Source organism: Pan troglodytes, chromosome 11 (assembly GCF_028858775.2).
Source record: "Pan troglodytes isolate AG18354 chromosome 11, NHGRI_mPanTro3-v2.0_pri, whole genome shotgun sequence".
Taxonomy (NCBI): domain Eukaryota; kingdom Metazoa; phylum Chordata; class Mammalia; order Primates; family Hominidae; genus Pan; species Pan troglodytes.
This window is the reverse complement of record NC_072409.2, coordinates 78,223,409-78,367,587: the sequence shown is the minus strand read 5'-3', so window position 1 is coordinate 78,367,587 and position 144,179 is coordinate 78,223,409. Positions and strand designations below refer to the sequence as shown.

At 44.3% G+C, this 144,179-nt stretch overlaps 1 protein-coding gene and 1 pseudogene across 1 annotated transcript; one reads left to right on the top strand and one right to left on the bottom strand.

Annotated features, from left to right (window-relative positions):
- Positions 1 to 20,849: 20,849 nt before the first annotated feature.
- On the bottom strand, positions 20,850 to 21,859 carry LOC101057502 (putative Ras-related protein Rab-1C; annotated as a pseudogene).
- A 13,560-nt stretch (positions 21,860 to 35,419) lies between these two features.
- FRMPD1 (FERM and PDZ domain containing 1) lies at positions 35,420 to 133,931 on the top strand. Its single transcript, XM_016960895.4, has 16 exons — positions 35,420 to 35,560; positions 79,876 to 79,980; positions 94,601 to 94,758; positions 95,581 to 95,683; positions 98,524 to 98,569; positions 106,228 to 106,335; positions 111,188 to 111,283; positions 116,782 to 116,907; positions 118,038 to 118,157; positions 119,361 to 119,497; positions 120,528 to 120,654; positions 120,785 to 120,880; positions 122,615 to 122,797; positions 124,149 to 124,293; positions 127,130 to 127,936; positions 131,416 to 133,931. The coding sequence occupies exons 2-16, from the start codon at positions 79,880 to 79,882 to the stop codon at positions 133,794 to 133,796; spliced, it is 4,734 nt and encodes a 1,577-aa protein (XP_016816384.1). The 5' UTR covers positions 35,420 to 35,560; positions 79,876 to 79,879; the 3' UTR covers positions 133,797 to 133,931.
- The last annotated feature ends 10,248 nt before the right edge of the window (positions 133,932 to 144,179 follow it).

The following is a 144,179-nucleotide window of genomic DNA, read 5'->3' as shown; positions in this document are numbered from 1 at the left end:
CATTATGTGTTGATGTCCTATTTTAACTCTCAAGGACAATCTCATTTCTAATTCTTTCAGGATCACTCACTGTTGCCCTTAGTACTGACAACACTTTACAGCCTCAAGATTTTAGGGCACCCCAAGCCCCAGATGGCTTAGAGCAATCTTATTTAACATTGTCGGGATTTCCCAAACTAGATAAAACCTCAGTGATAATAACTCCTTCCATTCCATTCATGTGTTTCTTTGTAATCAAAACACATGATCACATCTGTTCTTTTTTTTTTTTTTTTTTTTTTGAGACAGAGTCTCCCTCTGTCACCCAGACTGGAGTGTAATGGCATGATCTCAGCTCACTGCAACCTCCGTCTCCTGGATTCAAGCAATTCTTATGCCTCAGCCTCCCAAGTAGCTGAGATTACAGGCACCCACCATCATGCCCAGCTTGTTTTTTTGTGTATTTTTAGTAGAGACGGGGTTTCACCATGTTGATCAGGCTGGTCTTGACTTCCTGACCTCAAGTGATCCATCCGCCTCGGCCTCCCAAAGTGCTGGGATTACAGGCATGAGCCACTGTGCCCAGCCCTTTTTTTTTTTTTTTTTTTTGACAGAGTCTTACTCTGTCGCCCAGGCTGGAGTGCAGTGGTATAATCTCAGCTCACTGCAACCTCTGCCTCTGAGTTCTAGCTATTCTCCTGGTTCACCCTCTCACGTAGCTGGGATTTCAGGTGTGTACCACCACACCCGGCTAATTTTGTATTTTTAGTAAAGACGGGGTTTCACCATGTTGGCCAAGCTGGTCTCAAACTCCTAACCTCAAGTGATCCATCCACCTTGGCCTCCCAAAGTGCTGGGATTACAGGCATGAGCCACTGCGCCCGGCCCACGTCTGTTGTTTTATTCCATCATCCTAAGAACTCTTGAGGCAAAGGGCAGGGATTGGAGTTGCTTATGGTCACACAGTTAATAAGAGGTAGAGACAGATCTCAGAGCCCAGGGCACTTTCTGTTGCATCCTGCTGTTGCACCATGAAAAAGAACAGAGTTTTCTTGTAAATTCCACCTGCACTGAGAAGAAATATCACATAATACTATTGTTAGATTTACCCACTTGAAGGTCAAGCACAGAAGTCAGATTTGAGGCTTACCATGAAACCATGATTGAAAAATCTAGTATCAGAAGTAGGGCTTGATTTGCAGTACTGTAGATGGGTCTAGTCTCTCCGTATCTCTAGGAGATAGAACAACAGGATTAGACAGACCCCTCAGGGCAGAGTTGGCAGGAGCAAAGACCAAATCATAGATTGGAAGGCACAACAGTGATCCTAGAGTTAGAATGAAGGGGGCTGGTGTTCCTGGGGTATATTACCACCAAGCTACAGGAAACATAGGGTTGAACGACCCCTCTTAGACTCAGAAGTCTTTTCCTCTAAACACTGCTGGATGTACAAGGACCCATTCTTATGCATTGCTTGCTTTCCGCAGACTGCACACAGACCATGATAAGAGTCATTATTGAGCACCCACACTATGCTAGGCTCAGGCCTAGGTATGTGATTTTGCTCTTAATCTTTATCCTATGCCCAAGAAACTGTAACCTTTAGAGGCTAAAACTTGTCCAAGATCACTAATATGATGGAAATGGGTTTCTAAGCAGGTCTGTTTGGCTGCAGAACTAAACTTTTCCCTTTATGCCATGATGACAAACCTTCATATCTCAGAATGAGATGTTACAATTCAGGCCTCTTCTGTCCTCCAGTTCTGCTGGCTGGAGTGATGAGAACAAGAGACACTCTAACCTCAGAAAGGTGGGATAGTGTTGCATTCAGTACATGCCAGAGCCAGACTGCTTGGTTTCAAATGCAGGCTCTACCACTTGCCCACTGGGATAAGTCTTACTGGCTCTGTGCCTGTTTCCTCACGTGTAAAATGGAGAAATGATAGCACTCTATAGAATTATTGTGAGGATTAAATACGCTAATATAGGTACACTGCTTAGAAAAGTATCTGGCACATAGTAAATGCTCAGTAAAATTAGCCATTATTATCTTTTGATTAAATTGAGTTCATGATCCCAATCCAATCTGATCACTTGACCAGATTCGGGAGACACTGTGTCCTCATTAATTCCCTAATTCTAAGCCATCCCTTGAGGTGGATTACTTTCTAAATGGGTCATCTTAACCATTTTTAAAGATCCCTACTGATGTAATTATCAAACCTCATCTGGAATTCTTGTGTCACACTCTGGGTGGTCCCTACAGTTTGCCCCTGTTGTACCTTCCTTCCTACTTTCCTAAAAAGGCCTGCCTAAAGTGACTCTGAGTTCACTGGACAGCTGCCCTTTTGTGGGTCCCAGCAGCCCTCTGGTCTTTAGAACTCCCCATGAGAGCCCATTCTTTGCATGCTTTGGAGCTCAGCAGCCTTCCTGAGTCTTCTCAGCTAGTGATGTTCGGATGACTGAGCTTGTAGGAAAGGGTGGGGCAGCCCCAGCTGACTCCAGAAAGGAAATGAGGTCTGTCCACACAGACAATCGCAGACCAATTAAAATGGTGCATGAGGCAATTAAGGACTGCAAATGAGGTGCCACTGCTCTGAGGTGCCACATAACTGCCAGATAATGATAGCCTTCGGCAGGGACAATACTGTGACTTGGAATTGAATGACTTTTATGACAGGATTAAAACAAAAAGGACAAGACATCTGTAAGACATAAATTCATACTTTCAAATTGAATCTTTAATACAGTTCAATCTCACAAATATTTATGAAACAGGGGGGAACAGTGCTGGCTGTTACAGGGGACAAATGAATAGGTGACACTCAGCCCCTGACCCAAGACTGGCAGTTCTCCCTCTCCACTGCTACTTCTCATCAGCAACAACAGCCTCTTTTACCTGGAATACTACACTCATCCCGATTGGTCTCCTTGTCTCTTTTCTCATCCACAATCCATACAAAACAACTTTGGGCACATAAATTTCCCAGCCAAAAATGCTTCCCCAAAATGAGAAGCATTTTTGAGTGGGAAATAGCCTACATATTAAGTGTCAATACCTTACAAGTATTGAAGGCCCCCACAGATTGGTCCAAATTAACCTTTCCAGGTTTTTTTCTTCCAATCATACACCTCTCCCTGACCGTATACCCTATATGCCAGCCTCATTGGTTTACTGCAGTTCCCTCAAACACACTGTCTCATTCTTTCCCCTTCTTCTTGCCTTCTCTGAATCTGTTACAAAGCATCATCTCTCTTTCGGTCTCTGACTAGAGAAATCTTGCTCACCTTTCAAAGCTCCTCTCAAATGCCACTTCTTCCCTAAAGCAGTCCATGGCATTTGCCTCCTTTAGTGGGAGGAGGCAAATCTGTGTCCTTGTCATCCTCTGTTGCACTTGGTTTATCCTTCTGTTACGTAGCTTTCCTCCTGTGAGCTCCCTGCTGAGCCAGTTCTGGGATTGACTTTATCATTTTCCTCTCCCACAGCACAGCCTAGCACAGGATTTATGTGGAGTGAATTATACTGAATGGAATGGAGGAGATAAACCCAGCCCCAAGTGACTAATGTAAACCGACATGCCATAAGGTTCTATGACAGAGCTCTAAAGTGGAACAGAATTCAGGTTGGAGTGCGGATGAAATTTTTTCCAAACAGGGAAAACTTGGGAACGTTTCCATTTTTTTTCCATGTAAACCTTTCCTGACATCTCCTCTGTGACATGCGTCCCACCTGTAACTGTCTCCCTTTGTGATATTCACAACCCAGGCCTATAACTGGAAAATCCTTGAGGTCAGAGATCTTTGTTATTTCCTTATACTTACTTCAGGGCTTGGCACATAGCAAGGGCTCAACAAATGTTTGTGGGAGAAGGGTAAAGAGGGTAAGAGGAAGAAAAGAGAGTTGTATTAATATAGAAATGGAGTAGGGCAAAAGCTGCAGAGAAATTGAATCAAGGCCAGTGCAGTGGCTCATGCCTGAAATCCCAGCACTTTGGGAGGCCAAGGTGGGTGGATCACCTGAGGTCAGGAGTTTGAGACCCGCCTGGCCAACATAGCAAAACCCCATCTCTACTAAAAGTACAAAAATTAGACAGGTGTGGTTGTGGGTGCCTATAATCCCAGCTACTTGGGAGGCTGAGGCAGGAGAATCAGTTGAACCCAGGAATTGGAGGTTGTGGTGAGCCGAGATTGTGCCACTGCACTCCAGCCTGGGCGACACAGCGAGACTCCATCTCAGAAAAAAAAAAAAAAAAGAAATTGAATCGAAAAAGGTTTAGTCACATATTATGTGGGGACCCTGCCGTATAGTCTTGGTGGATTAGCCTGATATAGTGAAGGTGCTTACTAGCTACATACTGCTTTTTGTAGGTGCCAATTGACACTGAGTAGACAGGGGAAAAAAAAAAACCTGTATTCCCAGATTCATTTGTTTCTATCGTCCCCCACATCCTGGAGTTGGTGCTGTGATATATTCCCCAGTAGGAGATTACTGGGAGGCAGTTGGCAGCTGCATTCCATCCTTACCCTGTAACAGAGGGTCACTGTGATCGCTAAAAGTTTCACTAACACAAAGACCAGTCCAATGCCCACTTAAGTCAAGGTGGCTCTTAAAAACACAAAAACCAAAGGCTTCCAGATGAGGACAGAATTCCATTTTACCCTTCACTTCTACACAAATAGGCAAAATTAGAAGTGGAACACTCGTGTTTATCTGCCTCCAGGTCACAGCATCACAGCAGAGTAGAAGGAGCAGTGGCTTGGCATTGCTGAGAACCAAAAATAATGAGCAGTTTCACCACTGACAAGGCACACAACTTGAGGCAGATGCCTTAATTACAAAGGCTCATTTTCCTCATCTATAAAATAGGAATAAATACCATATTCTTCACAGGGCTGCTGTGAGAATTAAATAACATGCACCATAAATCACTTAGTCCAGCACCGGGCATAGAGAAGGCCCTAAGTAAATGGTTGCTATTGATCATCATGATTTAAAAAAAAAAAAAAACTATTTGGGGTAATGTTCAAGGGCTTAGCATAGTAGACAGCTGTTATATGATATTTCAGAAAGCATGTTTGATGTTCCAGCTGTCTGGTGGAGCAGTCTTGGAGCACTGGGTTTTCCTTTCAACTCCTGTTTTTATTGTGTCCTTTTCATGTGTCTGTATTTATATGCTATAGAAAGTATAGCACAGTTTTTTTTTTTTAAGCAATAATGAAATATCTTCTGGCCCTTGTTTATTTTCATCTTGTTTCCTGCTATTCCAGGCACTGTGTACTAGGAAGAGATGATAAAGCACCTTCTTTACTATAATATTTTATTGGTGTGTATTTGCAATAGCATTTTGAAGAAACTAATTCCCAAGAGTCAGCCTTCAATGCTTTCTGTTAAAAAAAGTGCTAGGCTCATAAGATGATGTGACATCCAATATTTTCATTATTTATTGTAGTTTTAATTTAATTCTTTTCAGTTTGCATGTTACCTATTTTTGTATGGAAAATAAAAACATTTTCTCACATGTATCCAAAATGATAGCCAGAAATTGATGGAGAGGGAAGAAGGGAATAAGAGAGAAGGAGTGACTGACTGATTGTTCATCACAATATTTCATATCAGGAAGGCAAAGAATGAGTAACTGAGGAGGATAAAGGAGGCAGGGGACAGGAAAGGCCTACACTAGGGTAGACCTTCATTAATTGTTCACTGAATAGATGAGTGAATTGTAACAGGGTGTTAGACTAGAAGTTTCCACAGAGAATTCAGACACAATAGCTATCAGATACCCAAAGTAATGGGACAGACCACCCAGAGGAACTTAAAACAGGATTTAGCAGAAAGTGGTTACGTGACTCTTGCACCGTCATCCTCACCAAGGGTCGAAGGATAGAATGACTGGAAGCTTTTGAAGACGATTTCTTTGGAGGAAGCAGCTGGTGTGCTAAGTGCCGCTCGTGGCCCCAGGGGATAAGGAAGGGGTGTGTGGGTGCCTATCTCACCTCACTTCAGCAGGACCACTCAGAGCTTGAGCTGTGTCTCCTGCAGTTGGGGCCCCAGGGGACTGGGTCTGACTCCCGCCCTGGAAATTTACAGGAAAAGAGCAGGGCTGGCTAATGCTTTGGCTGTGGAACAAGGAGGAGTAGCTGCTGCTTCGGGATTGGACAACACTCCCAGAATTTGTTCAGGCAAAGAATGCTTCAGGGAGCAGATATGGGCCCCTGTAGGGGAGAGCCAGTGTGGGAAGCACCTTAGATGCATTTACGTGGGAGTGAATAGGCCCCAGCAGATGAGAAGCTGGGTGAGGGCTGCTGGGATTTCTAGGGCCTGGGGAGAAACTTCCTGCCGAACAGGATGCTTTTGCTCAGGTTAAGGGGTCCTCAAGTGAGGGCTCACAATAGTACCACGTAAGAGGAAGTCAGTTTGACACAACTGCTCAAATCCTCAGCCAGCTGTTCTGCTGAGAATGCATTCATACTCAGGTGTAAATCAGTTGCAGAGTTGGCTATATGCTTGCTTCTGGGGACGTTTTTGCTTTAGCAGTAAAAGTGCCTGAGTTCAAAGAAGTAATACTTTCATAGTGGATTATGGGCATCTGCCATGGGCAGGCAAATGCCATGGGAGATTTCCTTAGAAGGAGCTCCCCAGCTCTCTGGGAGCCATATTGGATATGCCCCTGAGCTCTGGGCACATGGGTGGTGGCTGCTTATTTTGCCTGAGACGGTGAATGTGAATTATAAACTATTAGGTGCTGTGCAAATGTAAGCCAGCATTGTTATCGTTTTGCTTTAATAGCCGCAATGAATTACCAACAGACGTGTGAACTCTTAAAATGTTCGTTACACACACAGATGCTTCTGCCATCCTTATCAAATTATCTCATTAGAATTGGAATTTCTTGAGCATCCCAGAGGGTCAGAAGCAACCCTCACACATCAGAGAGACAAAGTTCTAAAAACCAAATGTTTAGTCCCTCACAGGGCATTTCTTCTTTTTCCCTGTCTACTGCCACCTGTCCAGAAGCGTTTCTGCTTTAGATCCTATCAGTCCCACCTTGCAACTGAGGCAGAAACTCCAGCCTGGCCTGAGCCTTTTTTGTGTTAGAAATGATAAGAAACAGCTGTCCTCGGATTAATGCCATCATCTCTGTTATGATTCAGCCATTCAGCTTGTGGCAGCAATTGCGTGTTAGATGAATGTCTTTCTAAATTCAATCACCCCAAAATAAATACATTGCAGTAGTCTCATTAAACAAAATTGGATGCAAGGAGAGAATAGGACTGACTGATAGGAAATGAGAAAAAAGTAGGATATTTCAAAGCTGCACGCAGCCAATTGCCCTTCAGAAACCTCTTCCAGGCCCTTGTTCAGCTTTAGCACATTTAGTTAGAAAAGAAAAAAAAAAAAAAAAGAGAGATGCTTATGTATGTGGTAATACTTTCTCCAAAGAGGGATCTTTTTAAAAATGACATATGATAAAATAATATATATTCATATGAAGGGATAATCATATAAAATAGGCAAATATGCAGATCTCATATATGACATTTAATATAGATTATCCTGCTGTTCAGTAGATCATTGGAATGTTTTAAAGTCTGACCACATGGTAGACACTGTGTTAGGTGCTGAGGGGATGCTACATTCATTGATGCATTCATTCGTGGAAGCTGTGTGTGCTGAGACCACTCTATGCTATGTCCTGTTCTCATTGCTAGGGGTACCACCATGAACGAGACAGCCTCTGGTTGGGAAAGGTGCCTGGAATGGGATATGGAAGAGGATGGACAAAGATAACTGTATGTATTGAGAAGTTCAATGTGCCAAGTACCATAGGAAACAAACACAAAGAGACTCATGAGAGTGTAGAAGAAAAAGCAGTCATTTATCTCTTAAGGAAACAGACAATCTTCAGGCAGGGGGCAGCCTTTTCACTGAACCTTGAAGTCTGTGAAGAGTTTCGAAGTAAAGGCCCCTCTAGGCTAAGGAAACTGTGTGAACAAAGATGAAGATTATACATTTTGGCAAGGGGCTGGGGACTAGAGAGCACAGAAGACATAGGGGAGTCATAGATATGGCTGGACACACTGGTGAGAGCCCTGCATGCTGGGCCAAGGAGTTTGAACCCTATCCCTTATGCACTCGAGAGTCATTGCAGAAATGATATGATTAGAATTGTGCACCAAGAAGCTTAATCCTGTAGCAGGCTATAGATAGAATTGATTGAAGGTAGGAGGCTTTAGAGACGGGAATCTACTAAGACCATCACAAAAGTTCAGGCCAGGGATAAACAAGGGCCCAAGGTTGGATTATGACAGATAAGCACTGGAGAAACAAACATTAATTATTAAAAGGAAAAAAAATCAGTGAATTTATGACTGTGGACATTTTAGGCTCACTACGTTCCTCGGGGTATTAGATTTATTTTTGCAGATTAGGGTGATGTGGGAGAGGTGCATATGGTTTGGGGCCCCAGCGGGAAGACAGGATCTAGCTGAGGTGGTTCAAGAGACAGTAATGAAGGCACTACTTGCAGAGTTGTGGGCCAGGTCAAGGGAACCAAGAGTAGGAAGCTGTTAACATCCCTAAGGGGAAAGGCAAGGAAGGAATAGTACCAGTTTCTAGTGAAAGCTGGAGCCATAGAGCAAGGGCCACCCAGCAGGTGCTATAGTCTAGGAAGGACAAATAAGGGAGCAGGAAAAGAACTAGCCCTATGTCTCTTAGTTACTGTCCTTTATTCTCCTGCTAGTTCCTTTCACTGGTCAAACTCACCTGAAACGTGACTGCATAATGCAATTACAGAGGTGGGCCTCTCAGGGCACACAGCAGGAGACAGGAGACAATGGGCAGAAATACACATGAGGGAGAGGGGAACGGGAAGCAAATGGAGACTAACCAACATATAGTGCTACATTCTGCCATATTCTTGCTTTTATATTTCATGTCTTGGAGCTTCTTAAATCCTAAGGATTTCAAACAAAGGGGTTTCCCTCAAAACCTGATTCCAATTCACACTCTTGATAATAAAAGCTAGTAATAAAATCTAAATAATGAAGGGTGAGGGGACATAATTTAACTTTAGAATCTCAGTTTATCTGTAGAATGATGATATTAATTCCTGCTATGACAACTCTCTATGATTATTATGAAAAGAAAATGAGATACAGGAATAAAACTGTTTTTAAAATTAATTTTTGGTGTGAATCACTGAAAAGATGTGAGGGATTGTTATCATCATCTGGGATCATTCCATTTTTTGCTTTGGTACTTTCCACCCTACCAGCACAGTGCCTACCCAGAGGGCTGCTCAATCAATGGTTATGGCATTGAATTAACTTGAAATGAATTCTGAACGCATACACCCTTTCTCTTATAATCCAGGCATGATGTCTTTCCATCGGTTTTCTTACTGTGAGATTTTTACCTCCCTCAACATACTATACCCTCTAACAATATGTCAGAAAAAATTAAGACCACTCAGGGTTAAAGTAGTTGAGAAATATTTAACTTCTTTCATCAAAGAAAAATGTCTTCAGATATTCTTGGAGTGAGACATCATTAGTAGCTTTGACTAAGTATCCCAAGTCTGAACATGGGATTTCTCATCTGAATGCACTAGTTTCCTTTCACAGCTTCCAACAGCTGCACACACTGTGATTTGGAGGAGGTCGCAGTTTGAAAGATGAAAAACCCTTCAAAGCTGTTTGAAATAGCTAAATCCCATGTGTGAAAAGACTCAGTTCTGGCACTGTAATTGCTTTTCTTGGTCTGATCCTCAGGGATAGGCCCTAAATGAGATATTAGGGTTGTTCCATCTCTAATACTGATGATTTTGCCTCAGAATTCAGGTCCTTGATTTCCTGAAGTGCATTAGAAGAAATGCAGGCAGAGAGCTCCCTGCCAGGAAGTCATCTGAGGAAAGCCTTCCCTATTGCTTACTTCCTCAAGCATAGGTGGACGCGCGGGAGTGTTCCCCGTTTGCTGGTCCCAGACATCAGCACAAATAAATGAAGCCAACCAAAGGACTCTGGGACCCTGGACAGTTCCTAAGTGCTTAGAGGGTCATCTGGTCATGGACCTGTCCCAGGGTCCTGTTGATATAATTGCTTTAAATTGCTTCCAAAGCCAAAGGACCTGGAAAAAATAGGTAAGGAGCTGAAGGAACTACAGGTGAAGAGCATGGAGAAGAGAGAACTGGGGGTGGGTGTGGGGCAGGATGCAGTTTTCACCCTGCAGCTATTTCAAGGGGTGGAGTGGTGCATCTTCTCCAAAGAGGAGCCCTCCTCTTGTCCACAGTTTGCTCCTCCAGTCCCAGAACGCTCCTTCCAAGCTGGGTTGCTGTCTGCAGCGCCTCTCAAGGAGAGGTTTGCAGATCAGCAGCAGCTACATTACCAGGAAGCTTGTTAAAAATGTAAATGAGGGCCGGGAGCGGCGGCTCACGCCTGTAATCCCAGCACTTTGGGAGGCCACGAGACTAACCTGGCCAACATGGTGAAACCCCGTATCTATTAAAAATACAAAAATGGCTGGGCGCGGTGGCTCATGCCTGTAATCCCAGCACTTTAAGAGCCTGAGGCAGGCGAATCACCTGAGGTTAGGAGTTCAAGATCAGCCTGGCCAACATGGTGAAACCCCGTCTCTACTAAAAAATACAAAAATTAGCTAGGCATGGTGGCACATGCCTGTAATCCCAGCTACTTGGGAGGCTGAGGCAGGGAGAATTGCTTGAACCCCAGAGGCGGAGGCTGCAGTGAGTCGAGATCGTGCCACTGCACTCCAGCCTGTGCGACAGAGCGAGACTCCATCTCAAAAAAATAAAAATAAAAATACAAAAATTAGCTGGGCGTGGTGGCACGTATCTGTAGTCCCAGCTACTTGGGAGGCTGAGGCATGAGAATTGCTTTAACCTGGGAAGCAGAGGTTGCAGTGAGCTGAGATTGTGCCACTGCACTCCAGCCTGGACGACAGAGACTTAGTCTCAAAAAAAAAAAAAAAAAATTAAATGAAGGGCTGGGCACTTTGGGAGGCCAAGGCAGGCAGATCGCTTGAGCTCAGGAGTTTGAGACCAGCCTGGGCAACACAGCCAGACCTGGTATCTGGAAAAAAAAAAAAAAAAAAAAGCTGGAGGTGGTGGCATTCATCTGTAGTCCTAGCTACTTAGGATGCTGAGGTGAGAGGATCACCTGAGCCCGGGTGATAGAGGTTGCATTGAGCTGTGATCGGGCCACTGCATTCCAGTCTGGGCAACAGAGAGAGCCCTGTCTCAGAGAGAGAGAGAGAGAAAAAAGTAAATTATGGGCTTTACCACATACCTACTGAATCATTATCTTTGGGGTGTGGGGCCATGAAATATCTTTTTTAGCAGGCCCCTAGGGGATTTGTGTGCACTTTGAAGTTCGAGCAGCACTGGTTTAGAGTACACCTGCTTTGCAAGTGATTGTAAGTGTGTCTTCATTCCCTTTAATGTAACAGAGCTCCACACATAATTGGGCTTTTGTAGTCATTGCCAGTTACTCCACCTTCGAGGCGATCTTTGCTGACTCAGGTTTTCCTGCATTTTCCCAGAGCCGTTTCTTTCGGCTCCCATGGTCCTGCAGAAGCATAGTCTTTTCATGCTCCACTCTTTCAGCTCCAGTTTAAAGTCCTCTGCCTTCCATCTTTAGCCCCTTACCTCAATTTCCCAAGTTGCAGAATTTCCCTCATCTTCCTCCTTCTTGGTTCAAGAACCATGTTAAATCCCCAAGACACCTCTTTGCTTCCCCATAAGTTTCATGTTTACTTTTTAATCCTCTACCTTCTTCAATTTCTGAAATAATAGCTCTCCTGACAAAATTTTATTTCTTGCTCTTTATATCTCTGGCACCTTCCTGCATCACTGTGCAAGTGAGTCTTAAGAGTTAGAGTCCTCTCCTTTCATCTCCAGTCATTGTTGAGATTATTTTATTATTTTACTTTATTTATTTTTGAGACAGTGCTAAACCCTCGCTCTGTCATCCAGGCTAGAGTGTAGTGGCACAATCAGCTCACTGTAACCTCCAACTACTGGGCTCAAGGGATCCTCCTGCCTCAGCCTGCTGAGTAGCTGGGCTACAGGCCCATGCCACACCATGCCCAGCTAATTTTTATTTTTTTTATAGAGACAAGGTCTCACTTTGTTGCCCAGGCTATACTTTTCATTTTAAACAGCTCAATTTTATTTTATTATGCCTTCCCCCAAGTGGGTTACACTTAATCCCTTTAGTTTTGTGATACTTGGTGGTGGAGGATTCTTACTTAGGTACTGTGATAAAGTTGCCAGACTTTGGTTGGGAAAATATATAGCCTATTCAGGCTACCAAGTAATGGGGAAAATGGGAGGTCCTTAATAATTATCAGCAGGGCCCACCCAGGTTTAAATTCAACTCAATTCAACAAACATTTATTGAGCTCCTAAACAATGCAAAGGACATGTATTAGGTGCTCAGGAATAGGACCGTGACTTATAATGGCACATTTAAAAGCAGAATAAGGCTCAGACAAAAAGGAAAACCCAGTACTGGCAGACCCCAGTTACTAGTGAGGCATGCTGTTTTGCACATAATAGACATTTAAGAAAATCTGTGTTAAATGATAACATTAATTTTCAGACTAACAAGCCTTTACTTGGGTATGTCTTTTCACCTAATTGCTGTGAATTTGGAATTCTGCAGAAGGCGTTCTGTAGGGCTTTATGTTGCAAGGCTGTGTGCACCAATACTTCCAGCCCTAGGTGTCTTTCTTCTGCTTCTGTGATAATGGATGAGGCAGTAGCAGGATGGAGTTTTACCGGAAAATGTGAAGGAAACACTTGGACTCAGGACAAAAGAGAACTTGTAAACATATTAGTCTTTGGGGAAATCTTACTGCAAATTGCTCTGAAGAATGTAGACAGAGAGAAAAAAGAAAAACAGAGAAAAAGAAAGGAGGAGGAGGAGGAAAGAGAAGTCAAGTTTTAAAAGCAAAGAGAAATAATAGTTTTGATGGGATGGATTTGTTTTCTTAATAAGCCTAATGATCCCAGGAGTCTCATTGGATTATTAGCAACTGTATTTAAAATTTAAATATAAAACAAATTTTGTAGCTGCAAAGTGCTTATCAGACCCTAACCATGCCTCTCTGGCTGGCGGCTAAGGGAACCTGCCTACCTGAGGGATGGCCACTTGATGTAGCATAGTGAGGAGAAGGGACTTAGGCCTGACTTGACCAAAATCTTAGTGTGTGATCTTTCGCAAGCTCCTTCCTCCTTCCCTTCCTGGTGCTCCAGCGTCTTCCCTATAAAATGAATAATGGAGATCAGGTCAGTGATTCTAAGTGTGTGGTCCCTGAACCAGCAACATCACCATTATCTAGGAACTTGTTAGAAATTCTACTATATCAGGCCGGGCACGGTGGCTCACGCCTGTAATCCCAGCACTGTGGGAGGCCAAGGCAGACGGATCACCTCAGGTCAGGAGTTCAAGACCAGCCTGGCCAATATGGTGAAACCCTGTCTCTACTAAAAATACAAAAATTAGCTAGACGTGGTGGCACATGCCTGTGGTCCCAGCTACTCAGGAGGCTGAGGCAGGAGAATCGCTTGAACTCGGGAGGCGGAGGTTGCAGTGAGCCAAGGTTGTGCCATTGCACTCCAGCCTGGGTGATAGAGCGAGACTCCATCTCCAAAAAAAAAAAAAGAAATTCTACTACATCAGAAACTCTGGGGTAGGGCCCAGCAATCTGACTTTTAACAAACCCTGCTGATAATTCTGATGCACATTCGAGTTTGAGACCCACTGGATGAGTCAGTCTACATTTCTATAAATGAAGTAACTGAAGCTCACACAAAGCAGATGTAGGCAATTGAGGCAGATGTTGGTGCTGGAGGCCACTCATTCACAGCTGCATGGTCATGGAGTGGAGTGGGGGCTGCTCTATATGGAGTGGACTGAGTTGCAGCCCCCAACCTTCCCTTCCTCCAGTACTAGATGACCGATTGTAGGCACACCAATTGCATGCTCAGGGCAGTAGCAATGCAGGGCCACCTGCCAACATCATTTTGTCTGGAAAACATTTGATACCTGATGCTTTCCTAAAAACATTAAAGTAATCCTCACAGGAAATATCAGAACTTTACTGGACCTCTTTATACTTAGTTTATAGTTCAGTGCTTTTTTAAAAAAATGTTGAAATTCTCTGGGCAGGAATGGGGACCTGGTGGGCCTGTATAACCTTTTCAGAGTTTAGAGTATTTAGAGTCCTCTAGCCTGCCCTGCCTTCCTCCTGGCTTCTCTTTGAGGCATGCATTAAGCAAATTACTGTCTTAGTTTTTTTGGGCTGCTATAACAAAACGCTGTAGACTGAGTGGCTTATCAACAATGGAATATTCCTCAATATTCCTGACAGCTTGGGAAGCTGGAAGTTCAATATCAGGGTGTCATCATGGTTGGGTTCTGGTGAGGACCTTTTTCTGGGTTGCGGACTGCTGACATCTTGCTGTATCCTCATGGAGTGGAAGGTGCTAACTCCAGTCTCCTCAGCCCCTTCATAAGGGCACTAAGCCTATTTGTGAGGGCTTCACCCTCATTACCTAATCATCTGTCAAAGGCCCCACCTTCTAAATCCCCACCACATTGGAGTTTAGATTTCAACATGTGAATTTTGGGGGGACACCATCATTCGGTCCATAGCACTTGCCATACCTTATTGACTCTCTAAGAAGCACACCTTTTTAACCTCTGAGATTGGAATATGTCTTACAATTGATAGTGCCTTAGGTCCAATGAAATGTTGGCACTGTTGATGTTCCCTAGAAGCTATTCTGTGTAAGGCTTTCTTTCTTTTTCTTTTTCTTTCCGTTCTTTTTTGCTTATTTATTTATTTATGAGACAGGGTTTCGCTCTGTCACCCAAGTTGGAGTGCAGTGGCCTAATCTCAGTTCACTGCAACCTCCGCCTCCTGGTTCAAGCGATTCTCCTGCCTCAGCCTCCAGAGTAGCTGGGATTACAGGCGTGGGCCACCAGTCCTGGCTATTTTTTTTATTTTTAGTAGAGACGGAGTTTCACCATGTTGATCAGGCTTGTCTTCAACTCCTGACCTCAAGTGATCCACCCACCTTGGCCTCCCAATGTGCTGAGGTGGTCAGATCGCTTGAGGCCAGACTTTCACCCATAGCTTTTTCAGAAGTCTAAAACTTTCTTATGACCCCTGTGTCTGGAATTAGGTTCACCATGGACAGTGTGCACCCCAGTTTAGGCATTCTGACAAACTCATCCAGAAGGTATTTAGTTGGTTCTTTGTGGAGCTCCCATGATTTTGGTGTCCCCTGTTATTCAGTGCAGGGATGAATAGCTTCCTTTAGATAACTTGACTTTTTCTGGGCAATGATTAGTGTTCTGGACAGTGTCGTGGATAGAAAAGGCCTTAGACTCATACCGTGACCTCAAGGAGCACACATTCTAGTGACACAAATGTCAACAATTATAATGTAATGTGCTAAGTGCTGTCATAGAGGTAAATAGGAAGTCCTACAGAGGAAGGGAAAAATTAAGTCTGTCTGCACTTGTTGGGTGTCACTTCACAGAGGAGGTGATGTCGCCTGGGTCTTGAAGAAGAAGAGGAGATCACTGAATGGAAAAGGAAGGGAAGAACAGCATGTTAAAAAGCACTTCCATGTTGAAAAAATGGTTAAAAGCAAGAAAATTAAAAACAAAATAACAAACTAAAAAATAATAAAAAAGCAAAAAAGCACTTAGAGTATCCCTACAATGGGTGAATGGCATGGTACATAAATACAGATCTGGAAACCAGCAGGATAGGCTGTGAAGCCATGGGATTTGTTGTTATCAGTGAAACACTTGCCATCGCTTAGCATTAAAGGTAACTGATTTTCTTGGCAGCCTGGGCAAAAAGAAATGTGTGATGAGTTAGATAGCTTTTATTAACTGATTAAGGGAAGCATGGAGGTTTGTCGAAAGAGACAAATAATTTTCTTAGCAGTAAACTCTAAAGCGTTTCCAATGTGCATCTTGATATTGGAGTCACTGAACAATACAGTTTAGAATAATAAATTCACAAATTCCATATTTCTTTCTTCTTTTCTCTTTTCAGAGACAAGGCCTTGCTCTGTCACCCAGACTATAGTGCAGTGGCATGATCATAGCTCACTGCAGCCTCGACCTCCTGGGCTCAAGCAATCCTCCTGCCTTAGCCTCCTGAGCAGCTGGGACTGCAGGTGCATGCCACCACACCCAACTAATATTTAAATTATTTGCAGAAATAGGGTCTTGCTATGTTGCCCAGGCTGGTCTCAAATTCCTGGCCTCAAGTGATCCTCCCACCTTAACCTCTCAAAAGTATTGGGATTATAGACATGAGCCACTGTGCCTGGCCTCCATGTTTCTTTATACTAACTTGAGTAAAAGTTAAGATAATAATTTTAATGATTTTTTTCCTGATAATAGAAGTAATACATGTTCATTACAATACATATACTGGTCATAAAAAGAAGCAAAATTACTGGTCCTGCCAGTATCTAATGTTTTTATATACATAGATGGGCTATACGGCATGTACAATAATGGGATTATTTAACACATCTATTTAAACCTACATTTTTTTACTCAAAAATATATTGGGAACATTTTTCCATGTCATTAGTTGTTCTTCTACAATAAGGCATTTATTGTGCCACTTAATGGATATACCATAATTTAACAGTATCCTATTGTTGAACCTGTATTCAATTTCCTAATATTCTGTTCAATATGTTGATGAACATTCTTGTTAACAAATCACTGGGCCTATTCATGGTGTTTTCTGTATTAGAGCTCTTTAGGCTGTTAGTATCAGAAAACCAAGTCAAATTATTTTAAACAAAAATGGAATTTACTGTGGTAATACCTGAAAAATTCAGGAATACATTGGCTTCAAACATGGCTGGATTCAAGTGCTCAAGCAACGCCGTCAAGTGCTATAGCTTTCTCTTTCTCTATCTCAGTTTTCCTCTCTTCTGCGTAGGCTTTATTCGCAGGCAGGCTCTCTCTCCACAGAGTGGTAAAGGTCATCACTGGCAGCTGCAAGCTTATGTAGTCTTCATAACTCACGATTCTAGAGAAAAAACCTTTTTGTGACAGCTCCTGCAAAAGTCTCGGGGAAACACTGATTGGCCCAGCCTGGGTCACATGCCATCCTTGAACCAATCATTATAGCCAGGGCTGCAGTACTCTAATTAGCCAAGACTGAGTCCTTAGTGCACCTTGTGGATGGGGTCAGCTGCCCTCAAATCACATAGATAAACAAGATTAGTATTGAATAAGAAAAGGGATGAGTTCTCAAAGGGAGGGATGCTAGACAGGTTAAAAAAATCCCCATAAATTTCCTGAAGATAAATTTCTGTATATATATAATATATAATTTTTTCTTTTATATATATAAAAATATATACATATATTTCTTTCTACATATATTATATATAAATATATACATATATTTCTTTCTACATATATTATATATAAATATATACATATATTTCTTTCTATATATATTATATATATATATATTTTCTTTTCTTTTTTTCTTAGATGGAGTTCTCGCTCTGTCGCCCAGGCAGGAGTGCAGTGACATGATTATGATCTTGGCTCACTGCAACCTCTGCTCCCGGGTTCAAGCAATTCTCCTGCCTCAGCCTCCCAAGTAGCTGGGATTACAGGCACCTGCCACCACACCTGGCTAATTTTCATATTTTTAGTAGAGACAGTGGTTTCACCATGTTGGTCAGGCTGGTCTGGAACTCTTGACCTCAAGTGATTCACCCTCCTCAGCCTTCCAAAGTGCTGGGATTACAGGCATGAGCCACTGCTCCTGGCCTATTTTTAAAATGCTTCTAATGCATATAGTTAAATTTCTTTCTAGAAATGTGCAACAATTTTCACTTTCACTTGCAGTGTATGAGAAAGTTCTTTTTCTTAAGCCCTCATAACAACTGGGCAATACCATCCTATTTTTTAAATAGTTTTATTTGTATCAAAGTAATACTTCTATAAAAGAAACCAGTGAGAACCAGTGGTGTGCTGTAAACTAGGTCTCTGGGAAAGAAAAAAAGCAGCCTGGTGCAGTGGCTCACGCCTAGTATTCCCAGCACTGTGGGGGGCCAGGGCAAGAGGATTGCTTGAGCCCAGGAGTTCAAGACCAGCCTGGGTAGTATAGCAGGACCCTGTCTCTACAAACAAACAAATAAACAAACAAACAAAAAAATTAGCTGGGCATGGTGGCATGCACCTGTAGTCCCAGCTGCTTGGGAGGCTGAGGTGGAAGGATCATTTGAGCTTGGGAGGTTGAGGCTGCAGTGAGTTATAATCATATCACTGTACTCCAGCCTGAGTGACAGAGTGAGACCCTGTCTCTAAATAAAGAAATAAATAAAAGAAAAAGCCCCGATTTGGAGTTTATTTCTGTGGTATAAATGTTCCCACCATAATAGAGGTGTTTAACAACAGTGTTTAAAAAGGAATGGCAGTCTCCTGCCCCATCTCTCTCTAACACTTTGTTCTTCTCCCCGGAGGGAACCACACTTAATTATTCTCTTTTCTATTTTATTTGCCTCCACATTTCTAAATCATATGCTTATACTATTATATATTAATTTATCAATTTTAAACATTACCTATAGAAATAATAGAAACATATTTCCTGCTATGGTAGGATGAGCTCTTAGTTCTTATACTGTCTCCCCACTTCCCACCTTCATCAATCACCAGATTTAACTGCTTTTGTTGTTGTTGTTGTTCAGTTGATAGCCAGTGTTTACTTATTATGACTTTGCAAATTTCCTTCACTGCTATGCCAAGAAGTACATATCTTATACAACCCTTAGCTTTTCTTTTACAATACTTAGCTTTTCTTGGTGTAATTTCTCTAGTGTGTTTTTCTCATTTGTTTAATTTTCTCTGTATTTATTACTAGTTTTCCCGAAGTGTTCCAAAATATATGTGATGTACCTATCAACATTTGGATTTCTGCTTAAACACACCAGTGGTTCTTTTCTCCCATGCAAACTTCCTTCTCATAATCCTTGTCCTTCCTGTGCTAATCTGGAATGGTTGTTTTCCAGCCCTGCTGCAATGCACAGCTCTTGTCCTGCCACTTCCCAGTTCCCTTCAACTCTCCTCTATTTTGCACTTCTGTTTTCTGAAACCCATATCTTTTTTCCTTCTTGGTTTACTCTCAATTTTTTACAGAAGCTCTTGCAGTTGTTTCCTAAGACAAGATACATGGAAGGTAAAATTTTGGAGATTTTTTTTTCTTCTTTTTTTTTTTTAAAAAAAGGGATCCATGTGCAGAACATGCAGGTGTGTTACATAGGTATATGTGTGCCATGGTGGTTTGCTGCACCTATTGACCCACCCTGTAAGTTCCCTCCCCTCACCCCCAAGCCCCCAACAGGCCGTGGTGTGTGTTGTTCCCCTCTCTGTGTCCATGTGTTCTTATTGTTCTGGAGATTTTTAAAGTATGAAAGTATCTTTATTATGTCGTCCACTTGACCAATTGTTTGGCTGGCTATGAAATTTTAGGTGGAAAACAATTCCCTCAGAATTTTGAAGACATTGATCCATTGTCTTTTGACTCATTCTTACTCTTCAGATACTATTGAAATTGCCATTATGACAGTGGAGAAATGAGAATTCATTTTAATTTGCATTTAAAATGAACTGCATTGTCCATGTATTGGCTGTCCTCTATGGGTAGCCTCTCTTTTAACCTTGCACCAACCTTGAAGAAAGCACTCCAAATTTCTTTATAAGTCCCCTCTAAACAGAGCCATTTTATATACCATTAATGTTCAATCGAATTTATTTGATATTTTCTAGCGGAAACAGAGGTGGTGATTAGTATCGCCTAGAAGTTGGCATTCAATTTAATTCCTCATTAGACATTCTGACTCCCCTTTTTTTGAACTGGTTTGATGTTTTTTCTTTTTTTTTGTTTTCCTTGCAAAAACCCTCAGCTCACCCGAGGGCCAATGGAAATTTATTAATTTTTTTGTCCTTTTCCATCTTTCCCCAAGTGGCTTTTCCTTGCAAAATGCCTGACATGACACCAGAGGGGAACCTGGGAGCGGGGGGCACCCCAAGGGGCAGCCCAGGGACTTAACTACAAGCTGGAGGGCAGGGCACAGGTGGGACAGGCAAGAGACAGCATGAGGGACATGGCTTCTCAGGGAGACCAAAGACTTGCTTTCCTGCAGGAAGCAGCTGTACCAGAGGGCAGGGGACTAGGATCCTGGGTGCAGAGTGGGTGGGCAGAGAGGCCCCCAACCCTGGATGGAACCCACATTCCCCAGAGAAGTAACGGCAGGGGATGAGGGCCTTCCCTGGTGGGCTCCAGAGACCGAGGGAAGAGTGAGCCAGGTGTGCTGCCACGGGGAAAGGGAGGAGGTGTTAGCAGAGTGAGGGTTAAGGCTGGTGCCCAGCCTCTGGCACAGTGGGCCTTCCGCCTCCGCCTGACATGGGGACTAAGGGGCACGGTGGGCAGGCAGCGCATGGGTCTGTCTCTGGCAGGGCAGAGGGCGGAAGGAGCAGACTCCCTCCAGGCTCAAGACACAGGCCCAGCGCCGCTACCCACCCAGCCGCCCTCGATATACTCAGACCCCACCGCAGCTGGACGGCTGGAGGTGGGAGTGTGGGAGGGGAGAGGAGGTGGTGGGGAGAGGAAAGGGTGGGCTGCTGGGCCCCTGTGGCCTCCATGGCTGTCCTGAGGTCCAGCCCAGGGCCCTGGATCCCCTGGTCACTCTCCTGGTCCTGGGCACTGACTGCAGCCAGGGCAATAGAGGCCGGGGAGACCCTCAGCTCTTGGGCAGAAGGACAGCAGGAAGAAGGAGAAGGAGAGAAACCCAGTGCAGCACACATGAGGGTGGGAGGGAGACCGACAGAAAAGCCCTAGTTCCAAAGAAAGGTGTGTAGGGGGGTCATCTTGGAAAGTCACCTAGAGGCAGCAGCAGAGCAGGCCCCCGCCCTGCCTGGCCACAGGTCCTGAGTGTCCTCCCTTAGGGACCCTGACAGAATAGCGGCTCGGGGCAGCAGGCAGATGGGCCAGAGGGAGATGGCGAGCCCAGGGCACCCCAAAGCCACAGACTCAAATGCCCCAGGAGAGGAAGAGGGAGGCACCTCCTGCCCCCTCCAGGGACATCATCTGGAGAAGGTGCCCCCTCCTGTCCCACTCCAGTGCCCCTCCTAGCAACAACCACAGCCAGCCGGCTTTACAGGGGTGCTGTCGATCTTGAGATTGGGCCGCTCGCCCCCGGAGGCTGCTCCGGGCCCCATCTGCTTTTTGATCTCAGCAGCCATGGTCATGAACGCCTGCTCGACATTGGTGGCATTCTTGGCACTCGTCTCCAAGAAGGGGATGCCCAAAGAGTCTGCAAACTCCTTGGCTGTGGTGTTGTCCACCACCTTCTTGGTGGTGAGGTCGCTCTTGTTGCCCACCAGGAGCTTATTGACGTTCTTGCTGGCATAGCAGTCAATCTCCTGCAGCCACTGCTTCATGTTGGCGTAGGATTCCTGGTCAGTGACGTCATATACCACGAGGAAGCCATGAGCCCCCCCGGTAGTAGCTGGAAGTGGTGGTCCAGAACCGTTCCTGGCCCGCCGTGTCCCACATCTGAAGTTTGATAGTTTTGCCATCCAGCTCGATGGTTTGGATCTTGAAGTCCACCCCGATGGTGCTGATGTAGCTCTCTGTGTACGGGTCATCAGCAAACCGCAGGAGCAGGCATGACTTGCCCACGCCTGAGTCGCCAATCAAAAGCAGCTTAAACAGGCAGTCCTATCCGGGGTTCATGGCGGCGGCGGAAGCCCGCTCAGTCGCTCCCAGTCGGCTCTGCTCCGCCTCCCGTTCCAAGATGGTGGCCGCCGATGTTTTTTCAATTTTAGAAATTAAAGTAAAATTGCATTTAATAAAATTCATCCTTTTTAGTGTACAGTTCTGTGAGTTTTGATAAACATATACGGTTGTGTAACCACCACCACCACAGAGATACAGAATAGTTCCATCAGTCCCTAAAATTCCCCCTTGCTTCTTCCCTAACCCCTACACTCTGGCAAGCAAGCACTAATCTGTTTTCTGTCCCTATTGTTTTGCCTTTGTTAAATAAATGGAATCATAGAGTATGTAGCTTTTGAGTCTGGCTTCTTTCACTTAGCATAAGCATAGACTAGAAAAGTTCCAGGGCCATCACTTAATCTCTCCAGGCCCAGGATTGCTCATCTGTAAGACAGGAGCTATATCATCTGTCCTTTCTGCCTTTCAGAATGATTGTGAGGGTAAAAGGACATGCTAGGTGGGATGGTGCATTGAGAAGTGTAAAGTATTACACAAGGACAAATGGTTGCGCGGATAGTGAGTGAAAAAAGTGTGCAAGAGAGAAAAGAGATCACTGAGTGTTAGCTTTTGAATAACCCACAACAACGGTGGGATTTTAATTCTGATTTCAAAGGAAAACGGTGTATGCTTTTCTCTCTCTCTCTCTCTCTCTCTCTCTCTCTCTCTCTCTCTCTCTCTCTCTCCTCTCCCTCTCTCTCTCTCTCTCTCTCATCTCGGCTCGCTGCAACCTCTGCCTCCTAGGTTCAAGTGATTCTTCTGCCTCAGCCTCCCGAGTAGCTGGGATTACAGGCATGGGCCACCACGCCTGTATAATTTTTGTATTTTTAGTAGAGACAGCTTTCACCATGTTGGCCAGGCTGGTCTCGAACTCCTGACCTCAGGTGATCTGCCCGCTTCGGCCTTCCAAAGTGCTGGGAATACAGGTGTCAGCCACTGCGTCCGGCCTGGTTTATGGTTTTTAATGAAAGGACTTGCGTTATGGGTAGTCCATGTCTCTGTGGCCCGGAGAGCAGCCTGACAATGCCAGGGAGGTGGCTGCCCACCTGTCTGATTATAAAACTCTGCCCACAGATTTTCAGGAACCGATCCCATTTTAGTAAATCTTTGCTGTATTAAACAACTTTTGTTTATGTATCATCCCAGAGAGCGGGGGTCTTATCTTGGGACCATGGTGCAGAAAGTCGAGGATGTCTCCTGCTTGCAACCTCATGGGAGATATTTTCTAAATCCTTTACTCTTCAAAGTTGATAAGAAAAGGAGGCCTTTTCAACTGGTGGGCTTACTAAAAATTCTGCGAGTTCCCCACTTAGTAAGATCTTGGGTGCTCCCAGGGAAGAGCCATTATAAACTGTTATAATGTGTTCTAGCACCCCTACTTTGGTAAAGCACCTGCTTCAAATGTTGGCTTTACTTCCTCCTCAAAGTCTATCCTGATCTTCACAGTTCCAGCTCTCTCCTCTCAAAGTGACTTCCTGCTATGAAATCCCTGAGAGCAGAGGTTCCCCAACTTTCTTGTTTCGTGGTGCCCACAGTAATTTTTCGTAGCACCCCCAGGTGAAAATAAATGTGTAACAGTTCCATAGGTTAAGTAGTTAGATCCAAACAACTTAATAAGCAATGAAGTCCTAATAATTTCGTAGTTGTTTGAAAAAAGTGCACATACATTTTAAATATTATATTTTTATTTAATTTTAAAATAACCACGGTAAGTTACTAATGGGATGTGTGTGCCTCTTGGATGCTGTACAACTTCTCAAACCTTGGATCAGGTTGGACACATTTCCTGTTCCATGTTGGGTTTTGCGCAAAAAAAGTGCTTGCTTTTTATCACAGCGACTAACAAAAACTCAGCTTTGCAAAGGTATGATGTCATAGGAATGCAACATGATCTGAGAACTGCCTGGAGCTAGTAGTTTGCACATGTCCAGTAGATTCTGGGTGTCGCCATGTTTCCCTTGAAAAATTAAATATCCCATTGTAACCCTGTGAATTTGCTGTGGCTCTGCAGGACACCTCAACCCATAGTTTGGCCCTAGAAGTTTTCTGTACCTCTGATGATAAAAAGCACATTCTACTTTCTATCACAGTTATTTGAAGACATACATTATGTCTCCTAGTAGAGCTTTTTGAAGGTCAGGACCATGTCTGATTCATCTCTGTATCCTTCGTAACACCTCTCAGTAAAAGTAACTAGCATTTTACGAGCACTTACTAAGGCCAGGATGTCCATACATCCATGGGCTGGATGACTCCAGTGTCTATGCACTTCCCAGGACACTATTCCACCTCACTTAGCACAGTGCCTTACCCATAAGCTGGGAGCTTATGGGCTCAAGCCATCCTCCCGCCTCAGCCACCCAAGTAACTGGGACTGCAGGCATGCACCACCAGGCCTAGCTTGCTGTTGTATTTTTTGTAGAGACTGCGTTTTGCCATGTTACCCAGGCTGGTCCTGGACTCCTGAGCTCAAGTAAAAAATAAAATTTTACTTGAATGAGTGAACAGAATTGCATATACCTAATCTGGGCCACACCTTGCAAAACAATTCATAGAACTCAGTCAGGCCAAGTAGATGCCTCTATACAGCCAGCATGAGTTTGGGGAATAGCACTGGGACTAAGCATAGCTCTGTCACTTACCTCTGGCCTCAAGCAAATGGTTTAACTGCTGTGTGTTCCTGTTTTCCTCAGCTGTGAAATTGGATACCGATACCTCACTCAGGAGTATTATGAAGGTCAAATGAGATATTGTCTGCATAAGGGCTCCAAAGGACATCAAGGTGGTGCGTGTTAAGGGATTATGGTTCAGTGTAGGTAACACAGATACCATTAATGGCATACCCCTATTCTATGCCTGTTCCTGGTAGGGCTGAAGCAGGAGGGGGTGGCTGAACCAAGGACAGAGTTATGGGGGAAGAAGGGGTTAAATAAGTAGCTATTTCTGTTCCCCAAGTGACCATTCTCTGGGCACAGACTGAAATTCCCTCTGGAGCTACACTAATGGACACATTAGTATCAGTTGACAAAGTACCATATGCTCTGAAATGTTCTCCCATTAAGCTTCATGGGAGGTGGCAGGAATTCATGGTCCATTGTAGGAAATCTGCCATGATTTTAGTCTTCAGTAAAGTATACTCCTAGGCTTCCTACACTCTGGAAGGTCGGGCTAGGCCTCCAACTACATAATGATGCACCAGACGTTACTTATTTTAAGACAGGAAGTCTGTGAAGTAAGGTTATCTTTGTCTGTCAATAGTAGACTCATAAAATCATCCTTTATTTTTGAAAAAAAATTATGTTTTAACAATGAATTATTTTGTGAGTATTTGCTCTTTGGTTTCAGGTTAATCAGCGTGTGTACTGGTCATTAATCAGGATCCAGATTATGAAAATAACACATAATGTCTTCAGTGGCATCAATAAGTACATGGTTTTTCATAAGTCACTATGTTATTTATTTATTTATTTATTTAGAGACAGGGTCTCGCTCTGTTACCCAGGGTGGAGTGCAATGGAGCCCAGTAAAATCTGGGCTCACTGCAGCCTTGACCTCCTGGGCTCAAGCCATCCTCCCAGTTACCCGAGTAACTGGGACTGCAGGCATGCACCACCAGGCCTAGCTTGCTTTTGTATTTTTTGTGGAGACTGCATTTTGCCATGTTACCCAGGCTGGTCCTGGACTCCTGAGCTCAAGTGATCTGCCCACCGCAGCCTCCCAAAGTGCTGGGATTACAGACCATGTTATTTTTATGGAAACTTCCTTTGCAAGAAGTATCATCTTTCTTAATACCAGTCAATTTGCCTAAAAAAGAATGAAGGGAAAAAAGGAAGAAAGAAAGACCCAAACTCCACCAATTTCAAAAGAAAAGGCAGACTTAAAAGTGTCAAGATCTGGGAGTTTCAAAATGTATAACAATAGCTGCCATTTATTGAATGCCTGCAACACCCCAGAGCCTGTGCTAGGTGCTTTATCCTTACTAGGTAATTTAATTCTCACAACACCCTTCAAGGTCAGTATTATCTGTGTGTTAAGATGAGAAAACTGAGAGGTTACGTTAGTTGTCCAAGGTCATAAAGCTAACAAGAGCTGGCATTCAAGCTACCTCTGGCTCCACGGCCCAGATCCTTTCCAGAACATCCCCCTCTGATTCAAAGAACAGGCTGACACAGTGTTGCAGTACACAGTACATAGTAACAAAACATGAATAAAGCCTTGTTTTTAAGAAAATCTAGATCATCCCTCCCTCTCCCTATCCTACACCGAAGATAGGAGAGAAACCTTCCAAGACTTTCCCCTGCGTCTGGGGACTGTCCATGCACTGTTTCCAGAATCTAGGGAATGTGTTAGCTGGAGGGGGTCCAGGCTAGTCTAGTGCCTCCCCAACATCCCCCAGTTACTTTCATTCAGATTTACTCTGCTTATACCTGTACTCTACAAGGGGCTTCTGTTTAGTAGGATTTGAGTTGAATATAGAATCCTACCAAAGTTGGAAAAACACTGATATAGTCCAATTCTATGTTTTGTAGGTGAAGATCTCTCAGACCCAGAGCAGGCTTGACCAAAATAACCTAGAAAGGTAGGACAGGCCCTTTGCTCTTTAAAATTTAAATTTCTGGATCACTACAGCAAAACTATTGGAGTGAGAAAGACAATCACCATGGGAAATATGCTCCAAAAGCTGTTTTCACCTGTTGACAGAACAGAGGAGGGTAGCAGAACCCTCCCAGATTTAAATTCTGACTCAATCACCAACACCAGCTATCTGGATGATCTTGAGCAGGTTACTTAACCATGCAGAGTCTCTTCATCTGCAAAAAAGACACATGATACTTGCTTGTTGGAGTTTTTGTGTTAGTATATTAAAAATACATAGCATCTAATAGGTGTTCCTTTCCATCCTTAGAGCCTTCCCATAGGCTGTTCTCTCTGCCTGGAAGCTCTATCATCCCTCTCCCCTTCAGTAGCTGACTTGGACTTATTATTTAGTTTCTTTCACTAGATTTCTTGGATTTGAATCCAAGCTCTTACTAGTTGAGTGACCAGGGGAACATTTGGCCTTGGTTTTCTCATTGATAAAGTGGGGATATTAATATATAATTCATAGGGTTATTAAAATGAGATAAACCACTTAGAACAGTGCCTAACAAATATTAGGTCTCAATAAAATTTGGCAAGGACGATTTGTGGGATCCATAATTCCAGAGGTCTCTGTTTCCTCCTTCGGTAAGCTATTCACATTGCCTGGAAGCTCATGACATTTACTCTTTATTCTAGGAGTTCAGAAATTTCACCAGGATATATTTTTAAATATCCATTCTGCCAATCTTTGTCTTTTAATTGGTGTATTTACATTATTTACATTTAATATAATTATTAAAATGTTAGCACTTAACTCTGCTATGTTGTTATTTCTTTTCTTTCTGCACAGGGGAAAGTCTTGGAAGCTTTCTCTCCCATCTGTTTGTTCCCCATTTCTCACTCCTCTTTTTTCTTTTTCCTGCCTCCCTGTGGAGTACTTGGGCTTTTTAAAGAATTCTACTTTGATTTATCTAAAGTATTTTTGAGTGTATCTCTCTGTATAGTTTTTAAAGTTGTTGCTCAAGTATTAAATCATACATAAATAACTTATTATAGTCTACTGCTCCTGACATTTTACCCTTTTCAGTGAAATGCCCAGGACTGGAAGTTCTAGGTGTGTGTTTTAAAATTAATACAGTGTAGAAATTAGAGTCTTTTTTACCTGATAACTCAAGTCCATACATTTAATGTATAGGTAATTCAAGTGCATAAATTTTATCTGATAATTCAAGACTATGGGCTTAGTCTTTTTTTCTATTATTTTTTGGTTATTGCTTTGCTCCTTTGTTATTTTTTTCCTCCATTTGGTACTATTATTTGCATATCTTCTAGATATTTCATCAATGTTTTAAAATCCTCTGACTCATAATTTCTATTTCTTTTTAATTTTGGTTTGGTACTGTGGGGTAGTTCTCCTTTTTCATCTTTCAGATCATTAAATCAGTTTTCAGTGGTGTTCATTACATTTTTCATTTCCACAATTGCAAATTTAAAAAATTGTGTATTTAAGTTTCAAAAACAATTTTTCCTCATTTTCATCATTTCTTTCTAGTCTCTGCTTGAATCTCCTTACATTTTTTATTTTAAAAAGTTAGTTTTTCTTCTATTAAATTGATCTCAATGTGATTCCTCTTTTTTAGTTATTCGTCTTGATTGTGCTCCTTCAAGCTATTGACTCCCTTTAAATAAGCTCTGATCTGCTTTGGCTACTTATATCCACAAGTGGGTAAGTTGGGCTTTTGTGGCCTCTTGGGTACAATAGTTCAGCGATCATGAAAGGAAAGAAGGATGCTTCTCCAGTGGCCTGGTGGTGAACAAAGCTACCTGGGTGGGTCCACCAGGCTGAGGTGAGGTGGAAGAGGCTTTTAGGATCTTTGGACACTCCCAGAATTAATAGGGTGGGGTTGGGCTGCTGTGTGCCATTGTGTAGTTTGTTTATTGCAAGGGCATCTGGTGGAGAGGATTAGTAGGAGCTAACATCTACTTGCTGAGCTGTGTACCCTGGTGTGGAGCTACATTGGCCCAAAGGAAGGAAGCATATTTTCTCATTTTCACAAAGGTATCTGAGAGGGGAAGCTTTTTTCTAACCCACATAAAGATGCTGTGTGGGCTAGGTGTGACCCTCAAGGGATAGTTTGGCCCACCTGTGACATTCGGTTCTACAGGGGCAGGTCTTGACAGAGACAGGGGTCTTCCCACAGAGCTATTTGCAGGAAGTGGGCAGGGACAGTTCTTCCTCTCCTGTTGAGGGGTCCTGCTCAGTTGGGGTCAGCTGGGCCCCTCAGGTAGCCCAGGATTGAAAGCCTTCACTGCAGACTCACTAGCGAGGCTGACTACTTCTCAGGCTCCTGGGCCTTTGTCCTTCTTGCAATGGTGGACGGTGTGGCAGCAACACCGCCCTTTGCCAATCCTACACTGCGATTGTCTGTGTGGGATTGGGCTCCAGCTATAGGCAACAGTGTCCTATGCCCCATTCACTGTATGGCTCACAATTTGGGTCCCCTCAGCAGGGAGCTGGGTAAGAGAAGGGCTTGGAAGGCGGCCCCCCATCTTCAGAGAAGCCCCCTGGGTAGGCACGCTAAGGTGATTTAGGAAGTTTCTCTATAACACAGTTCTAATACAGCCATCTTTCCTCCCCAACAATAGAGCTCAGTTTCCCAAATAAACCTGAATCTGAATCCCATTTACCAGCTCTGTGACCTCATACCAGTCGCTTGAATTCTCTGAGCTTGCCTCAGTTTCATCTGTGAAGTGGGGATTGTCATGTGTGTCCTGCCTAACTCAAGCAGCTGTTGACAGAATAAGATGAGATGATTGCTCTGTTTGGTGTTTTACAAACTGAAAAGTCTATGCAAAAGTAAAGAGATGAAGAAAATAGTGCTAGAGAGGGTGGCATCTGCCCCCGGGGGTTGTGGGGAGCACGGTGGTAGTGGGGAGTTGCAGTCACCCAGCAGATGCAAAGCAGAATGAAGCCTATGGGAAGTGGCCAGATGTAGTTGTCAAGACCAGGGTAGGGCCACACTTGATGCTGGCCACAACCTCAAGACATGCCTTCTTCTGGGGAGCTGATCTCCCAGGAGCTGAGCCAGCAGAAAAAAAAAAAAAAAAAAAAAAAAAAGAGAGAGAATTTTACAAAAGAGATAAAAAGGCAAGATTAATAGATGCTGAACCCAGTCCTATCTTTTCAAAGCTGCCTCTCAAAACACTGAAAGATTTATCACTTAAGGAATGAGATAAAAATTCATCTGACAAGAGACATAAAGAGCTTGAATATTTTTTAAAACTTGTGATAATCATTCCCAATTCTATACAAATATCTTATTGCCTTCCTCTGTTTCTAACTGAGTCATTATGTCCATTACATTAGCAATAGATTCGAATACCAGTTTTATCAAGGAGCAGAGAACGCGATTAGGAACAGGAAAAGAAATATAAGCAGACAAGGCTTAGGTGACAGCTAAGGAATCAATCCAGAAATGAGACATGTTTTCCATCCTCCTGCCCTACCACTAAAAAAAAAGGTAAAAATAGATCATCTTTGGGAGAATGACTATGATAAGCAGTCAAGCAAGGTCTGGAGGGTGTTGGGAGACTGATCTCTCTTCACCAGTACACAGATAATGAACTTTCTAGCTCAACTCCCTATTCTTAGTATTATACAGTGAATTGGACAATTCATTTTTAAGAAGTGAGCAGTGAATGTCTGCTTCTGTGTCCTAGAATCTTGGGAGTAAGAACATATTGTTTTTCTGTCCAATTTTCTCTCTGTAAAGCAACAATCTAATTGTCCCTAGGAGGTAATATAATCCTCATGATAATCACCCAATTTCTTTTGCCAACAGCAGTACTTCTCTTCGTGACTGATAACATTTTAGCTTCCTTAATCTCAAAGAATCATTTGGTTTAGGGCTCAGGGAACATTGGTTGTCATCAGGTATCATTGCCTCTTCTTATAGAGGAGTAAAGTGTAGCTCAGAGAGGTGATGCGATTTTCCCATAGCCACATAGCAAGAGAGGGACAGAACTAGGGTCTAGAACGCTAGGGCACTGCTTTTCTACAAGTAGCTCAGCAGAAGTGCTGGCATAGATATCAGATAGGGCTATTTTTAATAACCCTCTTGCAGTACTCCAGTAGTCCCTGAGTCTTGGCTCACCGAAGCCTTGATGTAACTGTCTCATTATATTTCTGCATAAGACCTTGAATGTTAAGAACATACAACCAGTTTATGTGGTGTGATAACACTCTCTTAACCAAACCGTTTCATCCCCTATCCAATGTGGATTCACTTCAGAAGGCTTAAGTCTGTAGTAGGCACTCAACAATGTTGACTGAATGAATGAATAACCACTTAGAGGCCCATTAAGGAATCATGTCGTTTTAGATCTGAAAGAGACCTGGAAGGTCATTCTGGTCCCATTCCTCCATTCTGCTGAGACTTGAAGAGTGAGGGGACTTGGTGGCAGAGCACTCCTAGAGCTCCTTTCCCCTCTGCTTTCCATACAGTGTTCTTTCTTTCACCCATACTACTTCTCATTAATTTGATCTGCAGGCATTAAAATTGCCAATTTACTTGTGTTCAGGTAAACAAAATAAATATTTCTAACATCGAAAACACTTAAAAACATTTAAAAACACTACTCCATAGAAAATGACAGGGTCGAGGTTTTTTTAACCATAAGGAATTTGATCATTCTGAAGAAGAACAGAAACTTGTCCTAAATCACTGCAGACAGTAAAGCTGAAATTTGAAGCAGTAAATGATTCTATTTTGGGAACAATAGATATGAAGTCAGGAAGAGTTAGGCATTCTAAGAAGGAAATTGTATAGAAAAGCACTATTAAGTCAGCTCTCAGAAGTATTTGAGTGCAAAGGAGATTGATACAGGTAAGGGGAAGGTATGGGCACTTAGCAGATGACAAATGGCATACTCATTGCCATAGAGAAAGCAAACTTTTAGCTGAAATGGTACTTATGGGAAATAAATTCGAATCTCAGATGTTTGGGTCAGGAAGTCTCATTAGGATGCAACACAGCTTGTCCTTATGGGCTATTACATGGTGTCACTAAAAAAAGGAGAGACTCAGAGAGGGACAAGGCACAACCACATAGCAATATGAGAAATTTCATTCTTGCTATATCTTGTTCTATATTAATATTAGATCATTTGATGCTATCCTCTCACCAAAAATGACTCTTCATAGTGACAAAAACAGAGATTGAAAGTAATCTAGGCCAGGCACGGTGGCTCACACCTGTAATCCCAGCACTTTGGAAGGTCGAGACGGGCGGATCACAAGGTCAGGAGATCAAGACCATCCTGGCTAACACAGTGAAACCCTGTCTCTACTAAAAATACAAAAAACAATTAACCGGGCGTGGTGGCGGGCACCTGTAGTCCCAGCTACTCCGGAGGCTCAGGCAGGAGAATGGCGTGAACCCAGGAGGAGGAGCTTGCAGTGAGCCGAGATCGCGCCACTGCACTCCAGCCTGGGCGAAGAGCGAGACTCCGTTTCAAAAAAAAAAAAAAAAAAAGTAATCTATATCCAAATGACAGCTGTTAGGGTAAAACTTGAGAAACATATACACTTTATTTGTTGATTTATTCATTCATTCAATAAATATTTATGGGATTATAGGAAGGCAAAAATAAATAAGACATTGTCTTTCTCAAGAAGGTCTCAAGAAGACAGACGTGTAAACAAATCATTGTAATGGGTGTGCTGCGTGCTTTATTTGCTGTATGCTGTACATAAGTATAGCAGAGGCTCAAAGCAAGGACTGGGAAGAGTCCTTGCTTCCCATGGAGGACAAGATATTTTTGACCAGGATTTAAAGGAAGAAGAAAAGTTTGTCCAACAGGTTGGGTTAAAGGTTAGAAAAACAAGGAAGCCATAATAGCTTATGTAAAGTATTTAGCAGTATAGGATTTAGAATTTCATATGAATCCCAGTGCAGCTATTTTAAAGCTGTGGAATCTTGGGTAAGCGACTTTACTTCTTGGAGCCTCAGTTTCCTTCTCTCTGTAAAATAAGTAGGGTAATCCTCACTGCATATAATGATTAGAAGCATTCCTAATAGTGCTGGCTAGCAAGTAATGAATGCTGTTTCGTCTCCAGGAACTCTTATTTTTTAGAACACTCCTAGGTTGTAGGTATTCTTATTATGCTCCCTTTGCAAAGGAAAAAAACCAAGAACTGAGAGGTTATGGAACTTTTCCAAAATTACATAGGTTAAAAAGCAGCATTGGGATTTGAACCTAGGCAGTTTGGCTCAAGACTACATTTTTTTTTTTTAACACAATGTTATGTGTCTCTTATTACATAAGGTACCCTAACAACATAAGGTACCCTAAGAACATAAGGTGTTTGGTGTGCAGCTGCGGGGTGAGGTAGAGATGGGGCCACAGGGGTAATAGGATCACTGTGGATTCACGTGATGCTAAGGAGTTAAGACTTTGCTGCACGATCAAGAAGGAACAATGGAGGTGTCTTCAGCAGGAGAGTCACTGGTCAGGTCTGTGGTTGAAAAAGATCACTGGCAGTATGTGAAGGATGAAAATAGGAAAGACTGGAGGCGGTTACTACAGCCTTGGCAAGAAATGGTGAGGCTCCAACGAAATCAAGGGCAGCAGGATGAGGGGGAGGAGACATGTGTAAGAGAAGTTAAGGAGACAGAGTTGATTGGACTTAGTGGCCAGTAGAGTATGAAGGCCAGGAAGAAGGAAGAGTCTAGACTGTCCCTTTGGTTTCTAGTTTAGGTGCCCAGAGGAAGGAAGTGCCACTACCAGTTGAGATAGGGAAGCAATGCAAAAGGGGTAATTTGGGGGTAAGATGTGGGTTTGATTTTGGCTGTGTTGAGAGTGGGGCACCTGAGGGACATTTAGGCGATGTCCAGCAGGCAGTTGTGTCTCTGGGTTTGGAAGACAGAAGGTTTGGCTGAAACCATGCAGCTGATAGAATTGCCTGGTGAGAGTGAAGGGAGAAAAGAGGCCAAGGAGGGACATGAGGGCAATGGTAAAGGAGGCTGAGGGGCAAGAGGGACCAGATTGAGAATCTGAGGAGAGCGGGGTCAGGGGCTGGGTCCGGCACCTAGAGAGGCTGACACTGACGCAGGTAGCTAGGAAATGGAGGGGGACAGGGCAAAATTCCATGGGGAACATTTGTACTCACTGGACAAGAGAATATTTCTTATCTTACTTTCTGACAAGCGCTATGCTTTTTGGTGTTTAACTGCCTCGGAGAGAGTAATTTGATGATTAATCTTTATCTACAAAATAATTTTTAAAATTAAACTTTATTTTGAGAAAATTGTAGATTCACATGCAATTGTTAAGAAATAATTCAGAGAGCCAGAATACTTGATTTTTAAAAAGCTTTCATTATTTCCACTATGGCTTCAGAATCTTCCACCCTTATGGTGCTTCTGTCTCCTGGGGCAGAACTTTGTATACTACAAAGACGGGTGAGGAAAGCAAAAGGCTCACTCAGCCCGTGGATCTGGGTGGCAGAGGGCTGGGACACTGAGAGAAAAGGGAGCTTTGGGTGCAATTACGTAGGAGGTCTTTCAGCGATGGAGCCACTCAGGAGTTTCTGGATGGACTCCTGGATTTGGAAATGAAGGTCACAAAGGAGGAGCACCTGCCTTCATCCAGACGATGTTGGCTCCAAAGTGCTGCTAGTCTTCCCCCACCGCCCTTGGATGAAGGATGCACTTGTTAACATCTGCCTGTGCACCATCCCCAGAATGATCTAACATCCCAATCTGATGGTGCCTCAACCCTACTCAGAACTCCTCCCATGAACCTGCCAGTGCACTGGGAACACGGTGCAAACTCCTTGACCAGGAATTGGCCCCTGCTGACTCCCCTGCTTTATGTCTCAACTCCTGCCACTCCCTCTGTGGGATCTCTCTCATATTGGGGTCTTTGTTCCTGTGGTCTCAACCTGAAAGTCTCTCTCCACACTCCTCCCTTTCGCTGGCCAATTCCACTGGCCTTTCAAGTTTCCATTTAGAGCATGCCGTCTCCAGGAGGCCTTCACTCAGTCAGTGCAGGCCTGAGTGGTGCCCTTGGCCCCGTGGGATTGGGTTATTGTTACAGGAACTGGACTGTATTTTAATAGTCCTAGACTGTACATTCCATGAGGACAGGGACTGCTTTATTAAAGGTGTATTGTATCTCCAGTGTCTAATGCAGGATATGGACCTCGTAGGTGTTCAGTAGAGTTCAGCACGGAAAATAGTGCATAGACACATGCATTTGGGTATCATGCTCAGAGAGGCGGTAGGACCAGAACCAGGGGAGTAGGTGAGACGGCTCAGGGGGTCAGAAAAGGGCTGAGTGCAGAGTCCCAGGGCGCTCCGGCATTTTAGAGCTTCTGGTTTGAGGAACCCTCAAGGAGACCGAGGGAGTGGCTGGAGAGGGCCGAGGAAAGCTAGGAGAACACAGTTTCCCAGCGCGGAAGGAGTTTACAGAGACAGGGGAGGTGGTCCACAGTGCCTACCGTGGGCCCACGCTTTCCCTCTCCCTTCAGCCGAACACCTGCGGGGCGTGGGGGTCAGGGGGCGAGTACCCCAGGGCTCCCCGTAGCTGGGGCTCTTCCTGGGGAAAAGGAGGCGTGAGAAGGGGGTCGTTTTGGGAACTCTTCTGGGTTCCAGTTCTGGCCCAACCACCGCCGGTCCGGGTGACCTTGGGGAGTCCCTTTCCTCTCCCAGCCTCAGTCTCCCCCCTGGGTACTCAGCGGACGCTGCGTGCCCCGGCGGTGAGCTGAGGCAGGCGGCGGAGGCAGGGCCCGGGTGGGAGCGGGACCGCCCACTGCGGCGGGCCGGGACCTCGGAGCCAGCGGAGGCGGTGCGCGGGGCTCCTCCCCCGGGGCGGGGGTCGCGGCGCCGGCAGCTGGCGGCCGCGCAGCTGCAGCCTCAGCACCTGCCGCCGCCAGACGGCGCGGGCGCGGCCCGGCCCGGCCACCCCCTCCGGCTGCAGCCTCGGCGCGGGAGGCGGAGCCCGAGCCGAGCCCGAGCAGCGCTGCTTCCCGAGCCTTGGCCGCGACCGTGCCCGCCGCTGGGCGGGGCCGCCCCTCTCCGAGAGCGTCAGCCCGCTAGGTCCTTGTCCGCGCGGGCGGCACCTCCTGGGCAGGTAAGGGAGGGGTCCTGGCACCGCAAAGTTTTGGGGAGACTGCCTGTCCCCACACCCCGGGCCTGCGCCTCGGCTTCCTCCGCGCCGCCCTCCGCCTGCACCACCAGTCCCGGGTGACCCGCGCCCGCCTCCGGTCCTCGTGTCCTCAAGCCCGGCTCGGGGGCGCGTCCGTGGGCTAGCTCAGGACCTGCCATCGTGAACTGTTTGCACAGTAGCGATGTGTGCTTAAGTTTCCGAGATCTGCATGGTGTAGTGAGTGGAAACAGCGGCAACGCGGGAGGGGGAGAGACCTGGGTTCAGGTGCGGCCGCGGCCAGCGCCAACTTTCTGAGTGACCTCAGACCAACCCTCTCTGTCAGTCCTCGATGGCCACACCTGAACCAGAAGGGGTTCGCCAGGGACGATCAGCTGCAGTGCCAATGCCTGTGTTGTCATTTTTTGAGTAGAGGGGCATCCCTGAGTGTCTCAGCTCCAGAACTCATTGCGTGTGGAGAGGAATGAGCCACAGAAGTCAGTCTCCAGGGTCGCGTCGCTAACTTGCAGCAGCTTTGGCTGAGCTTTAGGAGGGGCGTTGAGTCAGCCTTGGGGAGCAGGGGATGCCCCTAGGGTTAGGAGTCAGGACTCTGGCTTCTGGTGGCTCCTCTGCCATACACCCACTGTCTGTGTGACCTTGGGCAAGTGCCCCCTGCTTTTGCCACCTATAAAATAGGGTGGAAGTCTTGTTCACTAGTTGTTCGCTGTCTCTTTCAGCTGTAAACTCTGGAGAAGCGGAACCTCCGGATCTCTGCATTTAGTCAGTTTGGGTGGAGGCAATATTTCACCAAGAATCCATCTAGCACTTGCAAATGAGCGTTTAGAAAATAAAGGAGGCATTTGCAGTTTGCTTTGGAAGTCCCAAAATAGACATGGGGAGGATTGGTGAACGCTCAGTTCGCCTTCTTCAGTGCTTTGGACCGTCATGAAATATTCAACGACATAATGATTTGTTTTCAAAGCGGCTTATAGATCAGGAAGTGTTTCTGTTTGTGAGTCGGTTATTTTTGTAAAAACCTCAGAATGGTTGTTTGGGAAAAAAAAATAAGCACTGTTCTAGGGGTCCTGACCTAGAGGCCAGCATCTACTTGTTTCTAGTCTAAGATGATGGTTGAGATGATTTCCAGTCAAGACAATTTCGGGCATCCTTTGGTCGGTGTTGAGTATGGGTACGGTTAAGGAGCCAAGTTCATCTTTTCCAGGACTGGTGCATTCTGGCACAGTCACAGCAAAACAAGCACGAGGTAGTTAACTGTGATATGCTAGAAAGTGAACTTTATTCTTTTGCCCAGTATCTTGTTCCCCTTGTGCTGCAATTAGTGGCTCCCCAGTGTGTGGGTGAAACGCATTACCATGAAAGGATTCTCACAGAAGTGATTTTATGATTTTATTTCCTTCCTCGACATCCTGGTTTTAAGTTTCAAGCATTATGAAATCAGAGAGCTGTTGAGGGTGTGCTTGGTGACCAGAGCAGAGTTGTGATACCTAAGTTTGTCTTTCCTGAATGAGACCCCATCCTTGAAGCTAATTTGTCCAGAGCCTTTTATCTCTCTGATGCATTCAAATGCCACCAGTCTTTTCCCTCTTCATTCTCTATTGGTTCATCAAGCACTTTCTCACTACTCATTCGAGAGGACACAAACATGAAAATTACCAACAGGCCCTACCCTCAAGGAGCTTAGGTTCTTTTGGGGAATAGAGAGGCTTGTGCCACAGGATCTTCATTGTGGGCTTTATCGCCTGGGATTCCTGTGAACACTAAGGAGGGTGAATTCCAAGTGGAGATATTGGAGAAGGCTTTACAATGGAAGGTGGAGGAAGAAGAGGATTTCAACAGGTGAGGAATAGAAAGGCCATGTGTAGGTCAAGGAGCTGGTACGAGCAAGGAACTGGTGAGAGCTGGGAGAGCATGAGACAGATGAGAGCAGTGAGCCTGGTGGAAGCACAGAGAAGGCAGAGCACTTCAGAGAAAGGGCAGCGGGAAGAGGCTCTGGAGGCTCTGAACCTGGGCTGGAATCCTCGCTGGCTGTGGAGTATTGGGCCTCCGAGCCTCACTTTTTTTATTCTTAAAACGGGAATAATAATAATTCCAAACTCACAAGATTAAATGAGATCATGTATAACGGTGTCTAATAGGATGTTTGCATGTAATAGGTGTTGGATAAAAGTCAATTCTTTTTATCAGAGGGTTCATGGGCAAGCTGAATAAGTGTTTGAAGGCACCATTGGAGTAAATAGTGCTTTTGGTTTAAGCATGTGCATTGATTTAGAACCTCACCAGCAGCAGAGAGTTCTTGTGACAATGTGATGTGTCCTCGAGGTGCCTCCTGATTCAAGGGGCAGGGGCTTTTTGTTATTTGGAAGGTGTTCAGATCAGATACTAACATCAACAACAGGCAATGACCTGTAAATACTGTTAGGTGGTGGGAGGTCACAGAAGGCTAATCAGAAGGCTCAATCCCTGCCTCACACAAGCTTATCACTATGTACTCAAGGACCCAGATTGGTGGGGGAGGGGGGCAGATTTGACAGTCAGACACAACTCTAAATATATCAGCTTTGTCCATATAGCTGGGAGCGGGGTACTGGCTCCCTTCTGTCTTAGATTTGCAGTGGTCAAAGAATAGGACACAACCTGGGTAGCATAGTGAGACCCCATCTCTACAAAAAATTTACAAATTAGCTGGGTGTAGTGGGTGTGCACCTGTGGTCCCAGATACTTGGGAGGCTGAGGTGCTGAGGTGGGAGGATCACTTGAGTCTCACTCGAGACTGCGGTGAGCTATGATCAGGCCACTGCACTCCAGCCTGGTCAAAAGAGTGAGACTCCATCTCTAAAAAAAAGAAGACAGGGTGAAGAATAACATTGCAATACCTTATGACCCTGTGTAGCACTATGTAGCATCTATGGTACTGTCCTTCATTTTTTCAATCAATGGTTATTCATAGAACATCTGCTCTCTGCCAGAAAATTGTTCTAAGTGCCTCGAGAATACATCGGAACAAAAGGCAAGGTCTCTACCTTCCTGGAGTTTATATTCTAGTTGGAGAAAATAATGAACAAGTCATTACATAAATAAGGTAATTACAGGTTGTGCCAAAGGCTGGGAAGAAAATAAGTGGGGGAAATGTGAGAGAAAGTAGTAGGAGTGGGACTCCATTGGAGGGTGGTCAGGGCAGGCCTATCTGAGCCAGTGAGAGCCACAGGAGAGAGGGAGCCAGTCTTGCCTGGAGCTGGGTGAGGGTCAGTGCAGCAGCTCTGTATCTGTAAGAGGTAGGGTAGTTCTGTGTATGAGAATGCAGACTCTGGGGCCACACCACCTGGATTTGAATACTTGCCCCTTGGCTAACTAAATATATTCCACTATCAGGTTATTTAATCTTCTGAACTTCAGTTTTTTCATCTGTAAACTAGGGATAATAACAGTACCTCCTTGAGAGGGTTGTTGGAGAACTGAATGAGTTGATACATGTAAAGTACTTAGAATAGTGCCAGTTATGTAGTAAGCACCAAATAAAAGTTCAATTGAGGGTGAGAGAAGGAGGAAACTGTTCCAGACAGAAGGAACAGCAAATGCTAAGGCCTGGAGGCCTGAAGGGGCTTGGTGCATGTACGACTAGACGGTCTGTGTGCACAGGTATTATCCTCACAGTTATCGGGGAGACTCAAAAGCAGGCTCTCTGCCCCTTCAATACAGAATTATATATTTTAGGAATTTTGAAGAAATGACCACCCACAGCACTTTTCACTTGCAGGATCAGGCCGAGTGGTGTGGTGAGCTGCTGCTGCGGCTGCTGCTGCTACAGCTTCGGGGACATTGCACAGTAGACCCTTCTTTAGGATCTCTTTCCCTCCCTCCCTCCCTGCCCCCGGAGGTGCTCATTGATGCATAAAGGGAAAGCAAGAGTGGAGCTGAGCCCCTGGTGCCACCAGCCCTGGTACCAAAATACTGGCTGTGCCCGCTTGCTGCGGGGTACCCTTCAGCCATCATCCCCTCCTCCTCCCAAGCTGGAAACCACAGCAGGGGAGGCTAATTGTCTGTGCCTTCTCCCTTGTTCCCTCCTTACTGAAATCTACTCAGTAAGGACCAAGTGACCTTGCCCTGTAAAGTAACAGTGACCAAGCGCTGTTATTTTTACTTCCAAAATCTCTCTCAAATATGCCCCCATCTTTCCATTCTCTCTGAGCATCAGGCTTCGGTGCTCTGTACTGTAAAGTGTGGCTCTGATCTCATCATGCTCCTCCTTAGAGCCTTTCAGTGGGTCTTCCCTGTATGGATACTGAAGTCCCGAGTCCTCAGCCCAGCAGGCATGATGGGCTACCTCCATCCTTTCTCTCACACCCCCTCCTCTGCACCATGTCCCCACTTTTTTTTTTTTTTTTTTTGAGATGGAGTCTTGCTCTGTTGCCCAGGCTGGAGTACAGTGGTGCGATCTCGGCTCACTGCAACCTCTGCCTCCCGGGTTCAAGCAATTGCCCTGCCTCAGCCTCCTGAGTAGCTGGGACTACAGGCACCTGCCACCATGCCCGGCTAATTTTTGTATTTTTTTGTAGAGACGGGGTTTCACCATATTGACCAGGCTGGTCTCAAACTCCTGACCTTGTGATCCACCCGCCTCGGCCTCCCAAAGTGCTGAGATTACAGGCATGAGTCCCCGTGCCCAGCCTCCCAACTCTTAATCCCCCTAGCCTCAGGTCTCTAGGCCTTTGCTCCCCCGTCTAGCCCCTCTGTCTAGCATGTGCTTTAGCCTTGGTGGTCCTGCCTATGCCTGAAGGCTAAGCTCAAATCCTACCACCCCTAGGAAGCTGTCTTCCAGATACCCTCATCCCAGGGATTTCACTGTTCCCTGATACTTGGTACCTCTCATGGAGAAGTCATTACTGTCAGCCTTGAAGGATTTTGTGTGCGGTCACTTGTGTATGTGGCCACAGCTCACAGAAAGCCCTTGGGAGGGCTGGCACAATGTCCTTCATCTTTCTACCCCACAGCCCTTTTCACAGAGCCTAGCCCTAATGCAGGCTTGATAATGGTCTGTATTGGATTGACAAAAGCCTGTGATTTTCCCGATATCTGAAATGATTTGAGTCAAGCCAGAAACATGAGACTGATGCTTGGGGGCGGTGTTGCATATGGTTCTCAGCTGAACTCACTCGTGGCATTCTGATCCCTCAAGATGTAGCTCCTTCATTTGATGATAGGTTGATGCAACCTCTAAGATGAGTCTGAGTTTAGAATTTAGCTTTTCAGTGCGCCTATTTTAAAGGAATATACTGTGTAAAATTTGAACCTTGAAGCTTTTGACAATCATTCTTTATATTATAAAAGCGTTCCTTACTGTAAAAAAGATCAGTATAGAAAGCTTTCAAACACCAAATATACCTATGCACTTAACACCAATCAATGTATAAAATTTTGGTTTATCCACAGCTATTGTAGTTGTACTTTTACTGTATCCTGAGATATACACTAAACTTAATATATGTTCATGGAAGCAGTACTAACAGTGGCTTAAATTTGTTTTGGTAATTACAGATTACATTATACAGGTTTGCAAATCTGAGACTGTTTTTTTTAGTTAACTATCTGCCTGAAGGACAGTGGGAAGCTGGACTAGGTGCTTGGCAGATTGATATGAGGGCAGAAGCCATTATTTTCATTAAGTGACACAGTGTTTTCAGGAACTCATCTGATGTTTAGAGACCTTTTTGCCAGCAGTTAGAAGTGGTTTGGGCCACCAAGCCTTTCCCAAGCTGGCTGCTAAATGGTATGTGGCCTTAATATTAGTTGTTTTGGTGAAAAAGAAAAAAAAAACACTAATTACAAGTTGGAAAAGATAAGATGGTAAATTTAAAAGTTCTTTTGACCTCTTTCAAGGAGTGATCTGAGAACCTCAGCTGCTTCAGTAAAAGGGTGATATGGCAAAATTTCAAAATCCTGAATGGAAAGAGCTTCAGAGGAATTCATCTGGATGCAACAGTGCATCATTCTCTGAGATTTTTGACAAGAGAAGACAGATGTGCAGGCAGCTGAGAAATGCTGTGCTTCCTGTTCTTTGAGTATCTAGAATATAGGGTGTAGGCTACAGCTTGTATTAAAACCAACGATAACAATCCCACCTCCCCTGCCAGTTGAAACCCCTGTCTGACGCTGACTTGTAACTATTCACATGTGAAGCTTCTGAGTTACTGCTTTGTTGTTTTCTTTGCTCCAATGTAGAATTCAGAAGGATGCAAAAGGAAAAACAATGATTAAAGACGAGGATGGCATTTATTTGTTCTTATAAAAATAATTTATTTGGTAGCTGCAGTCTCTGTTCTCTCTGGCTTTCCCTGGAAAAAGACACCACTCCAGACTGTCCAGGGCTCCCCTGGTACCTGTGAATGTGCTGTTAGTTCCTGGTCTGGTTAGAAGATTATGTCTCTGTGGAGATACATACTTGGCCTCTTTCTTTCTCCCTGGGGTGAGGGACATTTTGTGTATAGGAGATGGAAGAATAGATGGTCTCTTTCTCAAGCTCATTCCTGGTTATTTTCAGTACTTAGCTCTTTGCAAAAACTGCGTAATAAGTGTCTTAGTGAGAGTGTGCCTTGTTTATGTGCTGAAAACCTAGATTCACACATATGTTTCCAGATATTTTAGCTACCAGCATAGACCCTCAAACAAGACTGCCAGCTCCGGAGATGATCAAGTACAGCCTTTGTGTGGTGCAGGAATTCCCCTAGCATACCCAGCCTCCCTCTGCTTGGACCTGCCAACCCCCACCACCTTCCTATTCCATCCTCAGTTGGCTCTGGTTATTACAAAGTTCTTCATTATTCCAAGCCAAAAATCTTCCTCTCGGCAATGGTTGCCCCATTGGCCCGATCCTGCCCTTTGAAGCCCCACACACAAAAAATCCATTTCTTCTTCCCTATGACAGCTAGTTAGGCCACTTGGACCTTCAAAGACAGGGATCAGGCCCCCACATCTTCACTTCTTCAGGCAGAATGCCCACTTTATCTGGCCCCCTGAAAAGCTAAGAATGGGACACCGCTGTGCAGGTGGGGGTCTGATCAGCCCAGACAGGAGCAAGCCCACTGCAGCCTCACTTCAGAATCTATATTTGCGTTAGCACAGCCTGAGGCCAGTTAGCTCCCGGTGGGTCCCCGTTCTGGGCTGTGCACTGGGCCACTACGGAACTGCATGCACTTTGGCGTCAGAGAGACCCGAGTGTCCTGGCCCAGTGGTTGACGTGGGGTGGCCCCGGGTGAGTTAGCCCCCTCTCTGGGACTCAGATCCCTCATCTGTCTGACTACTTCTTAGGTGCTGTATTTTTTCCTGTCAATGCTGTAACAAATCATCGCAATCTTGGCTTAAAACAGCAGAACTGTGTCCTTGAACAGTTCTGGAGGCCAGAAGTACAAAATCGAGATGTTGGTAGTGCTGCTGTCCCACTGGAGTCTCTAAGGGGAATCCTTCCTTTGTCACTTCCAGCTTCTGGTGGCCACTGGCATTTCTTGACTTGTGGCTGCATCACTCCAGTCTCTGCCTCCCTGGTCACGTTGCCTCCTCCTGTCTGTTTCAAGTCTTTGTTTCACTCTTATAAGGACACTTGTCCTGAGATTTAGGGTCCATCTGGATAATCCAAGGATAAGCACGTCATCTAAAGATCATTAATTTAATTATAGGTGTAAAAATCCTTTTTCCAAATAAGATCACATTTACAGGTTCCTGGGATTGGGACTTGGAATTTTTTATTTATTTATTTATTTATTTTTGAGACTGGGTTTGGCTCTGTCACCCAGGCTGGAGTGCAGTGCTGATCTCCTGGGCTCAAGTGATCCTCCCACCTCAGCCTTCTAAATTGCTGGCACTATAGGCGCACACCAACTGGCTAATTTTTAAATTTTATTTTTAGTAGAGATGAGGCCTTGCTATGTTGCTCAGACTGATCTCGAACTCCTGAGCTTAAGCAGTCCTCCTGCCCCAGCCTCCCAAAGTGCTGGGATGATGGGTGTGAGCTACTACATCCAGCCAAGACTTGGATATCTTTTTAGGGTGGCTGCCATTCAGCCATTGGCTCTCTACTTTCTCTACTTTTGCAACTCCCTTTTGTTTCGATTGTATTTGAACCCAACTCTCCAGGGTCACTGGCCTCAGATCCTCAGGCCACATGTCTTCTGTCTCCTCCTTCCTTCAGCATCCTGGCTGCTGCTCTGAAGGGTGCCGGGGCTGTTCCGATCATTCCTGTTGTACAGATGTGGGTGGGGCCCTCAGGGATTAGGCTGCCTAGGAGAAAGCTCAGGTCTTTCTGGTGCATACCCTCATTTCCACCAGCATGCTATGGCGAGTCAATGGAGGTTTTGTCAGTGGGAAGGAGAAGCTGTGGCTATGAAAATATTCATTGCCGGTTCTCAGACGTAGGGAAGATCCCACAGTGAACGTGCTCTGGACAAAGAAGGGACACATAGTGGAAGACTTATGTCCTCACATTTTCCCCCTAATTTAGACTGAGATTGGCTCACTGAATTTGAGGGAAATTATATTCTCAGTGCCCAAATACTCTGTAAAAAATCAGGAAATGCTCCTTGGCAACCCTGTAAGAGCGTAGTAGTATCATCTTCTTGCCCTACAACTAGCCTGTTTCAGAAGTTCCACGGTCCTTTAAGTGTGATCTCCAGTCTGCTGCTGGCTTCTGGGCTCTCCAAATGCAACTCCCACTAAAATGTGCTTTTCTCCACAAAGAGCGTGCGCTGCTTTGTTTGCAGTTGACTTTTCAAGCACTGAAAAAAAACAAAACAAAACTGAGGGACAAGCAGAAGAGCTGCGTCTGGCGAAGCTAGTAGTGGAGCTGAGAGAAAGCAGGGGGAGGGTAGTGGCCTGAGAGGTTCTGGACACTGAGCAGCTCCAGACCCTCCGCTCATTGCTGCCCCCAGGATTCCTGTCCGACGGCATCCTCCTAGATGGCTGCTGCACTCATTTCAATGTGCTTTGCTAAGAAAGGCCTGTGTGGGGATGGGGGCTGGGGAGGAGAGGCGGGGAGGGAGGAGAGAGATGAATCAGACAGTACCTGCCCCACCTGCTGCTGGAAGTAAGTCAGTGCTGGGCAGGGTGCTGCGCTTTGCAGAGACCCTTGGGAGCCTAGCAAGGGCTGGCCATGCCTTGCAGGGAGATCTAGGAGGGCTTCTGGGAGGGACTGGCATTTGAACCGAGCCCTAATGGATGACTAGGAGATAAAGAAGAGAAAGATGGATAGAACAGTATATCCAAAGTTGAGCTCAGGTGGCCCCCTTCCTGGTCATCATCCGATGGAGCTGCACTGGAAGAAGCTGAGGTCTTACAGAGACCTTAAGGACCATCTAGTAAGGAAGATATTCAGACTGCACTGCTTAGAGACCTCCGATTCTCATTTCTCTTAAAGAACAGTGATTTTAAAGTGGGCTTAAACAGTGGGTTTAAAGAACAGTGATTTTCCATTTTGACAAGGCTTGTTTGGTATAGCCACTTCAAAATATCCCCACATCAAAATATGATGCTTTATCTGGGATATCTTTTCCAGACTTCGGGAGCCTTCCCTCCTGCCCCCTCATTTCTGCAAGGCAATACTCCCCAGACTGTGTGGTCATGGGGTGTTGCTGTGTAACCTTCCCCACTTGACTGTGAGCTTCCTGGGCAGGGACTGAGCCTTGCTGCTCATTCAGTACAGAGCCCAGAAGGAGGCCTGGGGGGTACAGTGTTGACCAATGAAATGAATGAATGCATGACTATGACTACTTCCTTAGCTGCATCTGGCTCCCAGCTGCCTTCATTGGTCTCTACAGTCATCAGTAGTATCCTGGCTAAGTCAAGAGCATATGTGGGCCTCTGTGTTTCTCCATTTTATATTCTCTCCTGGAGTTGGTTTGCTATATCAGCCAAGTTAGTAGAGACTTGGAGGGGTGGTGCCCCCTCTCTGCACTTTCAGAGGATAGGGAGGCGGTGGACCTAATGTCCAGCCCCTGGAACTGCTGCCTGTTGTTCTGTGACATGGCCAGACTGACCTGGGAACTTGCTTACTCGATCCAGCTGGCTCTTCTTGGTGCCTTGTAGTCTTAGTACTAGAGTCACAGAGGCAGGAGGGTGCAGGGGGAAGTACCCAGGCCTTTGACTCCATCAGGCCTGAGTTTACCAGTTGCATGATCTGAGGCCCATTGTTTACTTGCTTTCTTAATTGATTATCTGTGCATGTTAAGCTTACAGAAAAGAAGATACAGGAAGGATATAATGACCCCTGTTTTCCACCTACACATGGTAAATATTCAATAAATGTTAATATTCTTTTTATATTATCTGAAGGGCTGTCATGGAGAAGAGAGATAAGACTGGTTCTGTGTGTTAGAGGCTATCCAGAACAAAGTTTAGTTTTGCCTCAAGTTCTCATCCTTTCCAAATTTCATAAAGCCCCCCAGTGTCCTAATTCCTCAAGCTTACGGCATTCCTGACATCTTTGTTTCTTATTCTCTTCCACCTGCAAACTACCACCACCTCTCTGTGTGAATTTGAAGGTTGCTTCCCCTTGTCTGGGCCTCAGTTTCCTATCTGTGGGCTAGGCTATATCCAAGGTCCTCTACAGCTTTGACACTACATTTAATTTCACAGCATAGATAATCCATGTCTTAAGACTGTTTTATGTTGCTCTAACAGCTTGTTTGGAGGTTCCAGCAGGGGAGCACAGCTACTCGTATACCCTTGGCCAAAGACCAGTCCTCCTCTGTCGGGGATGGCTGTCCTCTTTGACCAAGCATGCAGCTTCGAGAGCGATGCACATGGAGTGGTGAGGGAGGAAGGGGACACCTGCCTAGCCAGCCAGATCAGCTGAATCAACCCTGGTGACCAGTGGGGTGACAGATGTCACAGCCAGATCGCCCTCACATCCATGTTGCTATAACAGAATACCACAGACTGGGTATTTATAATAAATAATGATTTATTGGTTGTGGCTCTGGAGGCAGGGAAGTCCAAATCAAGAGGCCGGTATCTTTCATGAGCCTTCTTGCTGTGTCATCCCATGACAGAAGGGCAAAGAGAGGGCAAGAGGAGTGAACCCAATCCCACAATAATAAACCCACTCCTGCAATAACAGCATTAGTCTGTTCATGAGGGTGGTGCTCCCATGTTCCAAACATCCCCTATTAGGCCCCACCTCCCATCACTGCCATATTGGGGATCACAGTTTTAGCACATGAACTTTGGGGGGTACATTCAAACCATGGCCATTCATTATTTGGAAAGTGATGTTCTAGGCCCCAGAGCAAATACAGATGGAGTTACAGTCCTTGGCCTTACAGAGGTCACAGCCTAGTGTGGGGACAAATAAGAAGTCAGCATCATGAATGCTGTGGTAGGGAATACAGGGCTGAGGGATCCGAACCAGAGCAGGGAGAGACTAGCCACTTGATCTATGTATGGGCCCACTGCCCTCAGGGAGGAGCTATCTAGAAATGTTTGTTACTACATAAAAACATGGATGATGGAGACCAGGTCTTCCCAGGTGGCACTAGGATTTTTTGCTTTGAATTGGAATTATCAGTATGGAAAATCCCAGCAGAGATGACCTATGTGAGGGACCTTCTTTCCTCTCTTATTCTCCTGCCTTCTTGGAAAGAAAAAAAAATATCCAAGTCTTCAGAATAGATTGACCTTTATGTACAGAAGCTCTTGGGACATGCAGCTCAGTTTAACAAGTACTGTTTGTGTGCCTGAGAAATGTCTGGGAAGATGCAGAATTACATGCGTAAAGAGAATTAATCTATCTTTTGCCATGATTGTGTTCAGAAGCTCATTTTCAAAGACAGTTTCAATTTTCCTAGCTGTCTGGGTGACAGTTAGATGCATACAACCTGTGCACACTCATCCCTCTCTTGTATTTAGTCTGCCCAATTTAATTTGTTTAGATTCCGTAGGCTTTTATTGATTGCCCCTTAGAAGTTTAGCCTAGTGTTGACAGCCTAGGGGTATAAGAGACATCATTAGCCAGAAATTTCTTTTGTAGCTGGACTAGTAAGTCTTATACCCAAGAGTCAGTGAACAGAATGATCTGTTCACTGGGAATTGCTGAGTAAATTGGTGTGAGTGCCAGGATTTCTGCCCCAGGCTGAGAGATCTGGATAGATGGATGCTGAAGATGGTTCTTCAGGAAGTCTTTTGGAGGAGTCTGCATTGGAGATGGGCCAGGTGGGGATTGCATGCCAGAGTGGAGATGCAGGGGGAGGGGGCCGATCAGCAGGTGAATTCAGCATGGGAATTAGGCTTGAGCTAACTTTTCAGTCTCATCCTCCAGTCTGTTGTTCTCATGCCTTAATAATGAAAACATTTCTTCAATGCACAAGGCTCTAGCAGGCCTCTGGATTTTTGTTCGTGCTATTTCCTTTGCTTACCCTCTCCACTGCCCCACTCCATCTACCAGTAAAACTCCTAGTTATCTTTCAATTCTAGTGTTCTTCTGCTGTTCTAACCTCGTGACTTTGCCTCTCCTGGTTTCTCGTAGTGTTTTGTCTATATAGTGATCCTTCAGTATCCCATAGGGGATTGGTTCCAGGACCCCACTGCAGATAACAAAATCCATGGATGCTCAAGTCCTTTATATAAAATGGTGTAATGTTTGCATATAACCTATGCATATCCTCTTGTATACTTCAAATTATCTCCAGGTTACTTATAATACCTAATAGAGTGTAAATGCTATGTAAATAGTTGTTATACTGTATTGTTTAGGGAATAATGACAAGAAAAAGTCTGTACATGTTCAGTATAGACACAGCCATGCATCTTTTCCCCGAATATTTTCAGTTCAAGGTTGGTTGAATCCATGGATGCGGAAGCCACAGATATGAAGGGCTGACTGTACTTCTGTTTCAGTATGGTACCTGGAGCATGACAGACGCCCAAGAGCTATCACCTGAATAAATGAATAACTGAATAAATGACTGATTATTAGGTTCTGTGTCTGACTCACCTGCTGGAACTGTGAAATGTTTCCTGAGAGAGGAGTGGAGGGCACCGAGATGAAAATGTGGGTGACAGATTCAGAGCAGGGAGACCACTGGGCTGCCCTTGGTGGTGGGGTGGGGGAGATACCCTTTGGAGGGGATGTAGGACATCGACATTTATGTATGTATGTATGTATGTATGTATGTATGTATGTATGTATGTATTTATTTATTTTTACTTTAAGTTCCGGGATACATGTGGAGAATGTGCGAGTTTGTTACATAGGTATACGTGTGCCTAGTGGTTTGCTGCACCTATCAACCCATCACCTAGGTTTTAAGCCCCACATGCATTAGCTATTTGTCCTGATGTTCTCCCTCCCCTCACCCCACCCCCGACAGGCCCCGGTGTGTGTTGTTCCCCTCCCTGTGTCCATGTGTTCTCATTGTTCAGCTCCCACTTACGAGTAAGAACATGCGGTGTTTGGTTTTCTGTTCCTGTGTTAGTTTGCTGAGGATGATGGTTTCCAGCTTCATCCAAGGACATCAACTTTTTGATGAATAGAAGCACACAGTAAAAATATTCTCTAAGATATGCTATAGACACTAAACATTCGGGGGAAAAACCTGACTCTGGAGTAATCAAAGAACTACAAATAAAATCAGCAATAAAAGCAAAGAAAAGAACTGCAAACAGAAGCCCCCTTATAAATCTAATAAATTAGGGGTGACTGAGTAATTGGGGGAAGTAGTTTTCCTACTGACCGAGGGAGCATAATTGGGATAGCTTTTGTGGGGGGCAATTTGGCTATATCAAAAGCATTAAAAACTTGTATAGTCTTTCACCCAGCAGTGCCATTCCTAGGAATTTATCCTAAGAGAATAATTACAGATGTATTTTCAGAGATGTTTATCTCAACATATTTGTAATACAGACATCGAAAATAAACCAAATATCCAGCAATAGGGACTTAGCTTTAAAAATGGCACTCTTATCTATAGCAAATAAACAATAATGTTGTAGAATAATAAAGACACAGGGAAATGTTTACAGTGTATATTTTTCAGTTTAGAAACCAGCATATATGGTAAGTTCCCAATTATGTTGAAAATGTGTCTTTTCACACAAAAAGACTGGAAGAGTAATTAGCAACTTATAGCTTTTAGTGGACAATTTTTATTATCTTCTCTCCAAAAAAGAAAACTTTCAAAATTTTCTACCAGCCACATGTATTACTTTTATAAGAGGGAGGAAATAAGTGACAATTAAGAAAAAGAGATAAGCTTTTGGAGAGCATTGTTTGAGCGTCACTAGGTGGAAAACTAAATGAGCACATCATTTATCTTGCAAATTCCAGACAGGTGGTGTTTTCAGAAGGAAGAGTGGTCTTAGGTCCATTTGTGTGAGTATATTTATAGAAGTGAAAGCTTTGGGGGAAGGAAATAGATTGATTTTTTTTCCCCTTGAACTTTTGAAATTATTTTTTCCACTCCATTTGTAATTGAGCTCAGGGAGCTATTCTTATTTCTTCCTTTCTTGGGCACTGCGTTATACCTAAAGATGTTAACTGGCTTAGGATGTGGGTTTTGCTAAAATGATTCCCCTTGAAGTCTTCACTGGGCTTTCTCATGCTTAAAAGTGGGGTCCCGCAGAAGATCACTTTCTACCTAATGCACTTTGCTCCTGAAGTCTTTGGCAATGTTGGGGTGGTCAGAAACCACTCCTGCCTTATGGTTCTGGACCCCAGCAGCCACATGTGAGGGCTCAGCAGTATGCACCTGTGTTGGCACTGTCTGTTGGAGAGGTTTATTTAGGGGTCAATCTGGCATCACCTTATCCTGTGGACGTAACATTAGTCTGCAGAAAAAGAGATCAGAGTTGGGTAGAATCTCTTTAAATATTAAAGATAGTGATGCCTTTTGCCACACATCTCCAAAGAGCTCTGAGCATTTCAGACATTACCTCATCGTTAATTTTCACAGTGTTCTTGGGTGAGAAGCTGATGGCAAGTATTCCCTGGTCTCCGTGTGGGGCAGAACATAGCAAATTTTAGGTAGGTAGTAGGAGTTCTCCTGACTAGATATCAATTGGTAAAAGAAAATGGGGGCATTTTTGGGGTGTCTTCTTCACAGTTGTTCTGCGTTACTCAGAAATTAAATTGCCTTCCTGCATTTTGCCCCACTAACACTTATTGAGTGTCTACCGTGAGCAAGGCACAATGCTGAGTACTGTGGCTAGGAGGGAAATGTAAATGTCCTTAGTCCCACACTTAAGGCCTTTGGTGATCTGGTTTCTTCCACCTGCCACTCCTACCCCGATACCGCCACTCTACTTCACATACCTTTTATGCCTCATCGTCTTCATGCTAAGCTGAACCTTTGGTCTTCAGGGTAGCCCAGTGCCATCTCCCTTCGGTGCACTTTATGCCCTTCCCCTGGTGTGCCCCCATTGCCTTTCTCCCTACCCCTGCAGGTCTTACTATCCTGTCCTTCACGCTCTGCTCGCCTCCTGCACAAAGCCTTCCCTGATAGCTCACTCTACTTTATCCACAGCTGGATGGGATCTCCCACCACCAAACTCCCAGGCGTTCTACTAGCCTCTCTGCACTGGTCCTTACTCTTTTTTACTTTGTATTTCAGTGATTTATGTGCACTCCTTGATGACTTTTCAAGCTTCTTGACTGAAGAGATGTGCAAGTACTCAATGCATAAAGGAATGAAATGGGCATAATTTCAGGCTAGCAGTCACCAGTTTGTGCCTAGCTTTCTGAGGTACAGAGTCACTGATAGAACCCTACTTGGCCTCGCCTCTCCTTTGATCCTTCCTCACTGAGGCCCTTTGCTGCCTCCCAGTCGGTTCTGTCCTCGCCTTGCATCAGTGCCCATACCATCTTTCAGTTCATAGCTGTGTATTAAAAAGTATTCCTCTCTTATGGTGTTCTGGGGAGACATGGGAAAAGAGAGACAATTGAAGCATGCTTTTTTTTTTTTTTTTTTTTCCCTGAGACAGGGTCTTGCTGTGTCACCCAGGCTGGAGTGCAGTGGCGTGACCTTGGCTTACTGCAACTGCTGCTCCCCCAGGCTCAAGCGATCCTGCCACCTCAGCTTCCCAAGAAGCTGGGACCACAGGTGTGCACCACCAAGCCCAGCTATTTTCTTGTATTTTCAGTAGAGACAGGGTCTCACCATGTTGGCCAGGCTGGTCTAGAACTCCTGACCTCAAGCAATCTGCCCACCTCAGCCTCCCAAAGTGCTGGGGTTACAGGCATGAGCCACTGTGCCAGGCCTGAAGCAGTTTTAAGGTTACCCCTGGGCTGGCCACAATGGCTCACTCCTGTAATCCCAGCACTTCGGGAGGCTGAGGCGGGCGGATTGCTTGAGGTCAAGAGTTCAGGACCAGCCTGACCAACATGGTGAGACCCCATCTCTACTAAAAATTAAAAAAAAAAAAAAATAGCCAGGCATGGTGGCACACACCTGTAATCCCAGCTGCTTGGGAGGCTGAGACACAAGAATTGCTTGAACCTGGGAGGCGGAGGCAGAGGTTGCAATGAGACGAGATTGTGCCACTGCACTCCAGCTTGGGTGACAGAGGGAGACTCTGTCTCAAAAAAAGAAAAAAAAAAAAAAGAAGGTTACCCCTGTGCTTATTTCTTTTTCAACCTCTGTAATGCAAACCACCCACACTTCATGGGATCCTAAAATTGCAAAGGGCTTTATCCAGAGTATTCTTTGTCCATGAGCTGGCACGAGGGCTGAGATCATCTCCTGCTCTACCTGTGGCAGGCTGTGTGAGGCTGGGCAAGTTATTTAATCTTCCTGTGGCGTCATTTCCCCATCTGTTAAGGGGGGATAATGTGCTTAGGGGTGACCTACCTCCCTGGGATGCTGTGAGGCTTAGTGAGCTAATGCCATTGCTATTAACTTTAACTGAACACAACTGGGCAGAACTAGCAGGAGACCAAGTATTATATGGCACAGAATAAACTCTACAACTGTAAAATGGATGCATCATGAGACCTTGGGTGTCATCTTCTGTGTTGCCCTTGGCACAGAGGAAGCCAGTTTGCCAGTCAAGGACCTCTAGGGTTTCCTCTCTCGACTGGCTCAAGTGGTTCAGGTCTTGAGGATGAGAATGCCATCTGCAGGACTCCTGTGCCTGTCGTGCTGAAAGGAGAGAAGCCAGACATGTTGACAGGCATAGCTGCAGCTGCCCAGTATCTGCAGATGAGGAGGGTCATGGTCCTGTGAGGAGGGGGCCCGTGCCACAGAGATACCACCCAACTTTGCCCACATGGCCTGGCAGTCGGTTTTACTTGGGCTTATCGATGAGCTATGGGAAGGTCATTTGATATTCACATTCTTGTGGCCGCAATGTTGGGAATGTGGCCTTTTATCTTTAAAAATAGCTGTGTGCTGGGAGGCCCGGGAGCAGTGTCCTGGGATGGAGGGGAGCTGCCAGCAGGGGGAAGAGGTGTGGATTTCTTTCCGTGGAAGAGTCCCTTCAGCTCTGTGCCACTGGTGAGTTGGTGTTTGCTCATTCTGTAACGTGTGCTGCTTTCTCTAGACTGTTCTTGGAAAGGGGGCTGTTTTGGTTCTTCTCAATTGTGATATCTTCTCCATATCTTAAAAAAAACCTGTTTCCACGGTATATTTGTTCTTGAGCACTTATCCTTTATGAAACCTGTTTGATTAAGATTCTTTCAGTGTTCATAATCGCAATTTATTTATTATGGGTTCTTCTCAAATTTAACTGGTAATTATTTCTCACATTTGTGTTTTCAAAAGGCAGCATCCTTAATCATTTTATATATAAATAAGATAATCATTAAATACTTTTGGAACTAACTTGCCAACAGGTTTTCAAAATTGGGGGATCATAGGATGTGAGACCCCAGGCTAGAGACTTTCACGTTGAATAAATCCCTGTTTCAGATGGTGCAATGATGTCCTGAGAGGATAATGAGCAATCTTTGGTTACACAGCTAACTAGTGACAGAATCAGGACTTGGATCCAGGTCCCCTAACTTCCTTGTCCATGCCTCTCTGGTCAGCTCTGTGGAATTTAGCCTCTGAATTACAAGTGAGTGAGGAGGGGAAAAAAAATCACTACCTAATTTAACTTTTCCGTATGTCTTAATTAAAATGAATCTTCTAGTTTTAGAAATGCCTATGCCATATACCACAGCTGATCCCTTGACCTTGACTTGCTTGATTCCTTTGATGGTCTGCATTGAGGATTCTTCAAGTATGGTCCCCACCTGTATTCTCCGAGAGCTTGTGAGAAATATGAACTCTCAGCCCCGCCCCAGACCTAGGGAAACTCTGCGGGTGGGGCCCAGCAACCTGTGTTTTAACAAGTCCTCCAGGTGATCTGATAGGCAGTGAAGTTACAGAACCATTGCCTGCCATGGCTTAAGTCATCCTCTCCATGTGTTTGACACCCAGGGCAGTGACTCACTTTGTTTCTTTTTCTTTTATGGATTCTGAGTTTTCTTTACCAAAGAGAGAGTTTCTCTGTTGCTGCTGCTAGCTTTGAATAATGATTCCCTTTCTCTGCTTCTCTGCATTACTACTATACACACACACCTAGCAGGAGTGAAAGATAGGTGGGCCAAAAATGAAAGTAAATAGGCTGGGTGCGTGGTGGCTCACTCCTGTAATCCCAGCACTTTGGGAGGCCGAGGCGGGTGGATCACCTGGGGTCGGGAGTTGGAGACCAGCCTGACCAACATGGAGAAACCCCAACTCTACTAAAAATACAAAATTAGCCGGGCATGGTGGCACATGCCTGTAATCCCAGCTACTCGGGAGGCTGAGGCAGGAGAATCGCTTGAACCCGGGAGGCGGAGGTTGTGGTGAGCTGAGATCACGCCATTGCACTCCAGCCTGGGCAACAAGAGCAAAACTCTCTCTCAAAAAAAAAAAAAAGAAAAGAAAAAAGAAAGTAAATAGGGGATTTCAACAGAAACAGGTTTGCAGGTAGAAAAAAACGTCTCAACCACTGAGGTATGTTTTCTGCGTTTAAAACTTGCTACTTCTCTAAGCACACTGATAAATTAGACTGTGTCTAACTGTATTATACTGGGTTTTCTATCATTTATTTGTTATTTTATTCATTCATTCTGCAGATTTTTTGTACCTTGTATTTGCATGGCTCATGTTAAGTGCTGGGGGAGACGTATTCAAGTTTATCAGGAGGTAGAGAACATGTTCAAAAATAACTATAATCCAAGCTAGCCAGTGATAAATACAGGAGAATCATCTTTAGTAAAAGGGTTGTGGAAGCCTAGAGATGGTAGAAAGCATGTGTGAGGGAGGAGGACAGCAGGGAGGACTTCATGAAGACAGCAGCATTTAGACGAAGCTTAAAAGGACGTGGAATTTGACATTGAGAGTTTGGGCGTGGGTAAATAACATTCTAGGCAAAGGTGCAAAAAGATCAAAGCATGGCGGGAGGCTCAGTGCAATTTGTTAGGATGGGGGTTATGTGAAGATGATTAGAAAGAAATGAGGCCATGTAACTAGGTCAGTGTCAAACGGAGAAGGATCTTCAAATACTCACTTAGGAGTTTGTTCTTTATCCTGAAGGCAATGGGGAGTCATTGAAGGGTTTTGAATAAGGGGGAGGTATGACCAAGCTGTGCTTTCAGTAAAGTTAATCTGCCATCAGCATGTGAAGTAGATTGAAGTACGTGAGAGGGAGACTTTCGTTGTTTTTATTTTGTAACTGCTTTGCAGCAGTTTGTTGATAGATTGAAAAATTGTCTTAATGTTTAATTGGGAGGTAATTGCCTTTCTTCTGGTGATCGTTGGATTTTGAAATAAGCATCCAGGGCATAGTTTATTGTCTGGGGAATGCAGCTGTAACGTTATAATGGGGAATCTGCAGGAAAATAAGAATCACTTATCAGAATGGCTTTATAGGAAACTTCCAGAACTAACTTCTTTCTTCCTTCTTTTCTTTTGAACATTTTCTTTTAAACAAAATGTGTTCATATTCATTTTATCCAGTAATAACCTGGTAATGCTAGATCACATAAAATCTACAAGTATTGAACACCTAAAGGCTATTGAACACCTAAAGGCTCTTTCTTGCCTTTTCCTACTCAGCCTCCAGAGCTGTTTTCCCTCTCACTCAAGGACTTACTTTGTTAAAGTGCCTAAATCAAACTCATTTTGCAAGGATCTGCCTTATTTCAGTGGTGGCTCTAATGGGAATAGTTGTAGGAAACTTGAATGTCATGAATATTTAAATATGTTATGACTTCTAGTATTTGTAGGATAGAGAAGGCTCTGTTACTGTTGATTTTTTCAGTAGGGCTCTCTTTATAGGGCCTTGGCTTTGGCTAGTTAGCACCATTGATTTTAGTCATTCAACGAGTATTTAGTGAACATCTATTAGGCACTGAAAAATCATGGTGAATCAGACAACCACGGCCCTGCTCAATGTGGAACTTATATTCTAGCAGGGGATATATACAAGTAAATAGTCAAATATAGTCTGAGAGAGGGAAAATACTGGGTACTGTGAAAGCACCGACCCAGAGTAGAGGTCAGAGAAAACTTAACAAGTGGGATATAAACTGAGACCTGAAAACTAATTGGGGGCTGGCACGGTGACTCACTCCTGTAATCTCAGCAGTTTGGGAGGCCGAGGCGTGTGGAACACCTGAGGTCAGGAGTTTGAGACCAACTTGGTCAACGTGATGAAACCCCATCTCTACTAAAAATACAAAAGTTAGCCGGGCGTGGTGGTGGGCATCTGTAATCCCAGCTACTCAGGAGGCTGAGGAAGGAGAATCGCTTGAACCTGGGAGGCAGAGGTTGCAGTGATCTGAGATCGTGCCACTGCACTCCAGCCTGGGTGACAGAGCAAGACTCCATCTCAAAACAACAACAACAAAAAACAACAAGCAAGCAAACAAACAAAACAATTGGGGTAGGTTAGTTAGCCTAAGCTTGCGGGGAGACAACTGGGGGGAAATGGACTGCTAATGAGTATGAGGTTTCTTTCTTTTTGTAGTGATGAAAATGCTTCAAAATGGATTGTGGTGATGGTTGCACTGCTCCATGAATATACTAAAAACCATTGACTTGTGTACTTTAAATTGGTAAATTGTATGCTATGTGAATCATATCTCAATAAACCTATTTAAAAAGTCAGTTGGAGAAGCCAGCAGCAGGAAGGGTGTACCTGGCAATGAAACAGCACATGCAGAGGCTCCGTGCCATGAACAAAAAAGGAAGAGATCCACTAGGTCTGGAACCTCCTGGGAAGTGGAGAGCAGTAAGACAGAGGAAAGTGAAGAGGCTCGAGAGGGGAGTGGGGCCTGCACAGGTAGGTCCTTGAAGTCCTGTAAATAATAACAGCAGCTACCACTTACGAAGGGCTTATCAAATGCCTGGTACTGTTGTAAGCTGTTTACATGCATTACCTCATTAATTCTCACAACAACCTTATGAGGTAGGTACTATTGTTACTGGCATCTTATAAGTGGGAAAACCAAAGCACAAAACTGTGAAGTAACCTGCCCATAGTCACAGATCTAGCAAGTGGCATGGCTGAGATATGAGCCTGTATTAGTCTGTTTTCACCCTGCTGATAAAGACATACCCGAGACTGGGAAGAAAAAGAGGTTTAATTGGACTTACAGTTCCACAGGCTGGGGAGGCCTCAGAATCATGGCAGGAGGCGAGAACCAAGAGAAAATAAGGAGGAAGCAAAAGTGGAAGCCCCCAATAAACCCATCAGATCTCATGAGACTTATTTACTATCATGAGACTAGCATAGGAAAGACTAGCCCTGTGATTAAATTACCTCCCTCTAGGTCCCTCCCAGAACATGTGGGAATTCTGGGAGATACAATTCAAGTTGAGATTTGAATGGGGACACAGCCAAACCATATCATTCTGCCCTTGGCCCCTCCAAATCTCATATCCTCACATTTCAAAACCAATCATGCCTTCCCAATAGTTCCCCAAAGTCTTAATTCATTTCAACATTAACCCAAAAGTCCACAATCCAAAGTCTCATCTGAGACAAGGCAAGTCCCTTCTGCCTAGGAGCCTTTAAAATCAAAAGTAAGCTAGTTACTTCCTAGATACAATGGGGGTACACATATTGGGTAAACACAGCCATTCCAAATGGGAGAAATTGGCCAAAACAAAGGTGTTACCGGGCCCATGCAAGTCCAAAATCCAGTGGAGCAGTCAAATTTTAAAGCTCCAAAATGATCTCCTTTGACTCCACATCTCACATGCAGGTCAAGCTGATGCAAGAGGTGGGTTCCCATGGTCTTGGGCAGCTCCGCCCCTGTGGCTTTGCAGGGTGCAGCCTCCCTCCCAGCTGCTTTCATGGGCTGGCGTTGAGTGTCTGCGGCTTTTCTAGGCTCCTGGTGCAAGCTGTTGGTGGATCTACCATTCTGGGGTCTGGAGGATGTTGGCCCTCTTCTCACAGCTCCAGTAGGCAGTGCCCCAGTAGGGACTGTGTATGGGGGCTCCCACCCCACATTTCCCTTCTGCACTACCCTAGCAGAAGTTCTCCATGAGGGCCCCACCCCTGCAGCAAACTTTTGCCTGGGCATCCAGGCATTTCCATACATCTTCTGAAATCTAGGCAAAGGTTCCCAAACCTCAATTCTTGACTTCTGTGCACCTGCAGTCTCAACACCACGTGGAAGCTGGCAAGGTTTGGGGTTTCCACCCTCTGAAGCCACAGCCCAAGCTGTACATTGGCCCCTTTCAGCCATGGCTGGAGCAGCTGGAACACAGGGCACCAAGTCCCTAGGCTGCACACAGCAGGGGCACCCTGTGCCTGGCCTATGAAACCACTTTTTCCTCCTGAGCCTCTGTGTCTGTGATGGAAGGTGCTGCCATGAAGGTCTCTGACATGGCCTGGAGACATTTTCCCTATTGTCTTGGGGATTAACATTAGGCTCCTTGCTACTTATGCAGATTTCTGAAGCTGGCTTGAATTTCTCCCAGAAAATGGGTTTTTCTTTTCTATTGCATCATCAGGCAGCAAATATTCTGAACTTTTATACTCTGTTTCCCTTTTAAAATGGAATGCCTTTGACAGCACCCAAGTCACATTTTGAATGCTTTGCTGCTTAAAAATTTCTTCTTCCAGATACCCTAGATCATCCCTCTCAAGTTCAGAGTTCCACAAATCTCTAGGGCAGGGGCAAAATGCTGCCAGTCTCTTTGCTAAAACATAACAAGAGTCACCTTTGTTCCAGTTCCCAATAAGTTCCTCATCTCCGTCTGAGACCACCTCAGCCTGGACCTTATTGTTTATATTGCTATCAGCATTTCAGTCAAAGCCATTCAACAAGTCTCTAGGAGGTTCCGAACTTTCCCACATTTTCCTGCCTTCTTCTGAGCCCTCCAAACTGTTTCAACCTCTGCCTGTTACCCAGTTCTAAAGTCGCTTCCACATTTTGGGGTATCTTTTCAGCAACACCCCACTCTACTGGTACCAATTTACTGTATTAGTCTGTTTTCATGCTGCTGATAAAGACATACCTGAGACTGGGAAGAAAAAGAGGTTTAATAGGACTTACAGTTCCACATGGCTAGTGAGGCCTCAGAATCACAGTGGGAGGCGAAAGGCACTTCTTACCTGGTGGCGGCAAGAGCAAATGAGGAAGAAGCAAAAGTGGAAACCCCTGATAAACCCATCAGATCTTGTGAGACTTATTCACTATCATGAGAATAGCACAGGAAAGACTAGCCCCTATGATTCAGTTGCCTCTCCCTGGGTCCCTCCCAGAACATGTGGGAATTCTGGGAGATACATTCAAGTTGAGATCTAAACGAGGACCCAGCCAAACCAAACCATATCAGAGCCCAAGAGGTCTGGCTTTAGAATTCACACCACGGGCCCTAAAAAATGATCCTAAAAGTTATGGGGTGACATTATAGAGTTGTATACAGGAAAGTGACAAGGTCAAACTTTCATCTTTGAGAAAGATTACTCTGTGGTGTGTGGAATAGATTGGAAGAGGAGCAAGACTGAAGGCAGGGAGACCGGGTGCTACAATGATCCACATAAGAAAGAGATCATGGTGGGGCACGGTGACTCATGCCTGTAATCTCAGCACTTTGGGAGGCTGAGGTGGTTGGATCACTCTAAGTCAGGAGTTTGAGACCAGCTTGGCCAACATGGTGAAACTCCATCTCCACTAAAAATATAAAAATGAATTGGAGTGGTGGCGCACACCAGTAATCCAGCTACTCGGGTGGCTGAGGCACAAGAATCGGTTGAAACTGGGAGATGGAGGTTGCAGAGAGGCGAGATCGTGCCACTGCGCTCCAGCCTGGGTGACAGAGTGAGACTGTCTAAAAAAAAAAAAAAAAATACAAATCATGCCGGCCTGAATGTGTGTGATGGTGGTGGGGATAGAAAGAAGTGGAAACTTGAGAGATTGTTAAGGAGGTCACATTTACAGGAGTTGGAAAGTGGTTGGATATGGGGGGAGGGTACAGAGACTCTCAGGTGGATGCCTGGGTTCTGGGCTTGGGAAGTGGGGAGAGTAGGGTGTTTAATGGTGCTCATGATGTAGGTGCCACAGGTGTGTCCCAGCATGGGCTGGTCAGTGCCTGCACATGAGAGAATAGATTAGACCTCTGATCTGACCTCTCCACCGGTCAGAATTATGAACTTGGAGGTGGCAGGGACCTTAGAATCCTTCTAGATCTAGAGATGGAAATGGAGGTATTAGAAGAAGAGACTTGCTGAGAGCCACACAGGGCGCAGTGCCAGGGCAAAACAAGGTGTGCACTTGCTGCTGCTCGAACTGGTGTGTGTTCACCTGTCCTGTTGCCACTCCCTGGAGAACCTTTGCTTCAACCTGTAAAGCTTTGATTCTCTTCTGAGAGATCATCTCTCTCATCCTTAAAAGAGGTATCATTGCTGCACAAACAGTAACAATGGGAATTAAAATAGAAACAAAAAAATTGGCTGCCTAAACCCAGCATCCATCAGATCAAGCTTATTTTGTGTTCTCGCCTGTCTGCGCTCCGCATCACTTTTACCGTTGTACCCAGAGCATAGATATGGCTTTATGGCCTGTGGTTTATACTCACATTAAATCCAGAAAAGGCTTTTTCTGGAATGTTACATGGTTTCTGGTTCTCATTTTTTGGAAATTCAAGGAAGAAGACATGCAGTAACTTACCTAAGCATGCTTCTGTGGCCAGTTCTGTTTTTTGTTCCTAGAGCTCGTGTCTCGGGGAGCATCTTGCTGCATAGTGTTTTTGTGTTTTCCTTAGGCAGAACTCCCAGCCCTGATCATCTCTATGTACTTTTAAAGTGGGGTGACTCAAACTGGACACTTCTCTACTGAGGTTAGGGACAGAGGGCAGAATGCTTAATTAGGGCTGAATATCTGAGTTCCTGGGTCCTGCGGTTTTCGGCGATCTCTGAATCGAGTTGGCATTCATTCACAGCTGTTGGTGCCACTCCTACTGGCTGCCACCTCCTAACAGCTGACCCGGCTCCCTGAATTGTTTGCTGTAAACTGGGCAGCCCTACAGGAGGGAGAAGAGGTTTCCGGATAGAATGCTTAATTAGGGCTTAATTAAGACAGCCAGAGTGGCCCGTTGGCCTGAACCCTTGCATAGGGTCCTGATTGGCAGGCGGCACCTGGCATTCTTGGCCGCCTGACAGCAATCAGCCGTTCCTAAGCCCCATGCAGAGATGAGCAAGACACACACTGCCCTACTGTTGGCAGGAGCTCTTCCTAGACTCCCTATAGCATTTTAGCCCGTTCTTATGGGCCCCACTCTCTGCCTTATATTGGTTAGGAGTTTTCTATGTGGCTTGTCTTCTCTATAACACGATGAACACCCGAAGGGCAAGGGCTGTGTCTGCTTAATCTTGATCTCCTCTACCACACTCAGCACAGATCCCAGAGGAAAGAGGATCTAATGGAACGAATTGCATTTACTTTTGGACCAAATCCCTTAATTTGAGATGGCTGCAGACCTGTAAAGTAGAGTCTAGAGTCCAGGGACTGGAATTGAAAAATGCAGAGTCTAGGGGCCCGCAAACCCATGGCCAGCAACACGTCTATGAAAAGGGTAAGGACTTTCAGGGAAGGAACCTCAAAGTCAGGACAGAGCCTTGATGTCATAGTCATGGGCAAGAGTTCTGCGAGGCATGTCCTGGGCCCAGCCCTGCAAGCCATTCTTGGTTGCTTGTGCTGTGGTGGTGGTTGTTACTGTTCATTAGTGTGATAGGTTTGTAATCCTGCCTTCCTTACCCCGACACAGAAATGTGGAGTCAAATCTCAGCCCACCAGGGTGGCAAGCAGCTTCATATGGGCTAGAACTCTGGGAGTCTAACCTTCTGAAATGAAGAATAACATCATAGCTGCTGTCATTGTGGACTTTCTTTGTGCCATGCATTCTGGTAGAACTTCATATATATTATCTAATTTACTGTGGGGCAGGTGAAGTCAGCCCCATTTCACAGATGACAGTACAGGCTCAGGGAGGCTAAGGTAACTTGTCCAAGGATACAAGGTTAGTGAGAGTCGGGGTTGGAACTAGGACACGACAAGGCCTGTGCTGTTGACATGAAAGGTCACTGGGGAAGAACTGTGAGTCCAGTAGTGCACTGTGAAAGCTTGGAAGGAGGAATACCATGACGTGACCACCAAACAAGATCATCTGCCCATGAGAGTGCTTTGAAAACTACAGACCACGGTTCAAAAACCTTGCAACTTAGTCTGAATTTCCCAAGTACTGTAGTTGCTGTGGGTTTTGTTTTTGGTGTGTGTGGTATCAAACATGCCTAGAGGCTGTTGAAAATTAGTTGGTGTGTAATGACATTAGATGAATCATTTGATAGTAAAAAAAAAAAACAAATCTAGACTTTGAATTCACATTCCACAATTTTGTTGAATTATGCCTAGATGGTTGTCGAGAGAATTTTAACAGATTCAGGGCATTTGTAATAACCAAAAAGCCTATGGAGAGGAAAAGAACGTCACACTGAATGGCAAAGGGGCACTAAAGACCACCAGCTTTTATAACCTCTGAGCTGGAAAGGCCCTAGCAGGCTTCTAGCCCAGCTCCCAGCTACTTTGTGCGGCTGTACGGTAATAGGAGGCACCAAGGAGGATGTGTTATCTGAAGGTCCTAATTGCCAAGGCTGCGGACCCTTTTCCAATGGATCTTTTGGCCGTCTTGGCTGTATTTGACATGGTTGGTTATGTACTTTTTTATGGTAAAATACGTATAACATTAAATTTACCATTTTTAAGCCATGTGAAAGCATACAGATCAGTGGCATAAAGTACATTCACAATGTTGTACAACTATTACCACTACCTAGTTCTGCAATTTTTCATCACCCCAAAAAGTAATCCCATATCTGTTCATCATTCTCCATTTCCTTCTCCTCCAATCCCTGGCAACCATGAAGCTGCTTTCTGTCTTTATATAGGCTTGTCTATTCTTGATATTTCATATAAATGGAATCATATAACATGTGACCTTTTGTGTCTGGCTTCTGTCACTCAGCATAGATGTTTTCGAGGTTCGTCCATGTTGTAGCATGTATCAGTATTTCATTGCACTTTATGGCTGAATAATATTCCATTGTATGAATATATCACAAGGAGTTTATCCTTTCATCTGTTGATGGATGTTTGGTTTGTTTCCACCTTTTGGCTATTGTGAATAGTGTTGCTATGAACATTAGTGTACAAGTTTTTGTTTTAACATCTGTTTTCAATACTTTTGGGTAGATACCAAGAAGTGGAATTGCTGGGTCAAGGTTATTCTACGTGTAACTTATTGAGGAGCCACCAAACATCTACCTAGTCTTCTGAACCTTTTTTTCTCCCCAGGCTTCTTTGGTTGTTCTCAGGCCTCTCTAATCATTCATTCTCAGTTTCCTTTCATGGCTTCCTAGGTTCTTCAGCCCCTAAAATCATGGTGTCACCGTCATTCCTTCCTCAGCTCTGCTCATCCTACCCTAATGGTTCTCAATGCTAGCTGCACATTGCACTTACCAAGAACTCCTGTAACAAACCCTGACCAGGCCCCTGCCCAGGCCCCACCCCAGTTGAGTTGAATCAGCATCTGGGGGTGGGTCGGTGGAACCTGGGCATTGGTCTTATGTAAAGGGCCCCAGTTTTGATATGCAGCATCTCATAGGATAATTATTCATTCTCACAGTTACAACCTGATGACTGTCAGATTTTTATTTTTAGCTCCAACTATCTACTAGACATGATGACTGTCCTTCAGTACTGCAAATTCAGCATTTCCCAAGCAAACTCTTCATCTTACTTCTCAAACCCACCCTTCTCCTAACGTTTTCTTTCGTGGTGAAAGGGACCACCATCCCCAGCCATCCAAACCAGAAACCTGAGAGTCGTCCATGCCTTTTCTCTCTCCCTCATTCCAATTTCCAGTTGGTTGGTTGATTGATTCATTCATTCAGTAATTCATTACCCAGTGGTTAGGACTGAGGGCAGTTGGAGAGAAATGCAGTTTAGGAATTGAGTTAGGAAGACAAAAAAGACAGATGAAACAGTTAAGCTTCAAGAGGATAACCTTCTGAAATGAAGAATAACATCATAGCTGCTGTCATTGAGGACTTTCTTTGTGCCATGCATTCTGGTAGAACTTCACATATATTATCTAATTTACTGTGGGGCAGGTGAAGTCAGCCCCGTTTCACAGATGACAGTACAGGCTCAGGGAGGCTAAGGGAACTTGTCCAAGGATGCAAGGTTAGCACAAGGTTAGTGAGAGTCGGGGTTGGAACTAGGACATGATAAGGCCTGTGCTGTTGACATGAAAGGTCACTGGGGAAGAACTGTGAGTCCAGTAGTGCACTGTGAAAGCTTGGAAGGAGGAATACCATGACGTGACCACCAAACAAGATCATCTGCCCATGAGAGTGCTTTGAAAACTACAGACCATGGTTCAAAAACCTTGCAACCTTTGCTCACATTGCTAGCAGATCACTTCCTTTCTTTTGCTTTGAATTCTGATTAGGTGTGTATGTGTCTGACTTCCCTGGTGAAATGCAGGCTCCTTGAGGGTGAGAATTGTGCCTGCTTATCTCAGTGTCCCCCACAGCCCCTGTACTTGGCAAATTGTTGATGATCATTGAGTGTTTCTTGAATCTGTGGATATTAGCATTGATTCAGAGAGGAAGAAATGGAAACAGGACCCATGGTGACATTTGTCCAGATGTGTCGTGGCTAAGCCCTTGGCTGGAGATTTGACTCAGAGAATTGGAAAGAAAGGGCAGAACCCTAGAGCTCTCTGGAGATATGTGTGGGAGATCTCAGAGTAAATAAAATTCTGCCTACCCATGACCTCCAGCTTCAAGGCATCGATGCTGATTCTATCTCTTTTCCCCTCTAGTACTTACCACTTTTTATTTATTTATTTATTTATTTTAGATGGAGTCTCAATCTGTTGCCCAGGCTGGAGTGCAGTGGTGCAATCTCGGCTCACTGCAACCTCCACCTCCCAGGTTCAAGTGATTCTCCTTCCTCAGCCTCCCAAGTAGCTGGGATTACAGGCATGTGCCATCACGTCTGGCTAATTTTTGTATTTTTAGTAGAGATGGGGTTTCACCCTGTTGGCCAAGCTGGTCTCAAACTCCTGACCTCAAGTGATCCACCTACCTCAGCCTCCCAAAGTGCTGGGATTACAGGCACGAGCCACCACACCCGGCGTACTTACCACTTTCTAACAGTCTTAATTTCCTTTTTTGTTCATTGTTTCTTGTCTAGTGAGAACCTGTATTAGAATGTAAGCTCCACAAGAGTAGTGATTTTTGTCTTTTTTGCTCCTAATGACTCCCAAGACCTAGAACAGTGCCAGGCACATAGAGGATACTGAATAAATATCTATAGAATAAATGAAGGAAGTGAAGGTATCGCAAGACCTGGAGTCACTGCAGAGTCAGCTGCACCTCTGCCATCAAAACACTTTCCAGGAACCTAATGTTCTGTGTGAGCCTCTCAAGTCAGGGCAGGGCCCAGAATAGCCCCAGATAGACTGCACTTGGTCTGGGCCCTTAGCTTTTCCAAGTAGGCTACTCAGGCCCTGTGGTCCTCATCAGCCTTTTAGGGCCCAGCACAGGTGCTTCTGGCATGGAGAAGCCTCTAATCTCGGTGCTCTCCTGACCTAGAGGTGATCCCCCTTCTTCTGAGCCCCTCCCCTCCATGCAGCCCTCTCTCATGGTCTTGCCATCTACTGTGTGTTGGAGCTCCTGGTGGGCAGACACTGTGGTTGCATCTTCCTGCTCCCCACAGACATTGGCATAGGGCCAGATGTTTGTTAGGTGACAAACATCTTTTGAGAGAGCAGCAGTCTGCCCAAAACTGATGAGAAGTCTGGTGGCCAGAAGCATTTGGGGAACTGTAGTTTGTTTAAAGAGAGTCAGAAACTTCTGGTTTGAAAGGGCTTTGAGGTCATGTTTCTAACCCCATCACTTTTCTTTTTCTCCTTTTATGGCATTTGTTTTTGTAAAACACCTTTATTGAGATATAATTCATATACCATGCAATTTACTCATTCAAAGCATACAATCCAGAGGTTTTGGTATATTCACAGATATGTACTAACATCAGCATAGTCAACTTGGGAACATTTTCATCTCCTCTAAAAGAAGTCTTTTACTCTTTCACTATCACTCCTCCATGCCCTGTTTCCCCAACCCTAAGCAACCGCTAATCTCTTTTCTGTCTCTACAGAGTTCCCTACTGGACTTTCATATGAATGGGATCATAGAATATGTGGTCTTTTGTGACTGGCTCCTTTCAGGAAGCACAGTATTTTCAAATTTTATCCATATGTAACTCTTACCTTTACAGGTAGGAAAACAGACACGGAGGGAAGGGATGTGACTTGGGTCACATGTCCAGTTGGGAGCAGAGCAGGAACCTGATTGCTGGTCTCCTGTCTCCCTGCACAGTGCTCTTTCCCTGCACCAGGGTGGAGACAAGGGGTTCAGCAGCCACAGCTGACTCAGCAGTGTCATTTGCCATCCATCACTGAGGCTGCTTGAGGGTAAGCAGTAAGACAGACATGGTGATGTGAGGCCTTACAGATCACATCAACACCACCAGTGTTGGCATTGGTGTTCGTTTCACCCCTTTCCCACATCCTTTCTAGGGATACTGTTTATCTGGTAAAGTGGATGACTTGTGTGACCAACTTCCAGTCTTCTACTAGGAGTGGCCTGGGTCCCCGTCCCCTCAGATCCCTAGCAAGAGAAAGGCACAGCCTGGATCCCTATTAGATCTGCCTGTTCCTGTTGCCACCCTGTAGCTCTCAAAGGGCCATGCAGAGACCATCTGTGCTGAGCTAGATAAGAGGCTAAGCCCTTTCTAAGAGATGTCTAATCCTGTTAGGCAGATGGGAAATCTGAGGGGCATGACGATGCCCTGAACTAGTGTTCCCGAAGGCTTCTCTTTGTACCACACGACACTCAAGACTATCTTAGTGGATATGTGAATGAGTGCTTTTCGTTTAAATTGCTATATATTTATTTTAATGTGCACCAAGAAAAAAACATATCCAGCATGATCAAACCTGTGGTTGAATGAATACTGTTGTCTAGGATGAAGCTAAAATGAGAGGCACTGTATTTATAGAATCTGTTTTACGCAGACCATGTTTTGCAGGTGTGGTGGTCTGGCAGTTTGTTGACATGGCAAAAGTCAGGAGGGCAGTTTGAGGTCAACCGTCATTTGGGGAATGCCACCCTGGGGTGATGGGGGTCCAGGGTGCTTTCCCACCTCCTGCATCTCCTTTTCATCTGGTGTGCAAGGCAAGGTGAGATGGCAGAGGATGCAGGCAGCCAGAACTTCTTGACGTGAATGAAAGGCTCAGAGAACCTAGAGAACCAGCTGTGAGCATTGTTTTTTCTCTGGTCCATGATAAACCGCCTTTCAGGTATTCAATGCCCTTTTCTATAATAAAAAGAGGGGGGGGGTTCCTGTTGGAGAGAGAGACTTAAAGGAGGGAAGGGAAGATGGAGGAGGAAGAAGAATGATATGTAGTGCCATCCCAAAATAAGAAATGAAAAGAAACAATTTGGGCTGGGCACAGTGGCTCATGCCTGTAATCCCAGCACTTTGGGAAGCCAAGGCAGGTAGATCACTGGAGGCCAGGAGTTCGAGACCAGCTGGGGCAACATAGCAAGACCCCTGTCTCTACTAAAAATATAAGAAAACTAGGTGGGCGTGGTGGCACGTGCCTGTAATCCCCGCTACCCTGGAGGCTGAGGTGAGAGAATCACTTGAACCCAGGAGGCAGAGGCTTCAGTGAGCCAAGATGGGGCCACTGCACTCCAGCCTGGGAGACAAAGCCAGACTCTGTCTCAAAAAAAAAAAAAAAAAGAAAGAAAGAAAGAAAGAAAGAAAAGAAAAAAGAAAATAAACAATTGGCTTTATCTCAGCTTCTTATGGCCACAGGTGAAATGACGTGTGAGGTTAAAATATCAGGGCCTGTGTTACTGTGAAAGACTTGACTGAGATCCCTGAGTAGGGAAGAGAGGTTTGAAACTCCTTCCTGGGGTCCTGGTTGTAACTGCACTTTGAGGAATAATCATGTGGTCTAATACATAAGTCCCCCTTCCTTCCTTTCTAAGAATGTCATTTTCCTGATAAAGTATCATAGCAATCTGAATTCTTTTTAAGAAATTCATGCAGATGTGTGAGCCCATTATCACTCACTAAGCTATGATCACGGTAATGAACCAAGGCAACATCAAATGATTGACATTGGAAATGTAATGTGAACTTCCCTAAAATATCTGCCAATAACTTTTCCTTTGGGCTTAGAAGGTTCCATAGTTATAGCTGCTTATTGTTCTGGGGTTCTCATCTTAGCATAGCATTTCAGACATCTGTAACTTGCCATTATTAATTCAACAAATCTCGATTGAGCTGAAGGCATTCTGCTAGGCTCTGCAGGGATTGTAAAGAAACAGGGTACTTTTCTCCCCTACCCTCAAGGAGTTTACAATCTGAGGGACAGAAAACAAGACCTGAATCCATACGAAGTTAGAAAACACAAGACAAGAGCATAAAGGAGATGATCACAGGCTGTATGGAAGAGCAAGACTACACAGCAGCTCTGTGATTGGGGAACCTGGTGAAACATGGTAGGCGGGTGGCCAGGAACTCGTCCTAAATGTGGTGGGTTTGAGCTAAGTGTTGACAGTTACATAGGATTTGAATAAGTCCTAGAAAGTGGGAGAGATCAGAACAAAGACACAAGAAGGGCTACCTAGGGGCTTTTTTTGAGAGGCAGAGAAGCTTCAGAACACAGAATTACTTGACAGGAGAAGAATGGGCCTTGGGTTCCCCTTGGCCAGTTTGAGGAAGTTTTTTAACCTCTCCAAGCCTCAATGTCTTGTCTTCCAAATGAAGTTATGGATTCCCACTATGTGGGGTTGTCATGAGGAGTGAATGAAATCTACAGGTGAAAATGTTAGTTTCCCTCCTTCCCCAGATTGATCAAGAGAGCAGTCTTTTGGGGGCAATAGTGGGAGATAGAGTTGGACATCCAGGAAGATGTTGGATTTTAGGGATGGGGATCCCTGGAAGACTTAAGTGACAAGATAATACAATTTTACAATTGGCAGATACTTAGAAAAATGCAATGTTAAGATAAAGGGTTAACCAGAGGCTTGACAACTTGCGCAATTCTAGGATTAATTAAAGGCAAAGCCAGGAAGGAAACCAGGTCTCCTAATATCTAGTTCAGTGCTCTTTTCAGCATTCCCTAGGTTTTATCTGGAGGGAGGTTAGAAATGCAAATTCTTGGGCCCTACCCTAGACCTCCTGAACTGGAAACTCTGTGGCTCAGATATCCATGCTTTAACCAGTCTTCCAGGTGCTTCTAATGCTTATAGGGTTTTACTAAGAAAAAATGGTGGAAAGGTGAGAAAAACAGATTCCTTACAGAGTTGGGGTTATTACTTACTGTCAAGGAAAGGAGGACAGAAGGGTGAAGCTGGGCACCAGAAATAAACATTTTTTCTTTTCTTTTTAAAATTAAGATACAATTCATATACCATCAATTGACCCTTTAAATTATACGATTAGTGGTTTTTAGAATATTCACAAAATTGTGCAGCTATCACCACTGTCTAATTCTAGGACACTTTTATCACCTTAAAAAGACATCTCTTACCCATTAGCAGTCAGTTCCCATTTCCCTTCCCCACTGCCTTCGCAACCACTAATCAATTTTCTATCTCTATACATTTACCTGTTCTGGTCATTTCACATAAATGGAATCTGACATTTATATGAAATCATGTAGCCTTTTGTATCTGGCTTCTTTCACTTAGCATAATGCTTTCAAGGTTCATCCATGCTGTACCATGCATCAGGACCTCATTCCTTTTTGTGGCAGAAATAGACTTCTTCTACTTCAAACTTTTGCCACACACAAATTTGGTCACACAACTGAGCTCACACTACCTCAGAAAAAGAGATGTTTCTTGGGCATATTTCCGTAGAACTTTATAGTTTTCAAAGCATTGTCACAGCATAATGGAATGTAAGCCTTACACCAACCCTGACTGATAGGCTGGGCAGGGATCATTATCATTGTTTTTACAGATAAGAAAACAGACTGTAGAGGGGAGTGTTCTGTGCAAATCCAGTACACTACTGTGCCTGTTCATTGAAGTGTGAGTAGGAATTTGATGGGTGTGCAGGCAGGGAGTATGGACTAGGCAAAGGAACAGTATCTGCAGAGACACGAGGGCATGAGAAACCAAAGCCTTTGGGGGGAACAACAGGTAATACAGTTCTGCAGAGTGTTGTGCGAGGGAGATGAAGTTGGCGGGTAGGCAGGGCCAGATCACAAAAGGCTTTGGGGGGAACAACAGGTAAAACAGTTCTGCAGAGTGTTGTGTGAGGGAGATGAAGTTGGCGGGTAGGCAGGGCCAGATCACAAAAGGCTTTGGGAGGAACAACAGGTAATACAGTTCTGCAGAGTGTTGTGTGAGGGAGATGAAGTTGGCGGGTAGGCAGGGCCAGATCACAAAAGGCTTTGGGGGGAACGACAGGTAATACAGTTCTGCAGAGTGTTGTGTGGGGGAGATGAAGTTAGCGGGTAGGCAGGGCCAGATCACAAAAGGCTTTGGGGGGAATGACAGGTAATACAGTTCTGCAGAGTGTTGTGTGGGGGAGATGAAGTTGGCGGGTAGGCAGGGCCAGATCACAAAAGGCTTTGGGGGGAACAACAGGTAATACAGTTCTGCAGAGTGTTGTGTGAGGGAGATGAAGTTGGCGGGTAGGCAGGGCCAGATCGTAAAAGGCTTTGGGGGAACAACAGGTAATACAGTTCTGCAGAGTGTTGTGTGGGGGAGATGAAGTTGGCGGGTAGGCAGGGCCAGATCGCAAAAGGCTTTGGGAGGAACAACAGGTAATACAGTTCTGCAGAGTGTTGTGTGAGGGAGATGAAGTTGGCGGGTAGGCAGGGCCAGATCGTAAAAGGCTTTGGGGGAACAACAGGTAATACAGTTCTGCAGAGTGTTGTGTGGGGGAGATGAAGTTGGCGGGTAGGCAGGGCCAGATCGCAAAAGGCTTTGGGAGGAACAACAGGTAATACAGTTCTGCAGAGTGTTGTGTGAGGGAGATGAAGTTGGCGGGTAGGCAGGGCCAGATCACAAAAGGCTTTGGGGGGAACGACAGGTAATACAGTTCTGCAGAGTATTGTGTGGGGGAGATGAAGTTGGCGGGTCGGCAGGGCCAGATCACAAAAGGCTTTGGGGGGAACAACAGGTAATACAGTTCTGCAGAGTGTTGTGTGGGGGAGATGAAGTTGGCGGGTAGGCAGGGCCAGATCACAAAAGGCTTTGGCTGCCATCCCAAGGCTGGGGGGAGGCAGTGGGATGGAATGGCTGAGTCCAGCTTCAGAGACAAGCAAGCTAATCTGATTTTTAATTCCAGTTCTGCCACTTCTTTGCTGTGTGTGCTTAGCCAGGTGACTTAACTTCTTCATGCCTCGGTTTCCTTTTTTTGTAAATGAGAATTATTATAAGCATTAAATAAGATAACCTGTATACATTGCTTAGCTAGTGCATGGCACATAGTAAGTGGTAATGTTGTTAGCATAGTTGTGTTACTGATATTACTATAATTCTTGAGCTCAGACTTTATCCTAAAGATGAAGGGGAACCACTGGGGGATTTTTGAAAATAAAAGGGATGTGATTAGAATTACGTTTTATATCACTCTGGCAGTCACATGGAGGACAGATTGATGAAGAGTAAGGAGACTGGCTGGGGGTTATTGTAGCACGTCAGATAGAATGAAAGTTTGAACTCAGGCAGTAGCACTGAGAAAGGAGAGGAGATGAGAGATTAAGACAATTGGGACCAAGGTCAACAGAATTTGGTGACTGAATCAATGTGGGGCACAAAACAGGGAAAGAGTCAGTCATGATTCCCCAATTTTTTTTTATTTTTGAGACAGGGTCTTACTCTGTCACCCAGGCTACAGTGCAGTGGCACGGTCATGGCTCACTGCAGCCTCAACCTCCTGGGCTCAGGTGATCCTCCTACCTTAGCCTCCCAGTTAGCTGGGATTACAGGTGTGCACCACCACGTTCAGCTAACCTTTTTTATTTTCAGTACACACAGGATTTCACTACGTTGCCCAGGCTGGTCTCAACTCCTGGGCTTAAGCAATCCTCCCTGCTCAGCCTCCCAAAGTGCTTGGATTACAGGCATGAGCCACCGCACCCAGTCAAGATATCTTTCAAGAACAGTGTCTCAAGAAGCACTTGTAAAACTTTTACATCTCCCAGAGAGAAAGATAATGAACTTGAGTCAATACCTGAATAATATGCTGCAAAATACATGAACATAATGTTTCTTTTTCAAATGATCATTCTCTTTTCCTTTTTTAAAACAAGTTTTAAGGATGATTCTTTAATCTTTGCAGTTTAAAAATTTGAGTTGATATGTGAAGAGTCTTCCTTGTGGCATACCTGAGAGTTGTATTTTGTGTTCTTTATTTTTGAAACATATTTTTCAGCTTAATAAATTTGCCTTTCTGCTGGGCGCAGTGGCTCATGCCTGTAATTCCAGCACTTTGGGAGGCCAAGGCGGGCGGATCACAAGGTCAGGAGATCGAGACTATCCTGGCTAACACGGTGAAACCCCGTCTCTACTAAAAATACAAAAAAAAAAAAAATTTAGCCGGGCGTGGTGGCAGGCACCTGTAGTCCCAGCTACTCGGGAGGCTGAGGCAGGAGAATGGTGTGAACCCGTGAGGCGGAGATTGCAGTGAGCTGAGATCGCGCCACTGCACTCCAGCCTAGGCGAGAAAGCGAGACTCCATCTCAAAAAAAAAAAAAATTGCCTTTCATTATTACTTTGATTACAGTTTTGTGTGTTCCTTTTCCATTTTCTCCACTAGCCCTATTATTTGTAAGTTGAAATCCTCAATCTGATTCTGTGCCTGACAGTTTTTCTTGAAGCGCTCTCTAGTTTTATTTACAATTTCAATTTAGTGCAAGTGATTTTGGGCACTTTAGTTTCTTTTTTATCCTTTGCTGCCTCCACTGATGTTTTCATTTCTCAATAGCTTGTGCTAGTTTCCTGAAGTCTTTTATTATCACCTTTTGTATCCCTTTTGAAGGGTTTATAACCTTAATTGTCTGTTTGCATTTAAAATAGCTATCACCTTGACATATTTAGTCTTCTTCTCCATTCACAAAATATTTTGAGAGAGTTTGCCTTTTTATATTCACATTGTTCCAGGCAACCAGAATTGTGTTCAATTTGAGGGTCCATGCCTTTTAAGATATTTTTCCAAGTTGATGTGTGCTCTAAAAAGATCTCGTATTACAAGGAACTGTTGAAGGAGCTGAGGATGTTTAATTTGGGGCAAAGGAGACTGAAAGGCTGAAAGATTTCTATGTTTGAATCCAGAAAGGGAGCTGATTTATTCTGGGTGGTGGAGGTAGGAGTGGCCAGAGGGCAGCATTGGTGTGGAGGACTGAAGCTGCAGAGTGGAATTCAGCTTTATGTAAAGAAACTTTCTAACAATAAGATGGGTCCAACAGGGAATGACAGAACATAAGAGGCCAGATGACTTCTTGGCAGTGGGACTGTAGAGAAGATTCAAACGTTTTGGATGATGTGGACATTTACTTCCTTCCATTAGCCCAGCAATCCAGAGGCTAACATTAAAACCATTAGCAGGTCATTCTCTTGACTTTAAACTCTCCTGCTCAGACCTTGCTGAGTCAGGGAGCACTTTTAATGGCTTGGTTGATGTAGGCATTTGTTTAGTCTTTGGGGATCCCTGGATGAAGGTACCTGCCTACTCACAGTCCAGATATATAACACAAATTAATTCTCTTAATTAGAACCATGTATGTTTATAGAAACCAATTAGCTAAATTATATTTGGCAGCAGTTTCTTAAAAAGTAACCACTGTAGTTTGAAGACCTTCAAAAGGCGTGGAAAGGCTCGATGGCCTTCAGTCCTATGGATATGTTCGAGATCCCTGACAACTCTGCAATCATGTGGAAACTATAAGAATGTAGAGGTCAGACATTGTGCCTCTTCCAGTGCTGTGCTTACTTCAGGATTTCCAACTACTCTAGGTAATGTGGGGCTTTGAATTTTGAGACAGACTGCAACAGATACCATCTTGCCTGGCTCTTAGATCTAGTGGAGACCTCAGATTGCATGAATGGAAGGAACTGTAGAAGTCATCTGCTCCATGTATTCCATGGATGTGTCCCTCTACGTCATCCTCGTGTCCCTTCTGCTATATTCATGCAGTTTATGCAGGCTCCCCTGGAATACCTTCAGTGTCCAAGATCTTTACAATTCTTGAGGAAACTCATTCCATGCTGGGATCTACCAGGAACATGAATTTCTTGCCTTAGTCTGAGCTGGAGTCCCCCACGCTGTGGCATTTCCCCGTTAATCCTGTCTCTAAATTCCAGAATCATGTGGAATATGTGTCTTCCACATGGTGGCCCTTAGGCTCTTTGTGAACCATGATCGTGTGGGCCACCCCCAAGTTTTTATTTAATAAACATTCTTTGATTTTTCAATGTGTTTTCATGTGACTTGCTTTTAAATCTCCTTTCCTAGACCCCATAGGAAAGCGTGATGCTCAGACATAAGACAGACCAAGTTAATATCAATATCCTAGAATTTCCAACGGACTCGATCCTAGAGGGGGCCCGACTGGGGCAGTTGATATTTGAAAACAATATCCCATGGGTTTTGCTAGACATTTATTCTTCTGTCTTCTGTGTTTAGTCTCTGTTTTGTCAGGACAGTATAACCTACATTCTTGATCCTCCATGGTAAGTCTCAAAGAAATATGATGTTATTTTGTGTTCTTGGCAAAGGAACATTAAATAATCCTTATTATAAAAGAGCTTTTACAAATTGGCGACAAGAAGGCAAACATTCCAGCAGGAAAATAAGGAAAAATCAGAAACAGTAAAGTAATAAGAAATAAATATAAATGGCCAAGAGCACATGAAAAATGTTGAGCTGTGCTAGTAATCAAATAACTTCCAATCACAGCTGTGATGAGTTCTGATCTGGAAAGATATACAGGATACATTTGCAGGTTAAAAAACACAAAGTGCAGACTGCTGAGTATAACATTCTATTTTTGTAGAAAAGATGTATTAATATACATGATATAGGTCTCTATTAATTCAGGACAAAGATAGTATGAATACATACCAAATTGTTAACTGTGTTAACCTCTAGGGGAATGAGTTGGATGCTTGAAGTAGGATGCTTATTTTATGTAATTTTCAATGTGATGGATTTATGTGTGATATTTAATTTTTAAAATATTTTCCTATATATACAAGAAATATATTTTTATATGGGAAACATATATACGAGTATATACATTTCTTATTTACAAATATATATTTAATTATATATAAATATATATTTAAGCCAATAATTGAATGCTACTTTCAATCCCATTAGCAAATATTTTAACAAACGACAATGTCTAGTTTTTATAAGAATATGGAGGATAATTTACTTTTGTCTTCTGTGTTTTTCAAAATATAAATCTTTAAGTCAATAATTTCCATCCTACTGGCAAATTTTTTTTAAGTGATAATATTCAAAAGGTCTGTCCTGGCAGGAGTGCAAATTGGTAACTTCTTGGAGGCAATTTGACAATATACATCCAAATTCTTAAAAGTGAACATATGTTTATGTCCAATAATTTCACTTCTAGGAATTTATCCCCCCAAAAATATCTGGGAAGTAGCCATTTGCCATGAATAAAGATTTTTATTGTAAAGCTTTCATAATAGTGAAAAATTGGAAACAACACAAATGTCCAATGATAGATTTATTAAATAAATTATGGTATGATCAGAGAAAATAATACCATATAACCATTTTAAATGATGGTGTAAATGCTTAAATATTAATATGCAATGATGTTTATGAAATCATAAGTGGGAAGGTATAATTTTAATTAAGAAACATATATACATGTGTAAGCATGAAAAATGATGAAAAATTAACTTGCTAATTGGGAGGTAGTGATTGTAGCTAATTGTAAGTGATTTTATTTTCATTATATTTTTCTGTGTATGTTATTAGAAGAATATATTACTTTGGTTTTTAAAACTAAGTTAAACATTATTAAAAATCATTTAATAAAATAGTATTAAGGGTTTATAATAGAAATCAGCATTTCCTGCCCCACTCCTCCTCACCCTTGAATTTCTCTTCTTAGAAGCTCTTTCAACTCTTCTAGCCATTTCGTCTGGTATTTTCCTGCATATTTCTTAGAAATATGCTTGCATTCTTATTTTCTAATGTATTAATTTTGGACATTATGTAATTATTATGATAAATGAGGATTTAGCTCTTAGGCTACTGCACTTGCTTCCCTTCATCATATCGTTCCAATATCATTACATCACTGTCCTTGAGAAACCATTTTTCAGTGTTTACATTATCATGACAATGTAAATATTGTTCATTGTTGAGCCAAGCAGTGAACTATAATTTTATTTTCTTATACAACTTTTTATTTTCCTTGGATTTCATAATTCCCTCTGTTTTTGATCTGCTTAGTTTTTCATGTACTTATTGCTAATTCTCCCATACCCTCCAACAGCCTCTCAGTGAAATTTTCTACACAAACACATCAGATAACTTATCCATTTCTATTTCTTTTCCCTAAGACCTCTGTCTTCATGCATCTCAACAGTTGCTCTCTAGGTCTTTTATACAGGTGTTACCTTAATGCATCCCTTCACAGTCATCCGGGATGCTTATTTTGCCTCTTATCTATATTCCATCCCTAATATCCTGGATCTATTTCTTTTGTCCTTACTTCCTTGTTTCGGAGGAGCACATCCTCTGTCAGCATCCTGAGAAAGGATGTGTGAAAGGTAAATTTTTAGAGACCTGAACATCTAAAAATGTCTTTTGTACTTGATTGGTCGTTTGATAGGGTATCGAATTCTAGACTGGGAATGCTTTTCCCTAAAAAATTTGAGAACTTCAATGGCTCCCAGCTTCCATTGTTATTACTAAGAAGTTTAGTGCCATTTTTAATTTCATTTGTTTGTATGTAATCTTTTTTTTTCCTCTCTGGAAGTTTAGAAGATATTTTCTGTTTCTAGTTTCTGAAATTTTACAATGTTGTTACTTGATGTGGGTCTTTTTTCGTTCACTAGGGTAGGCAATTAGTATATATTCTTAATTTGAAAATTTAAGTTCTTCAAGAAATTTTTATTGAATTATTTGGCAGTTTCCTTACCTCCATTTCCTTTATTTTCTACTTCTGGAACTTCTGTTAGATGAATATTACACTTCCTGGACAGATACTGTACATTTATTGTCTTTTATGTTTTCTCTGTCTTTGGCTTTGGTTACTCTTCCTACAGTCTTTCATTGACTTTATTTTTCTGTTTTTATTAATAATTGAATTTTGTATTCTAGCTGCCTTATTTTTAATTTCCAAATGTTCATTCTTATTCTCTGATAGTTTATTTTTAAAAAATCCTCTTCTTGTTTCATGAATATAATACTTTATCTTTTTGAAGATTTAAGTTATAGATTGAAATTTTTTTTCTTCTGTTTTCTACATTGTCTCTGTTTCTTCTGAATTTTTCTGTTTGTTTTGGTCTGTTTTTTATAATGCATGCTTTCCTTAGATATTTATTGATAAGTAAGAGTAAAGCAGTAAAACAAATAATTGGAAACTTTGTATGATGGGTCTGGCTCATTGATTAATACATTTCAATGCAAGATGATCTGGCAGCAAGTTACCTTTTCCCTGCAGGGATCCCGAAAATGTCAATATCTGAAGGTCTTTTCTCTGGTGCTATTCAGTCCTCCAGAGAAGGATTCTCTAATCTTTTGCTTGGGACGTGTCTTAGTCTGTTTTGTGTTGCTATATAATATCACAGACTGGGTAATTTATGAAGAAAAGAAATTTATTTCTCACAATTCTGGAGGCTGGAAAGTCTAATATTGAGGTGCTGGTATCTGGTAAGGGCCTTCTTGCTGTATCATCCCATGGAAGAAGGTAGAAGGGCAAAAGAGCACACAAGAGAGTGTGGAAAGAGGCCAAAGTTATCCTTTTATCAGGAACTCACACCCACAGTAATGGCATTAATTCATTCATGAGGACACAGCCTTCATGACCTAATCACCTCTTATAAGTTTCACCTCTCAACCCTGTTGCAATGGAAATTAAGTTTTCAACACATGAACTTCAGGAACACATTCAAACCATAGCAGGATATAAAGTACTCGCTGACAGTATTCAGAGAACTGGGCACAAGAAGAGGTCTTGTCATTCAGTTAGAAGAGTTTTACTTACTTCTTCTATTTTAATTCCTGTACCGTCTATTGTGCCTAGTCTCCCCAAGCTTCTCTTGTTCGTTTTCTCCAGAAAATAAGCCTCTTGTCTTCAGTAGGATGGGAAAGAGATAGTTGTCTAGGTAGGTATTTCCATATTTTCAACCTTATGCTCATCCTTGCTTTCTCCTGTACTTACTGCCCCTAATTCCTGAGCCACTGGGCAAATCAGCACCCCTAGATTGGATCATGGTACAGAAAAAGCACATTAGTGAAAAACTGGTAAAATTTGAACATAGTCTATAGTTCAGTTAATAATATCATACCAATGTTAATTTCTTAATATTTACAAAGGTAAAATAATTATGTAAGATGTTAATATTAGGGAAAGCTGAATGAAGGGATATGGGAACCCTATATTATCTTTGCAAACTTTTTATACATCTAAAAGTGTTCCAAGATAATTTTTTTAAAAGAATAAGACAGTCTGGGTGTGGTGGCTCATGCCTATAATCCCAGCACTTTGGGAGGCCAAGGCGGGCAGATCACTTGAGGTCAGGCGTTCAAGACCAGCCTGGCCAACATGGTGAAACCCCATCTCTACTAAAAATACAAAAATTAGCCAGGTGCAGAGGCATGTGCTTGTAGTCCCAGCTACTCGGGAGGCTGAGGCAGGAGAATAACTTGAACCCGGGAGGTGGAGGTTGCTGTGAGCCAAGATCGTGCCACTGCACTCCAGCCTGGGTGACAGAGCGAGACTCCATCTCAAAAAAGAAAAGAAAAGAAACTCTGGAAGGACAAATGGAAAACAAGAGCAGTGATTACGTATGGGCATGGGAACTGGGTGGGTAGGAGCAAGGAAGGATATAAGACAGACTTTTCACTGTCTACATATTTTTTATTATGATAAGAATACTTGAGATCTACCCTCTTAAATTTTTAAGCACACAATACAGTAACTGTCTGTCTTTTTTATAAGCTAGTGTTGAATTATGTAAGTGAAATACTTATTCAAAAATTAAATATAAAAGATTGAACAAAAGCAGCAGCGCTCAGAGGAATCTGCACAATGTGATGAAGAACGCTTCCATGTCCATGGGGTTCCTGATGCAGGCAAAACTGAACCGCATTGTCCAGGGTTGCACACGTAGTTGGGAGAGGGAAGGACGGTGTCACATGGTAAGGTGTATCTCTTCCTATGGGTCACAGTCACAAAGTTTGAGAAACGTTATCTATTTTACTCTCTCATCCTTACGTTTAACTGTTTAAGATACAAACCCAGTCTTTTTGCTGCAAGATTGAGGGTTGCTAAAGTTGTTCACTCTGTGAACATTGAGCACCTGTTTATGTTGATTTTAGACTAAAGGAGAACAGTAGTTATTCGATCAGCATGTCTTACAATGGGCAAATAAAGGAAGCATCATCCTGATTTATCAAAATCCTCTTTAGAATATTTTGGTTAGCATCTTAAGAACACTCTTCTTCCTTTTAGGTAAATGGAAGAGCTGGAGACCAGTTTATTCCAGACACGGAAAGCACATAGAATAGAACAAATGGTGGCAAGATGGCTTCGGCGCTCCCGGGACAGCTCGGCCCGGTAAGCCTCCTGAGTTTGCAGAGATTTCTGTCTATAAAGGTCTGGTGTCCCAGGGGGAGGAGCTTGTGCTGGTCCTGGCCGTACCTTGGGATCGCTGTCTCCGGCTTGCTTTGTTCTTATACCATATGGTGGGATCAGTGTAAACAGGTCAGCAGTTTTGCTGGAGTGCTTTTCCCTGTACCCTACCCCCAACATGTACCTACACACACACAGACAGACCCCAACTCACACACACTTACAACATTTACAAACACACTGACACACAGACATACACACAGAAATACACTCATACATACTCATACGCACATGCATATACACTCTCTGGAGCACACACTCATACATACACTCTTTTGATCTCTCTCTCTCTCTGACACACACACAGACACACACACACACACAGAGACACACACCTCTTGTCTTAGTACTTGACATGAAGGTCAGGTAATCTGCTGTTTATATTCTTTCTGTGTCTTCGTTTCCAGCAGCTGTTCCTTCCTTGCAGTCCCTATGTCATTCTAAACAAAATAAAATGAAATCAAATACAGATCTGATTTGACTGCTACAGGAGAACTTTCAAATATGTTCTGTTTCGAAGCGTTCATTTTTGCTTGGATTTCCCATCTGGCCCTGCCACAGAGATGAAATATCACGTGTCAGGTGTTTCTGAGACACACATTCTTCCAAAGGAACTGGAAACAGCTGTTCTGCTGCCGAGTAATAAACTTTGCTCAGGGCTCCACTGCCCTGTGGCCAAGTTCTCTGATCCTCACACACCGAGGTCAGATAAAATGGGGCTCCCTTTTACAGATGAAACACCTAAGGCTCATAGAGTGACTTGTTTAGGACCACTCTTACCCAATGCTCAGAAAGCTTGGATGGGTCCCCATTTATTATAGGAGGAAGCTTAAACATTTTTGGTCTGACGTTTCAAGCTGCAATCCTTTCCAGCTATTTGTCTTACTACTCTGCTTCCTTCACAGTGTGCTCCAGCTAAAGGAAACACTTATTATTCTACTACAAGCACCCTCTCTTCTCTTTCACCCCTTGGACCTGGGCTCCTGGGCCAGATCCCTTCCTCCCATCTCCATGTGGCCAGAACCCCCCACAGCTTAAGGCTTGGCTGAACTGCTGGGTCTTCCATGAAGCGTTCCTCTGTCTAGAGTCAGGGTGAATTTCTCCATAGGACCCCGTAGTATTTTATTTGTAGCATTGGCATTGTGCTCCCCCTGGTGTGTTCAACTTTTCGAGCCCATTCATTTCCTTTCTCCTAGACCTGCCTTCTGTGAGGTCAGGGAAAGTATTGGCCTCATCTCTATGGCCCAAAAGTGATTGTCTTGCATGAGTGTTGTAGGTGGTCAGGTAGTGCCTGATGAGTGAATGGAAAAACTGCTAAGCACATTGTTTCCCACAGTGGGGTCTGCAAAACCTAGTCCTGTGTGATGCTGCTCCATTAAAAGAGATTCTGTGGCCATACATGTTTGGGAAATGATGCATCCTATATCCTACTTCTGCCTTCCCTGACTTGGTGATTTATTATACACATTATGCATGTAATACAGATTAAAGGCTCTGAGAAGTCCCGCAGAAAAAGAGACCTGTTTAACTTGATGTTGCCTAGATATTTGACCTTGGAACCCTCTTAACATCTTGCCTTCTCACAGACTGTAAATGAAAGGTGACAACCATCACTGCTATCTAATTTTAGAATATTTTCAATACTATAAAAAGAAACCCTGTGCCCTTTAGCAGTCACTTCCTATTCTCCCCTCTGCCAGTCCCAGGTAACCACTAATTTACTTTCTTTTATTCTTTTTTGAGACAGAGTCTCACTCTGTTGCCCAGGACGGAGTGCAGTGGTGCGATCTCAGCTCACTGCAGCCTCTGCCTTCTGCCTCGTGTCTCAGCCTCCCGTGTAGCTGGGACTGCAGGCGCGTGCCACCATGCTACTGTCTATCTCTATAGATTTGTCTATCCTGGATATTTCACATAAATGGAATTATACAGTATGTGATCTTTTGTGACTGGCTTCTTTCGCTTAGCATAATATATTATTTTACTTACCATAATGTGTTCTTCTTTTGCTTATCTTCTTTTGCTTATCATACTGACATGGATCAGTATGACATGTCATAGTGTGGATTGGTATTTCATTCTTTTTTATTGTCAAATAATATTCCATTATGGAATATTTTCTTTGTTCATTCATCAGTTGTTTTAACATAAACATTTGGGTTGATATATAAAGCCAAATAAGAATAGATAGATAGATAGATAGATAGATAGATAGATAGATAGATATGTCTGTGATGTGAACATTTGAGTTGTTTCTACTTTTGGGCCATTATGAATAATGCTGCTATGAACAATTGTGTAAAAGTTTTTGTTTGAACATATATTTTCAGTTCTCCTGAGTATATACTTAGGAGTGGAATAGTTGGGCCACATAACAACTCTGTGTTTAGTCTTTTGAGGAACTGTCAGACTGTTTCCCAGAGTGGCCATACCATTCTACATTTCCACCAGCAGTATGTGAGAGTTCCAGTGCCTCTACATCTTTGCCAACACTTGCTGTTATCTCTTTTATTGTAGCCATCCTAGTAGGTGTGGAATGTTGTCTCATTGTGGTTTTTATCTGCATTTCCTTGGTAGTTAATGATATTAAACATCTTCCCATGTGTCTAGGGAGTTTTGCTTTCCAAGTGCTTGAGAAAGAGAAAAACAAAGAGAGAAAGTTTCCTGTCACTGCCCATGGAAGACATAATTTCCATGTTTCTAGGATAAATCATTTGTAGCCTTGTGTGAATTTCTTCTCATCTGTAATCTTTGGTGTCCTCAGATTACTAGAAAATGATCAATAACTGAAAAAGCTGAGTGAGGGGTAAATAATTTCGTTTCCTAGGAATAGACTAAATGGTACCACCTACCACCTTGTTGCCTGGTCAAGAAACCTGAGCATCATCCTGACTCCTTGAATCCCCTGCATCCACCCCATCAGCAGCTCCTATCAGTTTGCCTTCAGAACTGTCCACCTCTCTCTCCCTGGGACCCCCGCAAGGATCACTCACTTGCTTTTTCCCTGTTGCAGCAGATTCTCTACTCTGCAGCTATAGTGGACTTTTCGAAATGTAAAATGTTCCTGTCCCATGCTAGCTCCCAGCTCGACCCCACCCCGAACCATTCAGTGGCTCACCTACCATTTTGCCATGACCTACAAGTCTCTTCACAATCTCTCACCAGCCCAACTGTCCAGCCTCACCTTGTTCCTCTTCTTTCCTTGCTCACCGTTCTCCATTGTTTTGCCTTTTTTTTTTTTTTTTTAATATCTAGAAGTCATCGAGCTCTTTCCTATCTCAGGGATTTTGCACTTGCTGTTCAGTTGGCCTGGAAAGTTCTTTTACTTCCTGTTTTTATGACAGGTCCTTCTTCATCAGGTTAAATTTAAACATCACCTTCTTTAAGAGGCCTTTCCTGACCACCCAAGGCACAGGGAGTCCATTCTCTTGCTTGTTTCCTCCAGGGTACTTACCTGCTCATCACGCTTTATAATTATGTATATATTTATTTACCTGTTCATTATCACCTCTGCCATCATATGGCTTTTCTCCCACAACCTTCCTCTCATATATGAGACCAGGGACCCTGACTGTTTTGTTTCACAAAGTATCCTCAGCCCTAACAGAGTCCATAGTATGTAACGGACATTCAATAAATTTTTACTGATTAAGGGCTTTTATAGTAGGGGACTGTATTATTCATTGAAATATATTTAAAATGCCCATCCCTCCTTCTTCCAAAAGGAATTTTTAATGATTACAGTTTTAAAACGTGGGAAAATTAAAATAAGAAGTGTTAGAAATAGATTGCAAACCAATGAGACTAAGGATTTAGCATTTGAATACTAACATTAGCCCTGAATTTCCTGGTAGCTGGGGCAAGAAATCAAGGAAGTGTATTGAAATGTCCTCTATAGTGCAGAAGGAAGAAACACAGATAAGCATCTGTAGTCACATAATTTTACATGCATATTTTAGCAATTCTGTTTTGTTCTGACTTTTAAAAACTCAGTCGTTTCAGCCAGTTGTACTTGCTTTACTTGTCTTTGGCATTTTTTTCCCATAAAATTTAAACTCTATCTGTGGCTCTAAGTGAGTTGTCTAGGAGTAAATTAGTCAAAAATAACTATTTCCATTTCCAGGCATTACTAAACAAATTGATAACTTTTATACACACAGAGTAATGTTAGAGCTTTATAGAGAATCTTAAACAGATATTTTATTGAGGAATAGTGTCAACTTTCAAAGTTCCTGTGATTTCTTAAATTTTAGATTAATTTTCAGTAGGTGGTTATTGTTACAATCATTAGTCAAATTCAGTTGGTAGCCCTTAGTTTGAATGAGTGTCCCTGTTTGGGTAGGAGTAAACTGGTGAGACCTATAGTTACAGGAACGGGAAATTGTGCAGATATGATAAGGATGACTCCTCTGTTACCACTCGATTTCATATTCCAACAGAAAAATAACATTTACAGTATCAATGTTCTTTTAGAAATAGCTAACCTCGGCCAGGCCCAGTGGTTCATGCCTGTAATCCCAGCACTTTGGGAGACCATTCTGGCTAACACGGTGAAATCCCGTCTCTGCTAAAAAAAAAAACAAAAACAAAATTAGCCGGGCGTGGTGGCAGGCGCCTGTAGTCCCAGCTACTCAGGAGGCTGAGGCAGGAGAATGGCGTGAATCAGGGAGGCGGAGCTTGCAGTGAGCCGAGATCTCGCCACTGCACTCCAGCCTGGGTGAAAGAGCAAGACTCTGTCTCAAAAAGAAAAAAAAAAGAAAAGAAAAGAAATAGCTAACCTCCCAAAAGGTCTCTGTGACATGTTTTGAATTTCTGTGTAAATAATGCAATGCAAACTGCTTAATAAAAGCTGCAACACAGTGACATTACATCATAAACTAATTAATTTTTAACCTTTTGCTTTCAAATTGTCATCTTCTTTATAGCTTCGTATGACTACAGAAGTGATAAAATGACAAAGATTTGATGATAGTATATTTTTCCACTTAATATTACCAATTCTTCGGCTGGGCGTGGTGGCTCACGCCTGTAATCCCAGCACTTTGGGAAGCCAAGATGGGCAGATCACAAGGTCAGGAGTTCGAGACCAGCCTGGCCAACATAGTGAAACCCCATCTCTACTAAAAATACGAAAATTAGCTGGGCATTGTGGCGCGTGCCTCTAGTCCCAGCTACTTGGAAGGCTGAGGCAGGAGAATCTCTTGAACCTGGGAGGCGGAGGTTGTGTGAGCCAAGATCGTGCCACTGCACTCCAGCCTGGGCAATGGAGTGAGACTCTGTCTTAAAAAAAATAATAATACCAATTTCTTCTTTCCAGAAGTTTCCATTTTTATATAGTTAAATGGGATTCTTTTCCTTCACAATTTCTTTCATTGCTTCTAAGCTTACAAAAATCTTCATCCAATACAAGTTTTTCAATTCAATTTAATAGCTTAAAATGTTTATATTTAATTCTTTAAGTTGGAGTTTATTTTAGTATATGCTAGGAGATGACGATCTAACTGGATTGTTTTCCAAATTAGTAAGTAGTCATTCATATTACCATTAATTGTGAGTGATCTTTGCCTTCTTGATTCATTCTTTACTGACCCCTCCTTTATTGTATGTGAAATTCTGGCGTCTGTGAGTGGGAGATTGGACCTGTTTCTGGGCTGGCTATTCTGTTCCATTGATGTAACTGCCTACTTTTACACAGCTGTATTAAAATTACTTACATTACAATAGTATTATGCATCTCATTATCTTTTTTTTTTTTTTTTTTTTTTTGAGATATAGTTTCCCTCTGTTGCCCAGGCTGGAGTGCAGTGGTGCGATCTTGGCTTACTGCAACCTCCACCTCCTGGGTTCAAGCGATTCTCCTGCCTCAGTTGCCCGCGTAGCTGGGATTACAGATATGCGCCACCACACCTGGCTAATTTTTGTATTTTTTTAAATTTATTTTTGAGATGGAGTTTCACTCTTGTTGCCCAGGCTGGGGTGCAATGGTGCAACCTTGGATCACCGCAACCTCTGCCTCATAGGTTCAAGTGATTCTCCTGCCTCAGCCTCCCGAGTAGCTGGGGTTGCAGGCATGTACCACCACACCCGGCTAATTTTTGTATTTTTAGTAGAGATGGGGTTTCTCAATGTTGGTCAGGCTGGTCTTGAACTCCCGACCTCAGGTGATCCACCTGCCTCGGCCTCCCAAAGTGCTGGGATTACAGGTGTGAGCCACCACACCCGGCCTAATTTTTGTATTTTTAGTAGAGGCAGTGTTTCATGTTGGCCAGGCTGGTCTCGAACTCCTGACCTCAAGTGATCCACCTACCTTGGCCTCCCAAAATGCTGAGATTACAGGTGTGAGCCACCGTGACCAGCCTCATTACCTATTAAACTAAGCTTTTATTACTCTTCATTTTCAGTGCTTTTAGTCTTACCCACCTATTCTGTCATATGAAGTTTAGAATCATTTTATTATACTATTAAAACAAATAAGCATGAGATTTACTGAATTCTCTGTCTCTCTCTTTTTTTTTTTTCTGAGATAGGGTCTTGCTCTGTTGCCCAGGCTGGAGTACAGTGTTGTGATCTTGGCTCACTGCAACTGGCACCTCCCGGGTTCAAGTGAGTCTCGTGCCTCAGCCTCCTGAGTAGCTGGAATTACAGGCATGTGCCACCACGCCTGGCTAATTTTTGTATTTTTGGAAGATACGGGGTTTCACCATGTTGCCCAGGCTGGTCTTGAACTCCTGATCTGAAGTGATCTGCCCGCCTCAGCCTCCCAAAGTGTTAGGATTACAGGCATGAGCCACCGCACCCCACCAAGATTTACTAAATTCTCTTATGCTTAATCTAGAAATGTTAGTTTTATAGAGCAAGATCTAAAGAAGCATAAAGAACTTAATGCGACATCGTGCTTTCTTCACTGCTTGGTTGTATCCTCAGGGCTTGAAAAGATGATTTCTTTTAACTTGTCTTGAATGTTAATACTAATGAACATACATGCATGTCTACACACACAATGACACAAGGCACATACATGCATACATGTGTACACACCCATGCATGTATGCACACAGGCACACATATGCACATGTATGCATGCACGCGCACACACACACACACATATATACACATTTTGGCATCTTAGTGTCAGAAGCCCTTGCTGCTGGTTTTACACACTTTCCAAACTTACTTGGTTATTACAACTATAAGCAGTCTATTTACTAATTTTAAGAATGGTTTTGTTAAAACCTTTCTAATTCTGTTGACCTTTCTAATACTATTAATGGTGTAGAAAGACCCTTTTAGGCACCAATTTTTTTTTGTTGTGTCTTGACCCATAGGCAAAAGTAGAGAGATTTGAGGATAGTCTGGAAGTCTCCTGGACTGCATCTGCAGAGTTGCCATTATTTCCTGAATCCTGTTTTTAAAGTAATAACGCAAGAATTTCTCCTTTCAACTGTAGGAGCACTACCCTCACAATCTCCACAGTGAATGGCCCCCTAGAAACTGTTACAACCACAAGTGCATTCCTATGATTGTGATTACATGCTACATTTCCTTCTGGTACAGACTGATGCCTCTATTTCTGGTTTCTTTGAATCGTCTTTACGTTATGAAATCCAGTTTATACCAGATTTAGCTTTTAAAATCACTCAAGCTGGACATAATAAAGTGTTTAAACATAGATTCAAAATTGTTTCTCCACATCCTGCTGGAACTCGGAGGTGAATTCTTTGTTGTTACAGGATAGAGGTAGAATACATTTTCCAACATATCAGAGAGCAGATAAAAAGCCAGAGAATATGTGAAGTGCAATCAGTATCCATCTGGTAGTTTTCCTTTTCAGTGTTATTAACCAGCTCAATATAAACTTGTGAGCTATGAAAAGTAGAATTCATCTATGTGAGACTGTTTTCATGATAAATGTAACATGTTTGTTCTGGTTCTACCTTAGGGGAGATCCAGTAATCTGGCAGGAATTTCATTAGTGTAACTATAGGGCTTCTGTTCTTCCAGTGTAAGATCACAGAAATGACCTCACATTTATGGTTTGAAACGATTACAAAGGCAGCAGAAACATGTTTTGAGATCAGTGCTTAGTTTGATATTTATAAGATGCTTCAGAGGAGGAAATGTTGTTACAGAGATCATTTCCTTTAGCTTACTGTCAATATTAAATGTTCTCTATGAGGAGAGGCCACGGTTTGGTCATGTACTTAGGTTAATCCCTTTCCAAACAAAAGCTAGAACATGGCCTTTGGGGAAAATGTCAAATCCAGACTTTGGGCCAAAGCCACTGACACTGTCCAGGGATTAGTCAATACAGTGCAATGTCATTTGTCCACCATTGTGGAGGACCGCACTCTGCCAAATGGAAGATAACGGAGCCTGCCCATTTGAAAAGCATCAAAATGGATTCTGTTGAAACCCTGTAGTAAGGTTTGTTCTTTCTTTTGTTCTCCAAACAATTATTAACCCTACTCTATGGCTGGTACTGAGTTCAGCACATGGGACAAGAAATATGTGGTTCTTGCTACACAAACTAGTCCAGAGAGGACAAGAGACTTTGCACTGGTCTGTAGGTGCATTTTGTAGGAGATATTTCCACCAAAATCAGAAGACTGAGTAGGAGTTGGGCAGGTAGACAGCATGATTGGATATGTTGGGGAAATTGTGTGTATGTGTGTGCATGTGTGCACATGTACGTGTGTGTGTGTGTGTTTTGGAGGCAGGTGAGTTATTCTAGACAGAGGGAAGAGCTTGTCCAAAGGCCAATGTGTTTGAGGAACTTAGAGTAGGCTAGTTTGACTGGAACAAAAATATCAAAGAGAATGAATGACTTGGTCCTGGAGGCTGGAGTGATGGGCAGGAGCTGTATTAAGCCATATTCAGGATTTTGGATTATGCCATTCAGTCAGGGGAGACACATTAACAGAATTGTGTTTATAAATCAGTCTGGCTGCTAGATGGAGAATCATTCAGGAAAGATGAGAATGGAAAGTGGGGAGACCAGTTAGCAGCCTAGTAGAAACCTGTCAGTAGGGCTGGTGATGGGGCCTGAAACAGAATGGTGGCTGTGGAGATGGAAAGAAATGGACCCTTTTTGAGATCTTCTCGTGTTGTGAGTGATTTGAAGGATAAGAGTGGAGGAAAGTCAAGGATGACTCTGGGATTCTGGCTTGAGCAATTGTCATTATCCTTATGATACCATTTACTGAGCTCTGAGACACGGAGAAGATAAGTTCTGATTAGGGCAATAGTCATAGGGTTGAGCTATATATCGAGTTAAGCAAACATAAAGGAAAATGACAAAGTTTCATCTCTGTTACTTATATTCAAATTGCTGTTTATTACTGGTTGTATATGCATTTTCACTTTTCGCTAATTATATTAGAGGTACAACTACATTAGCAGTAACATATTAGATATGTACAGTATTTTGCTCATTTATTTGCCCAATAAGCACTGATGCTTCCCGTGAGCAAAGATCTTCACTTGACAAAGTGAGAAATACAGAGGTGGATAAAATGTGGTTCCTGTTTCCAAGGAATAAATAGTCTGTTAAGGGTAACAATATATGGAGTCAGATAACTTTAAATAAAGGTTTGGATGCTCGGGGCCATAAGAGAGGGTCAGAGCTCCAAGATGTGAGAACTTACGTCTGGCTAGGAAATCAGAGAAGGAAGATATGACCTTTGAGCTGGACCTTGACTTGGCCTCACACTTTCTGCAGAGGCAGTTGTGTGAGCCGAGGCCCAGGGGTAAAACTGTTAGAGGTAAGATCAGTCTGGAGTGAAGGCCTGGGAAGGGGAGTGGTGGGTGGATGCTGGCTAGGGACTGAAGCCTCAGGACACAGGTCCACGAAGGCAAGGTTGAGGAGTTTGGCTTTTGTTCTGTGGGTGGTGGGGAATTATTAGGAGGAGAATAATTCCAGTTCTCACTTAGGAAGGGTAAACCATAGCTTACACAGTGCCCTGGAAGGGTATTTTCTAGGTTGTGTTTCTTTGTATGTCTGAAGCTTATAGGCCCATAATACTTTTTGATGTAGAGTCTTCGAGGTCATTCTTTGTTGTGTTTGGTTTATCTATTCCCTATCGGGTTGTTTTGAGTTTTCCCACTATTCTAAATAAAGCTGAGATTGATATTTTTGAATACTTAAGAGCCAGGGTTTATTGAACTCATACTCTGTTCTAGAACTTTACTAGGCATGGGAGACATGGAGATGAATGGGTGCCACCCTTGTCTTCCAGGAACTCATGGTCCAGGATAAATAATATGATATTTTTTCCTTTGTGGTCATCACTTCAAGGAATACCGGTCAAAATGGTAACAGAAGATCAAATTTAAAATTTAAATTCATGGTACAGTTTCACCAATGATTTCCTAGAGAGATTGAATTGCCAGTTTGTATTGTCATTCTTTAATCTCAGGACTAGTACATGTTGGGCCTTATTATTTTTATTCATATTTGGTATGACACATAATAGTACTCCACAGCCCTTTCAGTTGTGCTTCTTTGATAAGGTTGTACATTTTCTGTGTTAATTTCCAGCTTGCTTTCTTCATGTGAGAGTTGTCAATTCACTTGCTTTGAGCATGTGAAATGTGGGTATCTACTATGTGTATTTATGCCCATTCTTCATATATTTGTATTATAAGCTTTCCCCACTTCAGGATTTTTTTTTTATTATTTTCAGCTGCTTTATTGATAGATAATTTACATACCATACAATTCCCCCATTTGAAGTGTACAATTCAGTGGTTCTTAGTGTATTCACAGATCTGCAACTGTCACAAGTCCATTTTGGAAGGTTTTCATCCCCCACAAAAGAAACCTATACCTATTAGCAGTGACTCCCAAACCTCCCAAACCTCCCTCCCTGAAGCCTTGGACAACCCCTAATCTACTTTCTGTCTCTATAGATTAGTCTGTTCTAGATATTTCATGTTAATGGAATCATACAATATGTGGTCATTTGTGACTGGCTTTCACTTAGCCAGATTCATCCATGTTTCATTCCTTTTTATTGCCAAATATTCTGTTGTGGAATATGGTATTTTATTTATCCATGTCGTTAGTTGATGGACATTCGAGTTGTTTCCACTTTTGGACATTTACAGAAAATGCTGCTATAAATATTCATGTGCAAGTTTTTGTGTAGACATTTATTTTCATTTCTCTCCAGTACATAACCAGGAGTGCAATTGCTGGATCATGTTGTACATCATGTTTAGTCTTTTAAGGAACTTCCAGACACTTAAAGGACTTTCTAGAATTTCTATTCAGTTTCATTGGTGAAAGCCACACTATGCAGTTTTGATTATTGCCTTTGTCTGAAAGGTGTGCTTACTTTTCAACTGTAACTTTTCTGAAATCTAAGTATTTCTGATAGAAATTTAGAGTTCAAATCGATATGCGCTGTAAGTGTAAAATAGACCCTGGATTTTGAAGACTTAATATGAAAGAATGCAAAATCTCTCATCAATAATTTTTTGTATTAATTACAAGTTGAAATGATACTATTTTGGATATATTGAGTTAAATAAAATATATGTTATTAAAATTTATTTCACTTATTTTTTTCCTGTTTTTATGTAGCTATTAGAAAACTTAAATTTACATATGCAGTGTGTATATTTCATTTGGACCGCACTGCTCTAGAAGCAGTGCTAGTGTGCCTATTGAAGAAAGTAGCTGCAATTTGAAACCTGCTTCCCAGCTGTATGACTTTAAGCAAGTTAAAATCTCTCAGAGCAAGATTTAGTCTTTTCACCTATAAAACAGGAATAATAATTGTACCCACCTCAAAAGTTTGAGGGTTGAGTGAGATATATATATATATATATATAAAATGTTAAATCACTCCCTAAAATATAGTTAGTATTCATAAATGTTATTATTATTGTCATTATTGATGTGATTACCATCAATTTGTCAAGTTGTTTTTTAATCTGGAAGAATTTTTTATTTATATTACATTAAATCTCTATTTAATTTAGAACTTTTTTTTTTTTGATACTTAGTGTTTCCATCCAGGAACCCAGCATAACTTTAACCCAATTATTGTGTTTTCCTTTATTGCTTTAAGGAAAGTTATATTATTTTCTTTAAATAAATCCTTCTTCCCCTGAATTACATTAGTACACATCACTAGTTTTGTTACTTGAATCCTTTCTTGGCATTTTCTAGCTATTTAGCATTCACTCATTAAGAATGCCTAACACCGAATGTACATTCAGCTAATCTGCTTTTAATGAATTGTTTAATGCTTTTTGTGGCTGTGTTTTGTGTTTTTATCCTGCATCTCCACTAAACTTATCTTCTGGCACTAAAAATTTTCTTTGTTCATCATTTTCTGTGTGAATGTCATCTGCTACAAAACAAAAAAATAATAATAAGGTGGTACTTTTCCATTCCTGTGCTCATTGTTCCTCTTGTCATTTTTCCTTCCCTGATAACTATTATTAGCATTTATCCTACTACATTAAATAAAACACCAAATTGTTTGTTTGTTTGTTTTTGAGATAGTCTCGCTCTGTCACCCAGGCTGGAGAGCAGTGGCATGATCTCAGCTCACTGCAACCTCAGCCTCTTGAGTAGCTGGGACCACAGGTGTACACCACCAAGTCCTGCTATTTTTTTGTATTTTTAATAGAGACAGGGTATTGCCATGTTGCCCAGGCTGGTCTTGAGCTCCGGGACTCAAGTGATTAGCTAGCCTCAGCCTCCCTAAGTGCTGGGATTACAGGCATGAGGCACTGCACCTGTAATGTCAAATGTTGATTTTTGACTTTTAGTATAGAGTGTTATTTATTGCATTTAGAAAAACCTTTTTATAGCTCTAAATGTTTTTTTAAAAATCAGGAATAGGCTGGGTGCGGTGGCTCCTGCCTGTAATCCCAGCACTTTGGGTGGCTGAGAGGCAGATCACTTGAGCTCAGAAGATTGAGACCAGCCTGGACAACATGGGGAAACCCCATCCCTACTAAAAATACAAAAAATTAACCGGGTGTGGTAGCACGAGCCTGTAGTCCCAGCTACTCAAGAGGCTGAGGCATGAGAACCGCTTGAACCAGTGAGCTGAGATCATGCCACTGCACTCTAGCCTGAGTGACAGAGTAAGACCCTCTCTCAAAATAAATAAATAAATAAATAAATAAATAAAAGAATGAAAAAAAAATCAGGAAGAGCTATGGGCTTTATTTAGTGTGAATTTTCAGTTTTCTGTTTCTTCCCTCTCATTAGGTCTCTCTGCTGCTCCAGCTCAGTATTACCTACATGCTGGCCTAGAAGAAAGACTCCCTCTGCTTCTAGGTTGTGTGGGCTGGGTCATCTATTCATACAGATCCTAAATTTGCTCTAAGTCAGGGCCTAGGGGGGATCCTTGGTGGATAGTGTACACGAGACTTTGGACTTGTGCTTGTCACTTACATTTTGGCTCTGTGAGACAGTTTTTCATATTTCCGGATCCTTGTTGAAACTGGAGATCATTATAAATGAGAGGGAGATGATTTTCAGATAAGTGAGGGCCTATTGCATTAGGCAGGGTTCCTGAAAGTGTTTGGTAAATGGATGAGAATAAATGATAGACCTTAACCGCAGAGCCCCAAGACAGCTGTTACTCCTTCACATTTCTGTTGTTTATAATGACAATAAACACCTCATCCCATCACTATTTGACCTTCCTCAGAAAGAACCACTGACTGTTAGAGGGAAAAATCATTTGCCACAGACGAATGACAACTAACTTGTGACTCGCTTTGTGGTTTCTCTCTTTGAGAGTTAGAAAATAATACTTTCCTGCTTTTAAGGAACATACATGTTTTAAAAGTTGATATAGAGGGAGTCCTTGCTATCCGAGATTTTATATTGGAAACCTTGCAGTTACAAAGCTTAAAGGGAAGCAAAATTCATCATAAAGAAACAAAGAAAAAAATCACCAAAGACAAAATCTTGCTATAAAATTATCCGTCATCAAACATCTGAACCTGACAACTCCTTGTTTCTGCTCACCGTCCATGTTTTTCCTCTCCTGTACCTCTGACTCCAGCAGTATGTCCTGCCTGGGATGCCCATCTGCCTGTTCTTCTGTCAGTCCGTCCATCCATCCCTCCATCCATCCATCCATTCATTGATTCACTCAGCAGCAGTTATTGAATATTTTCTGTGTGCCAGGATCTGGGCTGTATAGGTATACCCTAGACATGTCTCAGAGTGCAGCTCAAATGCCACCTCTTCCAAGTACCAGATGCGTCCCTGATTCCCTATTCCCTGCCCTACAAAGGTGAAACTGCTCTCCCCCTTCTCTGTGTGTCCATAGCACTTCCTGGGCGCTTTCTAGATATTTAGCATTAGCTCATTAAGAATGCCTGGCAATACGACTTCTCTTTTAGAGGACAGTCCTAAGTTCTGCTAGTGGCGTTTGTGTCTTATTTGTCTCAAGAGGAGAATTGGTGTCTGCTCAGCTCTGCATCTTTCTCCATGATGCTTAGAGCTGACCCAGTTCGTGACCAACAACTGGAGTCTTCTCTTTCTCTTTTTTACATACTCCTTCTCTTCCAGGGCTAAAGTTGCTGCAGCTGATGGGCCCGCCAGGAACCCAACTCAGACCCTCATCCCTGTGCGACACACAGTAAAGATAGACAAAGACACCCTCCTCCAGGACTATGGATTTCACATTTCTGAGAGCCTTCCCCTTACAGTGGTGGCTGTCACAGCAGGTAGGGGATGACTGGGAAATGAGAAAGGAGTTTGGTTTCTTAAGGGGAAATAGCCCCAAATCTCCCCGATCTCTCTATCCTATGACAAAATGCAGAAAATCCTACCTGGGAAGTTAGAAAAGGCACACCTAATTCTGTCTTGGGCTTTGCACCTTACTTTGATGATGGGAGGGAGGAAGCCTCAAGTGCACTTGCCGCTCCAAACCCCAGGCTCCCACTGGCCTTGGCTAGGGCGTTGCCCACCCTTGGCTCCCTGGCTGGTCTCAGGGGCAGTGAAAGTGTTTGGCTAAGCTAGCCCTCCTCTTTGAACCCCACACGCTCCTAGCTGGGGATACTTTCTGGTCAGACAGTAATAGAAACCACTGATTTGTTTTCATTTGAACCTTGTGAAATACAGGCTGTACCAGGATGGAGAGGAGCAGGTGGGGAAAGTCCAGTGCTTGTTTTCATAATTGAGGTGTGTTAATCTGGGATTCGTTAAAATGTATTGATTTCTATTTACAACACATACACACCAGAGTTTTTTAGAGATGAATGGAGTAGATTTACTGGCCAACTTTATTGATTTAGGTTTCTGCTAGTTTTCTTTCTCAGGACAGTCTTCTAACATCCCTGGAAGTTGGTGATAGATGATAGGTACATTATCCATGGTTTATAAACAGGAAAATTAAGATCCACATGAGCCCAAGCCTGACTGAAGGCGGGGGAGTGAGCCAGTGCCCCTGGGAACTGGATCAGGTTGCCATTTAACTGTGCCGCTATTACACATAGAGTCTGGCTCCTCCCGGCATGAGCACCAATTACTTATTTTCTGTCCAACAGGAGGCTCTGCTCACGGCAAGCTTTTCCCTGGTGATCAGATCCTCCAAATGAACAATGAGCCTGCTGAAGACCTTTCCTGGGAACGAGCAGTCGATATTCTCAGGTACTAAATGGTCTTCCATCATCTACAGAATTGCACAGATTATCAAAGAGCAAAGATGGGCAACAGGAATGGCATAACTGATCCCCTGATTTTAATAAGGCTAAGTCTCCTTTAAAGCAGCAAAAACAGCCTCGTTTTAGAGTTCCATCTATGAAAACGGCTTCTTGTTAGTGGCTGTCACAGTCCACTCTCTCTCACTTGCCTACAAAAGAGCTTGGGAGGCACAGAGTGCTGTACTTGTCAAAGCCCTGCTATGCCCAAGACACCGTGCTAAGCATGCAGGGAATGTAATGATCATAAATAACCCACAGGCCCTACCCTCTAAGGATTTATAGGCACGTTGTAACATATGCCAAAGATTGAACTAAATTGATACCAAATCTGTTCTTCTTTATCCCTCTTGATATATCTTCTTAAATATAATTGCAGGTGCCTCTTGGTTGGCATATATGTAGTTTCATTGATGTAGCACCTCCAAACCTTCTGTCTGGTGTCATTGTGACTTATGAAAATGCCTTGCTTTTTACCTAGACAATGATTTCCTGAGACCAGGGCTCAGTGGGTGCTCAGTTAGATGAGTGAATATGGTTAGCGCTGGGAATTGGCAACCCAGACTTTAAGACGGAGGAGTGCCATTGATAGGAGTGAAGAGGACAAGCAGACATTTTAAGGGCACATGAAGCTTTGGCTTTTAAATTTTTCACTCAACATTGTTCTAATGACTAGTATAAAGACAGACGAGAAGCAGAGGTAGATGAAAGCTAACTTGAAGATATATATATATATATAAAATTCAGTTTGTGCTTTTTCATGAATGGCTGATCTGGCTTTGGGGTGGTATTAATTGTTTTTTTTCCCTTTTTTTTTTGAGATGGGGACTTGCTGTGTTGCCTAGGCTGGTCTCAAACTCTTGGGCTCAAGTGGTCTTCCCATCCCAGCTACTCGGGTGGCTGAGGCAGGAGAATCGCTTGAACCCGGGAGGCAGAGGTTGCAGTGGGCCACGATCGTACCACTGCACTCCAGCCTGGGTGACAGAGTAAGACTCCATCTCAAAAAAAAAGAGAAAGAAAAAGAAAAGAAAAGCCGAGGAAATACACTGTAAATGCTGGTGAGTCCTCCAACTTGGGCAGAAGTTGTAGGCTGACAAAACAGAGAAGGGCCCAGAAATATTTCAGTTGTGTCTTTAATGCTGGGTAAAATTTGGTCCAAAAGATGGAGGTGAAGGGTGATTCAGGCAAAGAGGTAAACAGAAGCAACCGGGTGGGAAGTAGGGGCTGCTGAGCAGTTCAGTTTGCCTGGAGAAAAGTTTTAGGAAGTGAAGTCCAGATGATAGAAGGTCTTGAATGCCAACACAGCATGTTTCAGTGTGATTCTCCCCCTAGAAGGGCGAGCAGTTGAAGGCTTCTGAGCAGGGATGCATGACTTGAGGTGTGCTGTGCATCTGTACCCTCTGCTGTGTTTTGCATGTGAGAATCCCAGGATGCCTTACTTTTTTTAAGCTTAGTTCCCAGTGTCTAAAACCAGCATGTATTATTCAGTGTCACGTGTAAGAGGTAAAACACAAAGCAAAACAAAAAGATACAACAACAATGCCAAGAAAACATCTCAAATTCCTCCAAATAGCTATGAGGCCAGTATGTCCTTTTAGAGCACTTGCATTTGGGTTTATTGTGATTTATCTCAGAAAAGGCCTGTTCTCATTTAAAATGGAAAAGAGGAAGTCCCTAGACACTTAGACATCTTGGGTTGAGTTTATCCATTTGAGGAAATAACACACCAGCAGCAATTGGCCTAAATGTTCATATTGCAAGAAGTCAAATGAAATTATTTTGCCAACTGCTTCTCCATGGTAGCAGTGGCAAAGAGAAAGGAAAATATGATCGATTTTCTCTGTTCTGGCCGCCAATATAAAGTAGAGGTTAAGCAGTTATCTGCTTGATTTGATCACTTTTGAAATCTAAGAGATAATGCAAGACAAAGATGTCTACTATCTTGATTATATGATTGGGCTCATTACACTGACTTTGTGTGCCCAAACACCATAAACTCTTTGGCTTTTATCTGATAAACGTTATCCACAGACATTCATTCTATTTAGTGAAATGTTTAGCCTGAGTTTTATGAAATAGCAACCTGAGTTATCTGTGTTATTGCCATATTTTCTCCTAAAAATTTTTTTGGGGTTGGGCACGGTGGCTCACACCTGTAATCCCAGCACTTTGGGAGGCCGAGGTGGGCAGATCACCAGGTCAGGAGTTTGAGACCAGCCTGACCAACATGGTGAAATCCCATCTCTACTAAAAAATTAGCTGGGTGTGGTGGCGGGTGCCTGTAGTCCCAGCTACTTGGGAGGCTGAGGCAGAATTCTTTGAACCCGGGAGGCGGAGGTTGCAGCGAGCCAAGATTGCGCCATTGCATTCCAGCCTGGGCAACAGGGCAAGACTCTGTCTCACAAAAAAAAAAAAAAAAAATTGGGGGACATAAATCTATCTGGTTGTCACTGGATGAGTTCTTCATTGTATAGGACTAAATTAAGGCTAAGTGCCTTAATTAATGTTGTGGCTGTAGATATAGACTAGATGGTAGAGGTGAACTTACGAAGATTCCCTCCAGGTGGGAGGAGCTCTCTGGGTCAGCTTAAGTTCCTTTGCAGGTTGCTGCATTTCCCAATATCTTTCTCAGTTTTGCTGAGCCAAAAAAGCTAAGGCAAAGGAGGCTGCTTGATACTCATCCTGCCAGTTTTTTTGACCCTAACACACATGCTCACACATGTATGCATGCACGTGCATCCATCATGCAGAACGACTAAATGTTTTTGTCTTTATTCTTTCTTTTTTCAGGGAAGCAGAAGATTCTCTTTCAATCACAGTTGTTCGCTGCACGTCGGTAAATCTCTTTCTATGTCCTGTGTGTTAGTTTCACCATTCTTGGCCCTAAGACCCTGTTCCCCCAGAGGATATCCCTCATAAAGTAAGCGGGGAAGGCAAAGGGTGGAGGGTGACAGCTGCCTGGCAGTGGGTGGCCAGTCAGTCCATGTTATCTGAAGACCTCCTCCATGCAAGTACTGTGGAGGAAACAGATATGGTGCAGGCCTCAAGAATTTATGGTCCAGCTGAGGAGATGGACCTATGGCTATGCACAGTAGGATGATGGTAAGGGCACCAGACTGGAGTTTCAAGACAGGTTTGAGTGGTATGACTTTGGGAAAATCATTTAGTTTCAGTTTTCACTTTTGTAAAATAGTCATGACAATAACTGCCTTGTCTGTTTAATGGGTTGTTAGAAGGACCAAATGAGATGTTGGATATGAAAGTATTTTATCAGTTCTGAGGCTCACCACACGGCAAGGTGTGGCATAGATGATGCACAGGGAGGAAGCGGCAATCCTAAACCACCACAGGCCGAGGAGCTCCTTATGTATTATTTAGGGAAAGTATATAATCAAATTTTCAAAGGAAAAACTACTAAGGAGATAGTTTTTCAAAAGTTGATAGAAAATTTTCATTGTGAGAAACTTTAATATGTACTTCTTAGCCTTGGCCACAAATAGACCAAAATAAAAAAAGAGGGGCATAGAGAATTTTAATAATGCATTTAATAATCTAATTTAATTGACCACATACCAGGCTACCAAGAAAACTCAATAAATTCCCCAAATGAAAAACTGTGCAGGTCCCTTTTTCCGAATATAATAAAATAGAAGCTAATAACTATTAAAAATTCAATTAAAAACCATTCAGCCATTTGGAAATAAAAATGTAATTTCCTAAGTAAAGATTGAGTCAAATAGAAAAAGAAAAACTATCATTATAGACTATTTAGAAAATAATTGAAAATTAAAACTGTACTTCTTTTATTTTTTCTTGAGACGGAGTCTCACTCCCGTCGTGCAGACTGGAGTGCAATGGTGTGATCTCAGTTCACTGCAACCTCCACCTCCTGGGTTCAAGTGATTCTCCTGCCTCAGCTTCCCAAATAGCTGGGATTACAAGCACCCGCCACCATGGTGAGCTAATTTTTGTATTTTTAGTAGACACAGGGTTTCGCCACATTGGCCAGGCTGGTCTTGAACTCCTGACCTCAGGTGATCCATCTGCCTCGGCTTCCCAAAGTGCTGGGATTACAGGCGTCATCCACCATGCCAGGCCAGAACTGTACTTCTTAAAACTAATTATGTGCAGTTGAAGCTATACTCAGAGTAAAATTCATGGCCTTGAGTGTTTTTATCATTTAATACAGAAGTAAATCAATTAAATATTCAGTGCAAGAAGTTAGAAGAAAAGATTAATAAAACAAACATAAAGCAGAATAAATTAATAAAAATTAAAATATAAATGATCATCTGGAAAACAGAAAGATTGTAATGTTGTTAAGTCCAAAAGCTATTTCTTTAAAGACAAAAGTTATATAAAATACAAAAACCTTAAGGGAAAGAGATATGGGAGTCTCATGTGGAGGAAACTAGACTATTACTGACATATATTAAAAAATAACATAAAAGGAGATACATACTATGCTCCTTGATGGGAAGACTAAGTATTATTAATATATCAGTTATTATATTAATATATGTACTTAATACAAATTCAAGCAAACTCTTACGGGACTTTCATTTGGATTTAACAAAGTATATCAAAGTGAGACTTATCTCAAGAAAACCTTTTTTAAAAAGGATAATGAGGATGGCCTTGATAGGCAGGTTTAAAAACGAACAAAGCTACAATTATTAAAACAGTATGATATTGGTGAAATGTTGAACATGTCAACATAATCAGATAAAAAGTTCAAGAGTAGATGCTAGTATAGGAACATAGTATGTGAGGCTGGGTGCAGTGGCTCATGCCTGTAATCCCAGCATTTTGGGAGGCTGAGGGTGGCGGATAGCTTGAGCTGAGGAGTTCAAGACCAGCCTGGGCAACATGGCAAAATCCCATCTCTACAAACACAAAAACAAAAACAAAATGATTATAGCTGGCAGGGGCTTAGGTGAGAGAATCGCTTGAGCCCAGGAAGTCGAGGCTGCAGTGAGCTGAGATCGCACCACTGCACTCCAGCCTGGGTGACAAGGTGAGACCATATATATATATATATATATATATATATATATATATATATGTATGTAGAGAGAGAGAGACCATATATAGAGAGAGACCTATATATATATGACCATTTATATATAACTATATATAGTGTGCATGTGTATATATATATAGTTTGTGAAAAACATAGCATTCCAAATCTGTGGGAGAAAAGGCAATTATTCAAGAAATCAAACTTGGACATTTGTTTAAGTATTTGGAAAAAATACAGTCTCAACTCTAAAAATGCAAACAATATGGATGGATGTCTGTCTGGTCATAGGCTGTAGAAAGGTTGCCTACGCATTTAGGGCGTGGAAGGAAGCACAGTGGAACAAAGGTGATTTGATTACATGAAAATATAAACCTTCTGTGGTCCAAACACTTCATAAACTAGAAAGCAGAGAAATTGTTGTCTCCTCTCTGTATTTGACAAATGTTATCTTTTGTTTTTATTTCTTGGAAATAGAGTAGGAAAAAACCTACCTAATGAGGATGAAGATGTTTGCCATAAATATGTCAGACCAAGTATTTTAGGTATCGATAAATGGAAGTTCTTCTATTCTTAACAGAATTTGTCTATTAAATAATATGAAACCAATATGGAAACAGGGAAATCTAATCAGTATAAATGGTAGTGAAGGTGTTAGGTCCTTTTTGTTTAGCTGGTTATCATCTCATTGGAGAGTATCTTAATCTTAATCAGGCAGGTTTTTTCCTGATCTGTTTCCAAGAAATGAGCAAAAGAAAATACTTAATGTAGTGAGCAAGGGCAACAGCATAGAGCTGAATCCTTTAAATAATAAAAAGTATGGGAAGGTAAAAATTGGTATGTGTCCAGTACCACTCCTGAGATTCCTACAAGATTTCCAGGAAGAGAGGAACGTGCTCTGGAGGTCTCTCGGGGAGAACTGGCATTAGCCCAGTCTGTGGCCACCAGTGCCTCTGAGAAATGCCCTAAATATTGGCTAGCCTGCTCCTGGGCCTCTCACCAGAACTGCTCCGAAGAAGTTTATTTTATTTTATTTTATTTTGTTTTGTTTTATTTTATTTTATCTTATTTTATTTATTTTTGAGATGAAGTCTTGCTCTGTCACCCAGGCTGGAGTGCAGTGGCGTGATCTTGGCTCACTGCAACCTCCGCCTCCTGGGTTCAAGCAATTCTCCCACCTCAGTCCCCTGAGTAACTGGCATTACAGGCATGCACCACCACACCTGGCTAATTTTTATATTTTTTGGTAGAGGCAGGGTTTCACCATATTGGCCAGGCTGGTCTTGAACCCCTGACCTCAAGTGATCCGTCTGCCTCGGCCTCCCAAAGTGCTGGGATTACAGGTGTGAGTCACTGCGCCTGGCCCTGAAGAATTTTAAAAACATTGCAAAATGATCATATATGTCTTGCTTTAGCAAGGAGCCTCATTGTTGTCGTGGTAGATTCTTGGAGTCCTCAGATTACTTGAAATTGATTAGGAATGATAAAATCCACAGTTGCAACATTAATTACTGCTTCCCTAGAACGTAGAATTTTATGAAAAAAGTTCTGGTTTAAATTTGTAGATCTGTATTGTCTATATTCATTGTCTATAATACATTAATTATTTGTAATAATATTAATACCAGTATTTAATGTCTTATTTAATTTGCACCAAAAGGAAATGCTACGAGGAAGATACACTCATTATTCCCCTTTTACAGATGAGGATGCCATGGGCCTCACATGCCCATGGTCTCACATGCAGAAATCAGTGAAGCTGGGTTGCTTTCCAGGTAGACTCCGGAACCCACATTCCTTAGTGATATGCTGTTGTACCTCTGTAAACCCTGCTGCCTTCGTGAGTGACATTGTGTAGCCCAGGGCAGAGGGTATTGCCAAAAGATACAGGATGTTTTCCAACGTGTCCCTTTTCAGTGCCCTTTTAAACATTAACTCTTAGTTCAGCGAAAAACATGCACAAAGAGATTTTATCAGCTGAGGTCTGCTGCTTTCTGATGAATTAATTTAGAATCCAGAGAGAGCTTAGAAGTTCTAGAATAATGAGTAGCTCATATCCTTTGAATTGTCTCTTTAAAATATGAGATGGCTGAAGTGGGTGTAAGTAGGTGGTTTATAATATGTTCTAGATGCCAAGATATTCAGGGTAGCAGAGGTGATCTTCAGGTATAAAAGTACGGGAGCCACAGTGGGGCCTGTGTGTTGGGCATTTTCATGTCAGCATTTTTTTTTCCCAAAGCAGCCAGTTTCATGGTTGGGTGGTTCCAAATGTAAGAACGGCCCTTCTTCCCTGTGACTCCCACCAAGTAGTTCGGAGCAAGTCCACTTTGTATGAAATGGCAACGATTTGGAAGAGTGACCTTCTCTAGGCTAAACAACTGTGCCATTGACCATTCCTCATAGATGAGTTTTCCTGAATTTTCACTTCTCTGAGAGCTTTCGGGACAAAAGTCCAATTTTATGGTGACCCTCCCAAATAGTGGCACCCAGAAAGGAACACAGTTCCACCAATGACCAACCAGTGCTGAGTACCATGGGGAGTGGACATGCACCAAGAACGCTAGTAAAGCCCAAGATTGGGTTAACATTTTCGCAGGCTCAATCACACTGTCGGCTTGGGTGAAACTGGTGACCAACTAAATACTGAGCTGGTTTTCAAAGGAATAGCTTCCAAGCCACGTCCCTTCAGTTCCATGCTTGTGCAATTGAATTGAATTCTGTGCAATTGATTTTTTGGATGCTCAACACCACACTTCACATTAATCCCTGTCATGTTGCTTTTGCCCAGTGTTCTGGCATGCTGAGATTTTACAGTCAGGGAATTGTGGGGCTGAAAGGCTTATTTGTACAGTTGACAGCTGTAGTCATTTTCCAATGACTTCCTGTCAGGGAACCTCCTCTTCCTAAGTCTACTCCAGTTCCTTCAGTTTCCTGCCAGTTGATTTTCTTGAGCATGATCCAGCTCTGGGCCTAATTCTTCCAGGATTTATCTCCCGAAGGTGAGAGACAACAGTGTTTTCTTCCTGCAGATTCCTTTTCTCTCTGCATCTCTCCTCTGTTCTGCCCCTGATTTTTTATTCCTTTGAGTCTTTGGGGGGTTGGTGGTTGTACCTGTTGCTTTGACCACTCACTTTATCTTGTTCCCTGCAGCTCTTGACAGCCCAGCTCCTTATACCCTCTTATATTTGTTTTTAGTGATTTCCTGGCCTTTGACCCATAGCTATCTCTGGTCCTTAAGTTTCTCATGCACCCTCTTTTAGATTCCCAGTTCCTTGACCTTGCCCCCCAAATTCTTGCTGCCTGATATCTGATGACACCTTGCAGCTCTGTCCGTCACAGGTTTGGCAAGTTCACTCTCTGGGGCTTCAACCAAGGCATTGCTAAATATCACTGTTGAGGATTGAGACTAAGTTACTTAGTTAGAAATCAGGACTATTTTGAGTATATATATCAACTAGTTTATGAATCCACCTAATGGCACTGCATCTGGCCTTTTCCACAGGGGGATTATAGGAGACCTTATCAAATGCTTTGCAAGAATGAAGGAATATTACTATATCCATAGAACCCTGGTCTACCAATATGGACTTCTCTCTTCAAAGGAAAAATGAACTTGATTGGCTCTGACTTGTTCTTGGTAACTCCATATTGGCTGTTAGTGATCACTGTCTAAAAGCTCTCTGACTATCTCTTATCTTGGATTTTGCCGAGAATATATATATATATATGTATGTGTGTGTGTGTATGTGTATATATATGTGTGTGTGTGTGTGTGTGTGTATATATATATATATATATTTTTTGAGATGTAGTCTTCCTCTGTCATCCAGGCTGGAGTACAGTGGTGCAATCTCGGCTCACTGCAACCTCCACCTCCTGGATTCAAGCAATTCTCCTGCTTCAGCCCCCCGAGTAGCTAGGACTAAAGGCATGCACCACCACGCTCGGCTAATTTTTGTATTTTTAATAGAGATGGGGTTTCGCCATGTTGGCCAGGCTAGTCTCAAACTCCTGGCTTCAGGTGATCTGCCTGCCTCAGCCTCCCAAAGTGCTGGGATTACAGGCAGGAGCCACTGCACGCAGCCTGATTTTGCCAAGAATTAATGACAAACTAATCAATATGTGTTTTCCTAAATCCTCCATGTTCATTTTCCGGAAAACTTGATATTTGACCATCTTTAGTCTCCTAACATTTCTTCCATTCTCTGTTCCGTGGATGATACCAACTGTTACATATTATAGGTCCACAAGCCCCCTAGATTCAAGTGGTATGGGAGTCTTCAGCTCATTCGAAGCAATCTGATAGTCTTATCACTAATTTTGGGTTGGAACTTTTTCTTTCTCTTATTCCTCCTATCCCTTCTGTAATTTCTACAGGTGTACTTCTTCTCTGCAAACATTATTATTTCCCTGCTTTTCTACTAATTTTTTTTGTTTTAAAGCAAATTATATATTTGAGATGTTGAGTCATAGTCATGAATCCTGTCATGCCAAGGTTCTAGTTACCCACGAGAATCACATTTATCTTTTTGCATTAAAATTTCAGGGCAACTTGTTCACTTCATGTACTTCATGGCTTCGGTCTGTTGGTGTTTGAGTCTATGAACACTGTTTCCAACAGTTTCCCTGATTGTTGTTATGTATCTCTTCTCCCATCTTCACAGAACGTGGCCCAGAGTTTCATCTTGGTACTTTTACACATGGAAACATTCTAGAGGCTGGTCTAAAGGACTGTCCACACCAAGGGAACATAGGCTGTTAGGCTGGAAAATAGTGTATCAGGATTTCATCCAGGAAGGTCACAGCCTGTTGGTCTAGAAGATCATGTAAGATGCTATTCAGCAAGTGTCACAAGTTGGCCTGATACAATCTAGTCCAAAGTCTTCACCATATACTCATACCAACCTGTGATGACTGTCTTTACTTCTTTGGGAAAAGAAGGTACCTTCCAAAAGATAAGAGCAAAGTGGAGCCAAGGGTAAGTCATAAGGGTCAGAGTTTCAGGGAACCCCGTCTAACTCCTATATTGTGTAGATGGGAAGACTCTGAAGGCCAGAGAGCGGCAAGGACTGGACCAAAGTCACACAGTTATTTTGTTGTGCTTTACACACGTACCTGGTTTTCTTTCATAAGAATTTGAGTTTGAGATAGTTCTCACAACTATTGAGCAGTAAAACATGAGTTGGAATTCAGGTAGTCCCATTCACAGGCCAGAACTCTTTGTCTTCATCGTATCACAGCTATTTTGCTGCCATGTTGAATGTCCAACTATTCTCAGGTACACGAGAACATTATCTGGCTTGGGATCCCTAGATTTGATGAAAATACCTATAATGGGATATCATCCTTTCCTGTGGGTTTAAATTGAATCTGCAACAGCTATCAAAGTTTCTGTTTTTAAGAAATGAGAAGATAGCTATACCTGGCTTTTATGAAAGCACTGTTCCAAAGTGCATCATGTTACTGTTTTTCAGGGAGTCCCTAAATCGTCCTTCCTGACCGAGGAGAAGAGAGCCAGACTGAAGACCAACCCCGTGAAGGTGCACTTTGCTGAAGAAGTGCTCATCAGTGGACACAGCCAGGTGTGTCACTAGTCAAGGGATTGAAATTACTCTTTATGGAGCTGGCGAGCTGCCTTCTGGCACATAACTCCCTGAACCTCTGGAATTCCACAGCACAGAGAGGGTGCAGAGGAAGTGCAGTGTGTTTGCAAGAGGCTTTGTGCACCCTCCCAGTCAGATGCCTGCAGACCCTGGACTGGGATTGCTGGTGGGAGCTCTGGGCCATGGGTGGGGATTGGGAAGAAGAGCACTGGGTTTGGCCCTCTATTGTTCTGTGACTCCATTCTTCTGCCCATGAAATTTCGACAAATTCCAATAGTTAATTTCTCATTATGCATCTTCAAATTTATTATCCTCTCTGAAGGTGATCTATTGATAATGGTGCCGGTGGTGATGGGATTGCTTTTTATTTTTAAGAGTCCATCATCTACTGAACCTCTATTATGTGACCTAAACTTTGTGTGTACAGTCCTTAGACATCACAATACCCTGCAAGGGAGGTGTTTTAACAAAAGAGGAAGCAGAGGCCTAGAGAGATTAAGAGACTTAACCTCTAAGATCACATGGTGAGAAAATGCAGGAGCCCAGGTCCATGTGACTTTGGTTCTTTGGTTTTTCACTATGACGTGCTGTCTAGTCCTTTTTGATATGGAGGGACCCAGGGTTGGGGGTTCAGAAGACAAATTTGTAAAGGGAAAATGTTGGCTAGAGTTTGATTTTAATGTGGAGTGTTGGATAAAAGGCTCATTTATTCATAATTTATACATTTTCCCCCAGTAGTCTATAACTATTGCCATTCTGAATTTCTTAATATTAGACTTTGAAACTTTAAAGTTGAAACTTGTCCTTTTCTGGTCTTCTCACCATAGAGACCAGCAAAGGCCGGGGGAGTCACAGGGGGTGGGGGCTAAGGCCATTTTAACAAAGGATCCAGGTGACATGGTCCACATCTACAGAGCCCTTATTTTCTACCTGCCCTGCTACTTAATAGAGCACACCTTTAGATAGACTTGAGTGAGAAAGGTGGACTTGTTCAGGAAGGGGCCAGTGGGAGGCCTAATGCATGACTTAGAAAACACCTGTCAGTTGGCAATATTTGAGTCATGTTTGTGAAATTGGATTGAGTCTCTTTAGAAAATTAAGTTTAGATTCTGCTGGGCGCGGTGGCTCACGCCTGTAATCCCAGCATTTGGGGAGGCTGAGGCAGGCAGATCTCGAGGTCAAGAGATCAAGACCGGCTGGGGGCAGTGGCTCACGCCTGTAATCCCAGCACTCTGGGAGGCCGAGGCGGGCAGATCACAAGGTCAGAAGATCGAGACCATCCTGGCTAACATGGCGAAACCCCATCTCTATTAAAAAATACAAAAAATTAGCCGGGCATGGTGGTGGGCACCTGTATGTAGTCCCAGCTACTTGGGAGGCTGAGGCAGGAGAATGGCGTGAACCCAGGAGGTGGAGCTTGCAGTGAGCCGAGATCGTGCCACTGCACTCGAGCCTGGGCGACAAAGCCAGACTCCATCTCAAAAAAAAAAGAGATCGAGACTATCCTGGCCAACATGGTGAAACCACATCTCTACTAAAAATACAAAAATTAGCTGGGCATGGTTGTGCGTGCCTGTAATCCCAGCTGCTTGGGAGGCTGAGGCAGGAGAATCACTTGAACCCGGGAGGCGGAGGTTGCAGTGAGCCGAGATTGCGCCACTGCACTTCAGCCTGGCGACAGAGTGAGACTTCGTCTCAAAAAAAAATTAAGTTTCGATTCAACACATGACTCTTCATTTCAAGAGTTTTGGTTGGGGAGTTTAAAGGAACAGGGTTCTGAAAAGGTGTCTCCAGGAAGACTTGGAAGGTTGGGGCACCTCGGGGAATCTTTGGGAGTCTGCATCAGCCACATAAGGCAGAGATAGCAAAACAAGTAAGAGTTCATCCCTGTGACCTGTCTATTCATCCTTTCAAGTGTTTCAAAGATGATAAAATTGGCTGTTAAACTTTTCCCCTTGGAACATGATAAGACTGCCTTAGATACACAATCACTGTATTAAGAAGGATCTGAGATAGTAAACCAACATTTGAAATATGTTTGACTTTGCTCACAGTTAAACAAATACAAAGAAAAAATATTAAAAAGTAAAACTTTATACTTAGCAAATGAGCACAAATAGAGAAAAAATGTAAGCCCTGATGCTGAGAAAGTAATTATAGTCATGCACTACTGATGGCTTTATAAATTGGCTTAAACTTTTTTGAGTGGAAAAAAAACAAAATTTAATGACTGCTATAAAAAATGACCCAGAGATTGCATTCCTGTTAGTCTATACAATAATTTAAATGTGAAAATCCATATATTTAAAGATATCTATAGTATCAACATTTTAAATAGCTCCCAAAATGGAAAAACATGCTCAATTGTCTAGGGCAGAGGAATTGTGAAATCAGTTCTGATATTTCAACTCAATAGAATATTATAAATCCATTAAAATTATGAACATTAAGCCCACCTAAAAATTGTATATGAAATGCATATTGGGTAGAAAAGAAACATAGAGTCACACATATTAAATTATTGCAGCTCTCTAAAAACTATTTACAGATATAGATAAAAATTGGAAAAAGCCTTAGGGAAAAGTTAAGTGGTGGTAGTTATGTAATGTTGCTATGAATATATTCTTTGTAAACCTTTTAAATCACAAAGAAAGTACTAAGGAAAAAATTTCCCACTGGGAAACCCCAAAATTAAGATTTGTAAACACTCAGAGCCAGAGAAGTAAGATGGCAGCAGAGTAAGCGGTCTGAAATCCCTCATCCTGATGTAGTGTGAAATGGCACTGGAATATGAACATATTCCTTTTTCCTCCATAAAAATACTGTGGTTTTTAAAAAATAAGTTATAGACCCAGGAGACAGAGGCTGCAGTGAACCGAGACTGTGCCACTGCACTCCAGCCTGAGCAACAGGGTGAGACTCTGTCAAAAAAAAAAAAAAAAAGAGAGATGATTGTGAGTCTTGCTTAGAAGATACAAACACCTTTATATTTAGAAGATTCAATATTCTCATCTGAAAAAACTGGAAGTTTTTTGTTTGTTTGTTTAAGATGGAGTTTTGCTCTTGTCGCCCTGGCTAGAGTGCAGTGGTGTGATCTCGGCTCACTGCAACCTCCGCCTTCCAGGTTCAAGCAATTCTTCTGTCTCAGCCTCCAGCGTAGCTGGGACTATGGGTGTGTGCCACCACGCCTGGCTAATTTTTGCATTTTTAGTAGAGACAAGGTTTCACCATGTGTAGGCTTTATACCCAAACTCTTTATAGAGATGAGTGCAGCGGGGCAATTCTAGCTCAAATCTTGTGAACTCTAAAATTTCTCTGTGCTTCTGGAGGACACCAGCCCCAAGGGCCCTTTGTATTTGCAACCAAACACTCAGAATCACTTCTTTTTTTTTTCTTTTTTCTTTTATTATTATTATACTTTAAGTTTTAGGGTACATGTGCACAATGTGCAGGTTAGTTACATATGTATACATGTGCCATGCTGGTGTGCTGCACCCATTAACTCGTCATTTAGCATTAGGTATATTCTTACGAGAGCTGGGAGATTCTCCAAAACCCTCTCCTGCTCCATCCCAGGAGTTCTAGCTGGCATGGGGCCACCCAACACAGACCAGTCCTGTGCCTTTTCCCCAAATAGCCCTACGAGAGTGGCAGAGTCCTTTAGGGGACCTCATGCATCTAGGGTGATAATTGGGGTGAATGTAGTGGAGAGCATCCCTCTGCCCTTTGGTGATATTTCATTACAGGGAATGCAGCAATAAAATGAGGCTTCCCTACCCTCTCCATCCCACCCCAATCCTACAAGGTAGAGTCTAAGAATCTCTGAAAGGCCCATGTTGAACAGTGTGCATGCTGGTCATCTGGCTTGCCAAATTGCCTCCCATAAGGGTACAGCCAGCAGTAAAACGTGAGCTGATGGTCATGAGACATTGCACAGGCTCGCGCAGTGCTATCAGTACGCTCGTGGAAGGGCTCACTCTTCTCCACCGTTTGTCGTATCTAACAGTCCTCATGGGTATCCCTTGACAAAGCATGCCTGTGCATTGAAGAAATTCCCAAGTGCCAAGAAAGAACCCCTGACATGGTGAGGAGGTTAGGGAGGATCCTACTCTCCAAACCAGGCAGGTCCAGACAGCCAAGGATTTGTCATACCCAGGGGCAGGAAAGCTGTGACTGGGATACAACAGGCCAGGCATGGTGGCTCACGCCTATAATCCTAGTATTTTGGGAGGCCAAGTCAGGCGGATCACTTGAGGCCAGGGGTTCGAGACCAGCTGGCCAACATGGTGAAACCCTGTCTCTACTAAAAATACAAAAATTAGGCTGGGCACAGTGGCTTAGGCCTGTAATCCCAGCACTTTGGGAGGCTGAGGCAGGTGGATCACCTGAGGTCAGGAGTTCAAGACCAGCCTGGCCAACATGGTGAAACCCCATCTCTACTAAAAAAAAAATACAAAAAGTAGCTGGGCATGGTGGTGTGTGCCTGTAGTCTCAGCTACTCGGGAGGCTGAGACAGGAGAATTTGCTTGAACCCAGGAGGTGGAAGTTGCAGTGAGCCAAGATTGCACCACTGCACTCCAGCCTGGGTGACAGAGTGAGACTCTGTCAAAAAAAAAAAAAAAAAAAAAAAAAAAAGCCAGTCGTGGTGGCAGGTGCCTGTAATCCCAGCTATTTGGCAGGCTGAGGTGGGAGAGTCGCTTGAACCTGGGAGTCAGAGGTTGAGTGAGCCGAGATCGTACCACTGTTCTCCAGCCTGGGTGACAGAGAGAGACCCTGTCTCCAGAAGGAATAAAAAAAGACAGGGATACAACAATACTCTTGTGTTTTCCAGGGTAATTCTCTGCTGTGTATGCCCAACGTGCTCAAGCTATACTTGGAGAATGGACAGACCAAAGCTTTCAAGTTTGAGGCAAACACAACCGTGAAGGTATTAAGAATAAACTTGAACTTCTTTTCCCAAGAAGAATGTTCTGGCTGCTAGGACCCCCCAGGCATCTTGCCCTGCATCTGCCTTGGTGGTCTCACAAACACCGTGGTCTGAGCCCCTGTAATAATAAGCCAGGTACCATGTTATCTCATTTAGTTGCACGACCACCCAGAAAGATGGTCTTTTTACCACCATCGTAACTGGGTGGGGGTTAAGGGGTGGGAATCAGGACTTAGAGAGATGAAGTGACTTGCCCAGAGGTCAGATTAGAACTCCTAAGCCTTTACCCATAACCACCAGGCTTCCCTGCCATTTGTCTGTGACTCTACCTGCTACGCCAAACACTAGAGCAGCCGAAAACCCAGGTGAGATGTCAGGAAAGGCCCAGGCGCTGCCTATTCTGTTCTTGGTTAAAGTCAATTGAACTTATACTTCACAAGTTTCCCCATATGAGATGATCTGAGAGGGGTTACTGAGCTTAGTCAGGGGTGGTCTCAATCTTCAGGAGCTTGCAGTCTAGTTGAGGGAGGGTGGACGTTCAGGGAATGCTTGATTGTCCAAGGCAGGATGAAATAAGGGCCAAGTGCAAGGGGAAGAGTACCATCTCTTCCAGCCTGTCCAGACTTCAGACAAGGCATGGGAAAGAAGCTGGACTTGCACTGAGCTTTGGAGGATAACTAAGATTTCAACAAGGGCCAGTAGGGACAGGACAGTTGAGGGTAGGGTACATATCAATTAGAGAGTCACGTGAACTAATGCAGAGAGCCAGAAAAATGGCAATTGCCCAGGAAATAGCAAACCATCCAGCAGGACTGGGGCACAGGCTGTTTTCTTGTGGAAGGAGTGGCTGTGGAGGGCCTCAAATGCCAGGCAACAATAGAGCTTGAGTTTTATCCATAGATAATAGCGTATGGTGCTAGCAGTTCTTGAACAGGGAGTAAATAGTGTTAGAGTGAGGCTGCAGTGAAGAAGCAAAGTTGTTCAAACAGTAAAAACCATGTAAGAGGAAACATTGAGCCCAGCTCTTCTGGTACAAGGGGAGAGCAGGTTCAGGAGGTCCAATGCAGCTATAGGGGACAAACAGTAGCCAAGACACACATGCACACACACATCTGCATAGTACATTCACACACATGCATATGCATGCACACATATGTACAATGTACATACACCTGTACGCACACATCCAGTGCTTCTCTCTGGCACCTTCATTTGGCAATTCCTACAGCTGCTCCAAATGCTCTATTCTATTTCTTCCTAAATGTGAGTTAGAAGAAGCTGGAGAAGGGCTTTCTGAACCTGGGGAACTCCAAGCCCAGAGGAGGAAGCAATGGAGGAATAGACTTTAAGTGTTTACTACATGCCAGGCACGCTTCCTGGGCACTTTCTTGTATACGATCTCATTTAATGCCCTAGCAACCTTGTGAAGTAACTAGTGTTATCCCCACTTTGCAGAAGAGAAAACAGGCCCAAGAGGCCCAAAAGCTGTCAAGGTCAGCTAGCTCATAACTGGCTTTGAACTTGGTCTGTTTTTGAATCCTGTGCTGGAATCTTGTCACTCTGCCATTCTGCAGAAAAGGGAAGCTTTGCAAATGGATTAGACAAGAGTTCTACTTTCATCATCTTTGATCAAAGTGGATTGGAATAGAAGGGTTGTTTTTTTTAAAGCAAGTCCCCCTTTGGTGGCCAAAAGGACTTTGAGGTAGTTTACAATAAAGGCCCACATTACAGGGGAATTAAACTTAAGATGACAGAGAGAGTTGGAGAAATGAACAAGGACTTAGCCAGTATAATACTGGTTAATCTTATTTATCTGTAATAGCCAAATTTTTTAAAGCAAAGTCTTTAGCTGTTTACGACACAGAGAAAGGTGGACATAAATAAATCTTACGCGTGAAAAAAGGAAAAATTACTGTCCACTCATCAGTGACTTCTCTTCCCCTTTCCCTCACTAAGGGAAGAAAAGTTCTTGTATTAGAAAACCCTCTTTCTCTAAACCAAGAAAAAGAATATGTCATTTGACCCAGTAAACATTTATTGACACTTTTTGTGTGCCAGGCATTTCTATATCACCAACAACTTGGCAATAAATTACCCAGGGGCCGGGTGCAGTGGCTCATGCCTGTAATCCCGGCAGTTTAGGAGGCCGAAGTGGGTGGATCAACTGAGGTCAGGAGTTTGAGACCAGCCTGGCCAACATGGTAAAACCCTGTCTCTACTAATAATACAAAAATTAGCCAGGCATGGTGGTGCAAGCCTGTAGTCCCAGCTACTTGGGAGGCTGAGGCAGGAGAATTGCTTGAACCTGGGAGGCAGAGGTTGCAGTGAGCCGAGACCATGCCACTGCACTCCAGCCTGGGCGAGGAGAGCGAAACTCCATCTCAAAAAAATAAATATAAATAAATAAATAAATAAATTACCCAGGGTTATACTCTTAGGAAGCCTGAAGTCTTGGGGTGGGGCTAGGGTGAGGAGATGAGATCTGGGGACAACTCACAATGAAACGAGGTACCGGTATGCTTAAGACCATGAAAGCAGGACAGAAGCCGTGTGGTACAGGCTCAGGGGAGAGCAAGCTTCCAGCTGGGTGCCACATAAAGGCCTCTGAGGGAGTGGAGTGGTAGCCTGTATGGTGGACTTAGAAAGATAGATTGGCTTTTGACTGGAGTGGGCCAAGAGTGATGTGTGAAGGCAACATCCGGGCACGGCGAACAACACCAACAAAGATCCAGAAATGGGCAAGTTTGACAAGTGTGTGGGGCTTGTGGGCAGAGTGCATTGGGATAAGCACCAGAAGATAAAGTGGGAGAAGTGGGTTGGCACCTGATACCTTGAGAGTCTTGAATATTAAGCTAAGGAGTTTGGATTTTGGCCAGTGAGCCATCAAGAGCCACTGAACGTTCTTGAGCAAGGGAGAGCATGCCCAGTACAAGGCTTAGACAAATTCCTCTAGATCAAGAGTCAGCAAACCTTCTGTGAAGGGCCAGATAGTGAATATTTTAGGTTTTGCAGGCCACAGGGTCTCTGTCATAGTTATTCAACTCTGCCATTGTAGCAAATGCGCGTGGCTATATTCCCATAAAACCTTAATTACAAAAACAGGCAGTGGGCTGGATTTGCTCCACAGGCTACAGTTTGCCAACCTTTGCTCTATGTGCAAGTTGGAGAACAGATGGGTGGCAGGAGGGTTCACAGGACATCCCTCTACAAAGCCAAGAAATGCATGAGCCCAAGCTGAGGTAGACATGGGAGAATGGAGAAGAAGGGACAGAGTCAAGAGACAGGCTTTCCATTGGGGCCAGCACAATGCCAGGCACACAGGCAGCAGTCAGTTAATGGTGTGGAGCTGCAGAAGCAAATGGACCCTTCAGGACTAGTCACTGGGTAGTTATGGGGGGTGATGAACAAGTGGAGAGAGGGTTCCGAATCAGGAGTCATGAGGAGGGAGGAAATGGACCCTTCAGGACTAGTCACTGGGTAGTTATGGGGGGGTGATGAACAAGTGGAGAGAGGGCTCCGAATCAGGAGTCATGAGGAGGGAGGAAATGGACCCTTCAGGACTAGTCACTGGGTAGTTATGGGGGGTGATGAACAAGTGGAGAGAGGGCTCCGAATCAGAAGTCATGAGGAGGGAGGAGCACCTGATGGTGTGAGACTTACTGCGTTTGAGGTTCTGGCAGGACATTTATGATTTCTGTTTACTCACCAAGTGAAAGTTTGTGTGCATCTATTATGTGCCAAGCACTGGATATACTGCATAACAGAGCACAGCACAGGCAAGGCCCGCATCCTCAGAGAGTTTAACATCTAGTGGGGTGAAAGACAATAAGCAAGAAAACAGAGATTAGCAGTTGGCATGCATTGAATACTTACCATCTGCCAGGTGCTGTTCTAAGTGCCTTCTATGGGGAAATCAATTCAATGTACACAACAACCCTATGAGATAGGTGTTAATATTATTCCCATTCTACAGATGAAAACACTGAGGCATAGAGAGAAGAAGCAATTACAGCTAGGAATTGGGAGTGGAGGTCTAGAACCCATTCCCTTAACTTTACGATGGCTGTTAATTGAAGAAAATAATATTAAATAATGGTGAGGAAAATAAACAGGACACTGGGACAGAGAGTAACAGGGATGATTATATTTATGTATGCTGGCCAGAGAAAGCCTCTCTAAGAGGTGACATTTGGACTGAAACTCGAAGGAAGAGAAAGAAACAGACCTGGAAAGAGTAATGGGGAAAGTATACTGGGCAGAGGGAACAGCATGTGCGAATGCTTCGAGGCAGCAAAGACCTCACAGAGGGCTGCTCTAGTGAGCAAGAAGAGTGTGGCGTGGCAACCAGGATGCCTCAGCGCAGCATTCACAACCATTCCGTCCTGTCAGCCACTCTCAGAATTACGCATTATTGTCCTCTATTTGGAGAGGAAGTGACTGGGGTTCAAAAGTGTCCCTCAGTTGTGGCTGGACGTGGTGGCTCATTCCTGTAATCCCAGCACTTTGGGAGGCTGAGACTGGCAGATCACCTGAGGTCGGGAGTTCGAGACCAGTATGGCCAACATGGTGAAACTCCATCTCTACTAAAAATACAAAAATTAGCTGGGCATGGTGGCACACACCTGTAATCCCAGCTACTTGGGTGGCTGAGACATGAGAATTGCTTGAACCCAGGAGGCGGCGGTTGCAGTGAGCCGAGATCGCAGCATTGCACTCCAGCCTGGGCGACAGAGCGAGATTCTGTCTCAAAAAAAAAAAAAAAGTTTCACTCAGTTGCATAGTGAGTGGGTGGTGGGATTCTGTCTAGTAAGCAGTCAAAGATACAGACTGGGAGCCCGGCCAACGTGGCAAAACCCCGTCTGTACTAAAAATACAAAAAAACTAGCTGTGTGTGGTGGCAAACGCCTATAATTCCAGCTCTTTTGGAGGCCAAGGCAGGCAGATCACTTGAGGTCAGGAGTTCAAGACCAGCCTGGCCAACATTCCAAAACCCCATCTCTACTAAAAATACAAAAATTAGCCAGGCATGGTGGCATGTACCTATAATCCCAGCTACTCGAGAGGCTGAAGCAGGAGAATTGCTTGAACCCAGGAGGCAAGGGTTGTAGTGAGCCAAGATCACGCCACTGCACTCCAGCCTGGGTGACAGCCTGGGAGACCCTCTCAGAAAAAAAAAAAGATAGAGACTGGGAACTCTAGAGAGAGAATAAGTCTAGGGACATAGGAGAGAGAGGCAGAAACCTCCACTGGATGGCTTCAGCCTTCCAAGTAAAGCAAGACAGGGTGGCTGTATGGATGGTGATGGAGCTTGAGGAGAGGGGAGCTGTGGCTGCAGGGCCGTAAGGGGCCTGATGAGTGGGACCAGACTCTGGCGTAAGTCAGCAGTGGGCATGTCAGTGCAGGCTTTTCTCTCCCTAGCTGCACTGAGGAATGGCAGGAAGGCCAGGGAAGTCCTCCCTGTTCCTTGCGTAACTCCTGCACCTCTCTGTGCCTGCTAGGACATCATCCTCACCGTGAAGGAGAAGCTGTCCATCCGAAGTATCGAGTACTTTGCACTGGCCCTGGAGGAGCAGTACAGCATCTCCCGGCTGCACCTGCTGCACGAAGAGGAACTCATCCAGCAGGTAGGGAGGACTGACCGCCTGTTCCTGGGAGGCATGGGCTGGGCTGGCTGCACACCTCAGCCAGAACCTCTGGGGACAGGGCTCAGCACATCTGCAGGTTTGATGCACTTTCTCTTGCCCCAGAAGGCACAGAGCTCACTCAGCCTGGGGGTTATGGGACAAGAATCAGCCTGATTTTCATCTGCTAGTATGAGGTAGGCAGGACACAGATTTAAGGTCCCCATTTTGCAGATGTGGAGACAAAGGCTTAGAGAGGTAAGGTGACTTTCTTAAGGTAACACAGCTGATAGAACCCTGATCTTTTGCTTCTAGCTCTGATGATCTTCCCTTGCACCTGCTGCCTTTGAGCCATTAGGGAAGCATTTGTTGCTGTGTCTAAGCCCTTCTTGTGGGACTTACCCCCGATATGGTTCCTGATGGCAGAATAGGGTAAACACAGCCAAACGGTCTATATCACTCAATCTCCCAACCATTCAATAATATGTTGTACCAACTTTTTAAAGCTAAACACAGGTTAGTTCAACAAATCTTTGTGAGTCTGTTACAAAGATGAGGAGGATTTTAACAGTTGGAAATGAGTAATACATAACCTCATAAAAGCCACCCTGAACATTCCTCTTTGCAGATGAATTCTTACCCAATGCACTCACCGATTAGAAGGTTTACTGCTTGCAGACTTTTTAATTACTTCTATTCCATTTGCATTGGGAAAGAAAATCACATTAAATCCCTAAGATAGTTTAAGTGAAATAAAGTAAGTTGTAGAATGGTATGTATACTATATTATTATTTGTGGAAGATAAAAGAATAGACTTATACTGAAGCATGAATATACATAAACTGTCTCTGGAAGGGGCACACAAGAAACTGAAAACAGGAGTTTCCTCTGGAAAGGGAAGCTGGAAGATAGGTGAGTGGGAAATGCTGCCCTTTTGAACCTTTTACATTTTGTACCCAGGAAAAAGAAAGTCAAATTAGGAGTAAAGGTCTATGGCTGTCTTGGGAAGCACTAGAATTGAAATCTCTGGGAACTGTCTTTCACTGTCTGTGTTTTATAGAGTGGTTTTGTGGAATGACTGCAAGGACAAAGGCAGTTAGGAGATTAATAGTATCTCCCTTACCCATCGCAGGTGGTAGAAAGGGAGGAGTCACATGACTACCGCTGCCTCTTCAGGGTCTGTTTTGTTCCCAAGGACCCCCTGGACCTCCTGAAAGAAGACCCCGTGGCCTTTGAATACCTCTATCTGCAGGTGACTGGGTCTGTGCTTCCTAAAATAACAGTGGTTGTTCTCAAAGATGGTGCACTGGGTGATTTTGAACGTGAGCTCGAGGCCATTAAACAACTCCCTGGTAGGGATTCTCTTTATCTGAAGGAGAATGGGCCTGATCATCGCTCAGAATTCCCTTTTCCATCACTGAGTTGCTGTTTTAGCAGGTGTGCGATATCAGAATGAAATTCAGGCTCAGTCCTCAATGTAGATGATACATTTTCTAATACCATTTTAGGATCTTTAGAATTACAGTTTTTATTGCCAAAAGGGGCCTTAGTGCTTTAAAACCTCGTTTTAGAATGATGACACTGAGTCTTGGAAAGGTCGTGTGATTTGCCTGGGTCACTCACTTAGTGGCAGAGCCAAAACCTGGTTCTTGATCCGTGGCCTGGTGCTCCCCCTATTCTACCTCCTTAGATGAGAGTTATGATGTCATTTTTATTCTGATGAAAAATAATCATTTGGAGCCGGGTGCGGTAGCTCACACCTGTAATGTCAGCACTTTAGGAGGCCGAGGCAGGTGGACCACTTGAGGTCAGGAATTTGAGAACAGCTTGGCCAACATGGTGAAACCCCGTCTCTACCAAAAATACAAAAAATTAGCCAGCCGTGGTGGCACACACCTACAGTTCCAGCTGCTTGAGAGGCTGTGGCGGGAGAATCACTTGAACCTGGGAGGTGGTGGTTGCAGTGAGCCAAGATCATGCCACTGCACTCCAGCCTGGGTGACAGAGCGGGATTCTGTCTCCAGAAAAGAAAAAAAAAAAAAAGAAAAAGAATCATTTGGCAGATATCACCATTTTACAGATGAGATAACTCAGACTAGGTGGATTGGACTGCCCCAAGTCTTACAGAAATGGTGGCAGAAAATAATAATAATAGCAATAACAACACCATCAGTACTTTATATTTGTATAACACTGTGTGCCTTATACCTGCTTTCATACGCATTATCTAATTTAAGTCTCATGGAAACCACGTAAGGTAGATTTTACTATCCTGATTTACCAGACACCAAATGCTCGGAGAGTCTTGGTAACTTAACCAAGGTCACACAGCCAAGAACTGTCAGAGCCAGCTCTCAAAGCAGAGCTCCTGGTCCTGCTGCCTTTCACCCGAGAGAACGAGGGGACACAGTATGTCTGCTTTTGTTTCCCATCTGCTCTATTTAATCTCTTCTAGAGCTGCAGCGATGTGCTCCAGGAGCGCTTTGCTGTAGAAATGAAATGTAGCTCTGCACTCCGACTCGCGGCTCTGCACATCCAGGAACGGATCTACGCCTGTGCCCAGCCACAGAAGATCTCTTTAAAGTATATAGAGTGAGTGGCAGGGGATGGCAGCTGCATTGCATTTATAACTTGCTGGCCCCTGGCCAGGAGGGCCAGATGCCACAGAAAGCTGATAGTTACCCACCTACTCATCTGTCTGTTGTCTTTCCATCCATTTCCCTCTGCACCCTCTCTAATCTGACCTGGCTCCCCCAGATGTCTGAACCTGGCTGCTCTCTCTGGGACAGAAGCCAACTCCAATGGAATGTCACAGGATTCCCTTGTAAATTGCCTGTTCCTGGGAAGATGTCTTGGGAAATCAGTTGCCAGCATCAGTGTTAAGCTTTTCTAGGGGTGGGAATGCCTTGGAAGTTAATTTTTCCCGTGGATATGAACCAGTTCCTATTGCATTATGTCTCCACTAGAGCAGTTTCAAGTCCTACGATTCCAGCACCTTCTGATTCTTAGCTTAGAATTGTTCTGGACAGCATCACTCAGGTTTGCTAAGCCCCTCCCCAGATCTCAGCTCTGTCCTGCCTGAGCATCAGAATCAGATGGGGAATCATATTTTTAAAAATACAGCATATCCTTGGCCCTACCCCTGATGTACTGAGTCCAATCTCTAGCAGCAGGGCCTGAGAATCTGCAGTTTTAGCAATTTTCTGGGGGATTTTGAAGCTGCTAGGCTGGCACCATGCTGAAGCTTAGCCTAGGGGATTCACAGGAGCTCTGCGTTGCCCCATGAGAGTGTCTTGTACTCTCTTGTGTGCTGTCATTATTTGCCATGTATTTTGTAGTGAAAAAGATTCAGAACTCCTGCTCTGATTGTAGATGGTCACACCACACCAAAAGTAATGAGCTCCCAGAATGATCAATGGGGTTTAGTTCCTGAATGCCTGTGGGGATTTTTGTGGAGAGTGTGTGTATGTGTGTGTGAGACAGAAAAAGAGAGGAGGAGAAAGTGGCTCATAATTGCTGTATTATGGGAACACTAAGTACTGAATCAAATGTAATTATGCGCTTCATTAGAGCCAAGTACCCTGTAGAAATGGGCCTCCTTGTCTCCAATGTCTCATGGCAGGAAAGACTGGGGAATAGAGAACTTTATATCTCCAACTTTACTCCGAAACATGAAAGGCAAAGACATCAAGAAAGCCATTAGCTTCCACATGAAGAGGAACCAGAATTTGCTGGAACCCCGACAGAAGGTAATGAAGGTGCCTCTGCCGACCCACTCAGCTGTCGTCTGTGAAACCTTAGGAAAAACATTTTCAACACTGCCTGGATTTTAGACCAATGAATAACTCTGACTTCAAGTTTTTTTTTTTCTCTATTAAGCAACTTATTTCTGCTGCCCAGCTACGTTTAAATTATCTACAGATCCTCGGAGAACTCAAGACATATGGTGGAAGAATCTTTAATGCTACTTTAATGGTATGTATTAGAGAACTGTGAAATCCTACTCACATAAGGGACCTTAGAGATCCTCTGAAAATCAATGTGTCTTTTAGCCTAAAATTCCTGAGGACTCTGTCATGTACTAGAATTTGTTTGGTAAACTAAATAGTACACCACTGGAAAATATTTATCACGCCCTTGCTTGGTGCTACCCCTGTGATAGATGCTAGGGGAAGCGGGGCTGAATAAGATGTGATTTCCGTCCTTGAAGGATGAAACAAGCTACCCAACAAAATGAAGCAAAGCCATGAGACAGGTTCAGGCCTATTGCTGTGGAGTTTGGAGACAGAAGGTAGCACTGCTTGCTTCAGGGTAAGTATAGGGAGGAGAAGGGGTTAAGGAAAGAGGCAAGAGGCAAGAGGAAGCCTGAATTTGGCCAGACTTCAGTAGAGAGGAAAAGGCATTCTGGGTCAGAAGGGGATGGTAAGCAGTTCACTCTGGAGCTTTGGGTATATGAAGGTGAAGAGGAAAATTGGAAATCATGAGAGAAAAATAAGAGTGTTTGACTGCCAAGCTGAGTCTCTGATTGTTCAGAAGGGAGGAATGAGGGGTGGGCCTGAGAAGAGAAAGGAGAAGCAGAAAAGCCCTCTGCTCTCTTCCCATTCTCCTGCCTGCTTCTTTTTTGGAGCCTAGGCCTAGAGCTTGTGCCTTTCAGCAGTCAGTGTCTCGGGGGTGTGGTTTCAGAGAGCTTTCCTCCAGCACTGTCAGCCCCAGGACTCTGCAGCACAAAACCAATTTACAGTTAGAGTGGGGTTTTAAAAAAATATTAACCAAAATCCTTTCAAAAGATTTGGTATGCATCTCAGTCATTTACAGTGATGGGCCAATGTAATCAGACTGCTAACCTAACAATGTAGATGGAAGAAGAGAATCAGTGTTTTGAAAGAAAGGAAGAGCATCAGATAGTTAGGGGAAGGGGAAACACAGATGGATTCTTCGTTTAAGTAGAAGACCCAAAAGGTGGGAAAGAGACTAGATCACAGAAAGGAAAGTTTTGAAGGTACAAGAAAAACTTCCCAATTTTTCTAAGGGCTAATTCTACCCTCTCCCAGCTGTCCAGTTCCAGTCCCCAGTCTCCCTTTACCTTTCTTGTCTAAGGAAAGAACTGGTAGTGGGAGAAGCAACCAGCTACATGGAACAGGTTCAGGGTGCTTGCTGGGCACTGCGGGTTACAAATAGAGATAAATGCAGACTCTGTTGTCAAGAAACTTAATGTGGAAAATGAGACTTAATACAAATAATTAAAATAAGAAGTCATAAGTGTTCAGTGCTAGTAGAGAAGTAAGAGGAAGTGGTACAGAACAACAGAGAGGAAAGGGAGATTTCTCGCTTAAGGAGGCTGAGATCAGGCAGATGCTTTCCATAGGCAGTAGGTTTTGATGTAAGCTTTTAAAGAAGGATCAGGATTTAAATGGGAAATGATGGCAGGGAAGGGATTCAAAGAGCAGGAAGATAGGTACCTAGGTGTGAAAATACAGATGTGTTTATGGCTGTGGCTTAGGGCTGTATTGGAAAGAGTTTTGGGGAAATAAATTTACACTTTGATTTAGCTGTTGATGGGGTCCAAGTTAGGCAATAGTCTGGAGGAGTGGTGGTTAGGATCCAAAGTAGGAATCAAGGAGTTTGCAGCGAGAGGTATTATTGCTTACATGTGAAATGTATTTTCACTCGCTTGCGAATGGAGACTAATTCCCCTTCCACCCTCTGCAGTTACAGGATAGAGAATCCTACATTGCCCTTCTAGTTGGAGCCAAGTATGGGATTAGCCAGGTTATCAATAGCAAACTCAACATCATGTCCACATTGGCAGAGTTTGCAAACATCAGCCGTGTAGAGCTAACGGAAGAGTCTGAGAAAGTGAGCGTGGTCCAAGTGTATCTTCAGGACGTCAAGGTAACACAACGGGGAGAGATTCTGAATTCAACTGCTGGAATTTGGGGCCAAATAGGGGCCAGGCTAGTTTATATGAATTTTAAATAATAATAAAGTCTAATGTCCAATGTCTGCTTAAGAGGACGAATTGTCCATCCTGTTCTATCAAACGGAAAGTGGTAAATGGTACATTTTCCTGAAGAGGTCCTAAAAGGTTTTTTTACACAAACTGAGATGGACCATGTGCTTTCCTGTTGGATTTAGAAACGTAGATGGAGAACACCAGAGGATTTTTTTTTTTTTTTGAGACAGAGTCTCACTCTGTTGCCTAGGCTGGAGGGCAGTGACACGATCTTGGCTCACTGCAAGCTCCGCCTCGTGGGTTCACACCATTCTTCTGCCTCAGCCTCCCAAGTAGCTGGGACTACAGGCGCCCACCACCACGCCCGGCTAATGTTTTGTATTTTTTCGTAGAGATAGGGTTTCACTGTGTTAGCCAGGATGGTCTCGATCTCCTGACCTCGTGATCCACCCGCCTTGGCCTCCCAAAGTGCTGGGATTACAGGCGTGAGCCACCGCGCCCGGCCCACCAGAGGATTTTATCACATGAATGGGACCAGATTGCTGCTCAAAAGCTTTGAGTGGTGGGCATTAAAATGGGTAAATAGTGGGCCCGGTGTGGTGGCTCACGCTTGTAATCCCAGCTACTTGGGAGGCTGAGGCAGGAGAATCACTTAAACCCAGGAGGCAGAGGTTGCAGTGAGCAAAAGATTGCACCATTGCACTCCAGCCTGGTGACAAGAGCAAAACTCTGTCTCAAAAAAAAAAAAAAAAAGGTAACTAGTGCAGGGTACCTCCTGAGCCTCTCTCAAAGGTCTTACTTTTATTCTGCCCTCCTTTATTTAATCCCAACATACTCAATATTGGTGCTTTATTCTTATCACCCTCTCCCTCATTCTTCACATGTTCTTGCTCCTTTTTCTTTTTTAAGTTCAGTCTTGCAAGTCCCTCTGCAGGAATGAACAGGGTGGGATGGGGCAGTTTGGATATGGCGCTGGGGTAGAGGATGAGGAGCCAGAAGACACTGTATAGATTGGGTGGGAAGAACCCACTGTGTGTGAGTGAGTGTGTGAGTGCGTGAATGTGTGTGTGTGTGTATGTGCGCACACGCACACGCGATGGTGTCTGTACGAGTACATGCATGTCCTCATTTAAAGCCTTGCAAGTGAGGATATGGGGCACCAGGAGACCTACCTGTGGACCATGGCCGGATTTACCTGGAATCTCTCGTTGGTCCCACATGGCTTTGTTGTCAGTCTTCAGACTGTCCCTTGGTCCTTGATAAACATGAGATTTCTATTTGCTTTCAAAGGTTCTGACTTTGCTGCTGGAATCCAACAGTGCAAAAGACCTAGCCTGCCTGATTGCTGGGTACTACAGGCTGTTGGTTGACCCAGTTACCTCCATTTTCCTCTGGCCTGGAAACAAACAAGCGCACCGGGTATCTGCAGAAGAAGGTGAGGCACTGAGTCTTGCCCCAATAAGGACAGGCCCCTTTCGCTGGCCTTGTAGGTAAGGGCAGCCTAAAGGGAGGTGGTGAATTGAATTGAGCCGAGGCTTCAGCTCAAGTGGATGAGAGCTATTTCTCTGTTTATTTCCTAGTAAACAATTGATCTTTCATAAATACTAAACAAAGAAGCTTTCTTTGTATCTGAAATTTTCCTGAAACCAAGGAATGCTGTGGAAGAGCTCTAGTTCCCTGCTGTATTTCCTAAGATTGTCTCTCAGATCCACTGCATTTTATCATTATTTCTCAGCCAGGCATTGTGGCTCACGCCTGTAATCCCAGCACTTTGTGAAGCTGAGGCAGGTGGATCACCTGAGGCCAGGAGTTTGAGACCAGCCTGGCCAACATGGTGAAACCTCATCTCTACTAAAAATACAAAATTAGCCGAGCATGGTGGCACATGCTTGTAATCCCAGCTACTTGGGAGGCTGAGGCAAGAGAATCGCTTGAACCCAGGAAGTGGAGGTTGCAGTGAGCCGAGATCGTGCCATTGCACTCCAGCCTGGGCAACAAGAGCGAAACTCCATCTTAAAAAAAAAAAAAAAAAAAAAAAAAGATTATCATTATTTCTCATCAAAAAGAGATGTCACTTATTTGTTCAGGAAGTAGATGACCTGGCTTCTCTTCCTTACCTATGCACTCTTTTGCAATCTCTTGAAGTATAAAAGAACTTCTCTGCAAGGCAGGTAAGACAGTTTCCTAGGCCAGCTCCCAGTTTCTGCCAGGCTTTTGCCTCAGCACCATTGATGCAGCATGTCCCTAGGGCTGTGCTGATAAATGCTTAACAACTCCCTGCAGAGGGACAAAAAACAGTTTGAAGGAATTGCCCAATTCTATGGTGTCAACATTCTCACGATGGGTAATTTCAGGCTACCACGATATGATGATACCATGATGAATGTGGAGATGGGAAGAGGTGATCAATAGCACACCACTGTAGAGTGTTTCCTCTATATGGATAAAGTAGAAATCAGCTCAAGAGAATAGGTACTAATACAATAAGTAAAACAGTTAGAAAGTGATGAGTTTGGAGTATCTGTTACCTTTGTTTTTATTTTTATTTTTTTTAGAGGCAGTCTCTCTCTGTCACCCAGGCTGGAGTGCAGTGGTGCAATCTTGGCTCACTGCAGCCTCCACCTCCTGGGTTCAAGTGATTCTCCTGCCTCAGCCTCCTGAGTAGCTGAGATTACAGACACCTGCCACCATGCCCGGCTAATTTTTGTACATTAGTAGAGATGGGGTTTCGCCATGTTGGTCAGACTGGTCTCGAGCCCCTGACCTCAAATGATCTGCCCACCTTAGCCTCCCAAAGTGCTGAGATTACAGGCATGAGCTACGGCGCCCAGCCTGTTACCTTTGTTGTTACACAATGTATTTATGAACGAGGGGTGACTCCTCAGAGTCTGCTCAGGGAGACAACACAGAGTGGCAACAGGGCTGTTGTGGAGGGGTTGTGGGGGGGACTGCTGCTGCCTGTCAGAGAAAGTTCTCTAGAGGAAGAGGTATTGGAAATAGATCTTGAAGAACATGCTGGAGTTAACCAGGCATGGAAAAGGAAGACAGATCATTCAAGGCCGAGGGGGCCTGGAGGAATGACCTGAGGAAAAGGCCATGACCTGAAAGAAGCTCTCCCTATGGGTGGCTGGAACATGGCAGGGAAGGCTGCCATGGGGGACTGGGTGCCTGAGGAGGGGCTGGACTATATTGCAAGAGGGGAAAAGGGAGATGGTGAAAAGAGATAGGAGCCCCACCACGAGAAAGGCAGCTAGACTACAGAGGAGACCTCAGCGCCATTCTGTGAGGGAGACACTAGACTGAAGGGGAGGTGTCAAGACCATCCTGTCGTGGGTACTAGACTGCGGAGGAGGGTTCAGGGCCATCCTGGGAGAGGGGGAAGAGCCTGCAGAGGAGGCCTTAGGGCCATCCTTTGAGGCAAGGGAGGACTAGACTGTGCATGAGGCGCCATGGCCATCCTGTGAGAAGGGCAACAAGGCCATACTGTGAGAGTCTGTAACTGTTGTGGGGGAGGCCAGGCTCTTCCCCGTAAGCAGGGCAGCCATCAGAGGGTTTAAGCAGGGTGTGATGAGGTCAGAGAGAAGTTTGAGAAAGATCACTCTGGAGGCTTACAGGAATAAAGAGATTGCAACCTGGCTCAGTGCTCCCCAGCCTCCTACCATTAATCCTTCCTGAGAACCTGCCGCTGGATGAGTTTTCACTGTCCTACAAAGCCCATAGCACCCATGGATCCAGAAGGCCAGGCTTTAGAATGGTGCCAGCCTAGCAGCCTCGTACTCGTCATAAAATTGCTAAAAATACAGATTCTCAGGCCCCACTTCTAGCAATCTGACTCAGTACATCAGGGGTAGGGCCAAGGATCTGTTGTATTTTTAAAATATGATTCCCCATCTGACTTTGACGCCCAGACAGGATAGAACTGAGGTCTGGGGAGGGGCTTAGCAAACCTGGGCAGTGCTGCCCACACAAAGAGGAATCAAAGTAAATACCACATTTCCATGAACAGACAGTTCTCCTTGGAGGTGGGGTGGAGTTAATCCAGCCTCCTTTAGCTCAGAGAGATGTGGGACAGGCGGTCTGATAGCATGGGGAGAACATGGAAGTTGGAGTCCCTCGGATCCCGTGTTCATCAGTATAGGACGGTCTTAGGCCGGCCACCCTCTGGCCCTCAGTTTTCTCGTCTGGCAGGGTTGGGTGGGGGTCAGGGGGCTAGAAGGACACATAGGTAGGAGAATTCTGTTGTGTAACTGTTGCTGTACCCTGTGTTGCAGGCTATGAATCCAGGGCCTGCAGTGACTCAGAGGAGTCCTCTGAGGTGGACTGCGTACTCGAACCTCTCTCTGACAGGCGCCTGGTGAAACTGGCACCCTGCAGATCACTCATAAAGGAGGAGCAGCCTCCTGGGAACAGCCCCACACCTGAGGTGGCTAGGAGGGGCCCCAGCACCTGCGGGGCCAGCAGCACGACAGACAGTGCCGAGTCCGAGGCGTCCGACTCAGCCAACACTGAGAGCCGCGGCGACAGGACCAGTGGCTCGAGTGAGTCCATGGACGCTCTGGAAGAGGATGACTTAGACACCTGCTCCTCCAGCAGGTCCACCTTCTTCCACTTTGGCTCGCCAGGCCTCACAGAGAGCATTGACTCTGACAGCCAGGAGGAGAGAAGCGGGATTGAAACCAGTGGCTTCCTCTGTCTCCTGGACCTGGCTCAGAGAGCCACCCCCCAGTGCCAGAAGACAGAGTTTTCCGAGAGTGCTGCTTTGGAGACATTTGGCTGGGCACCAGAACTGAGCACAGTCAGGCTGGACCCCAGGCTGTATGAAGGCAGCCACGCCGACTACTACAGCCTGTGTTCCAGTGTCTCCCCGGCCAGCTACCTGAGTGACAGTTCCGAGAGTACAGCTTCCCGGCAAGGGGGAGCCCCGCCAGCCTGGGGTCAGCAGGGCTGGACTGAGGCCCAGCCCAGTTCCATGCTGGAACCTCTGGCCCTGCACCCACCACTGGCCTTTGAGGATGGCAGCTCAGATGAGGAATACTATGACGCGGCTGATAAGCTCACTCCCCCAGGCCCCCCGTCAGGTGAGCCGTCCCTTGCAGGTCTGCAGACACGGCAGGCAGCTCCTGAGTGCCTCCCGGGGGCCAAGGCCTGGGGCCAAGCTTGAGAGGAAGGCACATGAGTGAAACAGGGTCCCTGTACACTTCTGAGGAGGTAGATACAGATTCCATGGACCAAATTTTAGGCATCGTGGCAGGCCTGCAAGGGAGGTTCAGACAACTGTGGCAAGCAGATGGGAGGGATTCATCCAACAGTTGGAATCAGGGAAGGCTTCCCAGAAGAGGGGGCAAATGGGCTGGGCCTTGTGGGAGGGACAGAATTTACAAAAAACAAAAGGGCTTGACAGGAGTGCCCGGCAGAGCGAAGTGGCTATGTCATCACTGATCCTGAGGCTGCATTAAAGGAGGCCTTGAAGCAAGAAGAACCAGACAGACAGGCCGTCTGTGGCCCTGCAAGGCCTTCTGGGGTCCAAGGGACCCTGACATCAGAAGGTAGGGGATCTGGTGGCTGTGTTTCTATCAGGTTCCTCATACATTCCTCCACCGAGAGTGTGGAGGGTCTTTCCAAGCAGAACTGAGATCCTGGCAGGACACACACACACACACACACACACATACACTGCATTCTGAAGGAAACATATTGGAAAAGTGCACATGGATGTTGAAGGTGACCTGCCAGGAGCTGGGAGAGCTGCAGCCCTTGTTCCTGTCTCGGCACTTTCCTGCTGCTCTCTGATCCTCTATTCCCAGACCTCCTGTGCTCTCCCACTGTTCTGGAGAGAAAGGCCAGCTCCTCTGGGAGCCCCGTCAGGCCCTTTGAGGCCCTCTGTGACATGGCCTCTGCCTGTCTCTCTCCCTCCTCCTGCATTCCTGCCATACAGACCTCCTTGCCACTTTCTACAAGTGCCTGTTTTTTCCCCCTCCTCCAGCCTTTGCACATGCTGCTCTTTCTGACCGAAACACTCCTCCCCCGATCGTGGCTGATGGTGCCCATCCGTCTATCAGATTCCGGTTGGAATTCACTTCGTCAGAGAACATTTCCCAGGCTTCCCAGGCCAGGGAAAGTCTCTCCATCTCTGTCACATGTTCTTGCATTACCTGGGGCTCTCCCTGTCTGGCACCTCGCACAGCCTGTAAATTACATATTTACTTGTATGATTCTGTGTTGATGTTTCCATCACTAGACTGAGAACTCCTTTGAGCGTTAGAACTGTGTGTTTCTCACTGTGTCCCCAGCACACAGCGTCTAGCAATTGTTGCTAAATGAATGAATGAAGTCTCCACCATCTACACTGAGTTCAATTGACTGTACCTCTAAGGACAGGAGAAACCATGGCCAGACTCCTTACTGCTCCCCAAAGTACCCAGACAACCACTTTCCATGCCCCAGCCTTACCCTGCAGGGCCAGCCATTGTGCCGGGGGGCAGGATGGAAGTGTGGCAGAAACCATCAGTCAGGGCTCTTTTATGGGAGTCTAGTCAGGAACATATGGGGTTCATACCAGACACTGTTTTGTTTTTGTTTTTGTTTTTTATAGGGAGCCAGTGTGGTGCTGAGAAAAGAGCCAGAACTAGGATTCCTCAGCCTGGGTTCTGATTTGGCCCCTGACTGACTATTGGAGCCTCTTTGTCTTTGGGACTTAGAAACTCCTTGGTCGGTGGCTGTCAGTAGCCTAGGGCAGTCAAATGTGACTGGGCATCAGAATCACCTGAGGGACCTTGTTTAAAAACTATAGATTTGGCCGGGCGCAGTGGTTCACACTTGTAATCCCAGCACTTTGGGAGGCAGAAGCAGGCAGATCACCTGAGGTTGGGAGTTTGAGACTAGCCTGGCCAACATGGCAAAACCCCATCTTTACTAAAAATACAAAAATTAGCCAGGCATGGTGGCGTGCACCTGTAATCCCAGCTACCCAGGAGGCTGAGGTAGGAGAATCACTGGAACCTGGGAGGCAGAGGCTGCAGTGAGCCGAGATTGCACCACTGAACTCTAGCCTGGCCAACAGAGCAAGATTCTGTCTCAAAAAACAAAAAACAAAAAAACCTAAACCTTATAGATCCCTAGGCCCTAGCCTCAGAGATTCTGACTCCTCAAGAGATTCTGGGGAGCAGCCTAGGACTTGATAAGGTTTCTAATAGCATACAGCCAGGTTAGAAATGACTGGTCTGACTACACAAGCTCTCTGATTCTCAAGTGCTAGGCTCTGATCCTAATTCCTTCTGGCTGATTCCCAAGGGTTCTTTACAATAGTGCCTCTCCTCCCAGAAAGATCCATCCTGGGATGCACAAAACTCGATGCCTGTGACAGAGTTGTGGCCCCTTTACATTCAGACATGAAATGGCAATAACAAGAGCAGCTTCCTTTTAGTGAATACCTAATGAGGCAGAGGCCTTGTGCTGGGTGCTTTATAAAAATGCATTAATTCATTTAACCTGCACGGCAGCACTGAATGGCACCATTGGCACTAAAAGACTTGGGTTAACATCAGCACAAAGAAAAAGTGTTAGGAAGTAAGATTGTTTATAGAATTGCTGGCAAGCCTGAAGACCTGGGTTCAGAAATAGACAGCAACCAGGCTAAGAGTCTAGTCACAGGATTCCCTACCTGTATTATCAAGCTATTGTGGTTGGAAAGAATGGCTCTGCTTTTTCTTTTTTTTTTTTTAATGTCTTTGGGTTTGGAATTCTGGAGAATTTGTAGCTGATTGGCTGGCGTGGACAGAGCATCTTCGTGAACAGTTCCAGCAGACTCTAACCATTGGGGAGATGTCATTCCCTAAACAGAAGTTGAGATGCTGTGACCAAAAGATAATTAAATGGATCTTAGGCATCCAAAAATTTAATAATGTCTATCACAGCTGGGTGCAGTGGCTCAATCCTATAATCCAAGCACCTTGGGAGGCTGAGGTGGGAGGATTGCTTGAACTCAGGAGTTCAAGGCTGCTGTGAGCCATGATCACACCACTGCACTATAGCCTGGGGGACAGAGTGAGACCCTGTCTCAAAAAAAAAAAAAAAAAAAAAAAAGTCGGCCAGGCGCGGTGGCTCATGCCTGTAATCCCAGGCCTAGGTAGGCGGATCATTTGAGGTCAGGAGTTCGAGACCACCCTGACCAATATGGTGAAACCCCATCTCTACTAAAAATACAAAAATTAGCCAGGCATGGTGGCAGATGCCTGTAATCTCAGCTACTCCGGGGGGATGAGGCAGGAGAATTGCTTGAACCTGGGAGGCAGAGGTTGCAGTGAGCCGAGATCACGCCACTGCACTCCAGCCTGGGTGACAGAACGAGACTCCGTCTCAAAAAAATAAAAAAAAATCTGTCACAATTATTATCCCCATCTTTCAGATGAGGAAGTTGAGGAGATCAGGATTGAACTTGCTCAAGGTTACACAGCGTAGCCAGAATTTAAACCCAGGCAAGCCCAAGGCCTGAGCCCAAGCTCTATTAACATCTTTTTTTGTGTGCTTTTTAATGTATTTTTTCTTTCCTGACTCCCAGGGCCCAGAGATGTTTCTACTGCAGAACCCAGTGCCACAAGCTTGCAGAATAAGGCCAGCACTTCTAGCCCTGAGAACAGCCTGCCTTGTGGGCCAGATGGAAGACAGCCAAGCAGGAGGGGAGGGGTGAAGAAATATGCCAAGACCCTGAGGAAAAGAAGGTCTTTCCTACAGACCGACTACACCTCTCAGGTCTCATTTCCCCTGGTGCCATCAGCCTCCCTGGAGAGTGTAGACGACGTGTGCTACTATGACAGGGAGCCCTACCTGGCCCTTGGTGCACCCTCCCCAACTGTGTCCTCTCTGCAGGACATGCAGGGTGAGCCTGGCCTTCTGGAGACCAAGGCCTTGGGGCTGCTGGCTCCTCTGAGGGAGACCAAGAGCACAAACCCAGCCTCCAGGGTCATGGAGATGGAGCCCGAGACCATGGAAACCAAATCAGTCATCGACTCTCGAGTGTCTTCTATTTCTGCCATTCGCTTCCGGATTGACCCCAACAATAAAGAGAATTCTGGTGTTGTCCCTGTTGCCAGCTCCTCAGCAAGCACTCCTCACTGTTCTAACCCAGGTTCATCTGGCCCAGATACTGCTCAGGCAAGGCCTTCCCAAATCTTACCTCTATCTCAAGACCTGGATGGGATTGCCCCCAAAGAACCAACCATAGAGCATGGAGACAGCTCCTTCTCCCTCTCCAGTGGTGACCCTAACCCAGACAGAGCCTGCCTGGCCAGCAACCCAGGACTAAATAATGTCTCTCAAGGAGACACACTAGAGCTCCAGTTGGAGCCCCATGTCCAGTTGGAAATGGGATTGGAATCTTTTTGTACAAATCATATACAAGAAACTGCCCCCAAATACACAGAGCCTTTGTTGTCTCCTAGAGATGAGCCTAGAAGTGATGAATGTCGAATAAATCCAGGAGAGAAGATAGCTTCTATCCCTACAAAGGAAGAGCCACAAGGACAACTATCTCTGGAAAGAGACAGAGAAGTTACAAACAAAAATGGCACCAACGTATTTCAGGAGGAATCCAGGAAGGATTCAGGTGACTCCCCGGGTGATGTGTCAAATAATGTTTCACAGACTCTTGATATTAGCTCTCCAGCTGGTAAAATAGTAACCTCCCTTTCTTTAGATGCTCCTGTAACAGGGACTGAGCAGATCCCACCACATCCCCCTAGAGACCCTCAAGGACAGAGCAGAGAACCCCCAGGGCAAGGCTGCCAGGCTCAAGAACAAAAACTATTCGTAGAGTTGGATTTAGACCCTGATTTCTTTCTTGGGAAGCAGACAATTTCACCAGCCGTCCCTCCAGAGGGGATCAAGGCAGAGGCACCTAACCATGTGACAGGGGAAGATATAGCCCCTAGGGACAGCCCTGAGTGGGTCTGTTTTAATCCTGAGCCTTCCCTGCCAGAACCACTACCATGTCCACAAGGGGATCCTCACTTAGAAACTTCAAACCATTGCTTACTCTCAGAAGGCAAAAGTGACAGCTCTAGCATCTGCCTTTCTGCTGAGAAGTCTTTTCTGTGCTTTGCCCCAGAAAGCCATCCTGAAGTCTCTGCCAGTCTCAGGGTGGCCACATCTTTGGGTTTTGCAGGCATGAATGAGATGGTGGCTCCCAGGATAGGGATGGACCAGTGCAGCTGTCGGTTCTCCTATGCCACATGCTTCCGTGGCCCGCAGCCTGAGACAGAGGAAGAAGACAGGGACTTGGAAGCACACCCCACGGCCCCCCTCACCTCACCGCCCTCTGCGGGAAGCCCGGTGGTTCTGCCCTGGAGGCCTGCCCGAGCCCACAGCTGCAGCACCGCACCCCTGTCGAGGAAAAGCCACATCTGGCCAGAGTACTGCTCCAGGGCACTGAGACAGCTGAAAGCCACCCCTGCCAGCACCCCTGAGGGCTTCATCCAACTCATGGAGAGCTTGCTGGAGCTACAAGACATTTTAGAAACTTCCTGGGGGGTTGGAAAAAAACATCCCCCAGAGAAGTGCACCTGGCACTTTACCGAAAGCCGGAGCCGCCTCTGCATGGGCTCCCAGAAGCTCCTGTCGAGCTGTCAGCATGTGATCAGAATGGACCAGTCCCCCGAAGAGATGCAGGGGGCCGTGCGTGACACCTTCCAGCACCTGGTCCAGCTGGCCGGCCTGTGCTTTCAGTTCACAGACTGTAGCCGCTGCTCCGCCCGGCACAGGGAGGCAGCGGGGAACCTGAGGGATGTGGTGTACACCTACCATCAGTTTATAGAGGCTGCTAAATCGACCTGCGAGAGAGGCTACCACGACCTGAGTGCGAAACTCCTGGCCCGTCAGTGCACGGCCCTCACGGCCGCCGTGTTCTGTTTGACCCAGAAGTTCCGGGCATCCACGGCCCTGTAAACAGGTCAACGGCCCAAGGGCCTCCTGCCCTGTCCTGCCTTGGACACTTCCCTGAGAAGCCCCTTCCACTCTCCCACCCACCCTCTTCAAATGTTTACTATATAGAGTATTCAAATAAACTGCTGCTTAATCTTGGCCTGAGTCATAGAGTTTGGGTTAAAAGCATTCACTTATATTCGTTCAACAGACATTCACTGGATACTTCCTTTGTGCCAGGCCTTGGGATTTACAGATGAGTAAGACAAGTCTCTCCCCCTGGTCAGGATGCTTACAGACTCTCTAGGCACAGATTAGTTAGATCACTATCAGCAAAGTGTTTATCATAAAAGGAGCGTACCCAAGGAGTGTAGAAGCAAAAGGAATACTCAAGAAGGCAGGGGTGAGGGAGAAAGGTGGGGGTCACTGAAAAACAGTCTTGACTTCTCATATCACACTTATTTGGCAATAACCTTTGCAAATAGGAGTGAATACTGGTAATATTTGATAGACTTCGACCTTCACAAGTTATGGTTTGCAGCGCCTGCACCAGGAGGCCTGGGATTCTTGGCTGCCCCACTGCAGCAAGCATAGGTTGCCACTAGGTGGCAGGAAGTTCTTTCATTGCAAGGCCACACATGTGCTTTATCTGAAATTGATTGCATCCCTGAATCTTGCACCTTATTCCTGTTTTAAATATATAAAAAGCCGAACATTAAAGCCTTGAATTAGATTTGCCTTTTTAAGAAAATTAAAGCAAAAGAAATATATTGGATACCTTTCTTACCCCAGTTGAGCCAGTTAATCCCAGTTCATCCTGGTGGACCTTAGACAAGCCACCTAACCTCTCAGTGCTTTGGTTTTCTTTTCTGCAAATTGACATACTAATAGTGCCCATTTTATGGGATAGAAATCCAGCAAGTACTCAATCTAGTAGATGATAAATGCTAGCAATAACCCTCAGCTCTTATGGACGTCTCTTCTAGTCTGAAACCATCCACTGTATTTTGTTTTTAGACCCCAGGGAAACTGATTTTAAGCCTCCCTTGGGGTGCCTCTTTGCCTGGCTTCTCTGTCCAGGCCAAAGGTGGTTTAGTCACTCACCTTAGGCTATTAGAGTTCGTTAAAGGAGTCCCTTGTCCCTCTGGTGCTCCTGACCAGTGTGAGCTCAGTGCTGCCACTGTGGCTCTTCTCTAGGGCTCCTTCCCTCCACCCAGCAAAAGCAGGAACAGAAAGGAGAGTGTGAAGTCACACACCTCAGCTCTCTCCAAACAGAAGGAAAACAATACCTGAGAGAAGACGTGAAAAGGCATCCTTCCCATCTCCTGTTACCGATAACTTGTTGTTAATAACTAGAAACCAGTTACCAGTACTTGTGCCAGGAAAAGATGTATTTTCTTAGAGGCCTGTTTCTTTTCATAGGATACTTTGAATAAAACTTAAATGAGGCTCTTGAACACAGATTGGAAGCAATTTCATGGCAATGAAAAATAGGAACTACAGGGCACCAAAATAATAAAAATTGCCTAATGTTAAACAAGACCTGAAACTTTTGTCAGCAGAAAGCTGTGAAGAGGTAAATCACTCATTTATGTGAACACAACCTATGTGTTCACAAGTTTAGGGGAGGAGCTCGGGACTTCACTCAACAAGAATTTTTTTTTTTTTTTTAGATGGAGTTTCACTCCTGTTGCCCAGGCTGGAGTGCAATGGTACGATCTTGGCTCACTGCGACCTCTACCTCCCAGGTTCAAGCGATTCTCCTGCCTCAGCCTCCTGAGTAGCTGGGATCACAGGCGTCTGCTGCCATGCCCAACTAATTTTTGTATTTTTTTAGTAGAGACGGGGTTCCACCATGTTGCCCAGGCTGGTCTCGAACCCCTGACCCCAGGTGATCTGCCCACCTTGACCTCTCAAAGTGCTAGGATTACAGGGGTGAGCCACTGCACCTGGCCTCAATCAGGATTTGAATCCTGGCTTTGGCCTGTGTTATCAGGCATTTCTCTGGGCCTCGGTTTCCCCATCTGGCAAAAGGAAATAATACTCCTTTTCATTTAATGAGGGCCTAACATGTGGCAGATGTCTTATTTAGATACCTTGAATGCATTTTTCTAATACAGCCAACACCCTAGAGATTGTTGAATAATATATATTCAGCATTATTGTGAAGAATAAATAATCATGGAAGGCACAAAGAAGACTGAAGCTTCCAGCTCAGAACTCAATACATGTTTATTTCCTTTTTCTTTGGTTCTCCTCCCCTCAAATTCATTAACTGTCTTGAGTTGCTACTGTATGGAGCTGCTATTTTTCTCTACAGTTCCCATGAGGAGAACTAAGTCCCAGAAGTGCTGGGAAACCCTTCACTGTTTGTTGAAAAGCTAAAAAAGCAGGGGAAATTGCACTGTTTAGCACTTTCTTTGAGTCATGCAGCCTCCAACATGAGATAGGCAGAATGGGGACTTGCTACCCTGAAATGCAAGAGTCAATTGTTTAGTGACTAAGAAACGACGGGACATTTACACCCTTCCTTCCTTTTCCCACCCACCATCACATTGGCTGATTCATTTCTTTCAACAAACATTCATGGGTTGCCCATGCCAGGTGATGCCTGATGCAGCATCATCTGCCTGATGCAGAATGTAAATAATTGGGGAAGAATCTTATTATATTTTGAAAAGCTCCTGAGAGAGATTAGGTGACACGTGAAGATAGAGGCTTACAGCATAAGGCGCGGTTCACTCAGGGCCTCCAAAGAGAACAGATAAGGTGCTGTGAGGAGTGTAAGGAGAGAGAAGTCATTTTGGAGTGAGGGGCAGAGTAGTAATCAGGGAAAGCTTCCTGCAGAAATCAGCATTAATTAAAACTAGCGTGTCAAGAAGTATTTATTGAGTATCTACTGTGTGTCAGGTCCTGGATCTGATAGATAGAATTTGGATATGTCAAGAATGTAGAAAAAAATCATTCATTTATTGTCAACAAATACATACTATGCAGTGGCATTGGGAATACAACCACGAACACGGCAGACATAGTCTCCTCAAGGAACTTATAATTGTAGGAAAGACACAGAAAAAAAAATCCATTACTGACTGAGAGGTGATACAAAGAAACCAAGAAAAGATGCCAAGACAGGGATAGAATGAACCAATCTTGCCAAAGTGATCGTCAGGAAAGGCCTTTCTGAAGAGGGAATGCTGAAGCTGGGGCCTAAAGTATAAGAAGCCAGGCATGGAAAAGTGAGAGGAAAGGGAATAGTATTTGCAAAGGCTCACAGTGTGTTTGAAGCATTTCAGGATCAGCGCAACTGGAACATAGCAAGCTGGAGGAAGAGTGATAGGAGATGAAGCTGGGAGGGGCATGCAGGAGCTGGGTTGTATAATACAAGACCTCGGGCAGGGGGTTAGATTTTACATCAGGAGAGACACATAATCATATGGCAAACAGATGGAGTGGGGATTGGGGAAAGCAATGAGACCAGCTAGAAGGTCTTTTCCTCCCACTGGAAAGTGGCTAAGAGCTTATTCAGAGGCAAAGGACACAAGAGCGGTGGCAGGGAGCGGGGGAAAGTGTTCAGTATGGCTCAGTGTGAGGCGCAGGGACTGGTAGGTGTGGTGTGAGCTAAAACCTGAAGGCGTCATTGAAGATCATTTAAGCCATGGTGCAAGCCCCACTGGGGCATTTCAGCAGACAGTCGGAAGCCAGGGCCATCTCTGAGCAGAGCAGAGATGTTAACGCTGGGCTTTACAAAAAGCCTTATGGGAGGGCCAGGCGCGGTGGCTCACGCCTGTAATCCCAACACTTTGGGAGGCCGAGGTGGGCGGATCACGAGGTCAGGAGATCGAAACCATCCTGGCTAACACGGTGAAACCCCGTCTAAAAAAAAAATACAAAAATTACCCGGGCGTGGTGGCTGCCTGTAGTCCCAGCTACTCGGGAGGCTGAGGCAGGAGAATGGCGTGAACCCGGGCAGCAGAGCTTGCAGTGAGCCGAGATCGCGCCACTGCACTCCAGCCTGGGCGACAGAGCAAGACTCCGTCTCAAAAAAAAAAAAAAAAAGAAGAAAAAGCCTTATGGGGCGGAGAGTTGGGGGGGTGGGAATGAATTTTTAGTGTTAGTATTTTAAAATCGCAGCCGGGCACGGTGGCTCACACCTGTAATCCCAGCAATTTCAGAGGCCGAGGCAAGCGAATCACTTGAGCCCAGGAGTTCAAGACCAGCCTGGGCAACATGGTGAAGCCCCGTCTCTTTTTTTTTTTTTTTTTTTTTTTTTTAAGAAAAAGAAAAAATTTGTAAAAAAAAAAAAAATCGTCCTGGAAGCTGATAATGGATGGATTGGAGCATGGATTGGGGATGGCTGGTAGGTGCTAGAGGAGCTGTGGAAAGAAAAGTCCACAGGGGGGAATTGTTGGGCCAAGGAGGAATCCAACCAAGCTGTAGTTTCTTGAACGGGAGATATTTCGGGCTCATTCAGGTTGGAGTCTCTCTGAATGGGTGAGACCCCTTAGGACTGCAGGAGTGAAGGAAGAGTGGCTGATAAAGAGGCCAAGGCTTGGGCAAGCCGCTTCGTGTCTCTGATGGAGGAAGAAGAGTGCCCAGGGGCTAGAATCATCCTGGTCAAAGCCCTGATATTCTGTTGTAGGCTGGGGCAGTGGAGAGGGAGGTTGTGTACTCAGGAAAGGGTTGTGTCAGCTCGAGGGCTCTGCTGGCTGTGGCAAAGCCTGGGGAAGGGCAAGGCTGTGGGATGATGGGCCGTCCAAATTTGGTTTCACCTGTTAACGAAGGGGAAAAAAGGTGCTAGACTCAGTTAATCTCCAGAATTGGAAGGGCCTGGGAGGGGAAAGATCTAGTTAGGTTAATAGAGGTTTTATTACAGATGCAAATCCCTCCCGCACCCTCAACACAAAACAGCTTTGCAGGGGCCATTTCAAATTATGGCAATGAAACATATTTTGGGGTAAAAAATTTTTGTTTTTCTGTCATGTTGAGAGGTGACAGAGTGATGGCAGCCCTCGCTCGCTGTTGGCACCTCCTCGGCCTTGGCGCCCGCTCTGGCCACGCTTGAGGAGCCCCTCAGCCTGCCGCTGCACTGTGGGACCCCCTTCCTGGGATGGCCGAGGCCGGAGCCGGCTCCCTCAGCCTGCCGGGAGGTGCGGAGGGAGAGGTACAGGGGGAACCGGGGCTGCTCGCAGGGCGCTTGCGGGCCAGCTAGAGTTCCGGGTGGGCGTGGGCTTGGCAGGCCCTGCACTCGGAGCGGCCGGCCAGCCCCAGGCAGTGAGGGGCTTAGCACCCAGGCCAGCAGCTGCGGAGGGTGCGCTGGGTCCCCCAGCAGGGCCGGCCCACCGGCGCTGCTCTTGATTTCTCGCCGGGCCTTAGCTGCCTACCTGCGGGGCAGGGTTTGGGACCTGCAGCCAGCCATGCCTGAGCCTTCCCCCTACCCCCACCCCCACCCCCGCCCCCGCCCCCGCCCCCGCCCCCGCCGTGGGCTCCCGAGAGGCCCAAGCCTCCCAGACGAGCACTGACCCCTGCTCCACGGCACCCGGTCCCATCGACCGCCCAAAGGCTGAGGAGTGTGGGCACACGGCGAGGGACTGGCAGGCAGCTTCACCTGCGGCCCCAGTGCTGGATCCACTGGATGAAGCCAGCCGGGCTCCTGAGTCCAGTGGGGACTTGGAGAACCTTTATGTTTAGCTAAGGGATTGTAAATACACCAATCAGCACTCTGTATCTAGCTCAAGGTTTGTAAATGCACCAATCAGCACTCTGTGTCTAGCTCAGGGTTTGTAAATATACCAATCAACACTCTGTGTCTAGCTAATCTAGTGGGGACTTGGAGAACTTTTGTGTCTAGCTCAGGGATTGTAAACGCACCAATCAGCACCCTGTCAAAACGGACCAATCAACTCTCTGTAAAACAGACCAATCGGCTCTCTGTAAAATGGACCAATCAGCAGGATGTGGGTGGGGCCAGATAGGAGAATAAAAGCAGGCTGCCCGAGCAAGCAGTGGTAACCGGCTGGGGTTGCCTTTTTACACTGTGGGTGCTTTGTTCTTTGCAATAAGTCTTGTTGCTGCTAGCTCTTTGGGTCCGTACTGTCTTTGTGAGCTATAACACTCACCGAGAAGATCTGTATCTGCAGCTCTTTCTTGAGGCCCGTGTGACCACGAACCCACCGAGAGCGAAGGAACAACTCCAGGTGTGCCATCTTAAGAGATATAACACTCATTGCGAAGGTCTGCAGCTTCACTCCTGAAGCTAGCGAGACCATGAACCCGCCAGAAGGAAGAAACTCCAGACATGCCGTCTTTAAGAATTGTAACACCGCGATGGTCTGCGGCTTCATTCTTGAAGTCAGTGAGACCAAGAATCCACCACTTCTGGACACAATGTGATATCAGGTTGGAATTTGATATTTTAGTTCTACAAAGATTCTGTTGTGTCAGTCCCCGTTGGGCCTAAACTCCGAAAGGGATGGGATATAATATCAGTGCATGTCCAACTGCCCCGCTCCACTCCCGCTTCCTGTAATGGCCATAACTAGTTTTTAAGGTTTCTTTGGAATCCCTTTGGCAGAGAGAGAGGTCCATTCAGTCGGGTGCGGGCCTTAGAATTTTTTTGCTTCACACACCCCAGTTTCGCAATGTCCAGCCCTTGACAACTAACAGAGCACCTGTAGGAGCCCTGTGAAGTTAGTAAAGGGTTGGGGTTGTAATAGCTGTCCAGCAGACGGGGAGACTGGGGTTCAGAGAAGATGGGCAACCACCACAGCAGGACGCAGCTCCCTACCGCCAGGGCTGGGAGTAGAAGCCCCAGCCTCTCCTCCGGCCCGGCCCCACGAGCAGCCTGCAGGTGAAAAACTACAATTTCCAGAATGCCATTCGGAGCGGAGTTAGGAAGCGGAAGTGAGGCCGGAGGGGGAATCCGATGCGCGCCGCTGCCGCTGCGTAGGGGTGAGGGGATCAGGTACGCTGTCCGCTGGTTAAGGGGGCTGGCTGGGGGCTGCGGGGTCCGTCCTGTGGACGTCCGCCTCTCTCGCGGGTGGGGTGGACGTTGAGAAAGCAGCGTTTAGCAGTCATGTGGCCTGTGGTATTCCACATTCCTGATACTTTCCCTTCCCGCTTCCACTCGCACGCTCAGCCTGTGGGCCGGGAGAGACCCGCAGGCGGGGTGCTCTCAGGCTGAATTCGATGTGCCATCACTTAGCGGCAGTGTAGGTGCCCATCAGGTGGGAGTTGGGCTAGCAAAGGTCTGAGGCCTCTGCCAACCTAGGGTGGGGGTGCGGAGTGGAGGATTTATGAACTCAGCAAGTGTTTATTAAGCATCTATAAGCAAACAACACTTGCCTACATTGAAGGGATGGAGGAGGTTCCGACAACAAGTAAAACAGGTTACGTTGGATAGTAATATGAATGAGGAGAGGAAGGTAGTCTGTGAGTGTCTTAGGGAAGAGCATTGAGGGTAAAGAGAACGGTGAATGCAAAGGCCTTGAAGGGTATGTTTGAGGAACAGCAAATAGACCCCGGAGTACAGAGGAAACGAGAAAGGTAGACCTTAGTGATCTGCATAGGTCATTGTATGGATTTGGGCTATTTACTCTCAGTGAAATGGAGAGTACTGCAGGGTTCTAAGCAGAAGAGTGGTGATTATCAAATACTTAGGATGCTCACAGGGCTCGGTACTAAGGGTGTACAGGTGAATTCTTCCAATTCTTCCCTGGGTTTATAATCTAGTGGGGAAACAGGTAGACAGCTGTCATGCAAGGCAGGGTCAGGTAATTGGAGCCCCATGAAAGCAGAACGAATGTCATCCCCAAGTCCCCAGGATGTACTATTATGTCAGGTGCTTAGTAACTTTGTTGAACGAAAGTAATGAATATTCAGCATCGGACCCATAATTGGAGGCTCAGAAAAGATGTTTAATGAAGAAATGAAAAATAAATGAAATCTCACTTCTTGATACTGTTACAATGGCAATTAATGTTCAACCTGAATGTGAGAGGGGGACAAACATTCAAACCAGAGCAGCACTCAAATTCATAAGATAGGAAATACAAAGGTGCTGCCAGGATTGGGGAAGGGAGAGTTATATAAAGGTCACAGGGTCGGGTGTGGTGGCTCACGCCTGTAATCCTAGCACTTTGGGAGGCCCAGACAGGTGGGTCGCGAGGTCAGGATATCGAGACCATCCTGGCTAAAATGGTGAAACTCCGTCTCTACTAAAAACACAAAAAAATCTAGCCGGGCATGGTGGCGGGTGCCTGTAGTCCCAGCTACTCAGGAGGCTGAGGCAGGAGAATGCGTGGACCTGGGAGGCAAAGCTTGCAGTGAGTCGAGATCGCGCCACTGCACTCCAGCCTGGGCGACAGAGTAAGACTCCGTCTTTTTTTTTTTTTTTTTTTTTTTTTTTTTTTTTAAGTTAGTTTCACTTTAGGAAGATAAACAAGCTCTGGAGATGGACAGTGGTGATGGTGGCACACAATGTGGATGCCCTTAGGTGTGTTTTTAACTGCACATTTACAAATGGTTAAAATGGTAGTTCCTATGTCCACAAAAAAAAAAAAAAAAAAAAAGCTAAATCTGGGCATAGATAATGTCCCACACAGATTGAGCAGATCTCTGCTTCTGTGATGTCCAACTTCACCTTTGCTTTCTGAGGATCCCTAGGTGGCAATCACCTAATCAGTATTTATTGAGCTTCCATTCTGTGCCAGGCCTTATGCCAGTCAACAGAGATACAAAGATACAAAAGAGGTGGGCCCCGCCTTCAGGAGTGTTAGCTTGTTCTATTACTCTTCTGATGGTGGTTGGAGTTGTTTTTATTTGATTTGCAAGGTTATTGCATCCCAAATTCCTGGTTTAAGAAACATTCTCAGGGACTGTAGAGATTTGGAGAAACATGAGGTAAAAGGAGGGGAAAAGAAAGGAAGGGAGTGGGAGTGGTGGCGGTAAACTTCAGTTCAATTAAACAAAAAATAAACACTGCTGTTTTCAAGGTTCTATACCGTGAACTCTTAAGTGTTTAGGTAAATGTAGGTATAAGCCCTCCTACAAAGGAATTCAGTTTGATAGAGAAGATACCAGCACAGACTTTCCAATTTTTGAAAACAACAGTGGAAGTCTGTAGCTCCTAGGATCTCCTATCCTAGATCTCTTTTCCCCTCCTTAGCCAGACTACCTCCAAAGAAATCTCTAGATCCATTGCCTCCCAGTCATTCCCCAACAGGCCCCGGCATACAGTAGGAGCTTGGTGGAATGTTTATTAACTAATGAATGGTCAACACAGGTAAAAATACGAAATGCTATGAAGTTTAAAGGAGGAAGAGATCACATGGCTATTAACTAGCATTTATTTAACAAATGGGTGTTGGTTTTCTCACCCTAATACAATGAAGTTGTCAGTTAAAGATAAACTAATTTTAATGTTTTCATTTGTTTTCTGAATGCCTATATGCAGGAAAATGCAGATGACTCTGATGGTATAACAAAGTCTGTTCGTTCATCTAAAAACTGTCATAACAGGGGTCTAAATATCTTTTGTTTAAAAAAAAAAAAATGGCTGGGTGCGGTGGCTCACTCCTGTAATCCCAGCACTTTGGGAGGCTGAGGTGGGTGGATCACTTGGGTCAGGAGTTTGAGACCAGCCTGGCCAACTTGGTGAAACCTGATCTCTACTTAAAACGAAAAAATTAGCGTGGTGTGGTGGTGCGTGCCCGTAGACCCAGCTACTCGGGAGGCTGAGGCATGAGAATCGCTTGAACCTGGGTGGCACCGGTTGCAATGAGTCATGAGATTGCAATGAGATCATGCCACTGCACTCCAGCCTGGGTGACAGAGCAAGACTCTCATCTCAAAAAGATATATATATATATATATATATATATATATATACACACACACACACACACACACACACACACACGTATACATATGTATATATGTATACATGTGTATGTGTGTATATATGTATGTGTATGTGTGTATGCGTGTGTATGTATGTGTATATATACACACACACATACATACACATATATATACATATACAGGTGTGAGGTGGCTCACATCTCTACCCAGTGACTGGGAAGCTGAGGTGGGAGGATGGCCTGAGGCCAGGATTTCGATACTGGCCTGGGCAACATAGCAAGACCTATCTCTTAACTTTTTTTTTTTAATTTGTGATCAACTTCACTGTTCATTCATGTGGAGTGCTTCTGAAATGTTTAAGAATAGCTTGGATTTTTTGTTTTGTTTTTGAAACAGGGTTTGCTGTGTCACCCAGGTTGAAGTGCAATGGCACAATCATAGCCCACTGGAGCCTTGATCTCCTGGGTTCAAGCGACCTTCTGGCTTCAGCTGCCCAAGTAGCTGGGACTACAGGTGTGCATCATCATGCTCATCTAATTCTTTGTG

What these genes read in the sequence shown, in the direction of transcription:
- FRMPD1 (XM_016960895.4), top strand. Translation starts at nt 79,880, where the DNA reads ATGGAAGAGCTGGAGACCAGTTTATTCCAGACACGGAAAGCACATAGA. An exon ending in AGTGGTGGCTGTCACAGCAG is followed by an intron (nt 94,759 to 95,580) that starts GTAGGGGATGAC and finishes TCTGTCCAACAG; the next exon opens with GAGGCTCTGCTCACGGCAAG. An exon ending in AAGAGGAACTCATCCAGCAG is followed by an intron (nt 116,908 to 118,037) that starts GTAGGGAGGACT and finishes TACCCATCGCAG; the next exon opens with GTGGTAGAAAGGGAGGAGTC.